The sequence below is a fragment of the Sapajus apella genome, unplaced genomic scaffold, assembly GCF_009761245.1.
Source record: "Sapajus apella isolate SASKATOON/1434 unplaced genomic scaffold, GSC_monkey_1.0 scaffold128, whole genome shotgun sequence".
NCBI lineage: Eukaryota > Metazoa > Chordata > Mammalia > Primates > Cebidae > Sapajus > Sapajus apella.
Window position 1 is genome coordinate 74,296 of NW_022437068.1, and position 143,853 is coordinate 218,148.

At 47.9% G+C, this 143,853-nt stretch overlaps 1 protein-coding gene across 1 annotated transcript; it reads left to right on the forward strand.

Moving 5' to 3' along the window:
- The first annotated feature begins 1,659 nt into the window (after positions 1–1,659).
- Positions 1,660–117,926, forward strand: SLC6A11 (solute carrier family 6 member 11). Its single transcript, XM_032262239.1, has 14 exons — positions 1,660–1,969; positions 4,908–5,042; positions 5,160–5,300; positions 8,702–8,792; positions 25,822–25,954; positions 54,914–55,048; positions 89,860–89,963; positions 95,672–95,796; positions 103,635–103,747; positions 106,589–106,726; positions 110,329–110,431; positions 111,216–111,316; positions 112,176–112,346; positions 115,442–117,926. Exons 1-14 carry the CDS (start codon positions 1,720–1,722, stop codon positions 115,592–115,594), a joined length of 1,893 nt encoding a protein of 630 aa, XP_032118130.1. The 5' UTR covers positions 1,660–1,719; the 3' UTR covers positions 115,595–117,926.
- Positions 117,927–143,853: the final 25,927 nt, after the last annotated feature.

Consider the following 143,853-nt stretch of genomic DNA (forward strand, 5'->3'; position numbering starts at 1 on the left):
AGGCACCCACATTTACTTCAGTGGCTCAAGATACGAGAAAGACTGAATTTAAGGAAAGAGAAAGGAGAACCAGAGAAGCAGGGAGAGAAACAGTGGCTGCATCAGGCAATGCCAAGAAAACCACACCAGTGGGAATTTTAAGAAGCAAAGGAGGGGACAATGGTGCAGAAAGTTACCTAGAGGCCAGGCAGGATGGGGATAGAAAAGGAACGGTAGAATCTGCCAAACTGAGAGGGCGTCCAGGACTTCACAGCATTTTCAGAGGAGTGGTGGGGGTGGGTGCCAGATTGCCGTGGGCTGAGGAACGTGTGGGAGGTGAAGACAGGGCTGGCAGCCTGTCAACTTACTCTTTCAAGAAATATGATAGTGAGGGGGGAGGGGAAGGGAAAGATGGTGGAAGGAAGGGCTTTCTGGGGAGATGGAAGTGGGGAGAGACTTGAGCAGTTGTGAGCCAGAATGAAAGGAGAAGCTGGAGGCAGGAGTTTGAAGGATACAAGGAAAGGAGCCTGTCCCTGAGAGAGCTCCAGAGGGAGCTCCGAGGGACAGATGGAGAGCAGAGCTGGTGGGGGCTCACATGGCTGGACTTCTCCAGTCCTGTGCAATGGAAGGGGTGGAACTGTTCATCTCTGTGGCCCTCAGCAGCTTTAATCGTCTTTCCTTCTTCCTCTCTTCCTCTTTCTTCCTTCCTTCCTATTTAGCCACAAATATTTATTGAGCACATACTATGCGCCAAGTCTTGTGCTAGATTCTGTGACTATTATAATGAACAGGACAGTGTATCTCATCCTTACGATTAAGTCAGGAGGCAAATATTATACAAGATGGACAAACGTGTGTATGTCTGCACATCATGTGATAATACTAACAATGGCTAATGTTCATTAGGCACTTCCAATGTACCAAAAACTTTATGAGCATTTTCTTAATAACCTTTCACCCAAAAATCCACCCCTACATTAAAACTTTGCAGAACAGGAAACTGAGGCACAGAGAGATCAGATGACTTGCCAAAGTCACACAACTTAGATTCACCTGTTTCCACACGGTCCTGACTCACTACGCTGAGAGCCGCAGACGCCAGTATGAACAAGACCTGCAGGGTTTCTAGGGCTGGGAAAAAGCCACGAGCCCATTCACTCCCCTTTCCTCAAGGTATGGTCCCCGGACCAGACATATCAGCATCGCTGGGGAGCTCGTCAGACTGGCAGGCTCTTCAGCCTACTCCGACCTACTAGACCGTGATGTGCAGTTTAAACAAGACCCGCAGCTGCCTGGTGTGTAAGTTCAGGTTAGAGATGTCTGGTCTGGAGCCCATTCCTCTCATTAGATATGGGAAACTGAGACCCAAGCTTCTGAAGGTTATGGACCCTGGTAGAACTTTGGGGTTTGGTGAGTGGAGCCAGCCTAGGCCTGACTGGGCGCTTCCACGCTTGTCCCAGCAGGCCAGTGGCGAGGGCTGCGGGAAGGACGGGCGCTGCAGGGGCTCGGCGCGCGCAAGGTGCTCGCGGGCTCCCGGGCCCAGCCGGGCTGGGGTGGCGTGGGCGTCCTGCGGGCCCGGCCGCCGCGCCGCGTCCCAGTCCCGGTCTCCGCGCGGCCCGGCCCGGTCCCTCAGCTCCACCCCCTGCGTCCCCCTCCCGCCCGCTCGCGCCTCCTGAAAAGCCAGCCCGCCCGGGGCGGCGGCGCAGAGCCGGGCGGGCGCACGAGGCAGCCAGCGCGGCCATGACGGCGGAGAAGGCGCTGCCCCTGGGCAATGGGAAGGCTGCCGAGGAGACGCCAGAGTCCGAGGCGCCGGGTGGCGGCGGCGGCGGCAGCGGGGGCGCGGCGCCCGCGCGCGACAGGCGCGACAAGGCGGTCCACGAGCGCGGCCACTGGAACAACAAGGTGGAGTTCGTGCTGAGCGTGGCCGGGGAGATCATTGGGCTGGGCAACGTGTGGCGCTTCCCCTACCTGTGCTACAAGAACGGAGGAGGTGAGGCGACAGGCGACGGGGAGGAGAAGGGGAGGGGGCGCCAACCGCCCGGTGGGGGCGGGGAGCCAGGGGCGAGCACGAGACCCCCTCCCGCGCCTGCGTGGAGCGGAACCGAAGCGCTGAACCTCGACTCCAGGCACCTGGCGCGCGAGCTCGCCCCGGAGCGCGGCCCGCCTGAGCCTATGCGCACGCGCGCGTGCCAATTCGCACCTGAGGGTTCCACCTGCCAGCGCAGGGACTTGCTCGCGTTCTGTCTCCAGCATGAGGTGCAGACCGAGGCCGGGGAGCCCTTGCTTTGGGTACCTACCTTGGTGTTTCAGGTAGGAGACAGTTGGCGCCTTTGAGCCTCAGCTTTCCTAACTGGGAAAACGGCCTGTGGGGAAGGGACTCCGGATGATCAAAATGGTCTCAGCTTTTGAGCGCTTACTGAAGTGCCGGGCACCTTTGACCTGTATCATCTCATCTCATCCTCACCGTCACTTTCGTAGGCAGGGGTATACCCATTTTGCAGATGAGGAAGCTGAGGGTCAGAGAAGTCTCAACCAAAAATAAAGATGGGATTCTGACGTCAAAGGCCTTGTTTTAAACGGGGACTGGACTCACAACAGGGAGAACTTTTAGGTGAGGCATTGTTCTGTGCTTTCCTGCTTAGTCTTTCATCTGCTTTTGAGCTCATTTCTAGGGCCAGTATTTGATGCCCCTCCGGCGGAAGAATTGAAATTATTTTACCGGTGTGAGAGTCACCCACGACAAACAGCAGCAACACTGATTTAATGTTGATGCTCTGCCGTAGAGAAGGGGAGAGGGAAAGGATGGTGATGAGAGTTTCTAGCAACAGCCTCTCAAAGTCAGTATGGCAAAAGATGCAGCAGTGAATCCATAACTCTCCCAGCTCAGGGAAGGGGCTCCAGCCTTCAAGACCCCCTCCTGTCATATCAGCAGGACAGCTGGGCAGGTCCACGGCAAGGGATCTTGTAAAACCTTCTTTGGTGGCACAGTTTCTCCAAGGAAGAGTCTGTATCTGTGTATTCCCTCCTCTCTGCTGTGCCCCTCCCCCTCCAGCAAATTCCCAAACACCAGTGAAGGTGGCTCAGAAGTTGGCTGGCAGGGACCACGCTGTGAGTCTGTGCAGAGCAGGACTTCCTGTGCAAGCAGCTGCCGGGAGAGCAAGAAGGGTACTGCTTGGCCCAGGCCCTTTCTTTGGGGACATTCATCCTGAAGGCACAGGCTGCTCCAAGCCTGCTCTGCACTGGCAATGAAGTGGCCACCGGTGTTGGTGGCTTGGCAAGGGAGAGAGAGGGAGTAGACTTGGAGACCCCCAGCGTGCCCTGTGCTCTCAGCTGTGAATCCCGCCTTTCTTTGCAGATTCATTGATTGTAAGCTGCCTCCACTTGGAAACCTGTGGAAACCTAGGGTAGTCCCCAGCCACAGATTGTTTTAACATCTTTAAAAAAAAAAATGCAGGAAATTGTGTCAAAACAAAGGGCATTTCTAAAAGCAGAAAACAGGGTAAATTGGGTTAATTACAAATTCTGTCACAGATTTTTTTTTTTTTTAAAGGTTGTGGTGAGTAAAGTTTTTAAAATGAGTCATTTTTTTTTTCCTACTCTGACTTGCCAAGAGTTTCCATGGGATACAGAGATCTCTTGGTTTGATTGAGTTCATTATCCTAAGGATTAGTAGCTTTGTGACTACACAGGTTAAAAGGCTTTCCACAAGTGTCATTTGTTAGATTCTAGAGGGTTCACAGGTAAATAACAGCATGTTAGCAGACCTGCTGCACCTGTTTTAATCACCTCGCTTTAGATTCAGTAAACAGATCCACTTATCTCTTTTTCCACACTTTTTTGCTTTCTAGTGCAGTTGGGATATCTGCTTCTCAACTGTTTACCTTTTTTAAAAAGCATCCACACTGCCTTACTTATAGATCACAACAATAGTTTAAAGTGTTTCTTTCCCAATATAAAACTTTAAATCGGCTGCTTGCCCAGAAAAGCTAAGACCCTTTCAAACCCTGATAGATATGGTCGTGCTATCAGGATTGATCAAAATTGTTGCTATTAATCCTTGCAGTCAAGGAGACTTCATTTAGCAAAAAGCACTTTCAGTTAAAGCCTTCATTTGTGAGATCAGATGGTGGCAAATAGCATGTGTTTTCATGCTTTGTTATTAGACAGGAGGGATAGAATGAGGGATTTGGAAAAATCCCCATTCTGGGTGTAATAGCTCATGTTCACCTCACTCACTTAATTTGTTTCACAGAAAGGCCCAGGCAATGGCTATTGTGTTTCAAGATAGGAACACTAATGCTTAGGGTGGTCTTTTCCTGGACTGATTCAAAGCCAGCCTTTGCTAGATAGATTCTTGTCGCAACTCCTTGCAAGTTGACACCACACCTGGGCCTCATGTGTAGGGGTACTTAATTATTTGAGGCTTGATATTGTTCATTGTATAATTTCCTGAGAATGCTTTTCTTTATGAGAAAGATTGTTTGCTGGTCACTTCCAAAGTAAATAAGAGGAAGGGATGCCCCTCACCTGGTCTGTTACGGTCACTTTAGAATGAAAAAGAAGGGTGCAACATTCAGGGAGGGAATGAATTTGACCCGTGCTAGAGGATGAAATGTAAATTTAAATAAGCAAATGAAACACTTTGTTTTACATTGTCATCATAGCTGCTTTATAATTCTATGAGAGAAGCAGTGCGATTATTAAAAACTGAAGCTCCATTTTGCAGATGGAGAAGTTGAGGCTTGGAGATGTGAGGTAGACTTATACAAACCTAGCCCTGTTTTTGACCCTGATCCTCATAATGGGAACTTGAACTCAAGTTCAAGGAACATCGTGTCTGGGCTGTAATCGGTGTTTATTAAGGAGTTCTTGCACCAAGTATGAAATGGCAGGGACAGTTTTCATCTCATTCCTTTGCATCCTTACAGGGGCGTTCCTGATTCCCTATGTGGTGTTTTTTATTTGCTGTGGAATTCCTGTTTTTTTCCTGGAGACAGCTCTGGGGCAGTTCACAAGTGAAGGTGGCATTACGTGTTGGAGGAAAGTTTGCCCTTTATTTGAAGGTATGTGTTGAGTTAATGAGAAAATGAAATTTTGCCCAGGGAATGTCAACTGCAAAGGCAGATTGATTTGGAAAGATAAGACTCAAATTGCTTCCTTTCTTTTGTCATGAATTTCAGGCATTGGCTATGCAACGCAAGTGATTGAGGCCCATCTGAATGTGTACTACATCATCATCCTGGCATGGGCCATTTTTTACCTGAGCAACTGCTTCACTACTGAGCTACCCTGGGCTACCTGTGGGCATGAGTGGAACACAGGTATGGCCCCACGGAGGTCTCTCTGCTGGTCCTGCTGGGTGACCTGGGATTAGGGTGTGTTTGTGCCCTCCAGGCCAGTCCTTGTCCCTGGCCTCTCATCGTGAGTCCAGCTTTCTAGGGTGGTCTTGCTGAAACCGGAGTCAGCTCTGCACCTGTTCTGGTACATTCTGTGAGTTGCAGCCCTAAAGTCTGAGCTGAGCGTTGGCCCAGGGACTGGCATGGTTAGGAGAATGGAGATGTTCTGTCCTCTCTTTGTCCAATGCAGAGACTGAACCCTTTGAGGGTAGGATGGGAGTGTGAGGAAGAAGCACTAGACTTAGACTCGGGGGAGAGACTAGGGCTCTAATACCAGTCTTGCCTCTAGTGTCAAGTTTTCCTCTGTAAAATGGGTTAGAGCAGATCAAGGGCTGGAGACAGAGGACTTACAGGCCAACCAGGCTTTAGATCAGTGAACGGCAAACTTAATGGATTTGGTTGCCAAAATTTTTTTAAAAAATTCAGATTTCCAGCCTCTTTTAAAAACTTTAAAAATCTCGTGATACCACACCCACCTTTCTGCTTGACAGCAGTGGCTCCAGCCAATAGGTGGCTATTGCCTTCAATGACACATCTTGTCCCTGAGTTACCACAAACCCCACCCAGCTCACTTTATTCATTTACTTTATTGATTCAACCCAGCTGACATTTAAATTCAGCCCCCATCCCCACACATGCTGGAATGGATAATCTTTTAGATTATTTTTAATTCTGATATACTGTTTGCTTTTCTGTATCTTCTCCTATTAGCATTGAGTTTTATAATCCAAGGAAGGCATATCCCTGCCAATCCCTTTCTAAGCTGGCCATCCTTGCAGCAGACATCACTAATCGATTGTAGCACTCTTTCTTTCTCAATTTAGTCTTAGCCTTAGAACCCTTCTCCAGTAGTGCTCCAGATAGCTGCTGCCTTTTATCTGGAATTGGCACACGCAATTTAATCTATTTACCATCCATATGATAACCTGTGGTTAGGTTGTGTCTGGAAGTGGCCAGCCATCCTGAGGGCTGAGATCCGGTAAGATTGGGTAGGATGTTGGTGACCAGCAGAAGGAACAGCAGGTGCTAGACCTAGCAGACCCTGCAATCTAGTTTCTAGTCCTGTGTGATATCTGACTCTGCCCTACTCCCCCAACCCATGGTGGTTGCATTTTGTGGAGCATTTGCTGTTTCTCTCTTTAGGGCCCTAGTTTTTCACCTTCCTTTGCCCAGGGAACTCACAGGGATGTTTATCAAACTAAAATTCAAGGACATTTTCTTAGAGGCTTGTGAGTCCTCTAGGATAATTTAATTTTGTATACTTATTTTGAGAATACTTAAAAAAATGTGCATATGTTATGGATGATATGAGCAAACACCTTGTAACTGAGGACAGTCAGGAGATTCCAGGGGCTGATTCTATGCATGTTTATAATTTAAGATGCATTCATGGCAAATAGAATGATGGTGGCCAAGGGAAAAAGAGCAGAGAGATTTCATTCATAAATAGAGCATTGGTACTTAGTGAAATCCAGTTGAGAATGCAACACACCATGGGAATGAAGGTTTTACAGAAGTGTAACCAGAGGAAAATGGTGGAATCAAATCTCAAATAGTGCATGGAGGAATAAACCACCTGATCTCAACAGATTCTGCTTCTTACATGTCAGTTTCATTTTTCTGTTGGGAAAGCAATATAATTTTACCAAATGGCATTATCCTACACATCCACTTTCTGTTATCACTTTAAATTATGTCGGTTCTGTAGTTTAGTTGACATTTTATTTATAAATTTAATTTGTCTTTTATCATTGTATGAATACTATAATCACAGACTTTATAATTCATTGTTTATTTGTACATGGCTAAATATTTTAATAAAAATGACTGGTCAACTTGGGTGTCTGAGAAATTTTTTAACTCTAGGAAGAAAAAAAAAATGAGAAATCCTATTTTAAGGAATCTGATAAAAGCCAAGGTCTCCTGTCTTCGGGAAAATACACAGGACACATTCAGAAATCTTACTTAACAACGTCAGGTTTCCAGGCTCATCTCAAGGCTGACTGAGGACCCCCACAACACCTCCTTTCAGATCATAGCGCTTGCCAAGAGGAGCAAAAAGCAGCCAGACGATTGGGATTTTCCCCAGTGGACTGCAAATTGGCTTGCGATCCCGTTTCTCTAAAGGCATATGAATACTTGCAATGTATGAAACATCACATATAGGAGGTGATGCCTGATCACAGAGATTACAGATGTGGTTTGGAGCATTCATACGTATATGAGATGGAAGACATGCAAAAGTGAAGCCAGCCAGGCACCTGCTTCGTGCTGGCCATGGTGCAGGGTGCAGGGGCCTCTGAGGTGAATGGATGATACAGGAGGCCTTGCCCTCAGGGGCTCACAGTCTGGTGCCCCAGGTATCTCTAAACAGAGGGACATGGGTCCCCTGGTGATGGACTTTTCTGAGTAATACCATGGCAAAGTAGAGGAGCCCTGGCTGGAGTTTATTCTCAGTTCTATCCCCAACTGGCCAGTGACTTTATAGAGGAGGAAGAGGGTACAGGTGAGGGTCCCTTGACTATTTCTGAACCTGAGATTCCTTCTCCCTAAAGGGAACTGGAGAAGGTGATTCATTGGAGAGCCTTTGAATTCTTACTTTCTTAGGTTTCAGGGGAGGGAGATTGGGGTTAGGCCTCCTGGAGGAGGGGTTAAGGCCCAGGGGCACTGGGCCTTGAAGGATGAACAAACACTAGGTTGCTTTTACTTGAGATTAAATCTCCCTGGGACATCAAATTTCGTGAAATGAGAAGAGGCATTCAGTAAGTCCTTTCTGATTGACTGAGTCGAGTGAGGGAATGATGAAGCAGCCAGGGATTCTTGACATATGTAGGCTCATACCATTTCCTCCAATCATCACATCTTGATGAGACACCTGTGGCATCAGCCCCTTTTTACATAAAGAAAAACTGAGTCTCAGCTGCATTACTGCCCCAAAGTCACCACATAGAACCCATTCCTTTAGTCCCTCTATTCCACTAGGGCCATTCAGCCAGACAGATAAATGCTGCTGGCGGGCCTTAGTCAGGGAGGTAGGAAAAAGAAAAGAACATTTGAGAACAAGAGTAGAGGAGAGAGTTTGATAGGGAGTGTTGGGTGGGAATGGGAGAGAGAAGACTCCCTGCTCCATAAACCTTTCCTCCCGTTCTAATCAGTCCAAGCCTCTTAACTGTAAAGTATTGATTTTCCCCAATGCCCTTTGAGGCATGTTTACTTGGAGCAGCTAGATGAAAACGCCTAGTTGCACATCAGCTCTGAATGTTTTTCAGGATTCGACTTTCATGGAGGTTAATTTTCTTGTATTTCTTGTCTTGTTTTCACTGTAGAGAATTGTGTGGAGTTCCAGAAACTGAATGTGAGCAACTACAGCCATGTGTCTCTGCAGAATGCCACCTCCCCCGTCATGGAGTTTTGGGAGTAAGTGGAGAAGAACTTGTCTCCCTTGGACTGTGGGGGCTCTGTCCTGGTTCTGCTCAGTTGGTCTTGCCCTGATTCCTGGGAAAAGCCTGACCCCTCTTCAAGCCTGGCACTTCCTGGCTTCTGTGGGCATTCGTTGGCTTCGGAAGCAAGAGTGCAGATCTTCAGAGGTTTCCCAAAGGGGCAGCTGAGAGAAGTGTTTTCTTGTTCTTTGATAACATATCAGCATTCATAGTTGCTTATTAGGGCAGGAAGTGCTTGGTAAAGGGATAGACAGTTTAAAAATTCATTTTGAGCAAAAGAGGAGATGTAGCCTGTTTGCAATAAGCTAAGTCAAGAGTGTATTTAGCCTGGAAAGCGTAAGTCTCTAGGGGAAACAGGTTAGCTTTCTTTCAGTTGCTAAAGGGTCATAAGGAAAGGAAGGAGATCAACTTTAATGGATAAAGATTATGAAGAGGCAGATTTCAAATGTGCTTAGGGAAGAAGTTGGTCTCACAGCATAGCATTGTCCGGAAGTACTTCAGAAGGTTGTGAGCACCCATCCCTGAAAGTGTTTGACCAGTATAGGGTTGCCAATCATTGCTGGGGGTGTGTCTGAATCCACTGAAATTGTAAGCAGTACTTGTGTGGATGGGCATTTTCCCAGAAATTGGCATAGTTTTATCAGAGTTCCAAAGGATCTGAGACCCTTATAGGGCTGCTGAGTGTGATTGTGTACATTGCACACTGAACAACCCAAGGGACGATCATTTCCTTATGAAATATACATTCCAGAATTGTGTGGTGCACGACCTGTATAACCATACCCAGTGGCCCTGACTTACAAGTTTGTTATAGAAGTAGAAGGATCCTTTGCCCTAGGTATTGGAGAGAAGTTTCCTGTATAGGTCGAAGGCTGGATGAAATGCTTTCTGAAGCTTTGCAATCTGACAAGGCCTGTCTTCACTGAAGAAGCCTCCCTTACCCTGATGATAATTAATAGTAGTATATGTGTGTGTGGTGGGGCAGTGATTTTTATTTTCCCAGATACCATCCGTCTTCTGCCCTCTCTAGAGATCATTATGCTGATCATTTAGACTGTTGTCCATTTCTCACTATTATTAAGCACATAGAGTGAATGTCTAGTCTGTGCTTCCTTGAGTGGAATTGCTGGATTGTAGGGTACACATTGTCAGTTTTATCATATAATGTAACATTGCTTTTTAAAGAAATTAATAAATTAATCTAGGCCAGGCATGGTGGCTCATGCCTGTAATCCCAGCACTTTGGGACGCTGAGGTAGGCAGATCACCTGAGGTCAGGAGTTTGAGACCAGCCTGGCCAATAGTCCGAAATCCCCTCTCTACTAAAAATACAAAAATTAGCCAGGTGTGGTGGTTTACACCTCTAATCCCAGCTACTCAGTAGGTTGAGGCAGGAGAATCACTTGAACCTGGAAGGCGGAGGTTGCAGTGAGCTGAGATTGTGTCACTGCACTCCAGCCTAGGTGACAGAGTGAGACTGTGTCTCAAAAAAAATAATAATAATCTAATTTACACTCCAAACAAGAGAATTTGAGAATTTCTATGGCTTCACAGTTTGGACAGCATTTGGTCTATTCAGTTTTTGTTTTGCCAGTGTACTGGGTATGAAATGGTATCTCACTACTTCAAATTCACATTTCTCTAATTACTTGTGAGGTTAAGCACCTTTTCATGTTTTCTTTTGTTTGTCTGTTTTTTCTATTTGATTTCTATACCTGTGAACTTCAGATTTATATTCTTTTCTATTTGGATTGTTTGTCTTTTCTTATAGATAGAAATTGTTGATACATTCTAGATATTATTATCTTTTCCCACTGTGTGGCTTTTCTTTCTTATTTATGGTGTACAGAAATTTCCATTTTATGAAGTTGAATTTGTCAGTTTTTCTTTTTGGTTTGCACAGCTGGTGTCTTATTTAAGATATAGTTCCCTAACCCAAAGTTGAACAAATGTCCATATTTTCTTCTAAGAGTTTTACAGTTTCTTTTTCACATTTAGGAATATAATCCATCTGGAATTTTATGTTTTTAATGTGGTATTAGGTAGAAATCCAGGTTTTAAAATATAAATAACCTATTTTCCCAGCAGGACTTACTGATCATTCATTCTTTTCTGATTTGTAATGCCATCTTCTATATATAATTTCCTTTAACCACAAGTCTGTTTTTAGACTCTGTTCTGTTCTGTTGATCTCTTTGTCTATATCTGTGCCCACACCACATCTATTGTTTTATTGTAAGTCTTGAGCTTATAAGGCAAGTGTCTCACTTTGTTCTTTTCCAAAATTGTTTCAGTCTTCTAAATGAATTTCAGAATCAGTTTGTTGAATTAAACAACAACAACAACAAAAACTGTGGGAATTTTGATTAAATTGAACTCATAGGTTAATTTGAGAAAATCTGACATCTTTATGATTGAGCCTTTCTGTCCATGAACATGGTATAGCTAGTTCTCCATGCCTTACATAATAGTGCTACTTAAATGTGGTCTGCAGAGTAGTATCATTTGAATCACTTAGTTACCTTCCCCAGACCTACTGAATCATAGTCTCAAATAGAGCATCCATTAGATATGTGCTTGAAAGGAGACTTCTGTGCTGGGTGGGCCTGTGTGGTCTTTCCCAATCCCATTGGGCTACAGTTTCCTGGAACAATGTCAGAGACTTGCATTGGACCTGCACATTTGGGGGTCTGCAAAACATAGTTTCTGTGCTTGTTTAGAAAGTCAATCCTGAAACTCCAGACAGGACAAGGTCTCTGTGTCAGTTACTGTTGTTTTTGTACCATTCATTTTCTTTGTAACATGTAGGGAAAAGCTTAATTAAATCATTAGTGGTATAATGTAATTGATCATTGTCTGTATTCCCCAGTAGGCAGACATGAAGCAGCACCTTGTCTGGTTTTACTCATCACTGCCAGGCTATGGAAGGCCCTCAGTGAATATTAATAGACTAGATGGGTAGATGAGGAAAGCAGACAGTCAGGCAGTATGTTCTAGAAAATACTATATGAGAAGAGTCAAAGTGGTCTCTGGCAAGAACACATGCTGTCATTAAGCCTCTCACCCAACAGCATTGATTAATTCCAGGACCCCTTTGCAATATCCATATTATCCACTCATTTGGACACTAAGTAGTAGGCAAGGGCAGTTTGTCGGCCTCCTTGTCAGACTGGACCATTCTGCCAGCTACTTGGTTACTCAAGATGAAAGTTCATGGGAAAATGAACCCATGGTTCTAGTTTTCTATTCAGGTTGCATCTCTGTTTGTGTCATCCATGCAGCATTGAATTCTGTATCCTAAGAATACTCAAATACTAGTGGGACACACATCCCTTCATACAATTATGCTTTTGTCAGACACTTCTAATTCCTCTCTCCCCCAGCTGAGATTGGAATATAGAGATCGTGTGAGATATAGATTGTTAGATGTTCATATCGTCTTATGAAAAGCTTTTGAGCCACATAAATTTGAGAAGGGATGAAAGCTGTGTCCTTCTCTGAGAAAGTGAGAATATCCATTTACCTTTGTTGAACCCAAATTCCCAAACTTATTTTTCTATGGAATAAATTAGAATCCCTTCTCTCCCTCCGCCCCTGCCCCAGTGTACTCCACCCACTGAATGCTAGCATTCCACTAAACACAGTGTGGGAAACACTTTGCTAGGAGTAAGTTCTTCCTTAAATTCAGCCAGGAGTTGACTTCTGGAGCTTTGATAGAGCATACCTAATTCCTTTTCTGTGTGACAGCACTCTTCAAGTATTGGATCAAGTTTCCTCAAACACATTTCTTCACCTCTTTGTTGTTTCCTTGTGTGGCTAGTTTTGTGAGCTCCTGTTATCCTTTTCACACTGCTTCTAACTCCAGGGACCTCAGTCAGGGCCACATTGCTTGGTCAAAGTAGACTGCCTAGGCTGTCTGCTATTATAGTTCATTCATTTGACAAATGTCTGAGCTGGTGCACATGAGAAAGACACAGTGTCTTATTTAGGGGAAGCAAAGGTGGAAGATAAGGTTCTAGTCTCTAGAAGCAGAGGTGAGACAAGCCCACAGATTACCTTAAAAATCGTTGACACGGCCGGGCGCGGTGGCTCAAGCCTGTAATCCCAGCACTTTGGGAGGCCGAGGCGGGTGGATCACGAGGTCAAGAGATCAAGACCATCCTGGTCAACATGGTGAAACCCGGTCTCTACTAAAACTACAAAAAATTAGCTGGGCATGGTGGTGCGTGCCTGTAATCCCAGCTACTCAGGAGGCTGAGGCAGGAGAATTGCCTGAACCCAGGAGGCGGAGGTTGCAGTGAGCCGAGATCGCGCCATTGCACTCCAGCCTGGGTAACAAGAGCGAAACCCCGTCTCAAAAAAAAAAAAAAAAAAAAAAAATTCGTTGACACAGCACTACTTCTCTGCTTGCGACTGGCCATGGCTTTGCCTTGGCCATGGGCACCTGGCCTGCCCACCACCCATCTTGAAGTTTCATTTCCCTTTTGAGATGTAATTAAAATTACTGGCTTAGCCCATGAGAGAAGCTCAGGCCCTAGATCCGTCCTGGATTCTGAGTCATGTGGGGGTCCTATAGGGCCAGGGTAGCTTGTCTTCCTAATGTCAGACTTCAAAATTAGGCCATCCTCGTTTCCCTTAGTAACCCATTATGCATCTGGCATCCGTGCATTTATCTAAATGTGTCTGCAGTTCTAAATTTTGAGCCTGTACCCTCTGGTGGGATTGAATGCTGTTAAGTGCCTAACCAATATTGTGGTATCAGATAGACATTGATTCGACCTCACTTCCCTTTCTCAAGCCCCAAGTCCCATTCGTCCAGGGTTTGGGGAGCAACTCCATTCTTGCTATGTATACAATCAAAACTGTTTTTTGCACAGCGTCCATTCAACAAGCACGTGTTGAGCACATATTGTGTGCTAGGCCCAAATTAAGCTCTAAGGGTATTCAGTTCTATTTATTCAGAAGGATAAGGCCCTGTTTTTCTGGTTTATCTTCAGTGGAGGAGTTTTGTTCTTAGTGTTTATTTTTGAGTCACATGGATGTTTTAATTGATTTTCTTTGGACATGAGATTTGGGATCAGAGGAACTGGAGTGAAGGCTGTTCTTTATGTGGGACTGGGGTGATTCCCTGCCTATTTCCCAGGCATATCTTCCCCTCTACCCATTACACTCCTCCACACGGTCCTTCTTTCTGTCCTTCAGATGTACAGGCCTTGTCCCAGGATCAGTCTCTTGGCTTTTGCTTTTCCTTTTGCCTAGAAGATTTCTCACCAGATCCTGTGTGTCTGGCTTCTTCTTATCATTGAATCTTAATTCAAATGTCATTGTCATCTGGGGAGCCCTCCTTGACCATGCCCACGGAACCCACACCCCAGTCCCTCTCAACCCCATCACTCTTTCTTCATGTCCACATAGTTCTTATCTGAAATCCTTGTATCTTCGTTTATTCTCTCTCTTTCTCCATCAGAATTTAAGCTCCGCAAGGACTCTGTTTTGTTCACTATGGTCTTGCCAGCACATTCTAGGTGCTCAATAAATATTTGCTGAAATGAATGAATGGAAGAGTGAATGAATGAATGAATATTTCTTATACCTTTGGAGTTCAGTGTCCTCATCTGTAAATTGGAAATGATGACAACACCCATCTGCAAGCTGAGATGAGGATGAAATGAGACCTCTTCTGTAGGAAGCCAAGCCCATCTTAAGCTCTTTGGAAGGGTTTGAATGTGTAAGTAGATTTTTTGCAATTGGTTCTCCCATCTGTGAAATGGGGATTAACCCTGCTCCCTGCCTTACCAACCTCTCCAGGCTGCTGTGAGGATTAAATGAGATAACGCATCCTAAGAACTTTGATGGGTCGTAAGTGGGGTGCCTGTGTTAATTCTGGCTACTGGAGGCACAGGGTCCCTTCCAGCCCCATCTCTGCAGGTGCAGAGTTAGGGTTGGGCCCAAGCTGCCAAGGCCTGTGCACGGTTGGCCTGTTTGCCTACAGTAGCCTTCATGCCTCCTGCTTCAGCATCAGAAGTGCCCTGTGGACCCTTTCCTTGGTCAGCACTGCACACTTTATACTGACATCTAGTTCTGCTAGTTTGGATTACCTGGCCCCACCTTATGCCCAACACATCACCCCATGGCTAAGATATAGATTTTAGCGGCAAGTTCTAGAGACCAGTTTAAGCAGCTGCCCCTTCCACCTGCCACGTGTGTGATCCTGGGCAACCTGTAGAGCCTCTGTCTGCTCCTCTGAAGATGGGATGATGGTTGGTGAATGTACCTACCTCTTATGCTTGTCGAGTGCATGGAATGAGGTGATGCCTACAAAGCTCCCAGCATGTGGTAAGTGCTAATAAATGGTAGCTGTTTTTGCAAAGGAAACTTTATCCAGATCTCTGAAAGTCTATGTGGATTCTTTTTAACATTCTTTAGAGAAGGCTCATCAAGCAAGGCCTTGTCTTGTTCTCACAGTAGGCGTGGTGAGCTTTATTAGTGCATTTTTTTCTTCACTTAATTGTTCTTTTGACATTTTTCTAAGTAAATACTGGGTGCTGGGCATCTTATAAGTAGCCAGAAAGATGAGGAGAACACTGGCTCTCCTTGAAGAAGCACACAGCCTGGCAGGGGAAGCTGGGAAGTAGGGGAAAAAAAGAGTTTTTGTATTACAAGGTAACAGATATATTTGTAGGATGCTTACATAGCAAGACTGAGGAACCCTGGATACCTGGACTTTGGGGAAGGCTACATGGAGTTGGCGATACTTTAGCTGGGTTTTGAAGGATGAATAGAAGTTCATGTGGTTGGCTATGGAGTGAGTAAATTACATACCAGGTGGAAAGAATTTAAAAAGCAAGAGCACAGAGACCTGAAGTTGTATGTTGAGGCTTATAGATTTTATCTGCAGTGCTACGGCATCTAGGACCTAGGGGCTAAGGAGAGACTTTACTGAAAAGCAGGCAGGGGCCAGAGCATCTGTGCACTTACAGGTCTTTATTGAGCACCTACTGTACAGCAGGTTTCATTGTAGGTTCTGAAATGCAACATGAACAAAACAAAGACTCATCGTTGTGGAGCTGAGAGCACCAACAACCAAATAAGCAGAAAATATTGCATTAAGTTGAGATCAGTTTCCTGAAGAAAAAGCAGGGCTAGGGGGCAGAAAGTATCCAAGGTTTGGGGAGGGCCTCTCTGAGGAGGTGGCACGTCAGCCCCGGAACTGAGAGAAGTGAGGGAACATGCCATGTGAAGGTATGGCCCTCCAACCGGTGGCACAAGGCACTAATGAGTGAATGATTTAACTCAGGGTCAGAAGCAGAAGAGCTTGACCAGGTTGTTTTTAATAAAACAATGAGGAAGTATATAAAACTCTCCAGGGCCGCACATGCACACGCATACACACACACACACACATCCCTTGCTTGTGCTTTGCGCTCTTCTCACTAAGGGGCAGATAGAAGACATGCAGGATGGGGGAGAAGCACCAGAGCTGGGGCAGCCTGACCCTCTCACTTAGGAGTTGGGACCCTGAGCAGGTAATGTCGAAGCTCAAGTTTCCTCCTCTATAGAATGGGTGAAAGTAGACAGCACTTGATGGTGCAGTTGGCATGATGTGAGCTGTGGACAGTGTGACATCGCTGGTCAGCAGTAGCGACTCACAATCCATTCCCCCTCCACAGACCCCCATCCTCACTTTCATCTTAGAGCTGAGGTGGATGAAGTGACATTCCAAAAACAGGTGATGCTGCAGTTTCCCAGTGGGATGCACCCAAGCTGGGACCAGACGCCCACTCCCTGCTCTGACCTTCTTGTGCAGGGCTGCTCCTGGTGCTCTGGTGCCTATCCTGGCCACCACCCATCCTCGGCACACAGTGGCTCCTTGCAAGCAGACCACCTTGGAGGGGCCGGGCGCAGGTGGGCCAGCTTTGCCTGAGTTTCCAGCTGCTCCTTAATGAAGAGTTGCTTCCCCTCGGGCACGTGTGGGGCAGCATTTTTGGGCTGCTTGAGTCCTGGAAGGAGGAAGAAGGGGCAGGAATCTGAGGGCCCCGGACCCAAGCCATGAGGCCCTTCCCACCTTGGGATCCGTGTTCTGTGAGTGAGAGTGAGAATGGCTGCATTATGAACCGGCAGTGGCTCCCCACAGTGCAGCAGCTATTCCATATCTCACCTTCCCCTAATGCGCTTTGCCTCCTGACCTGCAGGACCTCTGTTCACTTGTCCCTGTGAGGCCTGAGTTTTGAGGCCTTTCCCTGGGTTCCTGCTCCTCTGGGAAGTCCCCAGTTCCAGATTCACTCTCCTCCCCACACTCCCTTCTGCTGCCCTCAGTCTCACCCTACAGCCACGGAGGGGCAGTGCAGGCACTAAACTTGGGATGGAGAGACAGGTTCAAGGCCCGGCTCTGCTACCCTCTAGTTTTGTGACCTTGGACAAGGTAACTATTTCTGCGGAGACTGAGTTTCCTCTGAACAATGGGTGTGCAAGATAACATACACAAAAGCTCCCGAAACACCTTCCCAAATATGTGTTCTGCAGGATGTTAGGAAGTATTGCTTTGGAAAAGCAGAAATGGGGTGGGGAGGGGGAAGCGCTTCCTTCTTTACAACTTTTTAGAAAGTTTATTGTAGTTTACATGCCATGAAATGCACTCCTCTTAAGTGTACAGTTTTGAGTAAATTTACTAATTATGAAGGCATCACCACGATACAAGTTTAGAACGTTTCTATCCCCCCAATAAGATCTCTCTGCCCATTCAGCATTAATCTCTATTCCCGCCTCCACACAACACTCAGCTATTTTTTTTTGTCTCTGTGAATTTGCCACCTATAGACATTGCATATAAATGGAACCATACAACTCGTGTTCTTTTGTGATTGGCTTCTTTCATGCAGCATAACACTTTCAAGGTTCATCCATGGCGTAGCATGAATCGGTACCTCATTCCTTTTTGTAGCTATTTAAAATACTGTTGCTTGGATAGACCACATTTTGTGTATTCATTCATCAATTCATGGACTCTTGGGTTGTTTCTACCTTGGGCTATTAGGAATAATGCTGTTATGAATATTTTGTGTACGAATTTTTGTTTGAGCATATGTTTATTCTCTTGGTCTTATATCTAGGAGTGAAATCGCTGCGTTTTGTGTTTAACTTTTTAAGGAAGTGCCAAACTGCTTTCCAAAGTGGCTGAACTATTTTGCATTCTCACCAGTGATACGTGAGGGTTCCATTTCTCCACATCTTTGCCAACATTTGTCATTGTCTGACTTTTTTCTTGTAGCTATCCTGGTAGGTGTGAAGTGGTATTTCTTTTGGTTTTGATTCACATTTCAATGAATAACACTTCTCAATAAATTTGAGAAACAGTGAGTTAGATAAAGCTATACAAATGTCTTTGTTTCAGGACTTCTCAGAGCCTTTAATATTCTGCTAAGCATTGAGCATCTCTAAGGCAGTCTAGTGTGCAGTATTTTCTCAAATGAGAGCCCAGTGTGACCTGGGAACTCAGGACACTGGAGGATTAGTGTTCTTTGGGAAGCATTAGCCTAGGACAGGGGTCCGCAAATCCTCCCGGCCAAATCCCAGCTGCTGCCTGTTTTTGTAAATAAAGTTTTATTGGAAGAAAGCCACACCCATTCATTTACAAATGACCTGTGGTTGCTTTCACCCTGCAGGAATAGAGTTGAATAGTTGGGATAGACTGTATGCCTTGCAAGACTAAAGGAATTTACTCCCTTGCCCTTTACAGAAAAAGCTTGCTGAGCTCTGGCCTGGGAGTCCCAGGTGCACAGTGAGGTGCTCACTTGTTTAGCATGGATGGCAGCATGGGCTGGCCCTGGGGTTGGGGTGGGGACCAAGGAAGCACTTGTGAGGCTTAGTGTTATTTGAGCTGGTGCTTTAAGGATGGTTAGAGTATAGATAGCTGGGGAGAATTGGGAAGGACATTCCCAGCAGTGGAACTGCGGGAGTGAATGCTGCAATGTGAGGAAGTACAGGATGTCTGGGGACTGATGGAGACTGGTGTGTGGCCAAAGAGGAGGATTTTGCAGGGACAGAGGGAACTGGAGAGGTGGCTACAGACCTCTTAGACCTATGTTGGTCCCTGATTGCACTCCCTGGCTCCCTGGGGTTCTGGCTCCACTGACACTCATAATCACACAATTCTCCGTCTTTCCCAAGGCAGGGCAATGGTTAAGAGCTGTGTCTCTGACATTGAACAGATACCGTCCCCACTTTCTAGTCATGTCACTTGCCTGAGCCACAGTTTACTTATCTGTAGAGTGGGAATAACAGCTGTCCTCCCCTGAGAAGATGCAGAGAAGGTTAGATCAGATTTTACATGTGGCACGCTTGGCCCTGGTAAGTAGGTGGGACATGCAAACTGTAACTGTCCTTGTTGATATCTTTATAACCCGATACAGTATGCTCCTTGAGGGTGGAACAGCCTGCTTACTCATCACTGTACCATGGACTGAATGAGTGTGTGATGCAGAGTCCTGAAATTCCTGCAGAGGAGACCTGGCTGAGTCCCTGACTTGGTTTAGGGACCCCAGCTGTGGACTCTGTCAGAGTCCCCCGTAAATGTGGACGGTCCAGGGGACTGTACTTCTTTCTTCCTGGAGAAGTGACAGCAGACTCCCCAAGGCAGCCAGCTCCCCTAGCAGGGGCCAGGAAAGCACATTTGTTGTGGTGATGGGCCTTTTTTTTGGTTTGTGTGTTTGTTGCTTTGGGAGACCAGCAGGGCTATTTATAGCTCAGCCCCTCAGCGCCAGCTTTTAAGGCGGTGTCCAGGGCCCTGGCAGCACTTTCCTCGGTGGCAGGTTAAAGAAAGGTGATCTGTTTGCCGGCTCCGTGCATAACATGAAGATGAGGCCACCCCAGGCTGAGCTGGGAGCTGTTCCCACGTGGCCCTCTTGGGCTCCAAGCAGGAGGGAGTTCTGCTCCAGCTCTGCTCTCTGGGCAAACCAGCCCTTGTGCTGGGAGCTGGAAGCTTCAGGTGGGAGGCTGTTTCCTTCTCTCCAGACTCAGCTGCTGTGGGTATGTGAGCTGCCAAGAGGGAACAGACATGGGATTCCAGCCACTGCCCTTCCACCATCAGCCACAGGAGAATGGTGGACTCACTTTCTGGTGTAGCAGTGAGGAGTGTGGGCATCAGAAGAACTTTGTTTCAAATTTCAATTTGGGGCCAGACATGGCTGGCTCACACTCGTAATCCCAACACTTTGGGAAGCCAGGACAGGAGGATCACTTGAAGTCAGAAGTTCAAGACCAGTCTGGTCAATGTGGTGAAACCCTGTCTCTACTAAAAATACAAAAATCAGCGGGGCATGGTGGGAGGCGCCTGTAGTCCCAGCTACTCGGGAGGCTGAGGCAGGAGAATTGCTTGAACCTGGGAGGTGGAGGTTGTAGCAAGCCAAGATGGCACCACTGCATCCCAGCCTGGGCAATAGAGTGGCTCTGTCTCAAAAAAAAAAGAAGAAGAAGAAAAGAAATCTCAATTCGGGCAAGTTGCTTCATCTCCCTGAGCCTCGATTTCCTCATCCATGAAGTGGATATAATTGTGCCCTGGCAGTGGTGTTGCCATGAGGGCTGAATGAAGTGAGATAGGGGAGGGTGTCAGGTAGTGCCAAGCACAGTTCTTGCCACTGAAATCTCCTCCCAGTTCCACGCCTTCCTCCAAGTCTCTTAATAAGGAAGAATGTAGTTTGCTTTTGAGCTACCCTCTTGGTTTTCCCAACTCTTTCCCTCCTGTCTAGTAGAAGGGACATCTTCATGCCTGGATGGCCTAACACCTCCACTTGTGGTTTCTCTCCCTGCCACCGTCGTAAGGGCGTTACTTCTTTTCCTCCTCTCTTATCCTCTGTTCCCTCCTCTTTCTGAACTTTCTCCCTCCTTCTGGCTCCTTCTCGTGAACTAGCCCAGTTACATCAACCTGAAAACAAATGTGGATCAAACAACCCTTGTACCCTGTAGCCCCTTTAGCTGCCACCGCCTCTCCCTAACTCATCGAGCCAAACTTCCTGAAGGAGCCATGTGTCTCAGGTCTCACCTCTCATCTGCCCCCGACCCAGTCTACTCTAAGACCAAACAGTGGCTCTGCTGGCCTCCCCAGTCCTAGTCCCAAGTCCCACAGGGATTGCTATCTCTCACCAGGTCGGCCTACAGCATTTGCAGGTTGGCTACTTGCCTGCTGGAGATGCCCCTCCCTCTGTCTTAGAGATGCCCCTCCCTCTGCCTTGGTGATACCCCTCCTTGGGTTGCTCCTCTGACTTTCTCCCACTTCTTCCCTGCTTCTCCAAGGACTACTCCCTTCCTTTTCCTGCCTTGAGATGTTAGGGTTCTGGGGACTTGGTTGCAGGCCCCATCTATCCCCTTTCTCCAGGTCTCCCAGGATACCTCGACGGCTGAGGACTCAGCTATGAATCCCCTGTCTGCATGTATTTTCTGGGTTGTATCCAGAGACCTAGTAGCCTCTGGGTATTGCAGCAACCTGGGCATCTTGCCAATACCTTCATATCATCTTATCTAAAAGAATGATTGGCCATCATCTCTTTCTCTGTTCCAAGCACCACTTCAGTCCTGCCTTCCCCATCCAAAGAACCGTAGTGTGAATCTGGTGGCCATCTAACCCTGGCTCTTTCCTGCTGCTGGCTGCCTCAGGCAGTCACCTTGGGCCTCTATTGCTCTCCAGCCACCCATTCCTCTCCAGGACTATTCCCCTTCCTGTAGATTGCCCCAGTGGAGGCAAACTCCTCTGCCCCACCCTGACAGTTCATTCTTTCCATTTATTCTTCCCACTGCAGCCAGAGTGTTGTAAAACACACATCTGATGGGGTCTCACTGCTGTTGACCACTTCCCTAGGCTTCTGTCACCCACAGGAAGCAGCCCCAGTCCCTCAGCAAGGCTCATAGTCTAGCCCCTGCTCCCCATGTGGCCATCTCCCCACCCTACTTCTCACCCGGCCCTAGCTGCACTCACGCAGCACACCATGCCCTTCCTTGGCATTGTGGTGTTCTCCCCAGCCTCCTGGATTTTGCCCTTGGGGGCCTTTCTGCTCCAAATGCCCCCCTTCTTTGCTAACTTTCCTCCTACCCTTCAGGACCCCCAACCCAACACTCTGATACTGATCCCCAGCAAGGTCTCCTGCTGTGCCTGGGAGCTTCCCCCACCTTTCTCTGTGCCCACCCTCTCCACGTGCTGCTGTTTCCTTATCTCCCTTCTCCACTAGACCATGGGCTCTTTAAACACCCCAGTCTTAGCTCCACGTCTGGCACACTGATGATGCTTTCATAAGTACTGTTTAAATAAATTACTGTGTGGATGCCATGAGCCGTACATTCCTCTCTCCTAGTACACAAAGGCATATAAGACAGCTTTGGGGTGTGCATTTACTGTAGCTTTAATTTGTTAAGGAAAGTGGTAGGTGATGTTAGGGTTATGGAGGAATCAAAGCTGAAAGGGTGGGCTCAAGCCAGGATCCTTGGGCTCAAATCCAAGCTCTGTTTCTTGCTGAGGGTGTGAGTTTGGGCAAGTTACTTTGCCTCTCTGTACCTCAGGTTCACTATCTTTGAAATGGTGATGATAATTGTGCTCATCTCAAGGACTATGGGGAGGGTTAGACGCATTCATGCTTGAAAAGTCATTGAAGGTAGGTATCATTATTCCCATTTTACAGATGAGGAAGCTGAGACTCAGAGAGGTGATGCCACTTCCCCGAGGTGGAGCAGCTGGTAAGGAGCAGGACTGGGATTTGAGCCCAGCCCGTCTCTGTGTGTTCCAAGGGTTGGAGAAGCGTGGGCAGCCTCTGGGTAGAAAGCTCCAGAAATACTCTACTATGGCCTGAAAAAGGTGCCTCATAAAGTATCTGCTTTAGGGCTTGGCACATAGTAGGTGCACACTAAAAATTACTTGTGTAAAAGGATCCCGCTGCAGAGCCCCATCTAGTCTTCAGCATTTCCCGTTCCATGAACAGTGTCGGGGAGGTCTGTCTCTGGATCCTTTTTGGCCAGGGTGTTGGCAGCAAACTCTTCCTTATTCAGACCTTTCTTCTGTCCCAGCGTTTCATGGGGGAGGGTCATTTAGAAAGCTTTTTCCCAGGAGGAGCTGTGCCTTCTCCAAGTCTCTGGAGTTGAGTGCCCCAGCCCCCACCTTCTCAAAGGCTGTCCTTGTGGGTTTCAAAACAACCCCACTGCCCTGCAGGCTGAGAACTGGCCCCTGAGTCCCCTTTCCTTTAGAAACCAAAGGTCTATTCCTAGTTAAAGTCAGCACTGGTAAAACCTAAGGAAAATAGTTTGAGGATGTTTTCAAATAGTGTCTGGTGGAACAAAAGAGCAATTCATCCTCCGTAGCTTTTAGTAATCTGCTTCCCATTCTAGGAATTAGATAGTTCAATTAAGTAAGAGGGTGCTGGAGCAGGCTGCATGACTCAAAAGTTTGCAGCGGCATCCACGCTGTGGAAGAGAGGGGAGCTGAGCCAGCTTGTGCCTGGCGGGCCTGCCCCCCTTTCTCCCTCTGTCCCCACGCAGGTTCCAGTTTTCAGGTCCCAGATTCAGAAAACAACTACTCAACAAGAATGCGTGCGTGCGTGTGTGTGTGTGTGTGTGTGTGTGTGTGTGTGTGTGTGTCTGTGCGCGTGCGTGCATGCATGTGTGCACGTGCATGCACACCGACTCAGTAGGGACCTCATGTTCGTCCAGTGACAAGCTGAGCATCTGGAGTGGGCTAGTGCAGAGTACGCCTGAGCTGCTTCCATCTGCAGCAGCCCCGATTCCTTCTGGCCCTGGGTTGTCCCTTGTAGTTCACCAGCTAACGGGCATTGGGGTTGATTTCTGTGGCCATGTGTAAGGCAGGGTAAGCCCACAGGGCTTTTAATCTGGACAAAGGAGAGCCGGTAGGTACCATGAAATTCCTGCAGTATTTTGGGAGCTGGTGTGTTTCTCTGGGGTCCATCCCTTTGGTAACGTCTCAAGAGATCCATGACTTTCTCCCTCAAACCCCTCTCCTTCATCCCTCCATAAAAAAAGGTTTAAAAATGATTCAGGTGGCATTTGTAGATCACTCCTTCATAACCAAGAAAATCTACTTCTGTGGTGCTCAGAAGTGGAGTTATTTCTGAGCCTTACTGTGTATGAGGACTCCTTGGGGAAATCACAAAGTGCAGCTCCCTGGGAGCCACTTTGCAAAGTTGGGAGCCGGTGGGTCTCTGGGGGTGCAGAAATGTTTGTATTTCTAGCAAGTGCCCAAGGATTGTGCTCTGGGACATGCTACTGTGTTATACTCATATATTCTCTTAAAGGCCCCATTTAATAAGGCCTGTCATTTTAAAATGAATTAAAGCCAGAGATAGCTAAGACATAAGCAAATAAAATAACAGTTGTTATTATAAGTGGCTACCTCCTTTCTTTCTTAAATAACTTGGACGTTTTTTGGGGGCCACCTTATCCAGGTAGAGAGCAAGGGCCATATGATGCTTACCTTTTTTATCCTAGGGTCTAACATAGTGCCTGGTGCCTAGTAGGTGCTCAGTAAATGTGTATTGTATTTAAGTGGATGTTCCCACTTTTCCTGGCTATGGGTCTGAGAGCTGGTTTCCTTTTGAGTAAATCTATCCCTGCACACAGTCTGATTTTGTTTGGGGGCCTGCCTGATTTCTCTGGCAGGGCTGGGGCTGGAGGGAGCCTGTAGACCAGTGCTAATTGGTGTCATTGAGTAATTAATGCAGAATCAAGCCTCAAGCGGATTCCCAGGGAGACAGACACTGAGGGTGGCTTTCATACTTGGTGGGATGGGAGCTCCTTTCTCAAAGGACGTTCCCAGAGTGCCGAGGCGACTGGCATGGTCTGGTGGGGGTTGGTTTGGCAGCCGGAATGGGGTTCGTGGAGCAAGCTTGGAGAGGGGGTTTGTGTTGGTGCCACAGTTCTGCACAATATGGAGCGTGGCGCATTTGACTTTAAAGGAACACAAACCCCAGGCATGGGCTCTGGGAGCCAGGCCTGCGTCAACTCTGAAGAATTGATGGGTTCTGAGGGAAGCGAGGCTGATGGCATTAGCTTAGCACACCCGGAGTCCTCCCTGTCCTGTGGCCTGGGCCCTCTGGGATGCCTCTACACTTTGGCATGATAGCCAAGGCTCTCCGTGGTACCGCCTCTGCTTACATTTCCTGCTGTTTCCTTCTGATCCCTGCGCCCCAGCTTGCTGTTCTCAAAGCACACCATGCTCTACTTCTGGTCATGCTGTTCCTTCCACCTAAAACCATCTCCACTTCCTCCTCCTTCTGACCAAATTCCACTTATCTTTCACAATTTGGCTCACATATCACTTCTTCCAGGAAGCTCTCCCTGACCCCCTGTAGCAGTCAGGGTAGGTTGGGTTATGCCACAGTAACCAGTGTCCCCAAAGAGCTCAGCAGCTTCAAGCAACGAAGTACTTCCTGCTCAGACTGTGTCTCTGACACAGTGGCAGATGGTCACTCAGGAACTCAGGATGGCCAAGGCTCTGTCTTGACACATGCTTCCATAGTGACAGTAGAGGTAGGGAGAAGAGACGATGGAGAACCACACCACCAGTCTCTGGAAGCTTCTATCTGAAATGATGCTTGTGTTATTGTTGGTCACAGTGATCAAAGCAAGTCCTATGGCCCCCCTCAAGTTTGGCAGAGGAGGATGTATGAGCTCCCTTCAGGGAGGAATGTAGGATGTTCATGGCTGGTAATATGATCTCCTGGGAATGCCCACGTAGGCTGGGTGCATTCTGCATCGTAGCCCTTTCCACAATGCTCTTGTACTACATCTGCAAACTTACCTGTCTTTTCCCCTAGAGAGTGCATTCATAATCCAAGCTCCCCAGGGCTGGGTCTAGCTCCTCTTGGAGGCCCCACGTCCTCCTCAGAGGAGATATTTGGGCCATGGTGGACATGGGTGAATGAGCACATGGGCCCATCCCTGCTCCTCTGTAGCACTAGCTTTGCTGAAGATAAGCCAGCCCCAGCCCCAGTGACTCTCCACCCTCCCTTCTGCAGGCGCCGGGTCCTGGCCATCTCTGATGGGATCGAGCACATTGGGAACCTCCGCTGGGAGCTGGCCTTGTGTCTCCTGGCAGCCTGGACCATCTGTTACTTCTGTATCTGGAAGGGGACCAAGTCTACAGGAAAGGTAAGAGGTCGATCTTCAAGCAGCTAACCGTGGCAGAAGAAGGCATGAGCTCACGGATGACCCAGAGAATAACGGGGAGTTCATGTTGCAGAGGCCAGCAGTTAAGTTGGGAGCGGGGAGGAACACTGGACCAGAGTGAGCTCTACCCACCCTCACCACTTATTGACCGCTCACCTTAGGATGGTTCAGTTTTACCTTCTGAGCCTCAGTTTGCACGTCTCTGAAATAATAAAGCCTTGCCCTGTCTGTCCTATTGAGTTGGGAGTTATGCAAGGTAAAGGGGTAAAGTGCTTTGAAAACTGGGAAATGCTGAACTGCTTCAATGATTCTTTGGTAATGAAGACAGGGTTCCAGGTGTGTGAGAGGGCAGGTGATGTGCTGGCTGCCTCCACTGACAGACCCCAAGATCTCAGGGGTGTATTTCTCCCTCACCTGGAGTCTGGAGGGAAGAGCAGCCACTTCATCTTGCAGCCTTGTGTGCCACCTGCACCAAGCGGCCTCCAGGGTTGCTGCCTCATCAGGGAAGAGAAACAGGAGGAGGCTAGCTCTTAACTGCCATGGCCTGGGAGTTCCACGTGGCTCTTCCACTCACAGGCTGTTGGCCAGAGCCTGAGACACAGTGTTACCTACTGCACAGGGGCTGGGAAGCAGAGGGGAGTGTGGGAACATCTGGGGAGTTGACACGCTGTCCACTGTGAGGATCAGTACAGAGGTTAGAAATGTGTGGCACCTGGCCAAGTCCAACTCACTTCTGTGTTTACTTTAAAAAGGCGGGGAGGGGAAGAATTCGTTGACAACATTCTGAAATCAGGAGATTTCATGTGGAAAAAAGAAATCTGATTCTGGCATCCCTTGGAAAGTGAGATTTGGCAGCCCTGGACTTGCCTGCCCACACAGCGGCGTGTGTTTGAACTGAGCAGCCACCACCTCCTTCCAGGGGGCTCTGGTTGGCCACAGTCCCCACCATTCCCTGTCGCCCCCAATCCTGTGGCTGAGTGTCAGTGCCAACGTTTCCTCATTCTGCTATTCATTTTTTTTCTTGTGGAAAATAGGGAAATGAAGCATCTCTTAGACCTGGGTTCCGCTGACCACATCCCTGCCTGCCTCCCTGCTTCCTATAGGCAGTTGCCCATAAACTCTAAGTTCTTGGCTGGGGCAGCTGCTGGAGATAAAACCTCCAAGGAAACAGGAACTTAACAACCCTGGGCCCTTTTCCAAAAGATGTTCCCCTTAGCTCCCACAGTGGTGGGTAGGATGAAGAAGAAACTGCTAGAACGTTTGAGGTGGGCGGATCTGCAGGAGGGAAGCCAAGGTGCCCCGTGCTACGAGCTGTCCGGAAGCTGAGGGTGCACTTAAAACAGCCACACGGATGCAGGGGGACCGCAGAAAGTAGAGCAGACACTCTCATGTCCCTGCAGCCAAAGTGATTTTGCTTACCTTTGCTTTTTGTAGTTTGTATCATGAAGACAATAGGATTTTTCTTTTTCCAACTATAAAATTGTGGTCATTATTAATCTACTTCTTCAGACTCCACACACAGTCTCCCATCCTCCTCCTTGCTGCCTCTTCCGAGAAAAAAGCCAGAGGTAATCAGAGCAAGGATTCAAACCCCAGGTATTATACCTCTCTAGTCATGACCTTGGGCATGTCGCTCAACTTCTCTGAGCCTCAGTTTCCTCTTCTGTAAGACATGATTGATAAGTGAGCTTAGCACCACATGGGGCAGTTGTGAGGATGAAATGTGAGGATAGTTGAGTATGGTCAGTGCTCAGCAGAGTGAGTTACTAATAGTAAATGCTGAGTAAATGGCAATCTTTAAAAATCTCATCACAAAGATAATTCAAGTCGTTGTTTCTGAGTATTTACTATATGAAAGTGCTTCGTGAACTGTGAAGAGAAGGGAGGAGGTATCATGGTTGGTATTATTACTACCTCTTCTGTGGTTACCACCCCTTGGGAGTTGACACAGAGGCCTATGGGGCTTGGCTGGGTGGCAGCTTTGCATGGGTGCAGGGAAGGCTGCTGCACGAGGTTTGTGTGTGAACATGTGTGGGCTGTTCCAGGACCTCATATGGCCTTGAGCTCCAGGGCCCAGGCTGTGGGCTATAGCCCTGCGGTTTTGCTTGGCCGTAATGAAGAGGCTCAGTCCCACAGTGGGGCCCTTTACTGCTGGCTGGGCAATTGAGCCTGAGTGTTAGAGAATTCTAATGCAGAAATTGAGTTCGAGGAAGGGCAGGCAGCTATGGTCTTGGAGATTTCAGAAGAGGCTTATGGGGAAGGCAAGGGAGCAAACACTTACCCACTGCCTTCCACTCCCTGGCACCTTGCAAGTGCTTCAGATCCTCACAGTCTGGGGAGCTGCTGCCTCTCCCTTACCAGTGGAGAACCTGGGGCTGAGGGAGGGTGGGCTGCTGGCCATAGTTGCATGGTGACCCTGCCTCAATACTGACCCCAGGCTACTCCCTCCGTCCCTCTCTTTGGACTCTCGATTAAGGGGTAGAACATTGCATTGTTTTGAGTGTCCTTTCACACATCTTCCCTGAACCTCCTGTTTCTCATCTCTGGTAGAAGTGGTAGTGATGACAATATGATAATCATCGGCAGTAATGGTTAATATTTATGAGTTCTTCCTTTGGTAGAAGTGGTATTGATGACAGTGTGGTAATCATCAGCAGTAATGGTTAATATTTATGAGTGCTTCCTTTGTGCTTCACATGCCTGCTCCATTTATGCTTTGAACAGCCCCATGAGATGGGAGCTATCATTATCCCCATTTTACAGATGAGGAAACCGAGGCATGGAGGGATTCAGTAACTTGCTCAAGGACCCTCCGGTAAGGAGCAGAAGACTGGGATTAACTCCCAGCATTGGTGACCATGCAGCCCATGTCCTGGATAGGCTACTGTCATGCCTGTCACCTGCAGTGTAGAGACTATGGCTATTTTCTTATGGACTGGTTATGAAGAGGTATTTAATGAGACAGCACATAGTAGGTACTTAATGCTTATTGGTTGCAGCTCTTTCTAAATGGTGCTTTCAAGGGAAATGCTGAAACCACATGAGCCAATTAAGTATTTTCCTGAAGACTGGATTTCTCCCCCATGTGTCCTTTGCCCAAGGCCAGCATTAGTATCCTGGATGAGATGTGGTTTGCTGGAGCTGTGAGAATCCTTAGAAATGGTTTGGTCCACCTCTGCCCTTATTTTATGGATGGAGAAACTGAGGCTCGGAGAGTGGAAGGGCCTTGCCTGAGGTCACATAGTTAGTAAGTGTCAGGCCAGGAGTGAGAGACTGGTCCCCAATTTCTCAGCTCGTTATGAATGTTGAGGTTCTGTGGGGCACATCTGGCAGTTTAGAGAAACCCCAAGTCCATGGATTGGTAGGTAGACTTTTCAGGGGAGGATCTCGCACTTTTGTTCCTGTTTATGTCTTGCTTCACTTTGGAGAGGAGCCTAGCATCCAAAGGTTTTTTGGGTTCTGTACAAACAGAAACAGCTAAAAATAAAACATTGGGTCATTTGAAACTTCCCAAGTGGGCAAAGGTCACCCCTGTCCCCGGCCTCTGGGACCCTAGCCAGAGCCTTTTTCATGAGGCTGTTCAAGGAGGAAGAAACCCATCTCCCAGCTACTGTCCAGCTGCGACTGGGTTGGTATTCCCTCTTCATCTCTTCCCTGAAGTTCCAGCTTGCTGCCCATACTCAAGCCTCAGCACAAATTTCCATTTATAATAAATATTCATTAATTCAAGAAGAAGTCCCCAGACCCCGCCTTTCTCCAGGGGATATTTAAAAAACAATATTCCCAACTTTAAGTCAATTCAATGAGCATTTCGCCTACTCAGGGAGGCAGACACTGTAGACCTGGCCTTTCAGCAGGTGGTTCTCTAAGTGGGGATTTGGGATCAGGTCACGAATAAGTTGATCCCAAATGGGGCTATAGCAACACCAGGGGTGAAGTCCCAGCAGCACTGCCTGCCATGAGCGTCTCCCCACCGACAACATCCACACATGTTCTTCTCCCAGTATGCCTCACAATCTTTTGACATTAGGCATGTGGGATCTCCCCCAGTCCCTGGGGTCCGATGAGCAATCTGTACTCTCAGAAGCAGCTATTTGAGCTGCAGGGAGATCCCCTACATCCCAGCTTCAGTAGGTAGCAAGATGCCTGCCACTGACTGTTGCTTCATAGGCATTTGTTGAATCAGTGAATCCCTTCTGTTCCCTGGGCTCCCTGGAAGGCGCCGGGAATACACTGGAGAGACACTGGACAGCCTTGTCCCCACAGAGCATGCGGCCTGCTAAGGTGGGGTTCAGAGTAAGCAGTTTAACTCTGAGTATTAGTTCTAGCATTATACAATACAACTTGGGGATTCTCGTGGCTGAGAATTGGCTCCAGAATATTGGAATGTAGCATGTCAGAGTTGGGAGGGATCTTGGTCTTGAAGTCCAAATCTGTTTTATAAATAAGTGAATAAAGGCCCAGAGAGGTTGCAAAATTTGCCCAAGCCCACCCCACTTGGAAGGAGCCAAGCTGGAACTCAGATCCGGGCTGCCTTCCCTAAGCCTGGGCTTTGCCTGTTCTGTACCTCCAGATTGGAGTTAATGTGCAGATTCAACACAGATACATTGATCGTAGTTCTGAGCTCACGGTAGGTGCTCATTAAGCAGTTTATCTCCCTGCTCCAGTAAAATACCTGCAGTTTTAGTTCTTCATAGATATTTTCCATCACTGTAGACGCTATTGGAAATTTCAGAAATCTTCTATGGAAAAAAAGGCTTTCTTAATTGTATATTAAGTCCTGAGAAAGCATAGGATTCTAAAGTGCTTGCATTCTTCAGGAGGAACCTTCCAGACTGTTTGTATCTTCTGGATGATAAACAATTTCACTCTGGATCATTGGAATGGGGTTAACTGAAATTAAGTGACCACAAAATAGAGACATCTTCACTATTTTCCTATGTCTTTTTTTTTTTTCCGTCAACTGAATCCATCTTGCCCATCCCTGCCACCCGCTCCTTCTCGTAGTCTCCTGGGCCTGAAACCACTCAGCCATGTTGGACACCACTCATCCAATTATTGACCAAGTCTATTTTTGTTTAAAAAGAAAAACACCAAAAACATCCTATCCTCTCCATTTTTGTTTCCTACCCACACATTCAAGAAACGTTGAACCTTCAGTTGCTCCCTAGTACCTCCAGAATGAAAATTGCCCTTAGAATTTCCCATTTGTATAAACATTGCTGACATGCAGAATGATACAACTGAAATGCTTTATATTCTATGAAACAACAATTTTACATAAACTCAAAATTATAAATTCTATCTTATGCCACAGCATGTACAGCAATATTAGGTTTTGTGATATTTTTCTAGTATCTCCGTGAATATTTGTTGAAGCCAAAAAAAAAAAAAAAGAAACCTTTCATTACTCTGTGTCCTTCTCTTGTGGTTTTGGTAAGCCTTAATCTAATCCAGGGATTGGCCAACTATGGTTTTAGAGCCAAATCCAGCCTGCTGCCTGCTTTTGTAAATAAAGTTTTATTGGAACACAGCCACATCCATTCACCCACATATTATCCATGGCTGCTTTTGTGCTTCTACGGAGGCAGTGTGGAGTAATTGCAGCAGAGACTATGTGGCCCATAAAACCGAATATATCTGTGACTTGACCCTTTACAGAAAAAATTTGTGGACTGATGGTCTAATTTATTAAAATAATTTATGCAAATGAATTCCCACTAAGAGGCTAATATATAAATTGCTATCACTCAAAGTATGCCATTTCAAATATTAAAAAGCAACATGACGGTTTTCAGTAGAGAGATTTTCTGAAGAATCCTTAAGAATTTCACTCCGGCCTTCCAGCCCCAAATGGGATTTTCCTGTGTCCACATGTTCACTTGCTGGAGAGGTTGCTCATTCACTCACTCATGCATTCACTCACCCAGCAAGTGTTTACTGTGCACCTGCTATGCCAGGCACCAGGCTGGGGATTCTTTTCAGTGGTGAGTGCACCAGGCTGTGTGGCTTACCTTGGAATAGGGAGATGAAAAATAAGCAACATAAGTACAATGGGAGGGAGCATGGGCTGGGAGAGGGAAGCATGAGGGCAGGTGACCTCCTCAGAGAGGCCAAGGATGGCTTCTGTCGGCGATGGGAAAGATGGGACCGGGCCAGTGAGGAGTGGCACATGTGAAGTCTCCAGTGGGAAGGACCTGGTGAACTTGTGAGGCAAAGCGAAGTCAGTGACTGAGAAGGATGGTGGCATGAGATCAGAAGGGAAGTGGCACAGGTCAGGCCTCGTCGAATTTTTTCTAAGTGCGTTGGAGAACCACTGCAGGTTTTCCTGCAGGGGTAGCCTGGTCTGTTTTCATCCCTGCAAGCTGGTTCTGGCTGCTTGTTGTGAATGGACTGCTGGGGAGTGAAGGGGCTGTGGCAGGGAGCTCTGTTAGCATAGGACCAGGGAGGAGGTGGCAGGAGAACGGAGAGAGGTGATCAGGTCAGAGACCTCTCGGGGTTTCATCCTTGTTCTGCAGATCTGGTTCCATATAAGATTTTGAGACCTTGCTGTCCTTTGCCTTTTGAACAGGGGTGGCTGGTCTGGCATTTGGCCCGGACACTGCCCTCTGCAGACAGCCACCCGCACCCAGCAGACAGTCAGAGTGCCCCCCTATGCTGCCCCTACATCCTCCCCAGCTGGCTCCTGTTCTTTGCTCTCCCTACTGCCTGGTTCCTTCTTCTGTCCTTCTCTTGGTGGATGATTTATGGATTTTTCCCCCTCATTTCCTGGTCTCCAAGAGCAGTGGCTGGGAGGGGAGGGCACTGCAGAAACAATTCTGGTCCCTTCCCCACCTCCTCCTATTGCCACTTTAAAGGAAGCTGCAGGATTAGCTTGGATTTTAAGAAGAATCATGTCTTTTCACTGCTTTGGGGCTCTGTTTTTATTCTTTTCAAAGCTCCAGGACACCAAGGCAAGGAAAAAAAACCACACACACACACACACACACAGACAGACAGACACACTCACACAGAAACAGCTGCAAAAAGCCTTGAATTGATTTTTTTTTCTTTCCCTTCCTTCATTCACTCACAAGTAGAGGAATTGGAGGTGGCACAGGACTCTTAAGCAGATCGTGTCGTCTGGAGGATGGTCATTACAAGGCCAAGGCCTTAGTGGTGCCTTCTTCCCTCCAGGCCCTGCTCTAAACCTTTAACTCATTCAGTGCTCACAACAACCGTATGGGGAAGGTGCGAGGATTGTCTCCATTTCACAGATGAGAAAACAAAGCTGCATGGTGTGTAAGCCTTAAAATTGTGGGGGGATGGTGTCAGAGCCCATCAGGGTCAGGGAGAAGCTGGGAGGGGCCCTTGGCCACTGGGCAGGGGGGCAGCATTTGCAGGTGAGGGCACCTGCTGCAGCCAGCAGGTCTTGGATCTACAAATGGAGTCACTGCTCAGAGGGGCTGCAGGCAGCTCCTCCCCTCCCCCACTGCCACCAAGGTGGGCTGGAGCACCAGCGGGGAGAGCCATCAGGAACTGTACACAGAAAATTTATTCTTCAGCAACACCCTATAAAGTGTCTAATGGCTCAATGAGGCATAAAACAGGAGTAGAAGGGGCTTGGGAAATAAAAGGATGCGTGAAAGAGCAGAGGACAGGCCCAGGAAAGGAACTGGGCAGCGCTGTCTCTGGGCCCTCAAGTGGCCTTTGTTGCAGTCTCAAGCGAGAGGAGAGCTGTCTTGGTGGCAGGACTCTCTCAGCGGCCCAGGCCGATGTCTGTATTCAGAGAGGAAACTAGAGCGTTCATGAGATGCATGCAGAATGCCCAGGCAGCCGAAGAGGAGAGCCCCTGCCCCAGGGCCCCGAACCCAAGGACACCGAAGCCGCCATGGCGTTGAGAGCGCTTCTCACACCACGGTGGTTTGGGGAGAGCCGTAGATTGTGACATTAAGTCAAAAGAGTTCAGCATCTTGATTCAGCCCTTTCTCTGGCCTTGAATGACAGGGCTTCACCTTTAGCGGGAACCCTGGCAGCGAGGAAGCTTGGAAAGGAGGGAAGTTTTTCGACTTGGTAATACTGTCTTTATTAAAGCACAAAGGCCCCCCCCAAAGTCCCAGTGATTGCTGGGGTGGGGGGGGATTCTGTGGCTGGCAGCCTGGAGAAGGCTGGGAGTCCCAGTGGAGGGGGTGGCGGGCAGTGGTGCTGCAGTTAACCCTTACCAAGCCCCTCCCGGCACCTGGTGCCTGTGCAGTGCTGTCCCTGTGCGTGGGTCTCCCTGGGAAACGGGAAGCCACCCTCCTGTTTGGCAGGCACCGAATAATCAAAGTAGCTTTGCTCTCAGCACAGGATGAGGCACAGTGCTTTTGGAAAACTAAGCCAGAAACGAGCAGGGAATTTATTTTGTATCTACTGAATATTAGCTCTGTGCTAGGTGCTGTGGGGAATGGTAAAAGAATGATTAGCTCTCAAGAATTGGGGAAAGAAGATAAGATGAGGCAAGGATGGTGGCCAAGAGGAATGGAATGAGCAGGAGCTGGAAGTCTGGAGCCCTGCCCTGCCACGCCACTTGCCAACTGTGTGAGTTAGTGTGGGCCATCCAGGGCTGCTTCACCTCTCTGGGCCTTAGTTTCTCCTGCTGTCAGGGTGAAAGCATGACATATGCAGTGACAGTGGAGTGTTGTCACTTGTGAAGGAACGAGCCCAGGCTGGGATGACTGAGTCGAGTGAGCCTGGCAGCCACAGAGGGCTGTGGTGGAGGAAGACACCCCGGGGCTAGTATGTCTGGGCAGCTCCAGGCAGGGGGACCTGAGAGCTGCCTTGGACAGATGTAGCAAGAACAGTGATGAGCAAAGGCTCAAAGGGGCATTTGAGGTTGCAGGGAGAGATGACGTGAGCCTGGGACTGGATGGCTAAGCCGCAGCTGGCATCTTGCAGGGGCACCCCTACTTGCTGTCGCCTGTGGGCAATGGCCCGCTCACCCCAGCGCAGTCGGGATTGATGTGGAGCTGTGTCCCCCTGCCAAGGCCACCCCTCCCCTCCATCCCTGTTGCCACCCATGTCAGTCAGCATCCAACCAGAGAAGCAGAACCAGTAGGAGGTATAGAGGAAAAGCTCCAGTAGAGGAATCGGTGACTGTGGGAGCAGGCCATCTGGAGGGGCAGGCTGGGACTCTTCGCACAGCTGAAGCTGCTATCAGAATGTCTGCTGACAGGCAGAGTGTCTTCCTCGTTGGGGAAGTCTCAGCTGTGCTCTGTAGGCCTTTCATCTGAGTGACTGAGGCCCAGCCTGGTTATCCCACATAATCTCCTGGATGTAGTGTCACCTGACCATGCCATAGCCTTAGCCACCTTGCACATATTAGAGCCAGCACAGCACCTTCATGCAGGTGTGCCCTGCCTCACAACTGGATAGTGTGGCACCAGTGGGTCACCCTACTGTGCACCCTGCCGGGCCCTGGCTGTTTTGTGTGCCACGGCCAGACTCAGCTTCCTTCCATACAGCTTTCATTGTGTAGCTCTCCCCTCAGAACCAGGCAGTAACTCCCCATCACCTATGGCACTGAAACTGATTTTTAAAAATTATCCAAACAATACTTTTAATAAGCTACTTCCAAGCAAAAGAATAGTCTCCCCCAGTCCCACCACCATACATTCTCTCATTGTTTATGTGTTTCCCTCTGATCCTTAACATGTGTAATCAGAGCTAACGCTTTTGGAGCCTTGGCCACAGGCAGGTGTTGTGCTAAGTACCATGCAGCATCATCTCTGTTAATTTTCCCAACAGCCTCCCAGGGCCTCATGCTGTTATCCTCCTCTCACCTTCTCTAAGGCAGAAAGAGGCTAAGGGACCCATTTGAGGTCTCAGAGACAGCAAGTAATAGAGCCATCATGCAGATGCAGATCTGTGTTGTTCCAGAGTCCTTGCCCTCATATCACACCTGAGCCCAGCATTCAAGGTCCTTCTCCATTTTGGCCCACTTGTAGTGTAGACTTAGTATATTTATAACTTTACTGTATGTTTATACACATGTCTGTCCCATTATAAAATAAGCTCCTGAAGGACAGAGTGCATGGTGCTGAACCTGGTGCCTAAATAAAAAAATGATGAATAGGTGAGTAGATGGATGGGTACATGAGTAGATGGGTGGATGGGTGGGTAAGTAGATGGATGGGTGAGTGAGTAGATGGATGGGCGGATGAGTAGATGGATGGGTGAGTGAGTAGATGGATGGGTGAGTGAGTAGATGGATGGGTGAGTGAGTAGAGTAGATGGATGGGTGAGTGAGTAGGTGGATGGGTGAGTGGGTAGATGGATGGGCGGATGAGTAGATGGATCGTTGGGCGAGTAGATGGATGGGCAGATGAGTAGATGGATGGGTGAGTGAGTAGATGGATGGGTGAGTGAGTAGATGGATGGGTGGATGGGTGGGTGAGTATATGGGTGAATGAGTGAGTAGATGGATGGGTGGGTGAGTGGTTGAGTAGATGGATAGGTGGATGGCTGGGTGAGTAGGTGGATGGGTGGATGTGTGGGTGAGTAGGTGGACGGGTGGGTGAGTAGATGGATGGGTGGTTGAGTAGGTGGACGGGTGGGTAAGTAGATGGATGGGTGGGTGAGTAGATGGATGGGTGGATAAGTAGATGGATGGGTGGGTGAGTAGATGGGTGGATGGGTGTGTAGATGGATGGGTAGATGGGTGGGTAAGTAGATGGATGGGTGAGTGAGTAGATGGATTGGCGGGCGAGTAGACGGATGGGTGGATGGGTGGGTGAGTAGGTGGATGGATAGGTGAGTAGGCGGGTAGGCAGATAGGTGGAAAATGGGGAGATGGATGGGGGGCAGTGAATGGTTGTGTAGATGGATGGACAGAGGAATAATCAGCAAATTCAGTTCTCTAACTTTACTAATGAGACTGTGATATTCTTGAGAACACACAGGTGACAATTAGCTAAGTGAAATATCTCCTGTTGATACAGCACTCTGTGGAGTAAATACTAATCACTCCATTTTGCAGATGTGAAAAACTGAGGCTCTAAAGTTTCACGTAATGGAATGAGGCCAATTTTTAGTGGCAGAACTATGATAATGAATCTAGAGCAGCTTTCTGCCTCTAGAATACTGCACAGACCTAGATTCTCCATCCCTTACTTCATCCCTTTTGTTTCTTTTGTTTCTGCCACATCCTGCTGTCTTTTGCTCCTGCAGAAAGCCTTCCCTGACTTCCCCCACCCTCACCCTTCTTGGCCGTCTCCTCACTCCTGCCACAGCTCTTGTCAGCAGCAGCATCCAGCTGCACATCCCCGAGTTTGCCTCTTAGTCTGTGTCGAGCTTGTGGATCCAGGAAGATTTCTTACTCCAGAAGACGAATATTTATTAAGCCTGCCCTGTGTACCATGTCCTGTGCTAGGCACTGCAGATAACAACTCTAAACAAGATTACAGGCTGGAGTGCAAGTCAGACTAGTAAACAGACAGTTACAAAATCTTCCTTTGGTAAAGACAAACATGGCCCTGGGAAGGCAGTGGCATTAAGCTGGGGGGTGAAATGTGGACAGTTGTTAATTTCCCAGAAGCAGGAGAGATAAGGGATTCCAGGGAAAAGAAACCATATGTACAATGATCAGAAAGCTAAACTCCTTCCCTTTTCCCTCTCTCCTCTCTTCTATTTTCCTTCCTCTTTCCTTGTGTTGATTGAGAACCCATTGCATGCCAGGGACTCTAAGTGCATGTATTTTTATTCCTCGTGTGAGCCACATGGGAAGTGCTATGAGTGGTCACTTGTTGATTGATTCAATCAGCCAGCAAGTATGTGATGCCTGTCATGTGCCAGCACCTGTTTGATTGGGATGAAAATGCTAGCATTTCTTGACCATCACTCAACCAGCAGTGAAGTTGCTCTTCTCCTTCACCCCTGATGGTGGCTAAGGGAAGAACAGAGGGAAAACTTGTCTTGGGAAAGAGGAGTGACAGTCGAGGCAGGTTTGATAGAAATTGTGTGTGGTTCCGCGTGTGCAGCTCTGGGCGTGAGACCCTTGTCTGATGACCAGGAGCAAATGGAGGGAGACTGCAGGTTGAGAGGGAAGCAGGGAAATGATGGGTAGAGAGAGTCCCAGAAGCAGTGGATTCAGACAGACCCAGGTCCTTCCTGCTGAGCTGAGGCACATTGTTTACAGAGCACCTGCCACATGCTGGACTTTAGCCTGGGCCCTCCACTTTCATGATTTAACTTTCACGGCAGACTATTGGGTGAGTGTTGGCAAATCCACTTTACAAACGAAGGTATTGAGAGCCAGAGAGGTACGTGATGTGCACAGGGTCACACAGCTAGTGGAGGAGTCAGGATTTAAATCCAGGTCTACCAAGGTGGACCCCCAAACCAATGCTTTTCCCTCTGGTACCCACAGAGTCCTCAACAAGCATTGGCCCTCCCTCTTTGCCTTGGCAGACATTTCCCCACCTATCAGGCCAAGCGTTTATGATGTGCTGGGTACCCGTGGTGGGCTGGGTAATTTGAAAATGGACAGGCGGGAGAGAGCAGAGCCTATGGGCTCTGCCACCTCTGGAGGCAGGCAGGCCCTGGCTGAATGGTAGCTCTGCCTCCACGGTGACCTTGGGCCCAGGCCTTCTTTTCCTCTGAGCTGTTTCCTCAGCTTTACCTGGGGACACGGAGAGACCCCATCTCCCGTGTTGTTACAGGCTCAAGTGAGGCGATGTGTGGAAATGCACCCCCCATGCTTGCATGCAGGGAATGCCCCAATGTTAATTTCATTATTATTGCTTATAATTTTCACAAATCCATGCTCCAGCTTCAAAGTTCTCTAGATTTAGTGGTGATGTAAGATTGGATTCACTCACCTGAAGATAATCAACATGATTCTGTAGTAAATATTGTCAAATCCTGGCACAGTCTGTGTTGGTACAGAGTTTGGATAAGGAGGTGATAGCGGCCCCCAGTGGTCTGGAAAGGCCTCCTGGAAGAGGTGTGATTTCAGTATCACTTTGAGCAAGGGGAGGGGCTCAAACTGGACCTCACATTGGAGGAGGGGTGCGGAAAGGGAGAGCCAAGGATGGCTATAGGGGTTGCAAGCCATAGGCTGGGCCAGACTTCAGAGTAGGGGAAGCACAATTGCCAGAGGAAGGTCCCATGCGCAGAGGGGAGCCATTGATGATTCCTGAGCAGGGGGTGTATTTTGGGAAAGTGGAGGTGGCACCGATAGGCCTCACATTGTGCTCTATGCTGGGTAGCAGCTGTCTTCCTTCCTGTTCAACAACCCCAATGTGTAATGAACTAGAACCCCCAGTGAGAACATTGGAGCAGACGATAATTCACTCAGCTGAAGCCAGACAAGAGCCTTATCCTGAATCACAATTAACTTGTGTCACAATTGTGATTGGCTCAGTGTATTGGTAATAATAGTACCAACATCTAGGAAACAAATGCTTACTTAATGCCAGCCATGGTGCCAGGACTTTTACAAGCCACTCACAGACCCTGCACTCCTTGTTTGTGACAAGGATTTTGTAACATGGCTTTTGTCACCCTGAAATGCAAGTCATAAATAATCTGCCTGCATAGATAAGTTTAAGGAAATTGATATGATGCCCTAGCTATGTTATAAAGGAAAAGCAAAAAGAGAGCAACTTATAAATAAAACAGCATGTATTTCAATATGTAAATGCTTGAGCACACAAAAAAACATAATGAAGTAGTCAGGTGCTGGCACCAGCTTGTAAGAAATACATATGTATGTGAGACAAGAGAGCCGACGCACCACTGAATATTGCCTGTACTTTTTCACCATGTTTTACATCTTTAAAGAAGAACTAGCCACATGTGTTATTATAGAATCACCAGGAATGCAATAGCTATAATAGTGACTAATGCAAGGGTGTTGTGTGAATCGCTCACATTCCACAGGCAGTACAGATATTAGTGACATGATTTTTCTGAAATGATAAACAATGCTTGGTAAAGTACTGAATTAAAGAGACAGCCTTTCAATTTACATGGTAACTGCATTTCTGGAAAATTCAGTCTATATTAAAATGAGGATAAAAAAAACTTTGAGGATATATGTAAAACAGAGTTAGCTTCTCACTTGAATAATTATAAACAGCTCCTCCCTTCCCCACAGGAAGTGGAACTTGTAGAAATCGTGAGAAGCAGGACATTTGTTTGCTGTATGGGGATGGTCCCACACACCATAGGATTCCCACCATCTCTAGTTATTGGCCATCAAATGCATCACCTCCATCTTTGTGATGACTCTAAATGCCTCTGCATGTCTCCAGGTTGCCCCTTAGAGGATGCACTGTTCTTGTTGCAACCACTAACTTACATCATGTCATTTAATCTTCACAATAATCCTTTCAAATTGGTATTTTTGTTCCCATTTTATAGGTGGGCACACTGAGGCTTAGTGAGGTACAATAACCTGCTCAAGTTCACAGAGCTGGGACTGGAACCCACTCTGTTTTTCTGCCTCACCATGGCATTTAATACTGTGTTATTATTTTACAGAGCTATGTGCCTTCAAATTAATTCAATGTGTACTTGTTAAACACCTACTGGGTTTTAGGTATTCTGGTAAGGAGTTATAGAGGCAAATATCTAAGACTTGGCCATGTGCAGCATATAGAATTTTCCAGAGAGACAGAACATGGCTCTGGAAAGGAATAGAACAAGTTCTTTTTGCCCAGAGTAGCAGTCCTCAAGGGTGTGTGAAGAGAAACAGTCTGGATTAGTAGGTAGAGACCAGCTTAGGAAGGGCTTATAGACAAGTCTAGTAAGAAATTGAGAGCAATGGAGAGGCACTGAAAGGCTTAAAGCCAGGAGATGTTATGACTAGGCTTTATAAAAAGGCCACTGTGAAATGTGGCATGTGGAATGAATAGGAGGGGGCTGAGACCAGAACACATGCTATTAAGCAGTTTGGGTAGAAGAGAGTGACAACTTTGAGGTGGAGAAAAGAGGAAGGATTTGTGAAATATGCAAGAGTATGAGTCAGCCCTCGGTGACCCAATGTAGAGGGTGAAGAAGACACAGCAGCCCAAAATGAAGCCTGTCTTCCTGGCTTGAGTGCCCAGTGCTCAGTGGTGCTGGTAGGTGAAATGGAAAAACATGGTAAAGGGAGAGGTTTGGCTGGAGTTGAAGGAGACCATTCTTTGGGGACCAAAGATGGAACTTGGGGAGCACCAGCATGTAAGGGGCTGAGAGGAAGAGGAAGCTGAAGGGTTCCCTGAGAATAAGGGAAATCCAGCCTAATGAGGCCTCAAGACGGGAGAAGGAGAGCAAGGGTCGTAAGATGTGTGCTGGGCTGGGCATGTCCATTGGAACTAGCTATACTGGGTTAAGAGCAGCTTCCATGGAGTGCTGGAGCTTCCAGGAAGTGGAGTCAGACTATGCATTTCTCCCTTTCAAAAGGTTTATCCTTGAAGAGGGGGAAGCAGGGAGGCTGAAATCAAAGAAGACACATGGAGGTTGTAGCTTGGATGATGCTGTTATCTAAAAAGGGGACACAGAAGGAGGAACAAATTTGGAGAAGACAGTAATTTTGGTGTTGAGTATGTGGAACTGTAGGTCTTCATAGGAAATTCGGGTAGACATATATAAAAGGGAGTTGAAAATATGGCTCTTAAATTCAAGAGATACCACTGCATGAGGAGGATTGAAGAGCATCAGTACACTGGTGGCTCCTAAACCCATAGGAATAGGTAAGAAAACCCAGGAGAGTGTTTAGAGAATAGGAATGGGGTGAGGCCCCACTTTTGGGAAGCAGTTTAGAAACCTGTAGAGAGCAGCTTCCTTTGAGAGCTACCTCTGAGGCAGGGCTTGTTCCTGTGCTTAACACAGTAGTTGGCAGATAACAGATACTAATTGAAGTTGGTTGATTCATTGGCTGTTTGGTTAATTGGTTGAAAGAATGCATGAAGAGGCAGGGCACAGTGGCTCAAGCCTGTAATCTCAACATTTTGGGAGGCCAAGGTAGGAGGATTGCTTGGGCCCAGGAGTTCAAGACCAATTCAACATAGCGAGATCCCATGTCTACAAATAATTTTAAAAATTAGCTGGGCATGGTGGTGAACACCTGCAGTCCTAGCTACTTTGGAGGCTGAGGTGGGGAATAACTTGGGCCCAGGAAGTCAAGGTTGCAGCAAGCAACAATTGTACCATTGCACTCTTAGCCTGAGCAATGGAGTCAGACTCTGTCTCAAAAAAAAAAAAAAAAAAAAAAAAAAAAAACATGAAGTAACAAATCTGTGAAAGAGACTTTAAAAAATTATGGAGAAAGGAAGCAGAAAACCAGAAAAGTCTAACGAAGGAAAGTTTTAAAGCTGCAAAGATAGGAGACGAGCAAGCATGAAGAAGCCATTAGGTTGGACTATTTTAATAATCCCTGGGGGGCCCTGGTGTTTTGTGGGATGGCTGCCAAGTAGAAAAGTGAAAGAGGATAGATTGTCTTCAGGCGAGGTGAGAACAAGAACTGAGCATTGATTCTTCTTCCAAGAAATGAAGCAGTTTTGAAAGGAGTATGTTGCAACCAGCATGCGTGAGCTGGGAAGGATCCATGTTGCTCAGGACCCCTGAGGAAGGGCCCAGGAGAGCCCAGAGTCCTTAGCCAATTGGATAGGTGGGAAGGGAGAGTCTGCCTTTCAGAACAGGGGATGGTTGCAGGAACCAGGCAGCATCTTGCTCTTTCTGGCTGCAGATGTGGTCCCTGAATATCGGATCCCTCCTCTCCACACCTCCATCACAAGCATGTTTAAGAGTGAGAGGACATGGGGTGGTGCTTCTCATCTGGCAGCGTCCCCCAACTGGCACATACTTGCCTGGGGAACGTGTGCTTTAATGGTGCCCTTGGTCGCCATGGTGACACCAACCTTCTAGTCTAAGAGAGATGGATGGGGTTTAAAGCATTATTAGTCACTGTTCCGAATATGTTTTCCGGGCAGTAAATAATGGCTCCTAATACCTGTGTAAGCTTGGCTGGGCACTGCATGGAATATTTATGTTGCTTGGGCTTGTTTTCATTTTGGGTTTGTTTTCTTCTCATGGTCTTTATGGTGGAGCTATGTAAAAATCAATAGCATTGACTCCCTAGCTAACCTTAATTCACCATGAAATAGGCTTAAACACTAAACTCCCTCCTCCGGTGAATTTTAGATATCCTGTGGACAAGGATTTAAATTGGGCTCAACCTTCTTAATGAGCATGGTTGCTATTTAAGTATCTTGTCACCCTTGCATACAAGGCTTGTGTCTTTCCCTGGAGGTGATTTTTCCCAGCCTGAAGAACTGCCTGCTTTGTGTTCTGGGCTCTTATTGCTTTAAGTACTTTCTTCATGTAGCACATTCTAGATCAGGACTCTGGAGCAATGGGAACATGCTGTTCCCCCTTTAAAGTTCAGTTCCAGGAGGAGCTCTCTGGCACACCACTGTCACCTGAGCTGCTCACACCACTGCATGTATCTGAGGCCCTCTGCTGCCATCCTGTTAACGATCAGTCATATGCATCTGTTCTAGGGTTAGCTCACATACCCTTGAGGGTAGGGACCCTGTTCATCCATCAGCGTGCTCTCAGAATCCAGCACAGGGCCTAGCACACTGTGGGCTCAGTGGATGGAATTTTACTGCAGGTGTTTTACTCTCAGATGGAAAGGCTGAAATGCGAACATGGACTGTTCACACCAAAGCCTATTGCAGACATATGGGGTTATGTCCTGTTATGTTCTGTTTGTTCTTACTGCATTATTAAGGTCTGAATTTATTCATTCATCAACTGTTTACCATCTATGTAGGTCTTCCCAGGAAGTGTTTCAGAGCCTGTAGAGATGAATAAAGCCCTTACCTTTGAGTAGGTAGCAAGTAAAGAGAAAGCCAGGTCTATGAACAGCTGACCGTATGAAATAAGGGCTAAGAGAAGGACGAAGGGGAGCTACTGTCTCCCAAGGGCTGATGTATCAGGTCACTGTACCTGGTGCCGTGTAGACATGGGCTCATTTAATTCTCACACCTACCATGAGAGGTGGGAGCTATGCTCTGTTTCACAGATTAAGAGCCTGAGGCTTAGAGAGATTGAGTTAATCTGCTACATTGCTATCCCCACTTTACAGAAGAGAATATCAAGACCTAGAAAGATAATAGCTTGCCAAGTCAGCCACCATGCATAGAGAGTACCAGAGGCTAGATGTGAACTTTGATTTTCTGAAGCCAAGATGGGTCCCTGGATCTGTATGCCACATTGCTCAGTGTGTTGTGGGCTGTGACAGGAGTGTTTCATTCTGCCTGGGTGGCCTCTTGCTAATTCCTGGAAGACATGGTCATTGAACTGGTCTTGAAGCTCAGCAAGATTTTCGTAGGTAGAGAGGAGGAAAGGACCTTCCTTTGCTTACCTCCACTGTCCTACTCAGGTGAAGGGTGACACAAAAGCAAGGGTTTGCAGGCAGGGAAGTGCAGGGTTTGTTCAGGGGACACAGGAGGACATGGTGTGAGATTAATGTACTTGGCTCATAGAGGAACTTGAACCTCCCAAGGGGTCCATTTAGTAGTTGAGGGCTTCAGGGTTGAATAACTCTGAGCTTGAATCCTGCCTTTATTTAGCTTTGCAACCATAGGTCAAATGCCCAACTTCTGGGTGTTTCAGTGTTCACCTCTGTGAAATGGGAATGATAGACTCTGTCTTCTAGAATTGGATAATGTAAGAATAAGGCACATTGAGCAGACAATAATTGTAAGTCCTATTGTTATTAGGCATCTCCTGATCTTCCATTTCTCCCAAATGAAGCATTTTCCCTCTTGAGCCCCCTGTGTCCAACTAGGATGTCTCTTATTCCCAAAATAATAGAGTCTTGGAATCTCAGGGATGGAATGAGCCGTGGGTGTAGGTATCTTTATGGTCCCGGCCACCTGTGAGAAGAAAGAGTGACACTATTCCCTAAGCTCCTAAGATGTTTGGTTTCTTACCTCAGCTCCTGATGATGCCTGACAGGAAAATGCCCCTCCCTTGTGACCTCTCAGGGCTGGGAGGGTTGTTTTCCTGTAAGTATCTGAGAAGTCTCAGCAACTTTCCCCTCATAACTGTGTGTGAGTCTCCAGAGACCGTGTACCCCTCAATAGAGAGCCTCCAAGCTCCTTCTTCACCAGGTTCCTGGCGCATCCCAAAGGTTGGAGATGTTCGTTGACCTTAGCTACTCCTGAAAGCCTGGCATCCCTCTTTATAGGGCAGGCTTCCTCCCTGTTGTGTGTGTCTATGATGGTGCAGTTGGGTCCCCTGCTTCCCTTCAACTCAGCTTTGAGTGCCTTCTATCATTTTTAATTGGAGTATGGTCTCATTTCGTTTCATCCAGATATAATTTTTTCCCTTCCATCTAGGCACTGTCTGCACCCTGGCCCATCAGCCACTATAGTTGGGACTTCAGAAAGGATTCTCATCCATAGTGGGCACTCTGGCTGACTCCCTCTGTCCTTCATTCCAGTCTGGCTGCTGCAGCTCCTCCAAACAGCTGTGTATACTTCTCCTCTGTCCTGAGGTCTTTCTTACCTCCGGGCTCTATTCACTCAGATGTTCCCAGCCAATGGCTTATCACCTCTTAACACCAGCCTTCCACTGCCACCCCCATCTATCAGGGAGAAGATCCATAAGGATTGTCAAGAGCCATTTCCCAGTGCCCCTCACAGCTGAGACAGGGCTGATTCCAGCCTCTTTGTCTGTAGTCATGAACACCCAAATGTGGTGTTCTCTGCCAGCCAAGGCTACTCGCCTGGGTTGGAGAGGCATTGCTTATTGCAGTGATGGTGAACAAAGGCAGTCAAAATCCTTCTAATTATTGAGCAGTCTTCGTGTCAGATGCTTTGCAGAGTGATCTCTAACCAATCCTCACGACATCATTTGAAATAGGCATTATCCTCATTTCACACACAAGGAAGATTGAGGCTCAGGAAGGTCTCATGGATCTTCAAGCCCATGCATGCGCCTTATGCGTGGTGATGGGACCCATGCCAAATTTGGCCATCCCATCAGGCTCATTTTAAACTGTGGCAGAGAAGGTTAAAACTGGCTTCCCAAGACATGGTGACATCTTGGGCAAAGCTGTTCTACCTACTCTTTATACAGACAAAACTTTCTGAAGACTTCCTGATTCCATTTATTGCTGTTCCTGGTTGACTCCAGGTGTAGAAGGTTGGTCACTCTTAAGGGTCCACCTTCAGCTCCTGGGTTGTCCTCAGAATCTTCTCTTCATGTTTGAGTAGAAGGAAACAGTGTGGACCATTTGGGCTAGTGCCTCCATCTGGTGAAAAACAACAAACCCAGGGCAGGAACAGGACTCACCCAAGATCTCAGAGGCAATTGGTGGTTACATATTTAGCTTCCATATTTGACTACTTGTAGTGGACACCTCAGAGAACCATAGCATAAACAGGAAAGTTTATTTCTCTCTCCCATGACAGCATGGGTGTGAGCTGTCTGGTTTCAGGGACCCAGACTCCTCCTGTTCTGTTGCTTTGCTTTCCTTACGGTGTTGCCCTCATTTTCATGGCCTAAGATGGCACAGGACTTTGTTTTCATTTCAGCCCATGGGAAGGGCAAGAAAGGAAGGATGGAATACAGCCCTCCCATTAAGGACATGACCTGGAAGCTGTACATGGCACTTTCATTTGTATCTTTTTGGCCAGAACATAGTCAGATAGGCACGCCAACCTACAAAGGAAGCTGGGTAATGTCCTTATTCTGGGCAGCCATGGGTTCTTTCAAAAATGAGGGTGTTGTTACAGCAGAAGAGGGAGAATAGATTCACAGTCTGTGCTGTGGTGGGGTGGGGACCACCTGCTGGGCTGCTCCCAGCTCCAGTCCTACCCCTCAACACCTTTCTCCTCTTCCTCGTCAACCCAGCCCAGGGACAGTACCCTGAAATCTGGATCCCACATGGGTCAGTGTTTTGTTAGATTATTTTAGGCCCTGTGCATGGGCTAATTTTCACAGCTAATGATACACCACTTGCCTTCCACAAAAAAGTATAACTTTAGCTCTTCATGGAAATACCACTGCATTGTTAAAATACCATTACTCCCTTGAAGAAATGCCACTGTTTTCTTGTGAAAACATGACTCTACCAATTTAGAATTTGGTTGCTTAAAGCAGAAAGTTTTCCCCTACATTTACTATTTCTGTTAGAATGTTCTAGAACAACACCTCCAACGGTGATAAAAATTGTGAGGAGGCCAGATGTGTCCAGGGTGGCCTTCCTTCTTTAGATTTATATTCTCTTAGCGTTTTATTCCCAAAGATAAATAGTATCTTCATGGAGGTTATGCCAGACTGTTAGTTGACTGCTACAGTGTTCTCTCCTGGGAATGCAGGTAATGGTCTCTAAAAATCCAAAGGGGAGAAAAACCCATCGATGTTTAAAAGAGTGATTGTCTAGGGATTGGATGTTCAGTGCCATGCTTTCTGGCCATATAGGATGGGCAGATGCACCCAAGAGACAGAAGCGAGACTGGCTGGAAGGGGATTGAGGGGAGGGGTGGGACTGCACAGTGCCCCCGCGCTGGGAGAGTGGGCGATGGATGATGACATGTCAGGCAAGCTGAGTGCTTGAGGTTAAAGACAGCCAGAGGAGCCAACAAGACAGCAGTACCTGGCCACACATGTGGCAGAGTGCAGCATGCGTGCTGGAGAGAGAAGACTTTTGAGCACTTCCAGCTCTGTGACCTAGAGCAAGCCACTCCTTTACCTAGGCTCGGAGGGATTTTTGTTTGCAAAGTGGGGAAAGAGCCTACTCAAGTGGTGTGAAAATCAGTTAGAGATATTGTGTGAGATATTTCTGGCACCCAGCAGGTGCTCAGTTAATAGCAGCATCTTCCAAGCCTCTGGGTAGCAGATTCACAGAAGGTTCAACCCAAATCTGTGTCAGGACCCTGGATAGCTCCAAGGAGTCCTGGTCCCGCAGTCAGGTCCCTGCTCTCTCAGTCAGCCACAAAGGACCAGAATATCCCCCCATATCACTGAAATCACCACGAGAACTGGTGATCCCTGTGGTGATTTCAGCGATAATCCATGAGCCCAGACTGCACAGCATCCAATTACAAAGTGAGACAGCTCTTCCCTTTTCATGTCCCTTAAGGTGAAAGGTACGCTGAGGTGCTGGTTTATCTTTAGCGCCTCTCTAGAACTTGCTTGTCTTGCTTTTGAACAAAGACGGCACACAGCTCAGACTCAGAGCCTTTGGCTAGAATTTAATCATATTTTATTTTTATCACATTTATTTTTTGTAGTACTTTCCATTTGCAGTAAGAGATCATAGTTTTCTGTTTATAGTGGTAATTCACAGTTTTCTCATTACATATATTTGTTTAATATGAGTGTACTAATATATAGAAAATATTAAATAATACAAAGGAGATACGTGTATATGGCCAAATAAAATACTAGGAAAATGCTGTGAATGATTGAAGTTTGGATTAGTCTATCCTTGCCTCTTTGTAGATGGTAAATGCTAGCTCAGAGAGGGTATGGAACTGGCCCCAGCTGCCCAGCACATTGGATCTTCTGACTCTGTGGTTCTAGGTTCTTGCCTCCACACCGCCCTGCTTTTTTGAATGCCTTTTGAACAACACTTGGCTTTCCAACTGACTCCATTATCCTGGAAAATTTAGGGAGGGGTGACCCTTCTACAATGTTTGTGGCATTCCAAATGATCAGACAATCTCTTTGCTCTGAAATAAGTGGCTGTATCCTGGAAGTAGGGGGAAACCACCCCCACAATCCCAGTATTGGGATGCAAATGAGCAATTAGCGTCAATTAAAACAGGATACAGTATAATTACCACCAATTGTGCTAACCTTTATATTCAGAAAGCCTTGACCTGTGAAATGGGAATTAAACAATAGTAAAAACTATTTCTTAACCAAGGGGTGTGTTTTGGGCAGTGATGGCTTCTTTCATGGGCTGAGGGTTCTGAACAGATTAGACTTTCTTTCCTCCACGCCCACCTATCTGGGTCTGGGCCACCACTGGTAGTGGCCAGGAACAGCCAGGCTTGATGGTACCTTGTCAGAGACCTTATTAGGCCCATCACCAAATGCTGCATAATTCAGCATAATGCCTGAACCCTGCTGTGGCCTCGTGCCTCTTCCAGACTAATTCTGGGGCCTCAGACATCTTGAAAGAAACACTTTGCCAGGAAGCACCTTGCCACCTGAACTGCCCTGCCTGACCTGGTCTGTCTTTTAAAGCCAAATCCTTTGTGATGTCCTTGTTTATAAACATGCCTCTGAAAATGCAATTCAATCTTCTGAATCCCATTTTATGTGGACCCAGCATCACATATAGATGCAGCACAAAGCAGTGTTCCTAATGACCTGCATCGTAACCTCACTTCCAGATCTCAGCCTGCTTACTTGTTCCTCTGTCCAACAAATATGTACTGAGCACACCTTACATGCTATACACTGTTCTGAGTGCTTTGGATACAGCAAGGAAAGTAAAAGATCAAACCCTTATCTTGCAGAAATCTTAAACTTACAAGGCAAGAAAACTGCTGATGGAGAGCAGCTTTGGGTGTTGGGAGGATGCTGGAATGACAGGGGTGATGAATGTGGGATGGGGTTCAGGGAGGACAGGGCCATTCATCCTCTCAGCAACATCAGGGCAGACAGTATGGTCTATGGGGCTACAAGGGTAGCTTCTGTAGTGAAACAGACATTTTAAATGAACCAATCTGAGCCTCGGCTTCCAGACCTTTAAGATACACAGGACATTGAGTTCTCAACTGGAGGGCAGGGCCCTAACTTGGAGCCTGTGGGGACTCAGACACACAGGAGGAACGTCTTGGGTGGCCAAGGACTGGGGATGGACACTGGACAAAGAGGCTCAGAAAAGGCAAGGAGGCCTAAGAGGCCTGGCACGTTCCCCAACAGCAGGGAACCTGGTAGTCTGGGGAAGGGAGGAGACTGGCCAAGTCACACGGCAAGGCTGGGCAGAGTCAGTACTGAAGCAAGATTTGATCACTGATTGAATGTGGGGGAAGCTGAGAAGAGAGGTGGGGCACACCTGAGTGACAACCTGGAGGCTCCTGGATATACCAGGAGGATATACCAGGCAGAGGGTATTGCCCTCTGCCTATTTCTACATCCTTGGCTAGTTCCACATCTTCCCTGCCTGTCCCAGACTCTGTCATTCCTGCTTATCGTTGGAGACCCAGCTCCACCCATGTTCAGAGACAGGAGAAGGCTGGATCCCTTCCCAGAGACCCTGAAAGCACCTTCCTAACCTGTGTCCATAGCCTCCTATTCCTGTGTGACTCTCCATGTGTGCTGTCATGATCCCAGGAGTTTCATTCCTAGATGCTCACGTGCCTAAATTACTTCCTCAAGAACAAGACCTGGTCTTACTATTCTGTTGACCTGCAGGAGAGTCTGAGAAAGCATAGATGAAACATGGACTAGACCAAGGGTAGCAGACAGATGGGTTTCATCCCAACTGATTATGGCAGGCTGCCTGGAGTGCTGTATAGAGGGTTCTGAGGCTGCATCCAGGCTTAGCTGCAAAGAACGCTGTGATCTATTAGTGATGTCTGGCAAGGCACAGGAGGGAAGAGTGGCAGTATGCATGTCATCTGTGTGCAATCTCTTGATGACAAGAATCTGTGTGGTTTTGACAGTGCGCAGCTGTTCTCAGAAAAAGTGAAAGATGATGTTCAGGTGTCTGGCATGGCCAAGGGTAGAAACAGATTAGAAATAGCTTTTCAAGAGCCACTTTTAAAAGTGGCTTTAAAAGAACTGCAGATACAGGCTGTCCTCTGCATTGAATTTCAACCTTCATACCACTCTCCGCTTGTGTGCCTTACATAATGATGCCCCTAAACCACCTTTTGTACCCTGACTCAAGGCTCTCAAACCTCAGCTTACAAATGATTTTTTCTGGGCTAATGCCTGCCAGCCAGTAGTTTCATTTTGGCAGCCTAACTCTTTGTCTGCACTGTGGTCTTTGGGCAATTCATTTGAGTATTTTATTTCCCTTATGGTTTTATAAAAGAAGTATAAAAATGAAGGTGTGGATACCAGTGGAGGGAATGTAGTTCTCCTAAATGTAGCGTAGAAGCAGAGCATCGATTCAGAACTCCAAACAATGGAATTGCTTCAAAGTTGTCATCAGCCATTTAACCATGTCACTGTAGTAATTGAGGAACAGTCTTCTGTACATGGTGCCTGGGCACAGTGAGGGTACATTTGGCAGGTCATAAGTGACCCTCTTAATGACACCCCAGTGGCTCAGTCCACTCAATATAGACTGGACATAGCATAACCAGCAAGTGTAGTCACATCAAAGTGGTCCCACAGGCGAAGGGCAAATTTTTATGATTTTTGAGTTGTTCTTATGTTTTACATGGTAATGTTCTTTTCCTTAAATTTTGTGAGCATTGAGAATTAAGATAACTGAGTTCCAAATATTATGTATTTAGAACAGGTCAGCTCTGTTCTAAATACATAACTGGACATTCTGAATAATTAATCTTCAGCCACACAATAGAAACAAAGGTGGAAATTACTAAACGAAAGCAATTTGTTATTAGCGTCAATCTGATGATCTATAGACTTAAGCTCGTTGGCTTGGGGGGGTGGTTATTTTGAAGGAAACAATCAAGAATGTATGAAATGCTGAAGATCTCTCACAGATGCTGTGTACAAAGCTAAGTGAAACTGGAGATTTTGTAGCACCTTTAGCTCTCTGCAGAAACCATCTAGGCTTATTGATTACTGGCATCTTATTTTTATTAATATTGATTGATGCTTTTTTATATTTGACTTGTAACTTTTCTGGATTGCATTATATAGGATAGCAAGGATTTTGTTGATTACGTGACATGTCAATTGAACTGATGGTTGATTTGGAAACAGGGATGCAGAAATCGGTGGTGCAGGGGCCATGAGTGGGCTGGGGAGGTCGCCATCATTGCAGAAGTGAGACATTGTCTGAATAAAATAATCCAGCCTTTCAGGGTGTGTCCACAGGACCCACTGTCACCAACGTTTGCTGGTTCTAATGTCCTATTTTTGAGGATTGGGTTTAAAAATTTCTGCTTTGGCGTTTACAAACTGAATTACTTTTCTGAAAGTCTCATCTCTAAAATGGGAAAATAGTACAGGGTTTGCATGGCTGTTGTGAGGGTTCCGTACATAGGTAGCCTGGTGGTTGAATGTGTGAACTTGGAGTCAGGCAGGACTTGCTGTGACCCCCATGTCTGGTTGCCTTTCATTCACTGGGCAATCCTATGCAAGTTATGAGTGACCTCTCTGACCTTTGTTATATGTAAAAAGAAGAGCATGAACGCTTGGCGTATGGAACTGCTAAGTAAATGCAGCCATTGTTATTATTATGTATAAAGGGCTGGGCATGGAGTGGGATGTTTTGTTCCCTTCTTCCTTCCATCCTCATTTTCTAAGTCCCGAATTTCTCATCATCCTTCATGGGTCAACACCTCCCTGGAGAAGCCCTCCTGGACTGCTCGTGTAGTGAGGGACTCACTCTGTGTTCTACCATTCTTTGTGCTCCCCTGATGACATGAAGCATGACCTCCTGTCTACAATATCTGTCTTTCCTACCAAGTGGAAGTTGCTTGATGCAGAAATTCCCCTCCTATGATTCAGTCTTCTTTTTACATTCCAGGACCTAGCTCAGTGCTTGGTACATGAGAGTGTTTGGGTGAGTGAGTGAGTAGGTGGATGAGCTGAGTGAGCAAAGGAATACATGAATGAACAAATGGGTGGAGGGCTGAAGCACTGGTCAAAGAAACCCTGGGTTGAACAGGAGCGAGAAGCTAACTTAGAGCTGGAGGCCCCAGCACAGATTCTTTATCTGGGAAACGAGTCTCTGAACCAAAGCGTGCATGCATATCTGCATCTGAGAACATTTTGAGGGAAGGTCCTTAGATTCTCAGAAGTGTCCCTGGACCCCAAATGTTGACAGGTTGCTGACCTGAACAGATGGAATAGGCAGGCCCCACCAAGAGGACAGAACCAAGTAATTGGAGGGGTGAATGTCACAAGAGAGAAAAATCAGAGCTGGCAGGACACAGAGTCCTGCAGGGACCTCAAATAAGGGGAGTGTCTGGCGCCACATGCAGCCCCTGGGACGGGAACTCCTGCAGGCCCTGTGGGTCTTGATCCCTCCTTGTAGGCAGCTCTTATGTGAGGAAGGTCAGAGGAGGTTTGTGTCTTTCACTGTCTCTATTCTTATTTAGAATCCACTAGCTAAAAGGGTCTCTCGGGTTCATTGGGTCCAATCACCTGCCTCCAAATAGACCAAGCCCGCATGGTTCCAAGCAGGCACTGGGTTTTTTTCTGCCCCAAAAGTTTTCTTCCCTTTCCCTCCCCTCTTCTCACCTTCATTATTTTATCCTGTCCTATCCTATCATATGCCATGCCATGCCATGCTATGGTATGCTCTGCTATGCTGTCCTATCCTATGCTATGTTATCCTATGCTCTGCTGTGCTATCCTATGCTCTGCTGTGCTATCCTATGCTATGCTATGCTGTCCTATCCTATGCTGTGCTATCCTATGCTATGCTATGCTGTCCTATCCTATGCTGTGTTATCCTATGCTCTGCTGTGCTATCCTATGCTCTGCTGTGCTATCCTGTGCTATACTATGCTATCCTATACTATGCTATGTTATCCTGTGCTATGTTATGCTATCCTATGCTATGCTGTGCTATCCTATGCTATGCTATGCTGTCCTATCCTATGCTGTGTTATCCTGTGCTCTGCTGTGCTATCCTATGCTCTGCTGTGCTATCCTATGCTATGCTATGCTGTCCTATCCTATGCTGTGTTATCCTATGCTCTGCTGTGCTCTCCTATGCTATGCTGTGCTATCCTGTGCTATACTATGCTATCTTATCCTATGCTATGCTATTTGATGTTACGCTATGTTATCCTATGCTGTGGATCCTGTGCCAAGCTATGCTATGCTATGCTATCCTATGTTATGCTACACTATGCTATCCTGTGCTATGCCATCCTATCCTAGCCTAGCCTATGTTAGCCTAGCCTATACTATCCTGTGCTATCCTAGTCTCTCCTTAGCTATGAATATTTGACTTTCAATAAGAGCTGTGGCTTTAAAGAATGTGGGTATTGGCCCAATAGTGAATTCTGAAGTGGATTTAGAAGATCATGACCAGCTTATTAAAAAGAGTATGATAGAAAATATCAGCATGTATCACACGTGTTATTTTGTAAAACTTTCTTTCCAGCTCTCTGTGTGCTGGACTGTGATATGTATTTCTTTCTGTGTGTTGTGGTCAAAAAAGTTCAAGCACCCTCTCAAGCACATCACAGGCACTCAGTAGATATCACCAAAAGACTTAGCCTTTGGTGAGGTATGAGGCAGGAGGACAGGCCATGCTAGGGGTGACTTCTTATTCCTGCACTAGGAAGCCCTTCTTTCCTTTACTCCATCTGTGGCCCACTCCTATCACTTCTGCTTCCTTTTCCTTTTTAATTTTATTTATTGCAGTAAGAGCACTTAACTTCAGATCTGCCCTCTTAACGTATTTGTGCATTGTTATTGACTGTAGGTGCAATGCTGTCCAGCAGGTCTCTAGAGCTGATGCATCTCACTAGTGAAACTTTACAACTCTTGATTAGTGATGCCCCATTTTCCCCCTCCCAGTTCCCCACAACTGCCATCCCACTCTTTGGTTCTATGAATTTGACCCTTTTCGGTCCCTTACATAAGTGGAGTCACACAGTATTTGTCCTTCTGTGACTGGCTGTACAGATGAATGGATCAAGCACATGTGGTCCATACACACAGGAGAATGCTCGTCAGCCTTGGGAGACAGGGGCCTGATGCAGCAAGCCACAACACGGATGCACCCAGCGGATGCTGTGCTGAGCGAAGTAAGCCTCTTGCTCTCACCCCCTTCCTGATTCTCTCCTCTCCTTCTGTGCACAGGTTGTGTATGTGACTGCAACATTCCCCTACATCATGCTGCTGATCCTTCTGATACGAGGGGTCACGTTGCCCGGGGCCTCGGAGGGCATCAAGTTCTACTTGTACCCTGATCTCTCCCGGCTCTCTGACCCGCAGGTAAGAGTTGTTTGCTCAATGTGCAGCGTCACCCACCACCAATGGGCAGCCTTCTGCAGAGCCCCTGCCACCGGCCACTGAGGTTCAACAGCTGGTTGAACAGTGGAAAGCCTGTGGACCCTTTTCCAGAATCATTTCAAAGGCATACATTTAATACGTATGAAATCAAATATTTTGAAATACCGTTACTGAAACATTTTTAAAAGGCAAATTTGTGACATGGTAATGGATGCACATTTTAAAACGAGGACGTTATATAGCCAGATCCAGCAGCAAGTCTGATGACTACTGTGATTTTAAAGCAGAAATGAGCATAAGTGACATTTCAAGATAGCTATACCATGATATGAAAATATCTGGAATTTCTATTGCTAACAGGACTGCGGTTTGTTGCCTGCATCCAAAATTGAAATGAATACTAAATTTCAGTTAGAAGTTAATAAAAAAAAATTTTTTTAATTTTCTACCCCAAATCACAGATCTCTGCAGTAGTGCAGCTCAGTGAGAGAAACTGGACTTTGTTTGTGATTGATTTTCTTTGTGGGAGTAGCTCATAGTAAAAAACAGTTGGAGAAATTGGCTAAGCTATCAGTTGTCTTTGGTAAGGCATTGACTGTTCTGAGTGGTGAGTGGTAGTTGTGCCTAAGCTTCTCTAAATGGGTACATGGTGGTGTGCCCTGGAGTACATTAAACAATTGAAAACAGAACATCTCATGAGCCTGGTGGCTCTCAACCTCAACTACATGTCAGAAGCTCTTGGGGAGCTTTTGAAAACCCTAATTCCCAGAGCACAACTCAGACCAATTAAAATAACTCTCTGGGTGTGGGTCGCAGGTCTCGGTATCTTTTAAAGCCCTCCCAGTCATTCTAATGTGTGAAATAACTTACTCAAAGACATTTGAGTGGGTGAGCAGGCACTCATTTTTCTATTAAAACACAGAACACATGGAATCAGCACGGTTTCCAAATAGAAAATGAGGCTTGCAAGAAATTTCAAGTCTGCAGTCTGTGGCTTCCAGCCTCCTCCTGTTAGGGGAGCTTGGAGAAAAGTGTTTGCTGGGGGATGGTTAGTGCAGCTCAGAGGCCCCTCATCATGGTGGGCGGAGTGGGAAGTGAGCTCATTTTTGTCTCAGTTTGCCATGCCTTGCAGGGCCTTGAGGCTCAGGACACCATCAGGCACCTGCATTGCATCCTGAATTGCAGGCAGAATCCCTGGGAAGAAGGAAATTAGCTTCAACTGTTGGCTTTGCCAGTTCCTGATCTCTGATGGCAGAGGCTCCCTTGAAGGAGCAGTTTTGGAGAACATATTCTGCAAACCACTGGTCTGTGTGTTTTTATGAGGTCCATGCATCCTGCCCTGATCCAAGACTGATTTCTCCTTCTCTCTTCTGCTTATGGGCTTCTTTTTTTTTCCTGGTAATCGTTCAAGAGCCAGAGTGTCACTCAGAGTTTCCAAATCTCGCCGATCATCCCAGTACCTTGGAACTGGTTAAAAATGCAGATTCCAGGCCCTACTCCTGGAGGTCCAGTTGCAGTGGATCTGTGATGGGACCTGGGCATCCATATTATTAAGAAGCCTCCGAGGTGATTCTGATGATCAAAAAAGTTTGGGAAAATCTAGTTGGCACCTACAACTTCAAAGTCCTGCACACGTGTGCTGCGTGCACGTGCAGACACACACACACACACACACACACAGAGAACATGAACAGAGGTGAGGCAGGCCAGGCCATTTACCACTCAAATATTCTGCCCTGAACATCCCGGTTTTCTACCATCTTCCTTTAAGGCACTGGCCACCAGCCACTAAGTAGTGGAGAGCAACTAGTCTGAGAGTTGGGACTTGAGCTCTCCTGGTTCTACCATGAAACCTGAGTGACCATGGACAAGTTCCTTCTCCCTTCCCTCTTTCTGGGCCTCAGTGGATTTGGAAAGCCCCAGCTTTTCCTTGAGGATGGGTTGGCAAACTATGGCCTTCAGATCACATCCAGCCCTCTGCCCATTTTTATAAATAATGTTTTATTGGAACCCAGCCTGTTATTTGTTTACGTACTGATGTCTATGACTATTCTAGCACTCAAAGGCAGAGTTGAGTAGTTGAGACAGAAACCCTATGGACTCCTGTATCAAGGGGTATCCCAAGATTACTACACATTTGGTAATTTAGAAGGACTCACAGGACACAGAAGCAGTTACACTCGTGGATGTGGTTTGTTTCCATCATCAGCAAGACAAAGACACTCACCAGGCAGAGTGTGGAGAAATCCACACACAGGCTTCTCACATTTCCTCCCTCCCTCCTCCCTGGAGCAGGTATGCAGACTGTGTTCCTTCCTCCAGCAAGGAAATGCGGCAGCATGTGTGCAGGGTTTAGAAGCCTGCCTGCGACGCAGAGTCCAGGCTTTTAGTGAGCGTGTTTTATTGACTGCGCAGGTACTCCCTGCCTGCATGATCAGCCACAACCCTCTGAAATCCAGACTCTCAGAGGAGACACAGATGTTCACCAGAAATCACACTGCCGTACAAATGGTCTAGGCAGACATTTTTTTTTTGGGATTCGGTGTTCCAGGCATACAAAACAACTGTGTCACTTAGTACCACAGGGAGCATCCTAAAAGCCCAATTCCCAGACACCAGACAAAAGCCAACACTACAATGGGCCCGACTGTGGAGTGACATTGGGCCTGCTCTCTTGACTCTTTCCTACAGGTCTGTAAAATCTCAAGTGTTTGCCACTTGGCCCTTTCCAGAAAAAGTTTGCTGATCATGCACTGGAGCACCCTCAGGGGCATGTGAGCAGGAGCTGATGGTCCCCACCCCATCTGATCCCCCCACTCCGTCCTTATTGCTCTCCACCTTTGCTGCCACCAGCCTAGTCCAGGCCACCACCATCTCCCACTTGAAAACTATAGTAACCCCCTAACTGGTTGTCCAGAAATGGAAATGGCTCCTTGACCATCTAGGCCACTCCCCACCCAGCAGCAGAGGGATCTTTATGAAATGTAAATCTGATGGGCACCTCTTTTGCTTAAATCCCTCCTGGCATTCCCTGTGGTTTCTGGAATAAGATCCAAATGGTGAGGCCCCCACCGTCCTCTGTGAGCTGCCTCCTGGTGGCATCCCCTACCACGCTCCCCCTCTTTCAGTTCATTCCAGGTATTGGCTGCTTCTGTGGGCCTCCAGTAGACATGGCCTTTCTCTGCTGGAAATCCTCTTTTTTTTTTTTTTGAGATAGAGTCTTGTTCTGGCACCTAGGCTGGAGTGCAGTGGCACAATCTCAGCTCACTGCAATCTCCACCTCCCAGGTTCAAGCGATTTTCCTGCTTCAGCCTCCTGGGTAGCTGGGATTACAGGTGTGCACCACCACACCTGGCTAATTTTTGTATTTTTTTTTTTTTAGTGGAGATGGGGTTTCACCATTTTGACCAGGCTGGTCTCGAACTCCTGACCTCATGATCCACCCACCTCTGCCTCCCAAAGTGCTGAGATTATAGGCATAAGCCACCACGTCCAGTATACTTATCCTTTAAGACTTAATTTAAACATCACTTCCTCAGGGAAGTCTCTTCCGACTGCCTACCACACACCACCCCCCAGTACCCCATACTTATTTTCCAAAGCACCTACATAGCCTATGTATTTACTGTAGAATATTAATATGTATATGTAAATGTGTGTGATCTTTATTTGTTCAATGTCCATGTACTTGTTGAACAGATTTTTCTGAGTGTCTACTCTGCATCAGAGATTATTGTAGGTATTGACAGTTTTCCACAGGGGGGTCGCTGGCTGAGAAGGCAGCTTGGGAGCAAGGTCTATAGCTGCCTTGCCTACCATTATATCCTCAGTCCCTGACTAGCTCAATGCCTCATACACAGTAGGTATTCATTAAATGTTTGTTGAATGATAGGAGTAACAGTTATTTTTATTTTTCAAGAGAAGGTTCTCTTTAACAAAAGTCTAATAACCTCCAGGTTACCAAATCTGTGGGCTGTAATGTTTTTTGATTCTCTATCAGTGACGGCTAGGAAGCATGTATATGTGTTTGTCTGTGTCCCAGAAGCAACTGTGTCCCCAAAAAGCAGCTGCTGATTTTCTGTGGCGTAAGTAAGGATAGCAACCCCAAGAGGGAAAGGAAAACAAAACCCCATGTATGTTGGTGGGTTTTGGAAGCTAGGGTATGTTGTAGGAAGAAGCCCAGTGTGACCTGATTCCAACTGTCCCCATTTGTTAATACCCAGCCCGTGAAGAAGCAGGAAGCACTGTTTTCTATTCCTACTCTCCTGCCAGTGGTGATATGACCTTGAATGAGGCTCCTAGCCTCTCGGGGGCCAAGTTCCCTCCACCCTCAATCACAGGCTGCACCTGGCCTTGAAGGTCAAGTTTGATGACCCAATCACAGAGGAATACTTTTTCTTTTGAATTATGTATGTATGTTAATAGACATTAGGACTAAAACTGGGACATAAACCACATCAAAACCGTGGCTTTATTGCTATTATTGCTAGAATGAGACTCTGTGTGTGATATGTATCTCATACACACACATACACACATACATACATACATACATACATACAGGTTGAGTATCCCTAAATGTTCCAAAGTTTGAAACTTTCTGTGTGCCGAGATGGCTCTCAAAGGAAATGCTTCAATGAGCATTGGAGCTCATTGGAACATTTCAGATTTTCAGATTAGCCATACTCAGCCTGTACATACATACATATATATGTCATAAATATGATTAAAAGTGAGGCTAATTTAAAGGCAAACGTTAAATGAATACAAGAACAAACAGGGACATGTCAAAAGCAGTGCAGGTAGAAGGTGGCTGGCTAACATCTGAGGCCCGGTGCTGCGGGGCTGCGGAAACATCCTGGGATGGTGTTAGGACCTCCGTAGCCACATGGTCACCCTACGGACAACTGAGGCACAGCTCCCAAAGTTAGGGAGAGTAGATTAGGAAGCGGGGTCAACTGGAGGTATTTTATCAGGAAGTCAGTGAAAGGTTCAGTCTTGCACCTCTTTGTAGTGTTGTCCTCTTAGCAAGTCCAGATGGTTTGTTTTCTGAAAATGGTCCTTAGTTTTCCTGTACTTTTAGAAATGATCCTGTACTTCAGATTGCACTACGGAGTTCCCAGATAGCGTCCCTAGGTCTGGATGTTGGGCTAGTCTGGGAACGTGGACACCTTTGTTTCTTTGAGATAATCTGGCATTTGCAGTATTGGGGCCTCTTGCAGCTGTGAGAAATTAAAGGGGTGATTGTATAGCCACTAAAATCTCTCCCATAGGTGGAGAAATAGGAAATACGAAGGAGAGGTGATTATGGGAGGAAGAGAACCCTGTAGGGGGTCAGAGGGCTAGGCCTTGGGCTGAGCTCCAGGACACATTCAGGTCTCCAGCCTCTGAGTCCCACTGGTCCTAGGGCTGCTCCATCTAGTCCCTATCCTCCTTGACCTCCAAGGATGGGGTTGAGCTCAGGTGGACTGAGGGCCAGCAGGGGGTGAAATGAGCACTTGGTAGTGGGATAGTCCTTCCTAGTCTATGGGCTCCAGGAGGGCAGGGATGAAAACACTCATGTGTCCCTCTCATCTATCACCAGAGTCCAGCAACCCTTCCTTAATTTGTTCCACTGGTAGTTATTACAGCCCTGTCTGCGCCAGGTACTCAGCATGTAGAATAAGTAAGAGTCTCCTTGTCTCTAGGGAGCCCACAGTATGCTGGGAAAGGGTAGAGTCTCACCTCTTCTGGTGTTCCCTCCCTAGAAGAAGAGGGAAGTGGGGTTGGAGGAGACCAGAAGTTCTCCATTCTTACAGTCTGTTGAGTTGAGAAGGAGTGGCAAATTGTTGTTGGTTATCATCTGAGTGCCAGAGCCTGTGAAAAACTCATGCCTTTGTTATATTAGAGTGGGTTTAAAGCGATTACATTTAGGCTGGACACAGTGGCTCACTCCTGTAATCCCAGCACTTTGGGAGGCTGAGGCAGGCAGATCACTTGAAGTCAGGAGTTCAAGACCAGCCTGGCCAACATGGTGAAACCCCCATCTCTACTAAAAATACAAAAATTAGCCAGGTGTGGTGGTGCATGCCTGTAATCCCAGCTACTCTGGAGGCTGAGGCAGGAGGATTGCTTGAACCTGGGAGGTGGAGGATACAATGAGCCTAGATTGCACCACTGCACATCAGCCTGAGGGACAGAGTGAGACTCTGTCTCAAAAATAAATAAGTAAATAAAATAGAGTGGCTGCCTGTATACCATCACTTTCCTTTTCTTGCCTTTCTAGGAACTTCCTGGGGAGAGCCACTGGGAAAGTCAGGAGGGGTGTTAGCTGGCGCACCTTGAGTTAGACAGAACCCCAAAATTGCCTTGTCTCTTGCGGCTCCATGAAGGGCCAGCCTGCTATTGTGCTCCAGTAATAACTGTGGGGCTGGCATGTTACCAGCAGGGCTTACTTCTCTGCAAACACGTGTAAGGTTCATGAAGCCTGGGCCTGGGCCAGGATAGGTGGGCATGTGCAGGTCAGCAGTGGGAAGAGAGTCCCCCGGCGCCTTCCCCCAACCAGAGGATACTCTTCCACCCACATCCCCACCAGAGCAATGAGGATCCCCAGTTTAGCCCTGTGGCCCCTCCATGATCCAGGATCTCCATTAATTCCAGACTGATCCCCAGCTCCCCTTCCTTCAGGATTACAAGGGGCTCAGACATGCCTATTTGCTGTGTCATTTACATTTCTAAAGGAGACACAGGGCGTCTGACTGATGTAAAGCTCTGGACTCCAGCTCCTAGCCCTATTCAAGGACATTCCCTGGGAGGGTGCTTCTGCCCCTCTGCATGTGGGCAGTAGGGATTCTGCATGAAAGCTGATGAAATGTTGAACTGGGTGACTGTGGCTGCCTTCAGTGGTCCCTTCGTATTTCCTCCCAGCCAGTAAAGCCAGAAAGGGTGAAAAGAGCTCAGCCAGCAAGCCTGAGGGCTGAGACAGCAAAGCAAGTCATTTCTGCTCCCTCTTTGGAGCCGTGGGAGCCATTTTCCTTTCCTGCTCTTTATGTAAAGTGGGGAGAATACCTTCTCCACTGATCAAGAGAGAGAACTGTGAAAATTGTTGGAAAGACTAACAGGGTGTACACCCGACCAGTGCAGTCCCAGTGAAGGTCCCAACCACCTTATTTAAAATCTCACCACCACCCGCTATGCTTCCGGTGCATCTGGTCCGTGCTTCCGGCTTGCTTTTCTTTGTGGCACTCATCACCATCACAGACACCGTTCATTTTGCATCACCATTCTCCACCTGCTAGGATGTAAGCTCCATGCAGGTGGAGAATTTATCTGTTTCCTGCCCTGTTCCATCTCCAGCCCTGGAACAGCCCCTGCGACACAGGAAGTGCTCAGGAGATATTTTTTGAATGAGTTAAAGGAAGGATCAAATGAATGAACAAAGGAAGAAAGATCAGTTTCGAGCACAACCTGTGTTATTTTGTGTTAAGATTGCAGTTGTGGGTGTGTTCTTCAGTATGAGGTGTTCTTGGTGTAGTGGGGATCTGGTGTGGAACAGAGGAAATGGGAGTCACTCTGCTGCCGCTGGCCAGCCAGTGACTGGCAACCTGCCCCTTGACCTCTCTGAGCTCCAGGTTCTCACCTGTGCATTGACAGTAAGAATATCAGCCGCACAGGGAGGCAGTGGGGCAAGTGTGCCCATGAGGCCCAGAGCACCTCCACTTCTCCCTTCTGACACCCAGCCCAGGGCCTGGCACCAAGAAGGGCTCTGGAACACCAGCGGCAGTCCTGGTTTTTGCCTCCACCTCGCCAGCTCTGGGCAGGCCGAATCAGGGCCCCACAGCCCAAGAGGGGGCTTTGAACTTGGAACCGAGGGCCCTTATTGTGGATCCAGTAAATTAAGTTTCTCGTCAAGAACTTGAAGCGACACAGCAGCTTGCCACTTTTGTCCCCCAGCAATTTGCATTCCGTGGTCTGTTATAACTTCCTAAACATTTATTTGTCTTCACTGTCAGCCCGTGTTCTCTCTGACGTGTGAAGTGCTTCCACTCCATTTTTTCCCCTCAAATTTTAACATTCTGTCTTTTCAGTCTTTGGGGAGCTAAGGGGATCTTGCAAGAAATCACATTGTTCCTGCCCCAGATTCCCGCTCCTCTCACTCTTCATTGTGTTTCAAGTGTGTATTTTCAGAGCAAGAACAGAAAGGCCTGTCACAGATCCAGATGGCGGGGTCTGCTTTCCTAGGGTGCTGGTGCACCAGTTCCCCAGATCTACCTCCTCTGAGCAGGGAACTGGAGCCTGAGGCTAAGGCGTCCAAACTCGGGCTGGAATGAAAGATGCCCACACTGTGAGAGCACCCCAGAACACCAAATCTTCCCTGCCTCCCCGCTCCACAAAAGGACGAATCAGGAAAAACAAGACCCCAGTTCAAGATCCTACCGGCTGAACCTCACAGATGTTACCATGGAATTGCTGCCACCTGGTGGCAGTGTACTCTCATTCTAAGCAAGAACCCAGAGAAAAATTGTCGTTCTGGCTGTTAGGCTTTCACACCATAATGTCCGTATCGACATCAAGGTAGAGACATTATATACGGTTTTGAAAATATTGTAAGCCTCACTGAGGTAGGGGCCACTCCTTGAGACTGAAACTCCTCCAAGGCTTCCTTTCAGTGTATTTGTTTCTGGGTTAGGTTCACTGTTCCTAATACCAAGCACTGGGGATGTAAAATCAGATCATCACACATGGCTCTTCTCTGCAAGGAAATGACAGTCTCTTGGCACAGACACATAATTAAGCCAGTGACAACAGTGGTTCAGGGCGGTGCTGGGGTGAGTCTGACTTGGCTGTGTAAGAATCTACCTTCCAGTCAGAGGGTAAATTCCTCAGGAATTAGAGACGCATTACTGATCTAACAGCATGCACACTTACAGGTAGTGGATGTTTCTTCTTGTCTGGTTTCATTCTTGGCTGTTTCAGCAGTGTCTTATGATCTGTAGTCCTGGTGGCTGAAGAGCTGCTTGGGTACTCATAAAAATACTGATGCTAGGTATCATTGATTGAACGCTGACTCTGTGCCAGGTACTGTGCTTTAAAAACTTGTCTTTTAATTTATCCAATCAGCAAATAGTTGAAAATTACTATATTTTAAACATAGGACTTTAAAATTCTCATGACTTATAAGATGATGTATAAGGACCTCAGGTTCTATGTTATAGGTCATGAGAATTTTACTTATATATAGCAAATAGTTGAAAATTATTATATTCTAGATAGTAAAATTTACATAAGTAAAATTCTCATGACCTATAATAAAGGACTTGAGGTCCTTTTACTTCATCTTACAAGTCATGAGAATTTTGAAGCCTACGTCTTAAAGGTTTTACCACTGAGGGGACTGAAACTCTGAGGGGCTAAAGCTTGCACAGCCAGCACTTGAACCCCAGTGAGACTGACTTGGCTGTGTAAGACATGCAGTGCTGAAACCGTGTCATGTCTGATTTTCCTGACCGCTCTCCGTCCCTGCCCAGTCCTGGGCTGGCAGTCCGGCTCTGCAGTCTCTGAGCATCCCAAACCTATGTGACTACTTTGCAGGAATCCTAGAATCTTAGCCTTGGGCAGGTTTAATCTCTATTCAGCACAAGAATCTCTTCTGTGGTAACCTGGTCGGCCTCCAATTGGCCCCTCATGGCACAGGGAGACCTGTCACCTCCACTTTGGGACAACATTCTACTCACCTAGTTCCCAATGTTGAGACATTCATTCTTTCTATCATTTGATTATTCTTTCTTCACTTATCTGCTTTCATTTGTCAGTGCCCCACTTTGAGAGCATCTACCAAGGTTAAGCATACTAAGTTAAGTGCAGCCTGAACAACTGAGGCACAAGTCAGCCTCCTCCAGGTGAACAGAGTAGAATAGAATCGCCTCCAAGCTGGGCTCCTGTCTCCTCTTGCCCACACTGCTCCCTTTCTCACATGGCAGACCAAGTGAGCCTTTTAAAATGGATCCTGGGTTGTACAACCTTCTGGCGTTGTTCTTTGAATGTGTTTTTCTTTAATTATTTGAATATATTTCTATTAGATATTTATAGTGGCTACTTTAAAATATTTTATGCTTTGTAGTTTAATTACTGGGTGACCACCTTAACCTTGTGCAGACTCCATTTTGTTTTCTTAGTGCAGGTCTGTAGAACTCTGGACTGTTCCCAAGCCCCTCTAACTTGATAGGACTTAAGATTCTAAGCTCTGTCTCCCCTATAAATCTCGCCAGGGCTTGGCTTTAGACTTTACTAGGATGGATGTAAAGGAGCTCTGACTCTAGAGCATGGGCCTCGACTGAGGAAGCTTTACCTCCCAGGAGACATTTGGTAATGTCGAGAAACATTTTTTGATTGTTACAATTTGGGGGTGCTACCAGCATCTAAGTGGTAGAGCTGCTAAACATCTTATAATGCACAGGACAGCTCCCATGACAACCGAAAAAATTATCAGGCCCCAGATATCATGTAGGACATGGTCCTTGCCGCTGTGGTGATGTCTTTCTGTGTCTCAGCTGGTTGCCAAGCATGACAACTTGGGGTTGACCAGATCTCTCCACTGTGGCAGGGTGGGAGCCCCCATATCCTTGCTTCCCTCACCCTGCCATCAGCACCCAAACTCCAGGGCCTCTATTCCACTCCTCCCTGTAGCAATGCTCTCTGGTGAGCCGTGAGTGATCCCACCTAGCCAGCCCTCAGCCCAGCCTCACGAAGGGCCTCCACATGGATTTCTGGGTCCCCTCTGTGCACAGCTTTCTTTCCAGCACTGCCACTTTGGATTCTAGCTGTTCCCACTGTCCTCACCCTGGCACTGCCCAGGGAAACTACGTGCTGTGCGCAGACTCAGCTTTCTGCACAGTGGTCAGGAAGTTGTGACCAGGCAGCAGGCTGGGCAAACCCTCTTGGGTTCCCATATCTCAGGAATTGCAGTCTAGCCCTGCATGTTGTCTACTGCCTGAAAATGGTGGTTTCCTATAATTTGTCTGCTTGAATAGTCATTATTGGCAGGAAGGCTGGGCTGATCCCTGTTACTCTGGTGTGACCAAAAGCAGAGATCTGACTCCCCTTCTCACTACCCCATGGCTGCACCCTCTTGCCTCAGGATTCAAATCAAGACTGCTCCCCATGGACATGGCCAAGGAGCCCTCCGTGGCCTGGTTCATGTCCCACACAACCTTGGGCATTCCAGGCTCAATTCTATTGCAGGGCTCTGACTTCTGCCGGGTCAGTCTCCCCTCAGATATTCCTGTGACTGGCTTCCTGTCATCCTGCAGATCTCAGCTCCAAAGTCAGGTCATCTCTGACCAGATGAGCTCAAACATCCCTCACGTGGCCCGGCATGGCGGCTCACGCCTGTAATTCCAGCACTTTGGGAGGCCCAGGCAGGTGGATCACTGAGGTCAGAAGTTTGAGACCAATATGGTGAAACCCGATCTTTACTAAAAATACAAAAATTAGCCGGGTGTAGTATCTTGTGCCTGTAGCCCTAGTTACTGGCAGGGCTGAGACCAGAGAATTGCTTGAACCAGGGAGATGGAGGTTGCAGTGAGCTGAGATCATGCCACTGCACTCCAGCCTGGGTGACAGAGCAAGACTCCATCTCAAAAAAAAAAAAAAAAAAAAAAAAAAAATCCTTCACTAAACCCTATGACTTTAACAAAGCCCTTGTCTTTATTTTATTCACAGGCTGATGGCTGTCTGAAGTAATCTCATGCTTATTTGTTGATGTATTCATTGTTAGTATCCCCATTTAGAAAGTGACCTCCATGTGAGCAAAGAATTTGTCTGTCTTATCCACTGTGAATTTCTCAGGACCTGACACAGGGCCTGGGGTAAGAGGTTCCCAGTCAGCAATGGATAAGTGTATGGACAAATAGAAGGGAGGGAGGGAGATGGATGCATGGGTGGGTAGATGGATGATAGATGGGCAAATGGATAGATGAATGATAATGGATAATGAATGGGCAGATGGACAGATAGATGTATGGATGGATGATGAACAGATGGATAATTAATAGATGGATGATGGATAGGCAGGTGGATGGATGATGGATGATAAATGGATGATGGATGGATGGATGGATGGATGGATGATGAATGCCATATAGTGATTTAGATAAAGGGCCATAAACAATCAGAGGAGAACAGCATTATTTTCAGTCACGTGTCCTGGAAAAGACTTTATGAAACAGACAGTATTTTCTTTTTTAGGATGGAGTCTAACTCTGTCACCCAGGCTGGAGAGTGCAGTGGCGTGTTCTTGGCTCACTGCAACCTCCCTCTCCTGGGTTCAAGTGATTCTTCTGCCTTAGTCTCCTGAGCAGCTGGGATTACAGATGTGTGTCACCGCATCTGGCTAATTTTTGTATTTTTAGTAGAGACAGGTTTGACCATATTGGCTTGGCTGGTCTCAAACTCCTGACTGCAAGTGATCTGCCCATCTGTGCCTCCCAAAGTGCTGGGTTTACAGATGTGAGCCACCGTGCCCTGCTGCAGCAGTCTTTCATTTGATCTCTGCAGGATTAGGAAGAAAAATCTTTTCAGAAATATGCAAAGATCAGAGATGGAAAGTCTACATAAATGCAGGAAATGGTCCGTAGTTCATTGTAGCTACAGGATAGATTTTGTGATAGGGAATCATAAGACATAAGATGAAGTCAGTAGGCAGAGGCCCCTTCATTAAGAACCTTGACTGCCAAGCCAAAGAGTTGGTATTTCATTCATTGGTCTGGAGGGAGCTGTTGAGTGTTTGTGAGCAAGAGATGACTGGCATGAAGAGAGCTGTAATTTCAGATGATTACTCAGATAAGAGAGAGGCTCAGCAAAGCTCATCAATGAAGAGTATGAGTTTTCTAATAGAACAGCATGTGAATGCCTGCTCTTCATTCTCCACTGTGTGACATTACGCAGGAGGCTTACCCTCTCTGAGCCTCAGTTTCCTCTCTTGTAAGCTTCTAGAGGACAGAGCCTTATTCTTTACTCATTTTCCTCCATGCAGATTTGCTAAGGGTAGGTGAAAAAGCACATATTGTCTGTTTAGAAAGGGCAAGAGAATAGAATGAGTTTGGAGAATACAGTGAGTTTAGAGGAAAAGGAGGCTGCTGTCAAATGACCCTGAGTTTTGAGGAATATGGCAAGGAAGACTCTGTCTGAGGATGGAGAAGGCTTTGCATTGTCATCAGGGTCTAAGAAGAAGCCCAGCAGCTATGATGTTACAACCTATGGGCAGTTGTGGCTGGAGCTAGTGCCATCGTGTGAGTTTATCTGGCTACCTCCAGAAGTTCAAGAGGATAATGCCGGAAGGAGACCCTGGAGTCACTTCAAAAGAGATGTCAGCAAACATTCAAGGTGCACCTACTGTGCGCCAGGCCCGGCCAAGCAGTGAGAGTACAGGGATGAAATGGGAGTGTTTTCGCCCTTGAAAATTTTGCTGTCTCCTAGAGGAGAGATGTTGCCATGGTAGGGACTGGTGAGAACCTTGGAGCACCATGAGCTGAGCTGTGCCAGTGCCAGAGAGGAACAACTGAGTGCCTGTCTTCAGGTATTTTCAGGCTGTTTTGTTAGAATTCCCAACTCATATTTATTCATCCAGCAAATACTTGTTGAGTACCTACTCTGTGCCAGGCATGATGCCAGGCTTTGCTTTTTAAATGAATCAGGAGAAATTCACAAAGTATCCATTCTTGCTAGACATTCCCTGGGCACTGTGGGAGTGGGATGGAGGTTACGTGGGGAGGATGAGTAAGACACAATTCTTGTTTTCTCAGACAGGAGTTAAGTCGGGGAGGGTCCTTAACCCCTCCTCCCCAAAATTGTACATTAAATTTTGTGGAATAAGTATAGTTTTTTATTTAAAAAAATCAATTTTTATTAATTTTAGCTGTTTTAAGTTTACAGAAAAATGAATCCGAAAGTACAGAAAGCTCCCTTATACCCCCACAACACCTCCTCCCAACCCCCATTTTCCCTATTAGGAACATCTTGCATTTGGGTGGTACGTTTGCTACAATCAAGGGACCAGTATTGATACATTATTATTAATTAATGTCCATAGTTGACATTGGGGTTCTCTCTTGGTGTCATACCTCCTATGGGTTTGGAGGTACCTCCAAAAGTGTAATGTTGCACCTCCAATGAATGTGTAATGACACGCACACACCATTGCAGTATCACATAGAGTAGTTTTCCTGCCCTAGGAATCCCCTGTGCTCCACCTGTTCAGCCTTCCCTCCCCCTGAACTGATCTTTTCTTACATCTATAGTGTTGCCTTTTCCAGAATATTATATAGTGAGAATCATATAGTATGTAGCCTTTTCAGATGAGCTTCTGTATCTAAAACCTTGTTACTACTCAGAGTGTCTCCAGGCCAGCAGAACCAGCCTTATTTGGGAGCTTCTCAGACATGCTGACTTTCTCAGGCCCCATCCCAAGCCTGCTCAATCAGAATCTGCATTTTAGCAACACCGCTGGTGGTTTTTATACATATGAAAATTTGAGGAACACTAGTCTAAGACAGCAGTCAAGGCAGTCTGAGGCCTGCCAGACAAACCAGTGAGGGCTTGTGATCAGAGGAAGCAGAAGTTCTGGGGTCAAGTAGTCCAGGCAAGAAGTAGTTCCTGGGTGCTGGAGCCACTCACCTGCCCTCAATCCCACTCCAGGGGAGAGGGAGACAGAGGATCACCTCAGGTCTTCCTGCAAAGGGAATGGAATGGATCCCTTCAGCAATTTTTACTCTCTAGAACTACATTGTCCCATGCAGTAGCCACAAACCACATCTATTTAAATTGAAATTAAATAAAATTTACAGCTCAGTTTCTCTGCTTCAGTAGTCAGATTTCCTGTGCTCAATGGCCAACTGTGGCTAGTGGCCACCATATCAGAGAGCACATATATAGAACATGTCTATCACCACAGAAAACTCTATTGGAGAGTAGTGCCTTATAGGAAAAGAAGCCCAAGAAGCAGGAGGGTGTGCAGAAACTGGAGCTCCAGTTACATCAGCTGCTAGAAATAGAGCCGTAATTCTTGGTGTCCTGAAGGCATGCTGACAGCCCTTGTGGGTTTCCTTCCTTAAGAATGAAACAGCAGAGTTCTAAGAATAACCACTGAAGACTCAGGACCAGAACCATGGCTACAATTGTTTGGGGAAGAAAGGACTGCAACTAAAGTCCATCTGTGAAGTGCTGTGGGAGGTTATGACAGCTGTACATGCAGCAGCACTGGGCTGGGAGGAAAGAGTCTATCCCTGAGTGCAGTGGAGAGATAGGAGGTGTGATTCTGACTCAGCCAGTGTAGTTGTTAACTATCTTCATCCTTTTTCTGAATAAGAAAATACTCTAGGACACAAATTTCTCTCCAAATCCCACACTCTCCTCATCATCCTTGTGATATCTACTTTTTGATTCTGCCTTATTACTTCTTAAGAGTTGATACTTGTATTTCACAACATGCTCTACTGATTTCTTTGCTCCCCACTGTTTTCATTCCTTTCTACAGGATTACATTTCCTTCTTGTTGGAGTTAATCCTTGAGTAGTTCTTTGAGCAAGGGCCTGGAGTAACTAAGCTCTCTTAGTCTGTTTATTTCTGGAAAGACATTTATTTCACTTGAGTGGTAGTTTAGCTGGGTATGTAATTGTAAGATGGTAATTTTTAAGTTATATTTTTAACTTGAATGCCTGTATCGCAAGAGCAGTGTGTAATTATACCCATACCTGGAACTTTCATGGTAAGCTGAGAAGTAGTTTTCAAACTTCTGGTTCACTATGGGACAATCCTTTCTAGCTCCCAGCTCTTTTCAGTAAGCCTAATTAGCTCTTGGTCATACCCACAGTATGCAATCTTAATTCTACCATTGGGAAGGAATGAAACCACAGCCTCTTGGGCTTCTATTTGCTTAGATGACCTTATGGATCGCTAGGTCTATTCCTCCTCCTCCTCAACTTTCGGTTTTATGTTATCTCATTTCTAGCACCTGGGAGAATTTTCTGTCTTCCTTAAAATGGATTTAAAATGTTATGAGTTTAAAATACTGTGATTAAAAATATTTCATAATTATCTGTTTTCTGTAACTCTCATAAAAAAAATTAACCCTCAGCACTTACTTCTCTTTATCTGCTAGTCTTGAACATGATACGTTGAATGTTCAAGAAGCCTAAAGGAGATACCCTTAGTCATTCATGCTTGATTCAACAGCGCAATTTTATTCATAAAGTCATGTGTCAGTGGTGGTGATTTCATATTTCATATTCCATGGTTTTATATTCTGATACTAAATTTGATTCTTACACATAGAGTAAAATTATATTCATAAAGATATTTGGCGAACAACCCCATGAAGCTCATTTGTTTGCTATTTTAATAAGTTTGAGAACCAGTATGTAGGTCCACCTTCTTCTTTTGTGGATAAGTACCTGAGTGCCAGAGAGAGGATATGGCTTACCCAATGCCACAGCTAGTGGAGAACTGGACCAGGACCAGGAGCCCCCAGTTGAAACATTTACCACTTTTCCACCCCTTTGAGCCTGTTTGCTCATCTATGAAATGAAGAGGTTAGACCAGACATGGAATCAGGTCCTGCCTCACTAATTTTGTGGCCTCGAGCAGGTCACATAACCTCTCTGGGCTTCTGTATTAATAAGCCCTACCCTGTCCACCTCAAATGGCTGCAGAAAGCATCAAATAAGTGGATGTGTGTGAGAGAGCTCTGAGCAACACACGGGCTACAGAGAGGTGCACGTAGCTCTTGCTGTTAAGTTGCTATGACTGGTTCCTGCCAGCTCCTCCATGGTTGAGAAGAAGTGTGTTTTGCAAATGCAGTTTGTTCTGATGATTTCTGATCTAGCACCGTTTTGTAAGAGAGTGAGGATTTCTTCTGTCTGTGAGCAGCAAGATGACAGATCTTTGGTACCTCCGAGTTGGCTGGGATTGTGACACTTGATGTCCTCTGAAAACATGGTATGTGAATCTCATGTTCCATTTCTCTCACTTCTCATAGGCAAGCCAAGTGCTGGAAAGCCCTACAGGGCGAGTGCTGAGTCCTGCATAATGTTCACAAAGAGGCCAGACATAGATCTGGCTCCTTGCTTAGGGCCTCAGTGACGTGCCAAACTGTAGAGGCAATTGGGTGCTGCTCAGCCTCCTATGCTGTATCCATCTTGGTCCTTCATGGCCCACTGCCCACCCCAGCAGGCACTCTTGCATGGTGGGAAACTCCCAGGCTAAGAATCAGGAAACCCAGCTCCACCGCCAACCTTGAACTGTCACGGTACCTCCCTGTGCCAGAGTTCCATCAGCCGTAAAATGAGAGTGTCAAGTAAAATCACTGGCTTTCCATTTTTTTTTTTTTTTTTTTTTACTATCAATCCCTTTTCTTTTCCCCCTTATGACACACCAACATGGGCCATTTCGTGCTGACCAGAAGTTGCTAATAGCAGTTGTATGTGTCTGATTAATAAAAGCTGGCAAAGCCCAGGAATTACTCTTTAAAATGTCCTTTGGGGACGATGAGGCCCAGAGAGAAGAGATGATTTACCTGTGGCCATGAGAAGATTTTTATATGATAAGTCACCTGGAAGGGGGAAACTGCGTGTCTCCAAGATTATAGATGATAGTGCGTTAGGATTTCCCAAGGCTGTGGGAGTACATGGGGAAAGGGGTTGGGTGAATGTCATTCTAAGCAAGCGTTTGGTTAACATTCTTGGGGGTTAACACAAGCTACACTTGACCAACCCTTCCAGGAGGTAACCATTTTATTCAATTCTACCTCTCCTATGATGGCTCACAAACTGCCTAGCACATAGTAGGTGTTCATTAAATGCATTTTGTAGAATGTGGTATGTTCCTGCCTGGGATGGTGGGTACCATGATAATTATTCTTCTCTGACCCTGTCACCTATTTGGAGCTTTAAATAAAATATCCCCTAAGAAAGACAGATGAGGAAAATAAATAACAGATAGAGAGCTCTTTAGTGAATACCTCAGAGACCAAATAAAAAATTAATCCATAGGTTTGTGCAAGGTGAGGTTGGAGGAATGCAAACTTCTGTCTTCTTATACTTGCTCCCCTTTCTCTCTTGACCCACGGAAGACTTCTACCTCACTCAGAAGGGAAACAGCTGAAACTGAGGTTTAAGAACTGCTCAGATGAATCTGTGAATCACAGATGGATGGTATCAGGAGTTCAGAAGTGTTTTTAATCTTTGAGGGGAGTTGTCAAGGAGGAGACAATTAGATCCCAGAAAATTCAGTTTTTCTGATCAGGGGAATGAACATTGGTTTTGGCTTCTGATATCACCTGAGCAGGGGAGGAGTGTCCTCAGTTTCCCCCCACCGATGCAAGCATGAGTTACTGGGCACAAAGCATGTCTCACCAAGCATTTCTGAGGAGTGTCATGAAGGCATCTCTTCCAGTGAGGCCGCCAGTTCCCACTGTGGGACGAGGGCATGCCTTCTGTCCTGTGCGTTGGTTCTGCCTGCACAGGGAGCACCCACATGCCTATCCCCTGGACTCTACCATGGGTGTTTCACTATGTCAGCTTCACCACAAACCTTTCTAGCCCCCTATCTATGCATTCTATTTTACTTTCTGATACACTTCACAGTAAGTTATAGACATCAGTACACTTCAGCCTTCAGCCTGCTGGTGGTGATGTCTGTAACTTACTTTATTTTTACCTGATCATTCTTGGTTTTGCAGCTCTAGCCAAAGTCCTGAAGAATAGCTGAGGGAAGCATGAGGAACGAAGACAGCCCCTCCCTCACGGTGCCTTTGCCCCAGAGCCAAGGCTGCTGTGTCCCACACATTATCTGGGATGGTGTGTTGTGGTGGCCTGCCATCTCCCATTAGTCCCCCAAGGTTAGCCACCCCTCCTGGTTTCCTGCCTGATACAGCCCTGCATGTTCATCCACTCCCCCAGGCACCTGGGACCAGCTGCTTCCACTGGCCTGGGTGCACCAGAATGCTCCATTAGTCAGATTCCCAAGGAACTGGCACCATTTAAAGATGTTACTACTTCCATTCAGATGAGCATAGGAGAGGCCATGTGAGCAGGTGGCAGTGTGACCCTGAAGGCAGGACCGGAGAGGTAGAAGGAGAACAGTATGTAAGCAGGGCAGGCAGGTTAGCGAGTGTCAAGCAGTGAAATCCGTTTGGACATTGGGCCTGCAGAGAGCAGAGAGACAGGTAAAATAAGAGCGTTTGGCTCCAGGCTCGTTCACACTGGCCTCTTCTCTTGGTGAAGATGATGGCAGTCTACTGAGAAGACAAAAGGTAGCTGCAACTAGGCACAAAAAGATAAACACCACGTGATCTCACTTATTCTGTATGTAGAATCTAGAAAATTCAAACTCACAGAAACAGAGAGTAGAATGGTGGTTCCTAGGGGTTGGATGGCCAGCGTTGGAGAGATTGGGTCAAAGAATATAAAATGTCAATGCAGCAGGTGGAAGGAGTTCAGGAGATCTATCGTACAGCATGGTGACATAGGCAGTAACAGCAATATAATCATGTATACTGGAAAATCACTAAAACAATAATTTTAAGTGTTCTGACCACAAAAAAGGTAAGCAAGGTAATGCATATGTTAATTAGCTTGATTTAGCCCTTCCATAGTGTTTATGAATTTCAAAACATCATGTCTAAACCACAAATATATAGAATTTTTGTCAGTTAAAAATTTAAAAGTAAAATAATTTGGAGCATATTTTTTTTTTAAAAAAGTGAGGGCTTTGGGATCAGACAGATGTTGGATTGAGTCTTTGGGTATCATCTGAGTGGTCTACCAGGGCCTCATCATCTTCCTCTGTGAAATGGAGATGCTAATAGTACCTGCCTATGGTGGTGGTGTGAGAATTGAGGGAGTTAAACAGCCTGGCAGTGCCAAGTAAAGAAACCATGGCCCGTGAGGATTCCAAGTGTTGGTTTTCTATTGCTGAGATAATGCAAGAGAATCTACTCACCTTTTCTAAAACTTATTTTTTTTATTTGAGAGAGTGTCTATGTTTTATTGATTAAAAAAAGAGCCGGTAATGCTACTTTTTGTAGAAATATGAAGACAACATGAAGTTTGGACTAATGACTCTTGGGAACTTGGTATTTTTTTTTCTAATTTTATTTTATTTAAGTTCCAGGATACATGTGCAGGACATATACACCATGGAATACTATGCAGTCATAAAAAGGACTAAGATCATGTCCTTTGCAGGGACATGGTTGGAGCTGGAAGCCATCATCCTCAGCAAACTAATACAGGGACAGAAAACCAAATACCACATATTCTCACTTATAAGTGGGAGCTGAACAATGAGAACACATGGACACAGGGAGGGGAACAACGCACACTGGGGCCTGTTTGGGGGATGGGGGAGGGAGAGCATCAGGATAAATAGCTAATGTATGTGGGGCTTACTACCTAGGTGATGGATTGGTAGGTGCAGCAAACCACCATGGCACACATTTACTTATATAAACTTTTTTTAGGAGCAAGGGTCGTCTTTGTATGTGCAGGTGATGCTCATACGGGCAGCTTGTGTGGCTTCTCAAAGGCCCTTGCTGAGAGGATGTCTCTTCCTTTCTCACTCCTAATGCTGTCCGAGGTGAATGGCTACAGAGAGACCGAGAGGCCCTAAGGCCCAGTTCCTTGAAGTCTGTCCACTGGGCCTGGCAGAGGAGGTGCTGACCCTGCAGAGAAGACTGGACAGGTCCAGCTGTTGTAGCATTTCTGGGACAGAACGAGTGGGCCTGGACTCCTACTCTTTGTAGGACACCCACACCAGGGTGGGAAGGAGACAGTTAAGGGCTTTGCGGCCAGCTCCCTGCAGGGCTAGAAAAGCTGGCTTTTCTTCTGTTACCCCAAGTGGGACCTGCCTAGTCAGCCCCACACACCCTTCACATATGCTTTTTCAGGCCCAAAGGGATAACCCCTCTCTGGCCACTTAGCATTTACTGTGAGCCAGGTACTCTGTGCACACTCTACAGACCTAGTCTCATTTTGTCTTCAGAACAACTCTGGCAGCTTGGAATGATGATTTTCCCCATTGTACCCACAAAGAAACTGAGGCTCAAAGAAGTGACCTCCTCAAGGTGGCCCAGCAGAGCTGGAACTCAACCAGATCTGTCTGATTTTGTGAGACACAAACAAGGTACTTGCTCGACTTTCTTTTTTCCTCGTATGCTTTCTAGATTACAAGGCCCTGAGCATGGGATGGGAAGCTTCATTCTCTCTACAGTCTTCATGTCCTATTCATGGTGCGCAGGAAATGTTGAAGCGCATAGACCCACTAACCATTAGGCTTCCCAGCAGCAGAAAGCCCCAAACACCTTTTGCCCTAACTTCCAATGCAATACATGTATTAATCCATTTCACGTTGCTGATAAAGACATACCCGAGACTGGACAATTTACAAAGAAAGAGGTTTATTGGACTTATTCCCACGTGGCTGGGGAGGCCTTACAATCATGGCAGAAGGTGAAAGGCATATCTCATATGGTGGTGGCAAGAGAGAATGAGAGCCAAGTGAAATGGATTTCCCCTTATCAAACCATCAGATCTCATGAGATTTATTCACTACCATGAGAACAGTATGGGGGAGACTGCCCCCATGATTTAATTATCTCCCACCAGGTCCCTCCCATAACACATGGGAATTATGGGAATACAATTCAAGATGAGATCTGGGTGCAGACACAGCCAAACCATATCATTCTGCCCCGGCTCCTCCGAAGTCCCCAGGCTGCACACAGTACGGGCGGGAACTCTGGGCCCTGCCCACAACACTATTTTCTCCTAGGCCTCTCAGCCTGTGTTGGGAGGCGCTGCTGTGAAGACCTATGACATGCCCTGGAGACATGTTCCACATTGTCTAGAGGATTAACATTAGGCTCCTTGTTACTTATGTGAATTTCTGCAGTGGGCTTGAATTTCTCCTAAGAAAATGGGTTTTTCTTTTCTATCACATTGTTAGGCTGCAAATTTTCCAAACTTTTATATTCTGCCTCCTTTCACAGGAATGCCTGTGAATGTGGAACTGAATGCCTTTCACAGTACCCAAGTCATCTCTTGAAAGTTTTGCTGCTTGGAAATTTCTTCTGCCAGATACCCTAAATCATCTCTCTCAAGTTCAAAGTTCAACAAGTATCTAGGACAGTGGCAAAATGTCACCAGTCTCTTTGCTGAAACACAAGAGTCGCTTTTGCTTTAGCTCCCAACAAGTTTCTCATCTCCATCTGAGACCACTCAGCCTGGATTTCATTGTTCATGTCATTATCAGCATTTTGTCAAAGCCATTCAACAAGTCTCAAGGGAGTTCCACACTTTCCCCCATTTTTCTGTCTTCTTCTGAGCCCTCCAAATGTTCCAACCTCTGCCTGTTACCCAGTTCCAAAGTCACTTCCACATTTTTGGGTATCTTTTCAGCAGTGCCCCACTCCCAGTACCAATTTACTGTATGGTCCGTTTTCATGTTGCTGATAAAGGCATACCTGAGACTGGGCAATTTACAAAAGAGGTTTATTGGACTTACAGCTTCACGTGGCTAGGGAAGCCTCACAAAAGAAAGAGGTTTATTGGACTTACAGTTTCATGTGGCTAGGGAAGCCTCACAATCATGGCAGAAGGTGAAAGACATATCTCACATGGCAGCGGCAAGAGAGAATGAGAGCTGAGAAAAACAGGTTTCCCCTTCTCAAACCGTCAGATCTTATGAGACTTATTCACTACCATGAAAACAGTATGGGGGAAACCGCCCCTATGATTAAATTATCTCCCACTGGTCCCTCCCACAACACATGGGAATTACAGGAGTAAAATTCAAGATGAGATTTGGGAAGGGACACAGAGCCAAACCATAGCCATGCAGAAACTTCCTCTCTGCATCCCTGACTCTGCTTGGATCCTTCTAGTCACAGGAGCTCATCCAGGACTGGAGCTCTCAGCCAGGGAGGAGGCGCTTCCACTGTTGACGGTGCCTGTCTCCACTCAGTGTGAGCTTTGAGCACTCCCTTTCTCTGTGCTGAGACCCTAAGCAGCTGTGGGCACCCTACAGACATTTCTTGAGTGCTTATCATATGCCAGCAAGCACGAAGGGTTGGGGATTCAGCAGTGAGAAAACAGAGCATCCTGCTCTCAGGAAGCTTCCATTCTAGTTGGGGGAGACAGAAAATAAACAGCAAATGCCACGATTTAATCACAGTAGTTCTCTATCTGCAGCCAGACACAGAGGGGGCTAGCTTTACCACTGAGGCTGTTTCCTTTTCCATTCTCCTCCCAAGGACGTCTTTTCTATCACTTGAAGTTTAGCTCCCATTTGGCTCCTCCAGGGCATGGATCACCCTGACTAGCTGTTTTATTTCCTGACTTTGAGCAAGTTCCATGGTTATTAGCGAAGAAATATGGTTCTAGGGGGAGATGATGAGGCTTCATCCTAACTGCTTGCTCAGCTGACACAAAAGAACCTGCATGATCAGGCTGGGTTTGGGAACTGATGCCTGGCTTGCCCCGGAGCCCCTGGCCCAGTACCGCCCATGGGCTGTGGGTTCTACAGCCCCACCATCATTGCCGCTCCGACTCCCCCTGCCTAAGTGGTTCCTAGCCCAGACTAGGTAGGACCGCTGACCCAGGGTCATTTAGGAACAGGTGGGGAATCGTTTTGGCTGCCAGAATGACTGGGAGACCTCTAGCATTTAGAGAGTGGGAGCTGGTAGGCAGACGTCCCACAGGGAGTGGGCCAGTCCTGCATGATGAATTGTCTTGTCCAAAATTCCAAGAGCCTCCCCCTTGAGGAACACTCCTCAGGGAAGAGCTTGGCCTAAACTGTCTTCCCCTGAGTCTGCATGGAGATCCTGGGAAGAGTTTGGGGCTGGGAATTGCCATCTTCAGGCCTTGCTCGGGCTCATCCTTCTCTGAGTCTCCCACATTTAGCACTTTGGTAAAATGGGGCTCAAGCAACTGATGTGATGGATTAGGGAGAGGCCAACTGCCTGTCTGCCCTCTGCACTCTCCATGCCTGGCCATGGCTGTCCAGCCTCGTGGGCAAAAGCCCAGCCACAGTGGCCCTCATTCCCTGCTCCACACAAAGGGGCCACTGGGGTCAGCCTACACACCCAAACTCCCCCTGCACAGAACTGAACAGCTCCTCACCACCCGCAGTGCAACCCTTCAGCCCAGTGACACTTTACTGGCAGGGCCCTGGTTGGCCCCAGGGCCAGCTGCCCAGGGAAGGGCTTGGCACCAGAGCTAGAGGCTGCAGAACATATTTCCAGTTGGGCTTCCAGGCCAAGAGCCTCATCCCCTTCCCACCACTGTTCCCACTGGCCCTGCCCGCCTGCCCAGCACATTAGCATTTAAATATCTCCAAAGTCGTCTCCACCAAAGCCCTCTGCCCCCATGGAATCCACCAGGGAGGGAGCATTTGAATCCCTCTCCCAGACTCTCCTTTCCTCATAATGGCCATACTGTATTCATCAGCTTCTGTATGTGGCATTAGCGGAAAGAAGGAACGAGGGCGCCTAGCAACCCAGAGGAGGCTGGGAAAGAGGTGGGAAGGAAGTGATTTTCATGTAATCATTCACTTCTACAAAAGCTGTTGTCAGGTACACACTGGAAACACAGCTGTTTTATTATTCTCCTAACCTACTTTTAATCTTTTGAGAATCCTTACCAATATAAAAGGCAAAAAGAAAGAGCCTAATTCAGCCATTTTCTGCCAGGCCATATAAGTTATATTTTTACCTCAAACCAAGGCTCAGCTTACAAAAGTTGTGTGTGTCTGTGTGTGTGTATCTCTGTGTGTGTGTAGCTGTCTGTTTGAAAGAAAATGTTGAAAGAAAAGGCTGTGGGTTGGAAGCTCCAGGAAGGCCACCAGGCTCTGTTCTGGCTTCTTGGATCCCAAAGCCTAATATCCCATGTGCTGTTGGGTCTGGCAGTTTCCATGCATCTTCTTGGCCAGGCACTGGGGTGGCAAAGAGCCTAGGAGGGATGAAGATCTGTTCTTCCCACCCATCCCTGTTGGACCCAAGCTGGTAGCCCTAAGAGTCTGGTGTATCTGCTTTAGTGATGGGCAGTTCAGCATTTGGTGCTTCTCAGAAATCTGATTAGTTCACCTGAAGGGAAGGGACGCTGGGATGTTGGAAAGGACATGGGAGCTTGTTTGCATATTATAGTTGAGAATGGTCAGTCCCCAAAAGAAACCAGACTAAAAGGATGGTACCAGGTACTCCACTGCACACTTTACATTCATTATGTCTTTCTTTCACAGGCAAGAATGTTGAGGTTCAGAGAGGTGAAGTAATTTGCCCAGGGTTGCATAGCAGTAAGCAGAAGAGCAGGGCTCCAAGCTGGGTCTGCTGACCCCAGAGTTTTTGCGCTTTTTGTTAAACCCCTGCAAGGCTCAGAACGTGGAGCCTGGCTAGAGAGCTCTCTTGTTTAACTTCGTCCCCTTTTGCTTGGTGCTTTAGTGCCTTCTCCTAAGGCGGGCCAGGTTCCCAGGGCAATTAGAAGGTTCATTTATTTGTAAGCCCAAAGTGACTCCTCACACTGAGTGTGTACATTTCTCTAAAGCAAATGGACAAGTGACTACTTCTCCCTGGGTGTTAGTTTTTTCATCTTTAAAAAGGGAATAATAAATAATAATGGCACCCACCAGTATAGACAAGGTGAGTTTAATACCTGTAGAGTGGTTTGCATCTGGTATGTCATAGGCGCTAATAAAGGTTAGTTGGCGTCATTGTGATCATCAGCATGACTGTCATCATACACCTCCTCCTACTGGTGCTTTTGTGGCAGGATGGTTAATGCTGCATTTGTCAAAGACCTCAAGGCATTACTGCAGCAAACACCAGCCAATTTCAGGACACAAAGATGGATTTAGTTGCTCTGCCTGCCGATGCTGGCTTTGGTGACAAGCAGAAGCATGCCCTTCTGCTCTGACTGGTGGCTCTCTTTGCAGATCTGAAAGCACATTTCTAGGGGAGTTCTTTTCTGTAACCTGTGCTGCCATAGATGCTGTAGAAAATCCCAGAGCAGCATCTGCACCTTCATGGGTAGGTGGGACCCTCGCCCCTACTGCCACTGAGCTCACTACTACACTGAACTCATCTCCCAGTAGTCGCTCCTCTCCACCAGATGTTCTTTGAGAGCTCACCTGCCTTTGCTTGCTGTCTGTCTCTCCCACTAAAGTGTAAGCTCCTTCAGGGTAGGAGCTCTGTGACGTTCAGTGACAGCTTCAGCGTCTATTCCTGGGACTTGTACCGGGCATATGGTAGGCACTAAATGCATGTTTATGTTGGGGGTAAAGGGAAGAGGCTTTTTTGATTCTTTGAGTACTGGAATATCCTGGGAGGGAATGAATGTTGACTAAGCACGGCTGCTCATGAGGGCTCCTGGCTGGGTTTCCGAATACTCTCCAGAGTATTTCTCAGTGCTCTCCAAGAGCTAGGATGGTGCTAAAGGTTTGTTTCACAAATGTTATTTCATCTTCTGTGTGTGTGAGAGAGACACGCTGCCCACATATGCATGATGACCCCAGTCTCCCCAATTGGATACGTCACTTCTCTCCAAGAGATAGAAAAAAGATGTGAAGCTTTCTTAGATGTTTATCTAAGAAGTTAGACATTCTACTTGCATGATCAAGGTAGGAATGTGGGGAGAGGGTGAGTGTGTTTCTAGCAACCCACGTGTGTCTAACCTGGGGATGATGATGCTCACCTCAGGGCAGTGTGTGGGACACACAAGACATAAGACATACAGTCTTGTAAACTGTAAAGTGCTGTCCATGTGGACTGGAACAGCATATGCTGAGTATCCGTCATGATGACTGTAGCTGAAGTGTGGGTGGGGAACACTTGTCCTTGTCCGGCCATCCTTTCTTGCTTCTCTCTGCAAATGTCATTGAGGAGCTACTCTGTGCAGCCCTGTGGCCCTAGCTGGGAAGGTGGGCTACACCCTTATTCACTGCTCTCTGTACCTACTCTGCACCAGGGCTCATTGGAACCAGTTGCCTTGAAAGAGGTGAGGTTGCCCCAGAGCTGGAGGCGGGACCACCTCTCTTCTAAAGGGGCCCCACTCCCCTGTTCCCATGCAAATCTGTCCTCCAAACCTCGGAATGTGGACCGCCCACAGCTGTGCTGCCAGAACGCCCCCCATTCATTGCTACAGAACATGGGGAATGATCCCTTTCTCAGCTGCTGACCCAGCTTCCTTAGGGTTTGTTTTGTTGAGACTGTTTTCCCTTCAAATTGTGTTGAGAAATAGGAAGCCCTCTCTCTGCTGAGCTGCTCCCTTTGTAGTGTTCTGGGAGATGCTGGTCAGTAGGGCTCAGTTGCCTGGTCTTCCTTTCATTGAGGTGGGTTGCCTTTGTTCTGTTTGACTTGACAGCTGCAGAGCAATTCAAATCCCAGCTGAGACTCCAGGCCTACTCAGTAGACCAGGAGGTCCTAGCTTTTCTCTGTAAAGTGTAGAGCCAGAATGTCCTGGGTTCAAACCCGACTCTCTCCCTTACAAGCTGTTTGACTTTTCAGGCACCTGTTTCCACTTCTGAAAAAATGGAGACGATAACACTTACCTAGTAAGATCTTTATGCAAATTGGTATTGTGTACATGAGAGCCTGTAGTACGCAGTAGTTTTCAGCAAACGTTAACTCAAGTTTTTTACTTCTTAAGGCATTACCAAACAGTTGGAAGGGTTGGTTCATGAATGTTCTGTTAGCTTATTTTACTAGACTTTCTTTTCCCCTTTTGTCAAATCGTTCTAATGCCCTCCATGATTTTGTTTGTCTATGCTTGTAGAATTCTTAGTTGAAGAAAGTAGTTGTAGGTGAAATAGACTTGGGATAATGCCTTCGCGGAGATAATGCTGTGTTCACCCGTCATTTATTTTTTCTCTTCCTGAGTAAATGAGAAGACTACATTCCCCAGACTTCCTTGTCTTTAGACTGTGACCAAGTCACTTGGGTGTGGCCAGTGATATGTATTTGGGTGTGTCAGGCCTAACCCTTAAAACCTTCCCAAGCAAACCTACAGTTTCTCTGCCTCAGAGGCTGTGCTGGAAGCTTGTGTTGAGAGGCAGCAATGTCATAAAGGAAAAACACTTAATATCACAAATCATTGGGTGCAAGAGAGCCCCTTCACAGGGGCTATGCTTTAAGCTTTGTGTGGGTGAGAAATAAATTTTTATTGTGCTAAACTACTGAAATTTGGGGGTTTATTGTTTAATCCAGCATAATCTAGCAGTAATTATCTTAACAAATACAGCACTTCACTGATGAGTTAATTAGCTCCTTTCTAGATTGAGAGGAAGGGATGACAATTGGAGCCATGTTGCATTTTCAGAACCACAGGCATCTGTGTAAAAACACAAACATATATTAGTTATGCTTTCAGTAAAGGAGTCTAATGATGCAGACGCCATGTGAAGACATCCCATGGTTCTTCACGGGATGTTTTCAAGAAATCTAATCCTGTACATTCTCAGGCTCTGCTATGCCCAAATGAGCATGTGTCTCAGCAGAAAAGCTGATCTCAACATTGGTTTTTCAAATGTGAAAAATAGAAGAGGCCAGGGAAGAAAATTTTAGATCTGGAGTCAGGGAGATGTTAAGTTACTGCTAAAATCCTGATGACATTCAAATCTGTGTCTCTAGCCCAGACATCTGTATGTAGCCCTAGGCTTTCCATGTGTTTCTTGAACATCTCATTTGATGTCTCAAACTTCCCTTCTCCAAATAAATACCCATTTCCTACTTTATGCCTTCAACTACCCTTAAAAAAACCTGGATCATCCTCTAGTGTTGCACCCCTACCCACTATATTTCTCAGATCTGGGTATTCATCTCTCACGTCCAGCCAAGATCAATCTTGTCTAGCCTGCCCTCTGAAGATTTCTTGAGAATCAATGAGATAAGGTGGCAACAGCAAAAAACAAACAAAAAAAAAGTTTTAACTTCCTAGAATCTTCCTACCCAAACAGAGAAACAAGGATAGTAAAACAAAAACCCTATGTACAGCACCTTCAGCACAACTAGGTGACTCCGTGAACCACAAAATTTGAATAGATGGGGCCAGATGCCAACAGCAATAACATCTGCATGTTAACAGTTCTGTGGGATAAGTTGAAGATGAACATGAAGGCAAAGGGAATTCTGAAGATCCAGCACCAGGAAACCCAGAAAGCTCTAACATGTGCTGGAAGAGGACTCTCTTTGTGGGTAGAAGCTTGGTGGACCTGTCTGAGAACATCACCTCAAACGAGGAGGGGGTCTATGCAGTCTCTAAGCCCTAGGTAAGTGGGGGAGGACTGCAGCAAGCTTGAGCAGAGGTCTGGCCCTGTGAACACAGGAACTAACTAGCTTAGGCTTTGTTGTCATTAAGGAGAAATTATGGGAAGCAGAATCCAAATTGAGCAGGAGAGAGATACTAGAGAAAATGAAAGAAGAAATTTTGGATAGGAGTGGGAGAAAAGAATAGAGAACAATAATTTCAGAAAGTACTATCTGAATGGCCATACTTTTCAAGAGTTTTTGGCAATAATAGAAGAAGGAAAGTTTAGACTGTGAGTCTGGGAAAATCTATCCTGGACCACTCTCATTCCTCTACACAAGAAAATCCTCTCCTTAGAGTACAGCTAAATCTATCTCACATACACATGAGGAAGAGAAGAGGATTGTTATTAAAAATACAAATAAAAATCTCATGCAAAGCTATTGTAAGGAAAATAATTATGGAAAAATAGTGTCCCAAGGTATTGCACAAAGACAGACCCACAAAACAGTGGAACGCTGAAACTTAATATTTCAAAACAAGCTAAAGGAAATTAATAAACCAATGGATACTATGAGGCAAATGTCATACACGAAATTGTTAGACAAAAAGACTATTTAAAAAGAGAGCTGATGGGAAGGACAACTTACAAAATAAAAACTATTCCAGAAAAATAACTAAAATTAAGGAATAAAAGTGAACACAGGCCATGGATAATATGATAAGGTAAACAGAGGATAGAAAGGAGGAAAAATATAAAAATAAAGTCAGAAATGAACAAAAATTTTTTAAAGAATGCAAAAGTGATAGGTATTGAAGGTGAGCAAAGAGGGTCCAACATACATACAAGTCTCCAAAGAAGAGACCCAAGGCAATGGAAGAGAATAAATCCAACAATAATTTTAGGATCTTTTTTCTCCTAAAAGAGAAGACTTGAATTTTCATCTTGAAAAAATATGCAATGAGCCTGAGAAAATAACACAGATTAGTCACTATTGGACTTGGACATCCAGACCAAAAGAATAAGTGCTTTATAAGGGGATGCAAGTTATACTGGCACCAGACTTTTATACAGCAGCACTTTGTGCCAGAAACAACTAAGTAATATCTTCCAGCACTCAGGAAAGGAAAAAGAGAGCCAAGGATTTTATATACAGCCAAATTCTCTTTCAAGTATGAAAGTCACAGATCAACTATTCTAAACATGCAAGAATTCGGCAAATATTATTTCCTGTGAGCCTTTCCAGAGGAATTTACTGGAGAACAAGCTACAGATAACCAAATTGACTGGAAAGGTATTAACATAAGGGCTGGGGGTGATCATTAAATTCATAGTTATCTATTCAATTCACATTAAATAATGACCATCGGGAGCCTAGTGTGGTGGTACACACCTGTAGTCACAGCTACTTAGGAGGCTGAGGCAGAAGGATCACTTGAACCCAGGAGTCAAGGCTGCAGTGAGCCATGATCACACCATGCACTCCAGCCTTGGCAACATAGTGAGATCCCATCTCAGTCAGTCAATCCATCAGTCAGTAAAGGCTATTTGATGGCTATATGTTCTGATCATGCATACGGTGTATTAAAAATTTGAAGATAATGGAGAGCGTATACATGAAAAGTAGAATAAGTTTACAGGTTGACTTATAAGTGTTAACTGGAAGCAAATTGATATTTCTTCAAACTGGATTCTAGGGAAGACAAATTGAGGCTATAGCTAATTTCAGTATTCCTCACAGCAGAGAACAAACAGACTCTGTCAAAAAAGGGGAGGACTAAGGGTATTGTGTAAAGGCGCTGGTTTAATGGTGAATATCAGAATAAAAATGACAGACTTTTCCCTATAGTAGTAGGGAAGCAAGATGGAAAAATCATTTGAGAACATACATTTCACGTGAATCTTCACGCCTAACATGACTTCTTTCCTCTCTTCTCCAATCTTGAAAGGTGTGCCTCCTCCAGGAAGCCTTATGATTGCCTTAGCACAGGTTTCTCTTTCCTCCCATCTGTCTCTCCTAGCTGCTGGGCACCTTGTTTTGTGAATGTTTTATCTCACCTGTGATCAGAGATGGAGTGCCACACATGTACATTTGTGTGGTATTCTGTCAGAGTCTGACATGGGCGGAGCAGTATAGATGTGAATAAACTCAGTGAATGCTGGTCCATCAGTAATTCAGGATTGATTAGAGGATTTGGGCTTATATCCCCTGGGTTTTTCTAAGAGCCAAATGTTGCTATTAGCTCCCATTTGAAGTGAGAACAATTCAATTCAAACATGACTTAAATAAAAGAGGAATTTATAGAGCTCTGAAGTGGAATGTTCCAGGATAGGTCTGATTTCAGGTCTGATCCAGGGACTCAAATCATGTGCTAATATTGATCTGCCTTTGCTCTAGACTCTGCTTGCCTGTGTATTGGCCTTTAGTCTCGGTAGACTCTTCCCTCGTGGCCAGTGATGCCCCCAGCAGTTAACAAGCTTAACATCCCCCGCAAAAACGAAAACAGTGTCCCACTGACTTGACTTGGCTTGCATCATATGCTCATCCATGAACCAGTCACTGTAGCCAAGAGAAATACTTAGACTGGCCAGGGCTGGGTCATGTGACCAACCCTGAATCTACCTCTGGGCAGGGAAGAGGTAGCTTTCCAAAGTAAAATTGAGGTGGTATTACCCAAAAACGAAAGATGGATGCCTAGTAGGCAAAAATAGCAGATATCCCTTTCAGTGTTGATGTGCTCAAAGAACAAATTGAAACAAAAATAAATTACCTGCAAGTGAAAATCATTGATCTGGGGGACATATCTTTGGGGCTTGTGGGTTAAAAGCTTTCTTTGGTGTTTTCTAACTCATTGAGCGCTTATTTACCATGTTACGGGGAGAGGCTGCTTTCCACTGAGTGATAGGATTCAGTCAGGATTGGGGAGTCGGCTCACCCAAAAGTCTGAGGGCCTTGCTCACTCTGGCCCTCCTCCACTGTCCACACATTAACAAGTGTGATAGACTAGAGGCCCAGTGTCTGGTTAGGCGCTGTGTAGCTCTGGGAGTTGCCACTAGGATTTGGCCTCCCGTTTCCTGGGTCAGCAGCTGCACTGCTTTTTGCTTACGCATGTGGTTCACTGGCCTTACTAAGCAGAAGAGGCAATCTACTGAGGAAGCAATTGGGGAAACTGAGGCAAAGCCAGAGGAATTAAAAATACAACCACTTCTTCTCAAGCCTTTAACACTTTTTTCTCCACTGGACCCTTCCTACCAACATTTAAGCATCCTTAAGCTTCTACCATTTCCAAGAACCCTCCCCAGATTCTATTTATACTTTTATTACCAGCCTATCTCATACCTCCCATTCTCAGCAAAATGTCTTGAGTTTTTTCCTGTATTTCCAAATCTTTCCATTTTCTCCTACCCCGTCTCAGTGCACTCTGGTCTGCTGGCACTACCTGCCTCTCCCGGCCCCTGCACTTCATGAAAGAGTTCTCCCTAAGTTCCTCATAGAGCTCCAAGTCCCTAACCCCAGTGAACCTATTGCTAGAGGAGAAAAAATACACTTATTTCTCAGGTTCAGAGGCAGCATTATGAGCTTTCATTTTAATAGGCAATTTGTTGAATGACTTAACACAGTTGAGTAGATCCACAATAGAATGACTTGTACCATGTAATCAAATTCTGAAGCAGGAGAAAATACAAATACTTTGCCTGGAAAGGAAAGAATTCTGGGGTCCAGTGGACACGAGTGTTTTCTTTGAATCTTTAAAGTGCTACCACATGGAAGAGAGGGATGCGGTCTGGGTGAGCCCAGAATGAGGAACACAGGAAGAGAGAGTTGGTCTCATCTTAAAAAATGTTCTAGTAATCAGAGCTCTCTGGAGAAGAAAGTGTCTGTGTCAGGAGGTAGTGAACTCCCTGTCACGGGTAGTAAGCAAGCAGAGACTACTCTGTCAGAAGTACTCAGAAGAGAGTCCTGTGTTGAGTGAGAGGTTTCACCAGAGGCCTTCTGAGGCTGATTCCAAGTCAGAAATCCTGGGCCTGATGAAGCATACATCTTTAGAGGCAGACCTCCATGGACTTGAATCTGCCACTTCCCACTTTTGTGGTCTTGGGCACATTATTCAACCTCTCTGCTCCCCAGTCTCCTCAACTCTAAAAGGGGCATAATAACAGCACCTATCACATAGGGTTGCTGGGGAATTTTTTTTTTTTTTTTTTTGAGACAAGAGTCTTGCCTGTCACCCAAGCTGTTTTGCTGATTATTTTTTATTTTTTATTTTTTATTTTTTGAGAGAGAGTCTTGCCCTCTTGCCCAGGCTTGAGTGCAGTGGTGTGATCTCAGCTCACCCCAACCTCTGCCTCCCAGTTCAAGCAATTCTTGTGCCTCAGCCTTCCATGTAGCTGGGATTACAGGCGTGCTTCACCACACCAGGCTAATTTTTTTATTTTTAGTAGAGACAGCATTTCATCATGTTGCCCAGGCTGGTCTCGACCTCCTGACCTCAGGTGATCCACTCACCTTGGCCTCCCAAAGTGCTGGAATTACAGGCATGAGCCACCATGCCCAGCTGGGTTTATTACTGTGAATATTCAGTAATGCATGAAGGGCAGTAATGCATGGTGCCTTGATATTGAGAGGTCAGCAAGTGTTCCCTGTTTTTTATATTTAGTGCCAGCCCTGTTCTCTACATGGCATTTGATACCCAAGCATGAAACTCATCAGCTGCATTTGGATTTGAGCTCTGGATTTTCCTTGGTAACTTCTAGGGGCTGGGCTCAAAGTGAGCCTGGGGGAAAGTGTTAGAGAAGCCACTGTCATTTTTGTTGTGTGTGTCATGCTGTCCACAGCAGTTTTTGTCAAAAGGGAGCTCGGGGACTAAGAAAAGTAGTTATCTTGTGTACCACATAGGAAGCCTAGAGGGGGGAATCTGTTCTGAAAGGGAGAAGGACGTAGCGAACCTCCCTCACTCCTCCCCTCCCTGCCACCTTTTATGCTGAGGTCAGCTATGCAATTGTATCACTCTGGACAGAATCTTATGATACTTTTCTCCTGGTAGCCTTAATCACAAGGAGAAGGAAGCATTCGTTTTACCTTAAACATGACTTACCTTCCAAACAGGCACCAGATCCCGGGGGCTCACACTCATTGCATGAATCCTTGCAAGAGTCCTGATAGGGAAGTTCCTTCCCAACTTTGCTGATAAGGAAACTAAGGCTCAGAGAGGTTAAGAAACTTGTCCAGGGTCACACAGCTGAGGCTGGGCTCCTAAGCATCCAAGTTCTTGCTATTCCATGAGCTATAATTCATAACCTCTGGCAAATTCCATAACTAGTTGAGGACACTTAACACTTGATCAAGTGGTCCCCAAGAATAGAACTCCTCCAAAAGGGATCTTGGGTAGGTTAGGAAGTTTAATTATCCCTTGTGGAGTTTTTCTGAAGGGTAGAGTGTGGGTGGGAGATTTCAGAGGCCAGGGCCACCCTCTCACCACACATCTGACTTCTGTTTCTGCCAACATCTTTGTGCCTTCCTACAGGTCTGGGTAGATGCTGGAACGCAGATCTTTTTCTCCTATGCCATTTGCCTGGGCTGTCTGACCGCTCTGGGAAGTTATAACAATTATAACAACAACTGCTACAGGTGAGCATTTCCCTGGGCCCTGCCAGCACTCCACCAAGCCCTGAGAGCCCTCCGACCTGCCAGGTTAGTTTATGTTTGTCCGCCCCACCTTGCAGGGCCCCAGGAGGAGACAGATAGGCTGTTTGTTGGCCTCCCACTACCCAAGGGTCAAAGAGTGGGCCACCATGGAGCTAGGAGTATAACAAATGCAATCAGACTCCCTTCCAGGCCGCAGAGCCAATTCCCTGCTGCCACTGACATCTCATTCAGGCCCCAGTGCCGCCTCGTACGGTAAAGAAGTATCCCAGAGTGGATAAGAGGCTTGCCCGAGTCACAGAACTAATACATACACCAAGGACCTTGTTCTCCTGCCTGCTCTTTAGAAACCTGCTTCCTGCCCCTTTGTACTTGACTGTAGGGTCCTCTTCTGCCCTGCCTGGGGCCAGTGCCCCACCTTGCCCCTCAGCCTAACACGTCTCTCTTGCCTCATGTAGTGGCTGCACCAGGGCTGGGAGGGGGTTCAGGTGGGGAGGTGAGCCCCAGGCTGTCTGACCCTTGGCTGCCTGGCTTCTCACACCTGCAGCTTGAGTTCTACAGCAAGGCTGAGACCCGTGGAGGGCAGGGGACCTGCCCAAGGTCACCCAGCAGTGCGCAGGGGAAGTGCTGGTTTAGGATGACGGTCGGTCTGTTAGGGTTTCTGCCTACTGGGGTCTCTGCATCCCTGAACTCGGTACCTGGTACACAATAGGTTAATATTTCATGGTAGATGGGCAGTGCACCTCTTCCTTAGAGTCTAAGAGCTCCTTATGCAGGGATAAGACCATGGAATAATGATAGTGCAGCGGTCCTTTATCACAGTAGAGGAGAAAGGAAGGTGTTTTTTAACAAATGGTTCTGAAATAGGATAAGTACTTGGGGGAAATAATCAAATTAGATTCTCATATATTTCCACCATAATAAGTGTCAGATTGATTAAAGAGTTAAATATTTTTTGAAAGGAAACCATTATAAGTAGGAATGAAATACTGATTTCAGAATGGGAAAAGAGGTAGAAAACATCAAAAATAATTAAATCACAAAAGAACTCAGTGACAGATTGGCCCGCTAAGTGACAGAATGGAGACATTCTAAATTCCTGGAAAGAAACACAGAAAACTATTCCAAGTAGCCACCTCTATAACATGAGACTGGAAAGTCAGGTGGGGAGATGGGCTTTTCTCACTTCTACCTTCTGTACAGCTTAAATGGGTTTGTTTTGTTTAGTTTCTTTTGTTTAACTCTGAGTACATACTGCTTTTATAATTTAAAAAATTGTTAATGCAAATATCTACATTATTTTATTTCTAAATAAAATATGAAAATTTTCTGTAAGACTAACAAGCATTCCAACAACATACCATACTCAAGGGGTTTGTATCCACAATATATAAAGAATACAAACAGATCTATAGGAAAAACACTAAGATACCAGTGGAAAAACAAGCAACACACTCTTAAAATATTGAGAGTGTTTTTCCCAGGTCCTGTTCAGCATAGGTGAGGGTAGGTGAGCAGGTCATGTCATACCCCATGGGATGGGAACTTGGAGCTAGCCACCACATCACTGGGTCATCATGTGGCTCAAGTGGCACCGTGCATTTGAAAGAACTTTTATCAGTGATAACGTCCTCCACATCACCCCATCTTCAAGACAGGGAAAGTGAAGCAGTGCCTGGACTCTGACCGGGGTCTCTCAGTGGCCATCCTGGCCTCCCTGCTACATGCTTTCTGAGAGCTAGCTTAGCGGTCACGTTATGAACTCACTTGTTAAGTCACCATTGTTTACTGTGTGTCTACTAAGTGCAAGGCCCTGGAATCGGTGCCATGGGAGATACAGACAGCAGTGGCGCAGCCTGTAGAGTTTGTAACTTGGGGAAATCAAGGCAATGGGGAAGTTAATGTGGGCAGGCCCGACATGCTGAGAAGAGAAACTGTGGTAGAATCCAGTTGTAGAATCCAGAATCACGTGCCATCAGGCTGCCATGAGTTCTGCTCCTAGAGGTCTTTGGGTGACAGGTATTTGGGTGACTGGATGATGACGAGATGCTAGAGACGGACAGTCAGAGCAGGCTGTCCAGAAGAAGGCATCCAGGTTTCGTGGAGGATGTGGGTGTAGGGGATAAGAGGTGAAGCACTTTCTCAGCCATAATGCAAAACGTTAACCATGGACAGGGAGAGGCACCCAGGTAAGAACAGCACACGCAGGCTTCCGGGCTGGGCCAAGTCTGACCCTTTGGGATACTGGAGAGGGCTACTGTCTATGTACAGTATCACCTCATCGGTGGCTTACGGTCAGCATGGGGACATCTGTGCTGGGCCCTTGAGAGATCACTTGGTCACTGTCCCCTTCAGCTAGGCTGTCAGCACCATGAGGATGTGGGCTGGATGTTCTTGTTCTCTGCTGCATCCCTTGTACTTAGTTTAGTGCTAGCTTATATGCAGGGAAGTCAGAATGAAACCACCCCACCACACAAGCAAGGAGACAGCAGCCCGTGGAGCTCGAGTCCCTTGCACCTGTTCACACTGCCAGGGATGGAGCGTGGCTTTTCACCTGAGGCTTCCTGGCTCCTGCACCCCTATTCCTCACTACCAGGGATAGTCAGCTCTTTCTCAACTACTGGAGTTGAGGAGGGTTTGGCCAAAACTGCCTTGTCTCCAGCCTGTGTCTTGGGGCAGTGGCAGCTTCATTCCCCACTGGGTGCGTGGATGATGTGTGCTGTCAGCCATGGGTCCCTGCTGCTTCCCCCTCCAGCAGGCAGGGTTTTATTCCACTCTCCCATCAGCAGAAGAAAGCAAATCCCCTAGGTGGCAATGCAAAATCAAGAGGTTAATTTTATTTCCTTTTCCAGATTGTTCTGCAAGTGGGTCTTCTCGACTCCGATGGAGTAAATTAGTACCCTCTCTCCTGACAGCATAATAGCTTCTGGAGGTCTTAAAAGCCCAGCTCAGCTCCTGCCAACTTCAAAGCACTGTTACATAAGCTTTTTACCTAGACATGGGAGCTGGGGAAGGAATTAGAGGGATGGAAATGGAGCAAGCCAAGCAGGGAAAATCCTCACTTCCAAAGACACCACTAAGCTTTGTCTGCTTGAAGGGGTGGGTGTTCTGGGGGCTGGAGGGGAGGAGGGACGGGTCCCTAAAGAGCTTCTCCGTCTCTCCTTCTGTCTCTCCCTAGTGTGAGGAGGTCACTCAGGAGGCCTCTGCAGGAAGATGGGAATTTTTTAACAAGCGACATTTGTTTTTCAACACCTGTGGATGCCCAGAGACAATTCTTTAAAGTCAGGATTTGTTCATCTTAATTCTTAGGGTGCATCATTTTGTTTAGCTCCTAGCAAAAGCATGGGTTTTGATCTATGTGACTCACCTCCCTCAGCCTCAGAATTCAGTGAAACCTAGCCCAGGGCTGGCACATTGCAGGTCCTGAGAGCATCACATGGGAGAATTCTAGAATGCAGAGGATGTAGACAAAAGGCTTTCCTCCCCTGTGTCATCCAATGTCCATGGTTTGATAAGTCAGGGCCATTTTGCCTCAGACTTCAGGAAACAGACACCAGGAACAGATGTATCCCAACCTTAGGAATAACTCTGCCCTTACCTGGGCGTAGCTGAATTTCTTTTTAAGCAGAGGTAAATCAGACTTGCAGATAAAGTCCCCAGTTATACCAGCCCAGCCAGCATTCACAGTGCCAGATGAGTTATTTAAAGGGACCTGTATCAGTTATCCATGGCCACAATACTGCTGTGTAACAAACAACCCCAGCACACAGGGGCTGACCACAGCAAGTGATTGCTTATATTGCTCACAAGTCTGCTGGTCAGCTGGAGAGACTCCTGCAGGCTGTGGGTTGAAGGACCCTGGGTTTGGCTCCAGGGTCCAAGCCAGGCTCAAGTCAGCTCCACGTGTGTACATTCTCTGGTCCAGGCTGAAGGGACAGCAGCTCCCCTGGGGAAGTTCTCATGAAAAATCACAGAAATGATATAGGACACATTCAATCATGCAAGCACATCTCAAGCCTCTGTTTGTGTCACATCTGCTAACATCCTGTTGTCCAAAGCAAATCATGTGCCTAAGCTCAAAGTCAGTAGGGGTAGGGAAATATACTCCATCCCAAGGAGAAGGTTTTGAGAGTGATTTCTCACTGAAAAATGATTTGATCTAGCACAAGGCCAAGAGATTCTGTTAGTCAAGCACCTTGTTGTATAACCAGTGAGATCAGGTTTGAAGAAAAAATATTGCAGGAGGAATTGGAACCCAAGGCCCTTGACAACCAGTTCAATGCTCTCTACTATGCCCTTGATTCCTAGGGTAATTGCAAGGCAACAGGGTGTTACAGCTACGAACAACATTAATGTAACCTTTGGTTGCATTATAAAAAGTGTGATGTCAGGACAAGAGGAGGTGAGAGTCCTGCTGTGTTGTTGAGACAGTTCTGGATGTGACAATTGAGGAGGGACTGGATAAGCTGGAGTGTATTACAGATTTCAAGAACAATAAGGAATTGGTAAGGGAACTGGAATGTTTAACTGAAAACAAAAACTCAAGGGGCTATAGGGCCATTATCTTCAGATCTCCTAAGCCTGAAGGAACTCCAAGCTGTTTTGGAGGGTAAAGCTAACCTTATCTGAGAGAACAAGTTAGGGTGAATACAATATGAGAAGGTTCTCAGCACTCTAAGCAGTAAGTGCTGTCCAACAAGGGAAAAGCACCACTGGGAAAAGTGGCCAGCTCCTCGTGCCTGGGTGTGCAAGCAGAGGTCAGTTGGCCACCCGCAGGGGTGCCGTGAAGGCTAGTCATGCCTCTGGCAGGAGGTTGGGCAAGGCCACCGGGTGGCTTCTCCCCTATGAAATGGGGCATTGACACAGATAGTTAATTCTAAGAGGCTGACTTCCTGACTTGGTGATCTTAGGATGCCAGGCCTGAGGCAGAATGGGCCAGGACTTGAGGTTACCATCTTCTTCGGCTTGACAAAGCTCCGTTGTTTCTAGTCTGATTTCTCCTGGGTCATGACTTAATGTTGGTGCTTCCTAGCTGGTGAGTCCCTCCCAAGAGCAGGGGACAGTCACTGCTCTGATAAACCTCTCCATGCAAGGATTCAACCTGGAAGGGGCTACTCCGTCACAGCAGCAGAGCAGAGACAGACTGAGGTCTGGCAGACGCTGCTCCAGTAAACAGCTTGGCCAGGATGAATGTCACCAAAAAGCCTCTCCCCATGCCCCGCAAGGCTGCCAGAGTTTCAGGTGCAAGGCCCATGGCTGCTCCCGTGGCTGAGAAGCTCCCATTTCTCCTACGGAGGCTTCTCCTGCCCACCTTGCTTTGAGCTCCCAGGAATCCTTTCCCAGGCTTTCTCTCCTACCAGGGACTTGGAGGAGTATCAGTATGTCTTGGAGTACCTGTATTTTCACACTAGTTCTGTATTTTCCCCTGAGCCAGCCTCCCATCCCACACGGGCTCCATGCTCCTGGTTCGCAACCTACCTTATCTTCTAGAAATTCAGGAGAAGCCATGTGACCATGGGCCAGCCACCAAACCTCTCTGAACCACGAGTGCTCCATCAGGAAAATGGAGCTGGCTGTGCCTGCACTTCCCTGCCTACGCCACAGGAGAGCCGTGGTGCTCAGGTGCAGAACGCTGGAGCCATGCACGGGCTCTGCCCGCTCTGACCCGTGTGCCTCTCACTGCTTCCCCACAGGGACTGCATCATGCTCTGTTGCCTGAACAGCGGTACCAGCTTCGTGGCTGGGTTTGCCATCTTCTCAGTCCTGGGTTTTATGGCGTATGAGCAGGGGGTACCCATTGCTGAGGTGGCAGAGTCAGGTAAGTTTGCCAAAGGTGGGGATGGAAAAGGTGGCGAGGGAGGCCAGGAGTGATGGTCATCATGGAAATGCGAACTTCCTCCTTGGCTGACGCATCTCCTGGATTCAGGCCTCAGAAAGGGGCCCCACCGTTCATCCACAATCCAGGATCCTGCAGTTACCTAGGAGGAAAGCCTCGACACCTCCTCCCTTCCAAATCCAAGGCATCCCCAAGTTGTATAGATGCTGTCGCCCACTTCATCCATTTCTCCCAAGCTCCACTGTCTCCCCACAGCCCTGGGCCACCATCACCGCCCACTTGGATGGCTCAGGAACCCTTTCACTGGACTGTCTGCCTCTGTTATTATCCCTTCCATTCCATGCTCTACCCTGCAGTGGGTTGTGTTTTTTTTGTTTTTTGTTTTTTGTTTTCAAAATGCAAATCTGAACATGTCTTCTCTGACGAAAAGCCTTTCTGAGCCTCTCATAGCGCTGGACTCAGCATGACTACAGGGCCCTGCACTGCCCAGGTCCTGTGGTCTCAGCAGCCTCACCCCCACCTCATTCCCCCACGCTTGCTCCACCCCACCACAACGGTCTGTTTCACTTCTGCAATTTAACTCCCCTGTCTTCCTGCAGGGCCTTTGCACATGCTTCCCCTTTGCTTGGAGAGCACCTCTCCCTCCCTCCCTTTCCCTGTTCTAGACATAGAATCACCGTGAGTGTGGCAGCCTTAAGTATAGATTGACATGTATTCGTAGCAAACCCACCAGGAGCAGGGTTATTATTGTTGGAGTGATTGTGCAAAATGGTGAAAAACTCTTTCCTTGATTTACATGGAGTTTGAATTTCCAGAAAATTAAGTGCATATGAAAAAGTACATAGTTTATGTTTACACGACAAATGGAGTCTAACCTCAGATAAGTGTAAATAGGTTTTCTGCCTACAAGCATGTCCTTTTTAAGAGCATCACAGGGCATCTGGCTTCCCTGGCCTCCATCTACTCAAGGCCAGTCCTGCCCCCACTCATTGTGACAACTGACTCACCTCCCTCTCCAGCCCTGGTCCAGGGTGTGGCTATTTAGGCTTGGCATATACAGTCAGGGGAGCACCCCTCTGACCCGACCCACCAAGATGGGCCAGGCCAGGGTGTGCAGATGTCAAAGGAGGCAGCTGATCAGTGAGCTCTGCTCTGTGACTGCTCAGAGTACACCTTGCTCTTGGTCATGTGTATCAGAGGTGCAGGGGTCTCTGCTGAAATCGGGGTTCCAGGCTAGACCAGAGGATATGAGTCATCAAAGCTCTCAATAGCTGGGCACCTACTCACTGGACAGGAACCGTAGCATACATCACCTCTTACGATGCTCAGCTCAACCCTCTGAAGTGGCATTTTTGCTACCGCCATTTTACAGATGAGGAAACTGAGGCTCAGGGACGTGAGATCACTCAACTAAGGACACACAGGCTGGAAGCAAAAGAGCTGGAACTTAATCCCGGCCATCTGGCTATCAAACTCATTTACTTGCCACTCCGTCCCACTGTGGCCAGAGCACCTAGCCCCTTACAGAACACCCCTGCATCTTCCTCACTTTCAACCACAGGCAGTCCTGTGAGGAGGGATCATTACCTTCTCAATGGTAGCGTTGCTCTCTGTAAGAATCCATGTCCTCCTCTGTAATGCACACGCCCCAGAACTCCCTCACAGTGTTGTGTGGGACAGGGTATCTACTGCACTGTTGTTTCTTGCTTTATCATTGCTTCCATTTTGGAGCGGAGTCCCAGAGAGGAGGAACAGGAAGAAAAGAAGCCAACTAAAATTACATTTTGGACTTTTTCTTATTTCAAATGGAAAGAATACTCATTTTGGAAAAATAGAGAAATACAGAAGAAAAAAAATCAAATCCAATGCAACACCTTGGTGTTATCCTGCTAGGCTTTTTCATACATATGTAGCTAAAAGCATGGTGATCAAAACTGGATCAGATATCCTTAGTGTTATGTAGGCTGAGTTCTTTCATTTATAATAAAGCATGAGCAGCTTACCCCTCAGTAAAAATAGATCACTATCATGAGTTTTAAAGGTTGTGTGGCATTCCATTGAATTGATGCACTGGAATTGACTTTCTCTGTACCACTTGCCAGGCCCTAGGATAGTTGTGTTTCATATACTACCTCATGAAATGCTCCTGGCACCTCTGCAATGTAGGTTTTACCAGGGCCTCCACTCATGGCCGTGCAGACTGTGCCCTGCACAACTCCAGCGGGTGCTGTTCACACAGCGGTCCTAGCTTCCACAGTGCCTATTACAGACAAGGATCTTGTAGCTCAGAAAGATGAGTGGTTCACCCGAGAGCATGTAGTCAATAATCAGTGCATCCTGGATCCAGTCTCTTCTACCTCACTTTCTTGTGTTGCTGTTGGTGTCAAGCAGGAAAGCCTGCTCTGTGCCCCTCGTTGGGGGTATGGATCATACCACAACCCTCTTTAGGAGTCTGCCAACTGGAGAAAATACAAGTTACAGCTAAATATGTGGTCACCTCACCTTTCTCAGAAGAACCTGGGCTCACTTCCCGAGGCATGCTTTTTGGAAAATACTTAATTAGATGCCAGAACACTCAGTGGGAGTCCCAGAACACCTTGGAGACTAAGCCAGAGAGACAGAATGTACTTCTTGCAGGGCTCAGATTTTGTTCTGTTCTAAGCCTAGTGCCTGAGATTTGCTGACCTTCCCTGCATGTCCTGCAGTCTGTCTCTCTGATGCTCTTACACTCAGGATGCTCTCTTCTAAGGGAGGGATTTTACACAGCTTATAGTTGGGTCTTACTTCTTTAATCAGTCTGTTAATCTCTTAACTGAAATATGTGGCCCATTTGTATTTTGTAATTATTGATATGGTTAGGTCCTGAGGTCTGTTTTAGGGCAGAAAATGTCAGAATAATAATCAGAAGTGGGAAGTGTCAGATGTGTGGTGGAAGGGCAAACTGATATGTTATTAACTTTAATAAGTTATGACATATAGTCTTGGCCCAGTTGCTTAGAGAAAAATAATAAAAAGAGATAGAGCTAAAAAGCTAATAGATGAAACAAAATTGAAAATCAAAAATATTGATTAACCCAAAAGAATACAGGAAAAGTGGCACAGAGTAAAACTAAGCAAAATAAGCAAACAAAAACAAAAAACAAATACAAAATAGTAGATTTAAACCCAACCATACAAATGTTTATATTAAATTTGAATGAAACCAGATACATCAGTTAAAGGACGGAGATTATCAGACCAGATTTTTTTTAATAAGACCCAACCATAAAATCTCTAAAAGAGACACACTTTAAAGACACAAAGTATAAAAGAATAGGAAAAGATATACCATTCAAGCAATAAACATAAGAAAACTGGCTTGAATACATTAGTACTGGACAAAGTAAACTTCAAGTCAAAGAGTATCAGCAGAGATAAAGAGGAACACCTCATAGTGATAAAAGGGGCAATTCGTTGAGAAGACATAACAAACCTACTGCGTTTCTACCCGATAGCAGAGATTTGTTATGTAGGGAGCTAAAACTAATAGAACTAGAGGGGAAAATAGCCAAATCCACAAGCGTAGTTGGAGATTTTTATACCCCTCTCTGACTAATGATAGAGCAACTATGTGAAATGTCAACAAAGACATAGAGATCTGAACAATACTATTGACCACATTGACTTCATTGACATTTATCAAACAGTGTACTCAGTAACTGCAGAGCACAATTCTTTTCTAGTGAACATGGAACATTCAACAAGATAGACCATATCCTATTCCATAAAACAAGCATCGAAGTATTTCAAGAAATTGAAATCCATTAATATAATGCATCTTGTGAATAGATCTAACTTAAAAAAAAAAGTAAGGTTAGCTCCCTTGATGCTGAAAAAGACTTTAACAGAATTTACCACCCATTTACAATATAAAATAAGAAAATAAAAATTGAGGAGTACTTTTTGAAATGATGTATGTATATAAATTTTTTTAAAAGCAGATATCTATAGTATCCTACCCATTATTTGAAAAAAGAAGGGGATATGAGAAAATATGTCTATTCGTCTGCGCAAAGAAATACAAAAAAAGGATTAACTAGAAACAAAGAATGGTTACCTTCAGGGGTGGTTGGAAAAGGGGTGGAAAGAAGGGAGGAATGAGAATGAAGGAGGGATGAGAAGGAACCAGTGCTTCTCTGCGTATATCTTTTTTTTTAATTAGCTCTGATTTTTGGTAATGTTTCACATACTGCGCAGAATAAACAATCTTTTTGTGGTGGAATCCCAAATGGAATACAAACAGTAACAAATGAACCTAACTATACTACAAATGAAAAACGTCACCAGGCTGAAGGGAATGGGGAAGGAAAAACTAGCCTATGGAACTTTGAGAAACAGTATCTTGACTGGATATTGTAAGGCTAAACATAAAAATAGCTGTCCTGTGTTCCTGTTAGTACAGGGCTAGGGGCTAGCAGTTCTGCAACTTGTAAGTGTATCTATTAGGATTGAACAAATAGGCAAATATTTTTTAGATAGTCATATTTTTCACTGAGAAAGAAGTTATAAATAAGAAAAGAGAAGATGCAAGAATGTCTTTTATTGGAATTGGAAGTATCAGTATATGAAAACTCATGATTTTCATCTATGTACAGTTAGATGTAGAAATACACATGTGTGTATGCATGGATAAATACACATATATTTTTTATCTTTGTGTGCTGAGATGGCCTACAAGCAATAATCCTCCATAGTTATGAGCACACCTAGGGCCTAGATCTTGGTTTCTGAACACCATTCCTAAACACCATTCTTCAATTTGAAAAAAAAAAAAAAAAAACAGGGCTCCTTGGCAAAGCAGTTGATTTCAGGGCTGAGGCAAGACAAGATGAAGCTAGAATATTTTTTGTGGTGTGAAAAAATAAAGAAGTGTTCAGAAAAAAAGGATAGAGACATGTACAAATGCCATGGAAATCAACCTGAGGGAACTCCCAATGATTTAAACTGAAATAACTTGAACAGCAAAATAAATAATGACAGAATTGGATTGTAACCCATAGAATAAATTACCCAGGAGTCCATACTGACATATATAAATAATTGAATAAATAAACAAATGGTGTGAAAGGACAACCATTCCTTGGAGAAGAATTCTAATTAATAAATAAAGAAGAAATGAGGGAAATACCAAATCACCATTAGGCAAACACCATTGTAATCATGGTTGTAGGCAGGATGCACCAACGGATGCTAAAATCAGTAGGTAAAAGTTGGAGTAGAAACAGGATATTTTCATAATCTCAAAATATTTCTTCCTCTAAGAGAGTTAACAATTACAAAGAGAAAGAGTTATGTTAAAGTGGAGAAACCTAGCAGACAACAGTTTAACGTTAACTTTTAGTAACCAAGGTAAACATCAGCAGTAATATTGATTGACATGTACCCCCTGATATAATACACTGGGAAGAACATAACATCACTGCTGTGGTTTTCTAGCCAAAAGATCCATAACTTCAGCATAATCATGAGGAAACATCAGATGAACCCCCATCAAGAGACATTCTGCAAAACAATGACCACAACTCATCAAAAATGTTGAGTTTAGAAAAGACCAAAACAAGACCAAGGGACTGCCAGTGACTAGAGAAGACTAAAGAGATACAGCCACCAAACGCAGTATGGAGTTCTGAATTAAATGCTGGACAGAAAAAAAGGACAAAAGGAGAAATACTGGCAGAATATGTATAAGACCTGTGGCGTAATTAATGGTGTCATGTCAATATTAATTTATCAGTTATTAAGTATTGAATGTGTTCCCCTAAAATCAGAAACAAAGCAAGATGTGTGCTGTCTCTGCCTCTATACCTAGAGAGTGCAATAAGGCAATTAAAAAATAATAATTAAAAGGAAAAATCAAAATTTTCTTGATAAATATATTGACCAAGTTAAAACTCCTAAGGAACCTACAAAATATTAAGTGAACTAAGTGAGGTCAAAGGACAAAATGCAACCAGTAAAATCTATTGTATTTCTTTACATGCTAGCAGCAAACAATTGGAAAGGTTTTTTTCACATGAGACATGCCATATTTTTTTCCTTGAAGAATATTTTTTTTAATTATTATACTTTAAGTTCTGGGGTTTATGTGCAGATCATGCAGGATTGTTACATAGGTATACACGTGCCATGGTGGTTTATTGCATCCATCCCCCTATCATCTACATTAGGTATTTCTCCTAATGGTATCCCCCCCAATTCCCCCACCCCTGCTATCCCTCCCCTAGCTCTCCCACCCCACAAAAGGCCCTGATGTGTGATGTTCCCCTCCCTGTGTCCATGTGTTCTCATTGTTCAACAACCACTTATGAGTGAGAACATGTGGTGTTTGGTTTTCTGTTCTTCTCTTCACAAGACATCGTTAAGAAAATGAAAAGGCAAGCCACAGACTGGGAGAAAGTATTTGTAATACTCCTCTGATCAAGGATTTACATCCTAAACATATCAAGAACTCACAATCCAATAAAAAGGAAACAACCTAATGAAAAAAATGGACAAAAGACTCAAGCCGTCACTTCACAAAAGAAGACATATGAAGAGACAATAAACGTGAAGATACTTAACATCATTAGCTATCAGGGACATGCAAATGAAAACTGATATAACACCTCACTCCCACTGTAATGACACATCTTAAGAGACTGACAATATCAAGTGTTGGCAAGGAAGTGGAGCCACTGCAAATTTTAAGCATTGCTGATAGGACTGTAAAATGGCATAGCTACTTTGGAAATCAGTTTGGAATTTCTTACAACGTTAAACGTAGGATTGCCAGATGACCCACTTTTAGGTAGAATAGGCAAAACTCATCCAAGGAAGGAAAAAAATGGCATTGATGATTGCCCAAAGTGAAGGTGAGGAACAGAGGCGAAGAGACAACAGAGGAACCCAAGGAGACAATGGCAGTGTTCTGTAGCCTGATTGCCTTGGCTTTATTGTCATGGGGGTTATCTGGGTGTATACACTTTTTAAAACTTCATTGAACTATTGTATATAAATTATACCTTAATGAAGCTGATCTTTAAAGTTAAAAATAGAGTTAATGTCTATTTAACATTTAGCTGCTTCAGTGCTTTTCACATATTGTGTCATCTCACTGAATTCTCAAAACCAGTTTTTTTAGGTAGGACTTTATTTCTTAGCTAAGAAAACAGATTTGAGCCCAGGCCACCTGGCTACTGAGCCTGTGCTCTTGACCACTGTGCTGCAGGGCTTGACTCTCAAGTATCTGTGCTGACATTTCTAAAGCTCATCCCGAGGACATGCTAGCCCAGCCCTCTATGTGGAGCAGCTGAAACAAGGGAGTGTGGACCTGGAAATGAGAGTGGAAAGCAAAGGAAGAGGCTGCCAGGATGGAAGAGCATTTCTCCAGGCTGGACCCAACCTACCTACACCACAACCACTGGGTGCCTGGTCCTTGCCTCCCCTGGGCAGACTGAGGCAGAATCGCTGGGCGGCCCTGAGAATCTGCATTTTAACAAGAAACTGCACCGTGCCCCTTGAGAACAGTAGAGACCTGTCTGGAGGAAGGTCCATGGGTCAGCTCAACCTAGGCTTGAATCCTGGCCCTTCCAAGGCCCTTGTTTACCTCTTTCTCCCTCAACTTGCTCATCTCCAAAATGGGCACCAGCTGCATGGGGTGGCTGGGAAACTGAAGTGATTTGAGTGAGAGGCAGACACAGTGCCTGGCACAGAGGAGGCACTCAGTAAATGCTGGATTCAAATATCAATGGTATGAGGGACAGGGCTCCACCCAGTGGCTTTCTCTCTCTCCCTCGCTCCAGGCCCCGGCCTGGCCTTTATTGCCTACCCCAAGGCGGTCACCATGATGCCTCTGTCCCCGCTGTGGGCCACCTTGTTCTTCATGATGCTCATCTTCCTGGGCCTGGACAGCCAGGTAAGGAGCCACAGGGAGGGGGAGCCCAGGAGGGAGGGGGACCCTGGGCCAGGAGACCAGACGCCACCCTTAGGAGTGGCTCCCCAGGCCCAGCCACTGCCACCTGACCCTGGCATCAGGGCCCTGCCCACCATCTTCCTTTCACCCTCCACTTCCCTCCCAACAAACCCTCCTATCTCCCATCCACCAGGTAGGCTCCACGCTTACCCACAAATGTCTGTTCCGGCTCCTCTAAGCCTTCCCCAACACTGTTTTCCTTACCAGAATCCCCAACTCTCAATTCACATTTAGAAAAATTTACTAAGTACTTCCCTTCTGCTCAGCCACTCCTGCCAACAGCACTGCCTGGCACTGCAGAAGAGAGTCTCAGAGAGTGGGTCCCATAGCATGCATGTCCCCATCCCACCCCAATCACTGAGGACACGGACACATAGAAAAACACCTCCTCCTCCCTCCATCTCTGTCCTGGAAGCCACCACCAGCTCTGCCCCTCCACTGCCCGCCTGCCTCCATGCTCAGCCCTCCCTAGAGGCCCCTTGCTGACCTCCCTCTGCTTGGCAGCCTGCTTCTCTAGCAAAAGGGTAGACCTGGAGCTAATCATTCACCCACACAACAAAGGGAAACCGAGTGCGCTGGGCTGCGCCAGGGGCTCTGCAGGCAAAGCGGTCAGACCCCCTGGGCTCCCAGGTGAAGTGGGGAGACACACCCAGCCCAGCCTCTGAGGGTACTGCCCTCATCCATGACCTTGTGCCAGTCAAGTCACTTGGCACCCAAACCCTATGGCCAGTGTGTCTGTCAAGCCAGCAGAGTCCGATTTCTTCCCATGAACGGTTTCCCAGAAGCTGCTAAGCCGAATCACCGGGTGTTTTTGCTGATGATCTTCCCTTATTGTTGCTGTTGCAGACAGAGGCCTCAGAAGGATTGGTGGAATTGGCAGCTTATATGTGACAGGCTAGGCCTGCCTGGCAGAGGAAGGTGGGGCTGGGGCCTAGGCTCTGTGAGCCCTGGGGGCCCGAGGAGTGGTACAGAGGGTGGCGGCCACTCTGCCTACCCCCACGCCTGCTGCCCTTGCTGTGTGCCTGGGATACATTCTCAGTTCATTGTCACAATGACCACATGGGCTGGGGGCTCCTTTCATTGCCTCCATTTTATAGAAGAAACCGAGGTTCAGAGATACTGAGTAACTTGTTCAGACATGCGCCCGGGCCTGCCTGCCTCTTGGCCTACACACTACAGGTGTCTCATCAGTTTCCGTCCTGGATAAACAGCCTCCCTTGCATCCCATCCCCTTCCCTGGGACCTGGAGAAAGTATGGGTAGAGCCAGCCCTTGCTGCTGAGGAGGAGCAGCTGCGAGGCCACAGTCTGGGTGTTGTCGCCAGGAAAGGGTGGGTTTGAGTCCCAGCCCCACGACTTGCCACCCATGTGCCTCGAGCTAGTCACCTCGCCTCTCTGTGCCTCACTCCCTTTGTCTGCACAAGGAATATTGAAACACCTTTCCTGAGAAGGTAGAGGTGAATCGGAAAGGATATGGAGCTGAGAGATGGCTCCAGGGAAGGGGAGCTTCCCAACAAGGTGACTGGCAAAAGAACCCTTGACTCCTTCTCCTCCCTCCCTCAAGGCAGGGCAGCATGGCGGGTAAAGCCCAGCTCTGGAGCAGGGTCGCCTCATTCAATCCAGGCTTTGCCTCTTCCTGCCTGTGTGACCTTGGGTAAATTGCATTCTCTCTCCTCTGTGCTTTTGTGTCCTCATTTACAAAATGGGGATATAATAGTACAGACTATGCAGAGACTACATGAATTAATGTGTGCTAACTGCCTAGAACAGAGCCTGGCACATAGCAGGTATGATGTGCTTGCTGTTATCACTACTGTTAGTAAGAGCTTAGCAAACATTTCATGAGCCTCTCCCTCCTCTGTGCCAAGGGCCCTGAGCTAGACACAGGAAATAGACAGATGACAATGATGTGGCCCCTGCCCTCAAGGATTCCACCTGCTTGTAAGGAGACAGATTTAAGTAGGCAAGGGCCCCCAGGGTGAGGGGTGTGCTCAGGGCACAGAGGAGAGGGACAGGCTGTCCTGAATAGGGGACGAGTGATCAGGAAAAGGCTCATGCATATCTGCCCCCAGTGCCATGAGAACCAAGGAAGGGGGCAGTTGGTGTCAGGATATTCAAGCTGTGTGTTAAGGGGTGTGTAGGAACTGGGCAGATACCCTGTACCTGGCCCTGTGCTCAGCACACAGGATACAGATGCTTAGTGGCTCAAACTCGGCCATTGATGCCTGCACTGTTTGGCTGGGGCCCAAAGACACTCAGCGGAGATAAAGAGCTGGAAGTTGGCTCACCTCTGATTGCCCTCCACCCTGCAGAGGGGCCTCGCCTGTCAGAAAGAAAGGGCAGGGAAGCATCCCAAACCCAGAGACCACAGAGACTGAGCAGAGCCTGCCACCAGCAGAGCACCTAACTCCCGCTACAGCCACAGAAACGCCAGCCTTACCTCAAGACCAGGGGCTGCTCTCAACTAAGTTGCTGACCGCAGCACTGTAGGCATGTGACAGGCAGCAAGCGGGAGAAGGAGGAGAACTAGATTTGGAGTCTGGAGACCCCAGCTCGAGTCCTGACTGCCACATCCTTGCTGAATGATCCTGGGCAGGTCACTCCCTACCTCTGAGCCTCAGCTTCCTCTTCTGTTAAATGGGCATGGCTGGAGCTCTGCTAGCGCTGGGATTACCGTTATCCTCAGGCCCCTCGTCAGCATGAGTGGGTGTGGGAATGAAAGATTACCTGGGCCACCAGGAGCGGCCTTTTCCTTGAGTTTCACATCATCATGTCTCCCCATCCAGTTTGTGTGCGTGGAAAGCCTGGTGACTGCTGTAGTGGACATGTACCCCAAGGTCTTCCGAAGGGGTTACCGGCGGGAGCTGCTCATCCTAGCCTTGTCTGTTATCTCCTATTTTCTGGGCCTTGTGATGTTAACAGAGGTGAGTGGCATGTCCGTGCTGCACGGGGTGAAGTGGGTGTGTGATGTCAACTCCCAGCTCTGAAAGTGACGTGCTGTGTGACCCGGGTCAGGTCTAGTGCCCTCTGCCACTCGGTTTATGCTTCCTCCTAGTGGGTCATGGTGAGGATCTAATGGAAGTTCTCATCCAGCCCTCAGCACAGTGTCTTCATGTGCAAGTGCTCAGCTAAAGGCCGTTGCTGCTGTTCACAGAGGGGAGTCAGACTCACCAGGGGAATGCTGGGTTGATCTGTCATGGTGAGCACACGGACGCCTGGGCCGTCCCTAAGAATAACTTCTGGGTGAAGCGACAATGTCAGCTACTGGCCCCTACACCAGTTACCTATGAGTGGTCTCAGGTTCAAAGCAGGCTTTTCTGGGCATCTCTGAGAAGGGGCTCCCATGACCATATTGACACCTTCGGGCGCTGTGTGCTCCAGCCTGGGCCTTCTGTGTGTACCCTCTTCTCATTGCCCCTGCTGTGCCTGCAGGTTAGGAGTAGTTCTCCATGACCCCCAAATTCAGACCATCTGATAAAACCATATTTCCCTCCCGTGCCTCCCATAGCCATCCTGTCAAATAAGTACCTTCTTATATATCTTGGGAAGGTAAGATTAGGTATCTTTCTCCCCACATGCACAAAATTAATTAATTTTAAAAGCAAAAAAAACAAAATTTAAAAAACTTGTTGCCTAGAAACAAGAAGATGTTTTGTAAGAAACATGGAAAGAAATGAGGGAACTCAGAATCAGCAAAAGCAGCTGATGTGATCTTGAGGTCAGGCTAGAAAGCCTTTGGGCTCATGCCACCTTGTTGAGTCTATTCATCCCCCCCACTTCCCAACTTAAATGCTGCCTCTTCCTGGAAGCCCACCTGGCTTGCCTTCCCTCATGCCCCTAGCCCCTAGCACTTTGTTTGTGGCTCAGTTCAGTCTCTTCCTCCCCATTACCATGATCTGTGGTCCACCTGTTCACCTGTCTCCCCTACCAGACTTTGGGGGCCGTGAGAACAGGAGCCAGCCCTTGTCTGGCTTCATGCCCTCAGAGCCAGCTCGGCACCTGGCACAGGGTGGGTGCTCAGTGTGCAGTGGCTGGCATCATTACCTCACCCAGTTATTGTCACATGAATGAGAGTGATAATCAGCACTGGAGCAAATAAATGGTGCAGCGCTTCCCAGTTTCCGCCTCACCTCTCCCCACTCCGGGACACTGGGCGCTGCGGTAACAGGGCCTCATTAAGCACTGATTAATTGAAGTCTCTTGTCACAGTCTTGTCACATACAAATTGGGGGGTTAACCTAATGTGTTAAAGAGGCTAACGGACAGAGTTCCAAGAGGAGCAGACGTTGGCATGGACATCAGCAGCTGGGAGAAAGCAGGTGGTGGAGGGTACTTCTTGGACCACCTGCCCCATGTGCCCCCAGCTCACCGAGTCGCTGATGCCCAACCTCTGGCTGAGGCCTCACATCTGCCCAAGGGGTGCTTCATGGCCCCCGGAGGCCATCAGGGAGCCAGCACTGCCGTCACCCAAGATTGTTAATCAGCAGGCACTTAGGCTTCACATGCCAACCTTCCACCTTCACGGAGGAATATCTGTGATCAATTGTATTGGAGAAGTTCAAATTGCCAAATAGGCCAGGTCGCCTTGGACTTCATGGTAATTGCTGGAAGGAATTTTCCCTCACATAAGCACATTTAAAGCTCAGCTCTAAGGAAAATAGGCCACAAACTTATTTTCTTCCACCGAGGCAGTGGTTGAGAGTAAGAGTTCTGAAGCCAGATGACTTGAGTTCAATCCTCAGCCCTTGACTAGCAGGCTGGATGACCTGCAACAGGTGTGGTTGCTGCTCTGTGCCTCAGTTTCCCCATGTGAACAGTGGCGATAACACTAGTGCCTGCCTTGTGGAGGACCGACCGCATTAAGACATGGGAAGTGGTTAAACACAGCCTGCTACTTGCTGAATGCTGCAGTAAGGTTCCTTTGTTCCTTTGTACAGTATGATGTTCATGAGAGGAGAGCAACTGGCGGTGGGGCAGGTCTACGGTATTAACTCAGAAAGCCAGGCAAGCCCCATACTCCACAGAGAGGGACTTCAGACCTGATCCCCACAGACCTGAAAATTCACGATAGTTGTCAAAGATGGGAAACCTCAGGCCAGCTATGGCCTGGCTCAAAGATCCATTTTGTTTTGACCTCGTTGTGTTTTTTAAAAGCACAAGGTTGCCAACAATTATAACAGAAACAGAAATTTTTTCCCATAAAAATCTGCATTTCTGGTGTCTTCCAGAAACTCTGCAGGTCTGGCTTCACAACTGAATTCCCAGCACCTGCCCTCCAGAGGTGTGTGGCCAGATGGGGCTGTGCTCTCCAGTTAGCCACGGTCCCCACCACTCCCTGTTGCCACACCCAGCACCCTTTTCTCATTCGTATCATCTGTCTGGCCTTGTGGGCATTGAGAAGTTTCTCTCCATCTAGCTGAAGATGTGAACAAGTCTCAGGGTGTGTGGTTTGTGAGTGACAGAAGGAGACCCAGGGCACTCTGGGAGCACAGAGGGGAAGCAGAACTCCAAGGAAGTCTGCATGGCAAACACACAGGCTGGCTGGCCTTCGAGGTTTCATTCCAGCCCCTAATGCACTGTCCCACCATTGAGACACCCTACCCCACCTGATCCTTCCTTGCTCTTTGACATTTTTATTTCCCCTGTGTTTGACTGCATCCCTAAGTGTCCTCATTGTATTGTAAAGATTTTCTTTGGAGACCCCTGCTCTCCCCACATCTGCAGCTGGTGTCCTCCCTCCTCCCCTCCCTCCTAGAAAACCTTCCCAGATTACCTTGGTCAGCTGAGCTCACATGTTCTAGGACATCACTAAACTCAGTCATTGTGGATTTGCATGCTACAGAGCTGGCCCTTGTACATTTCTTCATCCCATAGAGATGGGCCATGTACCTCCTGCATGCCAGAAACTGGGACCTAGCCCGGGACAAAGCCAGTTAGAGTCCCTCCCCCATGGAGCCCACACTCCACAGGATTTAACTTACATTTATCAACCCTACTGTGTGGCAGCCTCACTCCCTTCTTTTTTAAACTGTGAGTCCACAAAACATGCTATGAAGGCCCACAGGAAGAATGAGGCCATCAGAAAGGGCTTCCTGGAGGAGGTGGCATTTGGTCTGAGCTTTGAAGGAACTTACCAGGTGAAAGGGAATAGCGTGTGCAGAGGCACAGAGGTGAGGCTATCCCTTGGTCTGTCCAGGAGGGGCTGTGGGAAGGGCGATGAGGCCAAGAAGGAGGGCAGCAACCCTGACTGGCAGGTTGAAGGGAGCCAGAGGGTCACTTTAAACTACGACGTGTTTGGTTGGATTTGCACATTCAGATAAAGGTTCCTCTGAAAGCTGGCATGCAGACAGTTGGAGAGGTTGAGGCTGGAGGCAGGGAGGCCAGTCAGGAGGCTATTACACAGACTCTTGGCAATGGTAGCCACAGAGCAGAGAGAGGGGCCTTCCTGAGGCCAGCTGGCTGATCTTGCTTTCCCATATGTCTGTTCACCTCCCATCTATCCATCTGTCTGTCTCCCGACCTGCAGGGCGGCATGTACATCTTCCAGCTCTTTGACTCCTACGCTGCCAGTGGGATGTGCCTTCTCTTCGTGGCCATCTTTGAGTGCATCTGCATCGGCTGGGTGTATGGTGAGTATCAGCCAAGCCTGTCCACCCCCAGCTGCTCACCGGGTGCCTAGGATCTTGGCGCTTGGACTCTGGAGGGCCCTGGTTCTCTGTGGCTTGTCTTGATCTATACTGGCCTCTTCCTTGTCTTTGAGGATTCCTTGGCCTTTTCCCACTGTTGGGAGACCTTCTGCTTTCACATCCCATAGCACGGGAAGGGGTTCAGGGCTTAGGCACTGTGATCTTGGGCCATTTCTTCTGCCTCTGAGTCTCAGTTTTTCCTTTTGTAAAGTAAAAACAGTCATCAGCATGTCTCCAAGTAGGAGAAAGCGTAGCCAAGCAGCCTGCACGGTGCCTGGCCTTCCGTAGACAACTGCCTCAGGTCCTCCTGCTCCCCAAGCCCAACAAGTGGGTGAAGTTTACCGGGCTCCGTGATGCTCACTCTGCCATGAGTGTGGCTTGGGAATGGATGCCTCTGCAGGCCCCTGCCTTAAACATTTTCATTCCTACCCCTAATTGCCTTGCCTCTCCAAGGGGATCACTTCCGCCTTTCTCCCAGAAACTCATTATTTCCTGTGCCTGAGGCCGGGAGAGTTCTCTTCAGTAGTGGGTCAGCATCCCTCATGCTGCACTTTATTCTGAAACCTCACGCATGTAACATCTTGGTCATTATTTAAGGGGTTCAAAGGTTCCTGTGGCTGTTTTCTTGTCTTGGGCTGGAGAAAGCAAACACTCCCAGCCATTCCTCTGAGTCACGTACATAACTTCTCTGGGGTGTGTATGTGCCCATCTGATTTATTCTGGACAGGAAGCAACCGGTTCTATGATAACATTGAAGACATGATTGGCTACCGGCCACTGTCACTCATTAAGTGGTGCTGGAAGATCGTGACGCCTGGGATCTGTGCGGTAAGGGCCCCGCCAGGAGCCACCTCCAGCCCTCTACCCACCCACCTACCCCCAACCCCTGCTTCCACTCCGCAACCCCCAGCCTGACCGAGGCTGGACCTGAGGAGGCTGATGTCCCCTGGTTCAGGCTGCCTTGCAAAGCTGCACCGTGGGCATAGGCTCCAGGCTTTGCCAGGGAGCGGCCTCATTGGGATCCCAGTGTCGCTGTGTGGCCTTCTCAGGACCTCAGATTCTGCACACACAAGCGGGGCACTGGATCCACCTCAGAGGGCCGAGGACTACATAGGGAACAAAGACCTGTCCCCCTCTTTGCTGTTAACCGTGAAGGCAGCAGAGCCAAGGGTGACACTGAGGCTCATGCCGTGCCCAAGACCACACCACAGAGGGGCCTTTGTGAGCAGACATTTAATTAAAAAACAGCCAGTCACTCCTTATCCATTTCTTGGCACTGGAAGTAACTCAGCATCTTCACAGACCCTGGTAGTTCTGAGAAGCAACTTTGAAACCAGCCCCGAGGAGTAACTAGAAAAAATAAAAATTCCTAACTGGGCAGAGGCTGGGGAAGAGGCTCCTGGGGGCAGGGGAAGGGTCTTATATCCCAGCGAGGTCCCAGGACCCGTGGGGGTGTGGGACCCAGCGCCAGGTTCCCTGAGCGTCTGCCACCTCTGGGATGGGGCTGCAGCCTGCTGTGCCTCAAGCTCACTGTGGTCCCGGCAGGGCCTCACCTTCCACAGCGGTGAAACGGGCTCAGCCTCCTCCCCTGCCAGCCTCCTGTTGGTCTGTGCCTGGGACCCAGACCCCTCATGGCCTAGCAGGGCTAAGGGCCGTCCCCCAGGCACCTGTCCCAATCTCTCTGCAGGGGATCTTCATCTTCTTCTTGGTCAAGTACAAGCCGCTCAAGTACAACAACGTCTACACCTACCCGGCCTGGGGCTACGGCATCGGCTGGCTCATGGCCCTGTCCTCCATGCTCTGCATCCCGCTCTGGGTCTGCATCAAGGTGTGGAAGACGGAGGGGACGCTGCCCGAGGTGAGACCACCCCGGGAGGGCTGGTACGTGCAGGCAGGGCTCGTGCCTTGGGTCCCAGCTTCCTCATCTGCATGGTGCGTGATGACAGCGTGCTCCCACCCACCTCTTGGGGTCGCCATGGCAAGCTCCTCTCTGGCTGGTGCCCATCATCACGGTGTGCCCGAGGTGTCTCTGTGAGGCCTCTTGGCTGAGCCAGTTTCTAGGAGCCCAGCCTCTGTCTCCCTGTCTGTAAAATGGGATAACCACAGTACCTAACGTAAAGAGTTAGGTATTGTACTCAGTGCATTCATACATGAAAAGCCCTGGGACTGGGACCTGGACCAGAGGGTCACAAGTGTTAACGCTGACTGTTCTGTGAATCCCAGTCATTCTGACATGTCACCATGCCAGACTCTCTACCTGCAGTATCCCCTGCCATTTTCAGAGCAAACGGAGGCAATAGGCATCATTTTCTGCAGTTAGCAGGAAGAGGAAACAGGCGCAGAGAAATCAGGTCACTTGCCTGAGGTTGCACAGCCAAAAACAGTGAGCAGATCACACTCTTAAAGACAATTGCATCAAAGTAGATTTTAGATATCCTAAAACTAAGCCATTTCAGCTATACAATTACACGATTTTTAGTGACGTTCCACATTGTGCAGTCATTGTCATGAATCCGTTTTAGAATACTTTCTTCACCCTAATAAGAGTCTTCATGCCCATTCACCATTAACCCCAGTTCCACCCCAGACAACCACAGATCTGCTCTGTCTCTGTGGATGTGCCTACCCTGGACATTTCCTGTCACTGGAGTCCTACAGTGTGTGGTCCTTTGTCAGTAACGGAATCGTTACCCGAGCCCATCTTACTCCAGAGCACACTCCCTATTTACCCTCCTTCCCTACTGGCTGGCAGCCGGACGGTTTGAGTGGGTTTCTCCTTATTTAGTAAACAGCACAGGGTGTTTGTTGTGTACCAGACGCTGTTCTAAGCAGTTTACACATACTTAGTTTACAAATCCGCATAGCAATCCTTGGGAGGGTGGAGATTCTTTTTGTCTCCATGGATGAGGAAACTGAAGTACAGAGGAGTGAAGCAACTTGCCCAAGGGCAGACAGCTTCTGAAGGATACCGCAGAGACTCTGGCATCTGTGGTCCCCTCCCCTGAGCTTTGCTGTCTCTCTGCTCCAGGGCCACACCCTGGGGACTGCAGGAGTTGAACTTGGCCACCCAGGTGGAGATGGGGAGTGGGGGTATGCAGAGTCAGAATGCAAGCTTCAGCTCAGAGTCAGCTGCACCCAGCACACCTGCGTGCCCACCAAGGGGCCCAGGCTCCAGAAATAGCCATGCACCCAGCCAGAAGGAGCCAACCACCAAGGAAGGTCTCTTTCTCAAGCCTGCTCATGCCCCAGAGTAAGTCAGGCTCCTTAGTGCCTGCAGAGAATATAGGTCAAGGGCAGGTGGTTGATTCTGATCACAAGCCAAACACGTCCAGAAGGGAGCTGACCTGGGACCCTAAAACCTTGACCACTGGAAGACCCCTGCCTGAACTTCCAGATGACCTTTTGGTGTTCAGAAATGCCTGGTGTCTCCTGCTGAATCCTCCAGAAATCATCTCAGACCTGGTATGGGAGGGAAAGCAGGGGAGGGAGCCTTCTTTTCTAAGCCCTCCTCCATCTCCCTGACCTCACACACCTGCCGACGCAGACAGCAGGGTTTATTAAAGAGGGAATTCTTCAGAGGTGTCAGACTCAGTTTCCAGGCCTCCTTAGTGAGAGTTTTTGTGCCAGGTAGTCTACTGCCCCAAGCCCCAGTTCCCACAAAGCTGCTGCTGGGGGACAGGAAGGATCTAGAGGGAAAAATGAGGACAGAGGTGCCTCAGAGACATGCTCTGAGGATGCATCCTACTGATAGAAGGTAACATGGTGATGGTGATTGCTCAGCTGATCTGATACTATACTAACCCCAGAAGGCAGGTATCATTATCCCCCTTTACAGATGAGGAAACTGAGGCACAGGGGGTTAAGCTTCTTGCCCTTGTTAAATGGTAGAGCCAGAACACAAACCCAGGCACCTGGCTTTAGAACGCGTGCTCTAGCCCCCAATCTGTACCAGAGCCTGGCACGGTGCCTGGCACATAGGAGGCACCTATTAATCAGCACAGTGAGTCTGGCTGTTAATGCTACCTGGACAATGTGCCACAGCATGCACAGCAGGATCTGAAAGAGAAGACAGAACCTCGATCCTGAGAAACCAGCCACCCAAAAGACTTTGCAGCCTTCCTTGGAAAGGGCTTATGCCCCGAAAGTGCCTCCCAAATCCTAGCCCGGAGTCTTCTCCCAGGAAACCTGGGGAGTGCAGATGAAACTGAGGGATAGGGGCTTGAGACAGGGCTGCATTTGGCCTGAGGAGCAGGGCCTTGGGGCAGGATTCTACATCCATCTGAGCCAGCTAGACAGTGCTGGCTGCTTTGCAGGGAGGCCTGAGGCTATGAGCCTTGGACTTTGTGATAACGCTTCTACCTTCAAGCACAGCTAGAGAAACACCCAACACACACTACACCTTCCCCTGCATGCTGGCACCCCTTCCATGGGAAACACACCCAGGTGTCCAGCCATCAACCTGTACACAGCCCTGGAGATGCCTTACCACTCACCACACATCAGCCCTTCCAGGCAGGTGCTATTGTCCCATTCATAGGTGAGGATGGTGCAGCTCACAGAGTGTAGGTGACTTGCCAGGGAGTGCCTCAACAGCGATTCACACACCAGCTTCTCCGTGTCCCCTGAGGGCAGGCGTCAGGCAGTGGGCCCTGATGACAGCTCTGAGTCCCAGCCACCTTCCCTAGCCAGATACGAGGCTAAGCACTTGCCATAGCCTCTCCTTATTCTTGACCTAATGCCAGGAGGGACCTCCAGAGTCCCCATTTTCCAGAGGAGGAAACGGAGACCCAGGGAGGTTGTTCATCGTCCAGGACAGATCTGTAAGAGGCCAAGCTGGAGCCCCGACAATTCTCCAGCACCCAGGTGTCCCCCGTGTGCTTGGGAGAGGCCAAGGCAGACCCCGGACCCTGGCAGCTAATTACTCAGGTCTTCCCCTCCTCTCCAACCATCCAGAAACTCCAGACGTTGACGACCCCCAGCACAGATCTGAAAATGCGGGGCAAGCTTGGGGTGAGCCCACGGATGGTGACAGTTAATGACTGTGACGCCAAACTCAAGAGTGACGGGACCATCGCAGCCATCACAGAGAAGGAGACGCACTTCTGAGCGGCCGCCAGCCACCTGGGGCTCTTCTTCCTGTCCTCCCCGTGTGTGTAAATGAATTCCCGAACCCCGTACTTCGCCTAATGGTAGGGGCTTGCTTGTTTTGCACAGGATTTATTAACAAGTTAATTTTAAGGTGGCCGCTGTACACTGCTCTAAAGTCACATCCCCTCCCTGCCCCAGTCATCCTGGAAGGAACCGCGACAAAGAGATAACACTATACAGTGACTGCCAGACCTTCTGTCCTAGGGCAGTTTTAATCGATGTTTTCTAGGGATTAGGAAGAAGTGTATAATATTGTAAAACTTTTTTTACTGGGGTCGTGGGGCAGGTGGGGTGGGGAGCGATGCCTGTCCTCCTCTGTCAGCCTTTTAATGATCGTTCTGTGTCCCATGTTTGTCTCTGACCGTCCACAGCCGCCCCTCCTCCGTACCCCAGGGAGAATTTTCCCTTCAAACCTTCCCTTTCCAAGGGACACTGGGTTTGCAGACAGCAAGGCTGTGTGTGCAGCCGAGAAAAAGTCCTGCAGACTCGGGACTCCTGGGCTGCAGACCCCCTCTGCCCTGATCCCACGAAGTGACCTTGGGCACCCCCTTTCCCTCCCTGCACCTCAGTTTTCTCATCTCCCAATGGGAGGAGGAGCCGGATTGGGTGATCTCTTAGGGATTCTCTTTGTGTGCCTTGCTGGCTTCCAGACCTGCTGTGGACCTTGGCTTCCTCTGAAGACTTGCAGGCAATAATCTCTGCCCTCCCCCACCTGCTTATTTAAAATCAAGTTCATCATGGAAATGGTGTGGTGGTGATATGTGTTTTCTCTAAAACTCTAATTTCATCTCATCTGTGGGTAGCCCTGCTCTCTGGACACCAGCGGGGGCCCCTCTGACTGGCCTGCCTTTTTTCCTGGTCAGCTGCTCTTACCCCCCGTGCTCTGCCTCTCCACCCTTGGCAGGGCTGGCTGGAGTTGCTGTGGGGACTGATTTTCTGGGTTGGGAAACAGCTGCCTATTCTTGCAGCCACCCCAGCCGGGATCTATGTCTTAGGACCTTCCTCTAGCCTTCCATGAGAAGGAGCCACAGTGGGGCCTGGTTTCCTCCTAAGGCCCTTCTCTGTCCCAGGCCACCTCTTCTCCCTCCTCCTGTCCCCTAACCTCCTGCTACCACCATCCTTCCTCTCAATTCCCTTCCATCCTTGCCCCTGGCTCAGGAGCCATTCTACCTGCCTCTGTGGCCAGGCACAAGGCTACAGGTGCAGTCACCTGTTCCCTGCCACTTTCCCTCCCTTCTCTGGCAGGAAGTCATCTCAGCTCTCACTGGAGGGAAGACCTGGGCATCCCACTGGCTCCTCCCTCCGTGGGGCCTGGAGTCTGGCGCTGCTCCCCACCAGACTGGCTACAGACCTCTCTGGCTGATACCTCTCTTCTTTTTTAATTGGACTTCACATCAAGCCTCTGCCTTGGTTTCTGAGCTGTATGAGGGTGGGGAAGTTACACTATTCATTTTTCCTTAGGTTCCCAGTAGTAGTTGGTGGAAACGTGGGCTTTCTCTAAACCAAGGCTTTAGTTTTCTGTAAGGCTCCTCCGTGTTTGATTCACCCAAAAGTTTGCAATCCCCCAGCATCTCTGCTGTAGCCTGGCCCAAAGCCTGTGTCTGCTAAGAGGGATGCCCAGTGCCCCACTGGGCAGGATGGGCAGCCTAGCCGTCTGTACAGGCAGCCCAGGCCTACCCAGCTTCTGGGTAGGGCAAGCCACCATCCCACGCTTGTCCCCCTGAGCTGTCTGGCTCTGCGGACCCAGGAAGGGCCAGGCTGGGCCCCTGCTTGTGATTGTCCTCAGCTGCTGTCCTTCCAGCAGGCCCCAGGGAAGGAGGCTTCTTACTGCTGCTGCTACCGGTTCTCCACGCCAACTCTCATGGACACACAGATCCCTGTGGTCCACTGTCGCCAACATACACACACACACACACACACACACACACACACACACGCACACACACACATATCATACATGTGGCACTTAACACGACTCACTTAACACTACTCATGGGGCAGGGTGGAGGGTGGATCATTGTTTTTTGTTTTTTTGTAATTTCCTACTAGTATTTGAGTAACTTTGGGGGCAGGGAGGGCCATGTGGGGGCAGGGGAACATGTCATCGTGATGACTTTTTTGATATTCATTAGAAACAATACATCCTTTCTGAGATATTTACAGTATTATTAAAAAATGAAAAAGGTTGTACTGTTTTTGCATAATGAACATTTTTATTGGGCATTGAAAGGGTACAAGATTGTCGGCTTACTGATTTTTAAAAATTAAAGAAATGAACGATCAATGTGGCCATCCCTAGCCAGGTGATATTCGTGGGGTTTTCGTCCTGTGTTTTATTCCCTTGGTGATATGCCTGCGAAGCCGTCCTGGGTTCCTGTGTGGAAGCTGCAGTCTCAACTCAGCACTGCGAATTAGATACAACAGTGGTGGTATTTCAGTAGCTCGCACTTCTTTTTGTTCATGTCGTTACCGTTTGCCTAGCATGTGCTAGATGCTTCACGGAAGTTGTCTTCGTAATCCTTACAACTCTGTAAAGTGGGTGCTTCTCCACTTTATGTGTTGCTTTATTTCTTTATTGCTTCCCCTACTTTACAGATAGTTGTCTGTTCTTGCAGCCACCCCAGCCAGGATCTATGTCTTAAGACATTCTTCCAGTCTTCCATGAGAAGGAGCCACAGTGGGTCCTGGTTTTCTCCTAAGGCCCTTCTCTGTCCCCAGCCACCTCTTCTCCCTTCTCCTTACAGATAGGGGATTTTGAGGCACAGAGAAGTCAAGCAATTTGCTCACAGTCACACAGCTGGTAAACATCAGGACCAGAAAGATGTGTCTGACCCAAAAGCGCTGTCTCCTGACCACAATGCCTTATTGTTTCTCATGCTGCAAGGCCTGAAGAAAGCAACAGCCCCCTCACAGTGGCAAAAAAAAAAAAAATAGCTGCCACAAAACTGATGCTTGTGTCCTAGTAGGCAGACACTCATGTTTGAGGCAGGCAAGGCAGAGCAGAGAGAGATGAGGATTTGGAGTATGCAGCCTGGGTTAGGCTCCAGGATCTGCCCTTGCCAGCTTCACTTTTCTCATCTCTAAAATGGGGATAAGAGCTCCTGTTTCAAATGCAGTGTGATCATGAAGATCCTGTGAGCTCTGGGTGTGAATGGAAAGGCTCTGAATTCACATCAGTTATTATTCTGAATACATAATGCTTAAGTTCAGAAAGTGTTTGTAGTATTGCCTAGAACATTAAAGTCTCTAAATTTGTGTCTGAGATTTCTGAATGACCACTCAAGACTGCAGGCATGTCTTGTCCTGCCAGCTCATGACAGTAAGATCATCTTATGGAGTGTCTGCTCATTCCTGTCTGGTCAGCCTTTTTGCTTGAAATCCCTGATCTCAAGTCTACCTCACCCTGTCTTGGCCTCTGACCCTCTCTGAGGTGGTAATATCTGCTCATAGGAAAGCATTCCACAGAGTTCTGGAATTCAGAAAGTCTCTGGGATCCATAGCCGGGGTCCCTGAGTAATTACTGCCCTCACTGAGCCACAGGGATTGCTGGTCACCTGTTCCCTACTACCTTCCCTCCTCATGTCTGAAAGTGTCTTGCATTAAGCAGCTGTCATACGCAAGAGGAAGCTGGGCCACAGAAATATGAGTCTCACTCATTCCCAGGAAACTTTATGTGCAGACTCTTGAGCCTATAGAATTAATAGCATTAGGAATTAATTGACACACTAGACCCCTCCAGGCTGCAATGTGTGCTAGTGACCCCTGCCGGCCAAGTGTGACTCTGCAGGCTGGCTCTACTAGACACTGCAAATAACCAGAGAAGAAGAAGGGAGCTTTGTATGTGAAGTCAAGGCTAGCTTGGGCCTAACAGCATTTCTCATGGGGAAGGCGATCAGGCACCAAAGAGAAGGCATGTTCTGCTGAAAGTCGCCAACTTTGGAAAATTGAGTCCTTTCATGCATTCAGCAGCCCTTTACTGAGCAGCCACCATATTCTTTGTGTGGACCTAGGACTAGTGTTATTAAGACAAGTGAAATAGTCCCTTCCCTTGAGTGTTCCTACTCTTAGGAGGAGAAGAGTCCATGCCCGTCTGGAGAGGGGTAAGTTCACATGGAGATGCTGTTCTGATTCTGACCTCCTGTTCCTAGCCTTCCTCCAGCCAGTTAGAGTTATTTGGTGTGGCACTGAGCAAGTCTGCCCACTCCTTGGGCCTTGGTTAGCCACGGGCAGAATGGCAAAGAAATGAGACCCAGAGAGGAAATGCAATTTGCCCAAGATTCCCCTAGAACTCTGTATTCCCATCTCATAATCAGTCCCCTGCACCATCTCAAGCTGTTAAAAAACAAATGAGCTTGTGGCCCTCACTACCCATGAGGGAGAAAAGTCAGTCTTTGTTGAACTCTGGCCACTTCTCTCTCATTTTTAAATAATGTCTACTTTGTGGGGGATACTGGAAAGAGTAACACATGCAGCACTCTCTGAAGAGCCAGTTCACAGGAACCCACATGGCAGCCTGTGCCATGGACCAAGTGCTGGGGAGTACTGCAGGCAGGAATAAGAACCGTTTAGGGAGCACCTGCTGTGTTCCAGGGTCATGCCTGCATTACCTCATCAGAGCCTCACAACAAATCTAAGAGGTAAGTGTCATTAATCCCATTTTTCATATGAGGAAACTAAAGTTCAAAACTGTAAAATTATTTGCCCAAAGAGATACAAATTACACCTCCAGGCAGGTGGAGGAACTGGGCTTGGATCCAGGTTTGCTGGATCTATATAGGCTCCATGTATCCAGCCACTTAACCAAGGATGTGGGACTGGAGTTGCACTCTGAGAGAGGGGAAGATTTAGGCCGAGAAGGACATTTGAGATGAGGGAACAAACCGAGCGATGACAGAGGCTTTGGGAGAGCAGGGAAACCAGGGTACTCCCCATTAACTGCAGCCTCCACTTTCTGGGCTCAGGTGATCCTCCCACCTCAGCCTCCTGAGCACCTGGGACCACAGGAGTGTGCCACCATGCCCGGTTAATTTTTTTTTTTTTTTGTAGAGGCAGGGTTTCGCCCCAGTCTAATTTATGTAACCCCTCATGTATCTTCACCAATCTCTGGCAGAGCAAGGAAATCAGGTAACACCATGCTTATCAGGCATGGCACCTGATGCAGGTCCCTCCACAGGACGGGGGCGTGGATGGACAAGTGCCCATCTTGCCCCAGAGTGGGGAGCCATGGTAAAAGGAATACGTAGGCACTGAAGACCTACTCAGTGCTGGAGACCATACCAGCTACTTTCCTATGCATTGCCTTGCCCTCAAACCACCTTGTAAGTTGGCATGGTGTTCACATTCTACCAGGAATGAGGAAGCAGGCTCAGAGAGGTAGATACAGCTACCCAGGGTCACAGAGCTGGAAAGTGGTAGAGCTGGGGTAACAGCACGGGTGTGTCTGATGCCAAGGCCCGTGCACTTTCCACCGACCACCTGTAGTAGTCAGGCTTCTCTAGAGAAACTTCTCTGAAAATCGGATATAAATAGAGAGAGAGAGACTTATTATAAAGGATTGGCTCACACGATTATGGAGGTTGAGAAGTCCCGTGATCTGCTATCAGCAACGTGGAGACCTAGGAAAGTCAACAGTGTAGTTCCAGTCCAAACCCGAAGGTTTGAGAGCCGGGAGCACTGGTGTGCAACGGCAGGAGAAGATGGATGTCCCGGTTCAAGCACAGAAAAATTTGCCCTTCACCTTTTTGTTGTACTTGGGTCCTCAAAGGGTTGGATGACACCTGTCTGCCTTGGTGAGGGCAGATCTTGTGTGCTAGCTCTGCTGATTCAACTGCTACTCTCTTCTGGAAACTCCCTCACAGACACGCCAGGAACAATGTGTAGCAGCTCTCTGGACATCCCTTAGCTCAGTCAAGGTGACACATGAAATTGACCATCACAGCACCATTGGGAGCCATTGAGTGCCATCACAGCCATCAGCATTGAGAGATTAATCAAGGCATGGAGAAGCTACGGATGGTGGCGGAGGCCATGTGGGGAAGGTCTGAGGGTCTTCAGGGGCCTTGAATGACTTTGGTGACCCTAGGGACATCTGGAAGTCTTCATCATTTCCCAGAAGTGATAGAAGGCCATGGGAGTTCACTGATAGAGACAAGCGGATGTTGGAGCTAGTGAGATGCTTGAAAGTGCCTGGGACCCTCAGAGACCTGAAAGATGTTGCAAGGGGAGAGGGCCTGGAGACCAAGTAGAATTACATGGAGCCATTTGGGAGTTCCGAAAGACCAAGAGTGACAGGAGTGAATGGGAGTCACAACAGCTGCTGAAAAAGAAACAAATGATCACTGGGAGCATTAAGAGGTGCCGAGAGCCCTCAAGAGTTATAAAACATATCAGGGCCCTTGGTCATGACTGGGGGGTATTTCAGCCATCCAGAGTCCTAGGGAGTACTTGGGGTCACCTTGGGGGAGCCCTGCCTGGAGGAGCATATGCAGGATGCAGCCTTGAGGGAAGGGGAGGAGGGGAACTCAGAAATGCTCTTACGGCAGGCACGGAGACGGGGGAGCTGGAGCCAACATGAATAGAGGGGGCAGATACCTGACTGGCAGAGATGGAAAGACCAGGACAGAACTCTGCAGATCACGAGAGATGGCTGGCAGGTACGTGGTGGGACAAGGACTTTTTGACCTTGACCTTCCTAGGCTGGTACAGGCCTGAGTTTTCTGGAGATTCCCAACCTGGGGGTATCAGATCCTTCATCTGGTTCTAGCCAATATTCAGCTTTTCTTATTCTCCTGGGAATTTTCTCTGCCTTTCTTTTCAAAGCCAACCATTCTTGGAGTAAGAAGGCTCTTGTAGCCCAGGCTGAGCAGGAGCTCAGCCCCCACCAGAGGTGGGGGATTTAGGAGAAACCTAACAGATGAATCTGGGCCTGAGCTCTGGGAGCCCCTGATCAGATGATGGAGAGAAGGGACAGAGGGCAGTGTAGAGTGAAGACAAGTGTCATTTATTGAGCACCTACTATGCACCTACAATGAGGTAGGTTTTTTTTCATAAGCCTCAAAACAACCACTGGAACTGTGATTTATTCTCATTTTACGGATGTGCACACAGCCCCAGAGAGGTAAATGGAGGAACTTGCCCAACATCGTACAGGCTGCACTAGAATTCAAAGCCAGGTGTAGCAAACCCAGAATTCTTGGCTTTTTTTCTTTATACCAGGCAACTATTGGTTTAGCCCAGGTCTCTAGCAGGGAAGAATGAGCCCTGAACCTTCCTGCCCTTATCTACTCTCCCCCACCCCCACCCCTCCATCCCAGTCCTGGGCTCAGAGGGGCCGGTGGCTGGCAGATCCAGGCTCTGTTAGCAGCAAGTCAGCCACCAGGTGGCACTGCTGCTAAACCCAAGCCCCCTCCCTATGGTCCAGGCTCAGGCCAGTGAGGTCAGAACTGGAGCTGGGACCCCACCGTTGCAACTAGAGGGTCTACAGGTCTCAGTCTGGGTGCCCAAATGAGGAACAGAAAGCCTGCCTTTGTCAAACGGGCACAATTCATCCTTCTTACCCTGGTGCACGTTTGCAGCACTACCCCAACATCCAGAAGCGAGAGTTCTTAACTCTCTCACTCCTTTGCTGTGTGACCTTTGGTGAGTGACTTTGCCTCTCTGACTTCAACATCCTCCTCTGTACAAATGGACACAATAAGCCACTCTGGTGCCGAGAGGATGAGATGAGATGATGGTGTGTGCCAAGCATCCAGCACACAGGGAGAATGTGGCTCTCCCAGTGAGACTCCTTCCTTGGGGCCACAGTCAGAAGGGCCCAGCCTGGTGTCAGAAGACCTGAGCCCTAGCTCCGAATTTGCTGTGTGCCTCAGAAAAAGACATGCAGCTTTTCCAAGTCTCGGTTTCCTCATCTGTAAAGTGGCACTAATCACAGGAACTCTCTCTTTGGTTACTCTGAGGATGAAATGAGAACATGGTTAGATGGCATTTGTTTTATAAAGCCCCACATAATCGGGAAAGGTGATTATTCAAAATATGTCTACAATAGCTTTGGCGCGTGGTGGGGAGGGGTTCGGTGAATGTGTAAATGGTGGTGAGGTGGGAGGTGTGACTGGGCACATGGGACAGGCTACGGGTTTTGCTGTGACGGTGTACCTAGCAATGACACAGGCCCCTTGTGCCACACCCTGCTTGGCATCTGCCTGGCAGATACCAAGCCCCCATCTTGCTCCATCAATCCTGGAGTCTTGCCCCAACCCATTTAAACACAAAAACGTATGAGTGCCTGCACAGAACAAAGATGAGAGGCAGAACACGGAAATGCCGAATGTGATTATCTCCGAATGACAAGGTTTGGGCTTTTTATTTTCTCGTTTTTCTTTTATTTTTTCTGTACCATCTAATTTTTTTTAACAAAGAACATCTATTGCTTTTATATTCCAAAAACCAGAATCAATAAAGCTATTTTTAAAAATCCTCTCCTTGCCATCAAGAGGTTGGTTACAAATGAAGGCTCCAGAGAAAGAAACAATGATTCTCCCGTGGCTGGAAGATGTGGCCAGCGGAAGATGGGAGGGGAGAGGAGGTGTCACCACGTAAGCTGCCTCCAGCCCTGGCTCCAGCTTCCCCTGGGAAGCCAAGGAAGGGGCGGATACAGCAGGACCCCTCCTCTGGGCCACAGAGCTCCCCGTAACATTTATGGGCCAGCACTCCAGGGGCCTTGAGCTTGCCGCTTGTCCCTGGGAGCTCATCATGGTTGTTGAAAGAAGAAGGGAGAAAACAAGGAGGGAAGCTATGCTTGGTTCAGGGCTATGTTCTAAGTGCTGCTGCCTCCATTAACTCGTAAGACCTCCCTCCCTACACTCACCCATTGAGGGAGCTGGGATTCTCAGCCTGGTTTACAGATGAGGAAACTGAGGTATAAACTTATGTCTCTGACTGCCTTCTGGATCTCTCCTCTTGAACATGCATTCAACATCTCAAACCCAATTTTCCCAACTAAATTCACCTCTTCCAGCCTCGACCCCTGCCTAGCCTATTCCTTCCTATCTCAGTAAGTGTCCTGCCACTTCCTTTATTTGGCAAATATTGATGGAGCACCCACTATGGCCCTGCCCTCAGGGAGCTTGCACTCTCGCCAGAGGAAACGAGACCACAGATATTTTGGAAAGTAAAATTACGCAGTGTGGCCGAAGATGATAAATTATCTGGCTAAAAATAAAGCAGGGAAGAGGTATAGGAAGGGTCATATTGCGGAGGTTGGAATTATAACAGGCTGGTCAGGGAAGGCCTCATGGGGAAGGTAAAGGAGGGAGGCAGTGGCTGTCCCGGGGGAGCATCCAGGCAGAGGAAGCAGCATGTGCAAAGGTCCTGGGATGGGCGCTCACCTGCAGTGTTTCTGGAGCAGCTAGGAGGGCAGGGTTGCTAATGCAAAGTAAGCAGTGGGGACCTGGTGGGAGGGGAGGCCAGAAGGTGGTGGGCAGATCACAGAGGGGCCCAAGGCCAGTGCAGATGTGCGATGAGGATGAGTGAGCATTCTCAGCAGGAAAGGGACCTGCCCTGACTCCTGTTTTAATAAGGCCCCTTGGGCTGCTGGCAGGGGCTTTGGTGGAAGCATGGAGATCAAGGGGGAGGCGGTTGTCCTCCAGGAAAGAGATGATGGTGGTTGAACCAGAGAGAATGGGAGACGGGATCTGATTCTGGGTATATTTTGAAGGTAAACCAACAGGGTTTCCTGGTGGATTGAGAGAGAGGAGTCGAGGATGACTGAGGCTTGGGGCCAGCTTGTCAAGCAGGAAAACCTCCTCATTCCCTGCATCCAATCCGCTGGTGAGTCTCATTGGCTCTTCCTCCTTTGAACCTCTCAAGCCCACTCATTGCCTCCACCCCAGCCACTGCTTTGACCTCCCACCATCCCCTGGGCTGCCCTGGCCCACCTGCCCTGCATCCTCCTCCAAGGTGCCTTCCCCTCAACCCCGGCAATGGGGCAGTTCATGCCTGTTAGCACTTATGGCAGACCTGAGCCAGAGCCCATCATTGTCAGGGAACTTGCCTTCTGCCTGAGAGTTACCACCCCAAAAGGAATTTGGGGCTGCCAACAGATGGGGGATGGTGCTGGATCACAAAAACCCATCATGTCCACCGCCAGGGCCAGCTGCCTGACAACCAGGCATCGCTCAGCGGGGAGGGGAAGGAGGCCCCAGGTTGGCAAAGGCTGGGCCTTTGAAGCTCAGCATGGGCTCTGGCATCTCAAAGGTGTGGGTCTGAATCATGGCTCTATCTCATACCATCTGGGTGACCTTGAGGAAGTCCCTTCACCTCTCTGAGCCTCCCTTTGCTCATCTGCAAATTGGAACCAATCATCCCCAAGCCTCAGGATTTTTGTAAGACCTGGGCATTCCATTAGGATCCATTATGTTAACCTAAAACAATGCCTCCCAGGGCCTGACAGGCCCCTTAAAAGAAATGGACACAGCTTTGGAGCCAGAAGGACTGGATTCCCATCCCAGCTCAGCTGAGTGACCTTGAGCAAACCTCTTCCTCTCTAAGCCTCCATCTCCTCCCCTGCAAAACGGAGACCAACCTCACAAAAGAAGCAGGTGTCCATGCACCAAGCACACAGTAGGTACTCAGCTACCACGCTAGAGGGTTTGGACTTTGCCCCAGAGGCAGCTGGACCCACTGCTTCCATGCCCCCCTCTTCCTGGGCCAGGGCAGCTGCAGGCCTGATGGGGTGTTTTTATCTCCAGCCCACAGTGGGCTCCGCAGAGCTCGGCAGAGTCCCTGGGCGCATGGACAAAGAGCTGTTGTTCCCTCGGATCTAAAATTGCCTCCCTCTGATTGCCGCTATACAAACCCAGGCGGCTGCTCGCTTCCCCCATCCAGTTGGGTCTATTTCAAGAACACGCTGATTAGCGCTGATTGCGCCTTGATTGTGGCGGGCGCCTTGCCCAGCCCCCTCCCCAGGCTCCGTGTGCGGAGTATATGCTCCTGCTCCCCCACCACGGCTCCCACTGTCACCCAGGGGCCACCAGACCAGGAGACCAGGTGAGTGGTGCAGCACACACGGGCTAGAGTCCTCATGCTTCCTTTGCGCAGATGACCTTCCCTCTCCCAGGCCTCTGCTTCCTCCTCTGCAAAATCCATCTGGCCTCAGAAAGAAATGGAACAAAATAGTATGTGGTGGAATGTGGCGTTCATGGTGGGCTTTTAGACACTGTGGCGGGTCGGTGGCTAGGGGAAGTGGCTCTTCAAAACACCCCATCACACACACACACTTGAACACACATACGAACACACATACACAACTCACGGAGCCCATTCATGCCTCTGGCTGCACTTGAGGCTGCCTTGGTAGAGGTGGGATTGGGATTTAATAATTAGACTTCCCGGCTCTGGCCATCTGACCCTTGCTTTGAGCACATCACCACATGCAAATCACAACCATCTTTTCACCACATATTTTGTGCCCATTTTGCAGATGAGGACCCTGAGGTTAATGGAGGTGATGTGGCTTGCCTTGTATCTCGCAAGGAGGGAATGGCGATGTCAGATTTAACCCAAGCTGTGTGTGAAGCAGAAGCCAGTGTTCCCACCACCCCGCAGCCCGCTCGGGGTTTGCGCCCATTTGAATGGAAACTATGAGTGGGAACAGCTTGTAATACTTCTTATGCTGGTTATGTTTACTATACTCGTCCTGTGTGATCCTGGAAAAGTCTTCTCCTCATGGGGCCTGTTTCTTCCTCTGTAAAATAGGATGCCCCTGGCCATGGACTGATTCTTGAATTCTCCTGGAAGCACATTTTAAAAATGCAGATTCTCAACTCTGTCCTTAGAGATCTGGAATCAGGAGGCCTGGTATGGACCCAGGAATCCGTATTTTAAGATATTCTTCAGGTAACAGTGGACACCAGAGGGACAGTGGTTTGGGGAAAGCCCCCTCCCTTTAACTCACCATCTTGTCGCCCAAGCCTGAAACCCAAACATCAATCAATCCTGTCCCACACGCCCTCGCCCCTGTAACTGCAATCATTGCAAGACCTACCTGTTTACTCTCAAAGGGGCCTCTCTGCACCCCTGCGACCCCAACCCCATCACCCCACACCTGGACCCTACAGGACTCCTTCCAGGACTCCCTGTGGCCACAGTGCCCACCTCCATCCTCCACTTTGGTCCGTTTTCTACACAGCAGATAGAATGGTCTTCTTGAAATGCAAATCTGAACACCAGCCCTCACCATTCCCAATTTAAACCGTCAATGGCTCCCTATTGCTGTAAATATTAAGATTAAACCCTACATGGTAGCCTACAAGGCTCTGCAGAGACTGGCCCCCGTCCCCTCTTCTGCCTCATTTTATACCACTAACTCCCTAGTCTTCTCTCAGACTTCAGATTGTGATCCCCTCTGCACCTGTCCACCATAGGGCCTCTGCCTTGCCATGTTTTGTTCCTGTATGAGGCATCTTGTCTCCCTTCTTCTAGTTATCTCTGGCTCACTCGCTAGGCAGAGCTCAGCCCTCACTTGCTGGAACTATCCTGGGAGGAACTGTGCTGTTCCAGGGGTATTGAGCTCCCAGCCTAGGGAGGAACACAATCAGATTCTGCATATCCACCTGGTAGGAGGTCATGGAAAGGCTGTCTGCTTTGGGTCCTTCTCCCTGGACCCCTCTCCCTCCTTAGGAGAGCCTGTGGTTCTCCAGGACCAGGCAGCCTCGCCCTCCTGGGATGTGGGGAGCCAGGGGCACTGGAGACCTGGCCTGGGTCCTTGGAATCCCAGGCAGCCTAAGCCAAGGCCTATTGGCAACAGCGGGGGCTTCAGAGCTCTGGCTCAGGGACTGGAGTTCTCATTGGATTTTCCACTTGGCTCCCAGGCTCTGGGCAGCGCTAGGAAGTGACGTAATCTGAAAGGCTCTGACCCTGGTTGGTAGGGCCATGCAGCCCCAGGGCCTTCTGAGGGCACGCATCAGCTCTCTCCCCTCTGCTGTCTACTCAGAGAGCCGCCTCTCAGGCATCTCCCACCCCTTTCCCACTCCCTTCCTCTGTCTACTGCATCCTTTCCTCCTCAGCACCTCTGCTCCTCTCCCACCCCTCCCCCTCCCTCTCCTTCCTCCCCATCCCTGCTCCCCCAGCCTCCTTCCTTTCCTCCCCTCACTCCTGCTGCCTCAACTTCCTCCTCCCCTCTTTAGGCACCCCTCCCTGTCTGCTACCTCCACACTGCTTATCTCCCCACCTCAAACTCTCCCCCTCTCTCTGACGCCCCACTCTGTGCACCACACTGAGGAGGCCTGCAAGCGCCCTGCAGCCCCGGGAATGTGACCCCAATATTCCATCCTGAGGAAGAAGAGGAGGAGGGAGACATGGCCTTCACAAGTCCTTCTCTGCAGTCCTGGAGCGAGCAGAGCGCCTGGGGGGTGGGGAGGAGGCCCGAGCTGTGGTGAGAGGAGGCTCAGAACAAAATGGGGACCTAGGGGAGGCCTCATCAGGTACAGGTTCAAGAGCACAGGCTCTGGAGTCACACAGGCCTGGGTTCAAATCCTGACTCTGCCACCTTCTGGCTGTGTGACTTGGGGCAAGTCATCTGATCTCTCTGGACCTCAATTTCCCCATCTGTAAAATGAAGATAAAGCTAGTTTCTGCCTCCTGGGGTTGTTGTGAAAATCCAGGGAGCTCATGTATCAAAGTGCTTGGCACCAAGCTGGACACACAGGGGGCCATCAGCATTATGAATAGGGAGTCAGGGACTGGGCTTGACCCCAGACTTCACATCTGGGGGGTGGGCTGGGCATGTGAGCCATGAATTTCTAAATGAACCCTCAAAGGAAGTAGGGGGCTTCAAGGTTAAGACTCCCAAGGCACCTCCACGCCTGCCATCCCAGTGAGGACTGGGACGACTTGCCGCCATATTCTTCCAATGCCCAGGAAGGTGAGGCCACTGCCCCAAATCTCACAGCATGCTCAGCAAGGCCAGCACTTGAACTCAGCAGCGCAGCTCCTCCACCTGTCTCCCTCCATCACCTAGCATTGGGTCCCAACTCTGGGGATCCTCCTGAGGTTGGCACAGATGGGCTCTTCAGGGCCCATGTGTGGGATGTGGGAGACAGGCAGGATGTTTGCCCAGACTCCAGGATTCTGTAGACCCCCGCCCCCTACCCCCTGTTGCTAGGCAACAGCTGCTCATTGCTGAGGGTACCCACAGAGGTGAAGCAAAGGGAGGTGGAAGCAGCTGGTTCTGTCCTTTACAGAGAGACCTGTGGACGCTACTCCCAAGTCAGGTGCAGTGAGGGTCAGAACCTCCAAGATGAGCAGGGACTTGCCCAAGATCACTGGATGTGGTCTAACACATCTCAGCGCCAAATGTCAGAGCTGGCAGGACCTATAGAAAGCCAGCTAACATGGGGCGTACGTACTACCCTTGAGTCCCGAGCCCAGGGCAGACGTCACCAAGCACCGACCATTCTCCTTCCCACCTGCCCAGCCCTAGCCTCAGAATTCTCAGCACAGCAGTCAAGCAGCTGCTGCAGCAATGGGTCAGCGCTGGCATGCAAGATAGACCTAGTTATCATTTCCTGTCTACCCCAACCCTGTCATTTTACAGATGGAGAAACTGAAGCCCAGAGAGAAGATGCCATAGAATGAAGTGTGATGGGGCCTGGGAATCAGATGACTTTTGGGTCTTAGCTCCATGCTGTCTTGCTGTGTGACTGTGGGCAAGCCCCTCTACCTCTCTGGACCTCAGATTTTATGTGTATAGAATAGATCTGAGGAGAGCAAGCCCTCCCTGTTAAAATTAAATGGGGGAGTGGGTGCAAGAACTCCCTGGGTGCCAGGCACAGAGCGGCAGTCGGGCGTCTTTCCACCATTCACTCCTTTCTTGTCCCTCATCCAGGGCCTGGCAGCAGGCAGGCTGACACGCAGGCCTTCTCCGCCCCCAACACACCTCCCTCAGTTCCAGTTTCGCCAGCTGCTCCATTCCTGGGCAGATGTTTGCCCCACAAATGGTTTTAACTGTGGGGAGGCGGGGGATTGAGGGAACGGGCCAGAATTAGAGCTCACTGGCCCTGGGTGTAGAGGAAGGAGGATGGAAAAGGTGGTCACCCACGGGGCTGAGACAGGTATCTGCTGGAGGGGGTGGTTGCCTGGAAACCACCAGGATGTGTGCGCAAGTGTCTCGCTGGCTGCGGGGAGGTGTGGAGTCAGCAGTCTTCTCTCTCCCTCTCTTCTCTTTCCCTCCCATTCCCCTAGCTCAGCCCCCACCGCTGGCTCTGCTTCCATCGTGGCTCCTAGGGGACAACTCGCAAAGTCTCCCGCAAAACACACTCTTAAGTAAGCTCATTCACCCCCACAACATGGGGAGAGTCACTGGCCCCCAAGCCAGGCACTTACCATGGGATCTGATGGGATCTCCTGGTCCCAGCTTCTCTAACCCTGTGCAAGACCTGCCAGGCACTGGCCCACGATGAACCCCACTCACCCCAGGCCCTGGGAACTCCCCTTCCCAAGCTGCCCTCAGCACAGCACAGAAGGTGTGAGTTCCTCCCTCAGGGCTCACCCAGTCTCCCCATCCAGGCAGGGTCTCAGCTTAGGTAGCTCTGTCACCCTGACACATAGTAGATGCTTTTAGCAAGTGTGTGTAACTGGCACTCAGGGAGCATTGCTGTGTGAATGCATCAGTGAATGAATGAATGAATGAATGAATGAACACTGCTCTGGGCTGTGGGTTGTAACCTGTGTTGTTCCCCTGCAGAGCAATGTGGTAGTTCAAGCTTTAAACTGAGTCAGGAGACAGGATTCTGCCCCTAGGTTGGCCCCTAATTGTCCTTGCTTGGGCAGTCCCTCCCCTCCCCAGGCCTCGGTTTCCTCATCTGTCAAGTAAGAAGGTTAGCATCAGTGCTCGAGTTCTGTCATCAGGAGTGTCTGAGGATTTGGTTTTTATTCCCCACGGTCTGTCCACCCCATCATGGATGCAGCTGGTTTAGGAGCAGCTGATGTGGGTAAGAGGAGCAGGGAAGTCTCCCCTCCCCAGTGAGTCTACACTTGGGACATCCTTTGGTAGGGACAGGTCCTTGGCCTGGATTAGGAAGGAGACTGTGGTGTTTGCTGTTCAATGGACTGGGAGATAAGTGTTGAGGGGCTGTGCAGAGAATGGTGTGGGGAGAGCTTCCTGTAAAGATGCTCTAAACGAGGGGGTGAGATTTGAAATGAGAAGCTCCGGGGAAATGTACACACATGTGCAGACACACTATGTGCACACATGACATGCATGCACACAAACATAGACACTACACAGATGCATGTGTGTGCATACTCATACATGCTACATGTGTGCACATATAACACATGCACACACTACACACATGCATCACATGCACAAACACATGTTATGTACATTTACATGTATAGACACAGCACACACATGCAACACGCTGTGTACACACACATGCACCCACACATATGCAACACACTACACACATATACACACATGCAACACACTATATACACACACATGCACATACACACACATACACATACACACACATGCACCCACACACATGCAACATACTACATGTCCACACACATACACATACACACATGCTGATTTTCCCTGTTGAGCTGTTTAGTTTTTTTCTCCCCCTGAAATGTTTCCATCATCTTCTTGATCTTCTCATCTCAAATATGATCATTCCAGACCCAGCCAAGGAGCATAGGCAGTTTCAGTGTTGAGCAGTGACCACCATGGCTTCAGGACGGACAGGGGACAGTGGGGTGGCCCTGGCAGCTGACGGCAGGGGAGCAGGCACCAGTTGCCCACCAGTGGTCAGCTCCACATGGCCTAGGTCTTGGCACACTTGTCCAAACCTCAAGGAGGGGCCCAGAGCCCTTACTAGGGGAGCACGTGTCCCCTGACTCCAGGCCTTTCCTCTGCCCAGCCACTCTGGCTGCGCTGGTTTTCATTGTTCTCTTTGGATGAAGGACTTCATCACAGCCTTTGTGTGTCTGTTTTGATGGGTTTGAGGACTCTCACCAGAACCACTGTTTCCCAGATCTCTCTGTATTTTGTCAAAGTCATCTTTTCACTCTGATATGTCTGTTCCTTCTTGTCTTCCATTTTCAAAGGATCCAGAAACAGCAGTGAGCCAGGGGCAGGAGCAAAGATCCCCAGTTAGCAGCACAGGTTTGAGACAATTCACTAATCATTCATTAATTCACTAAACAAAATCTTACTGAACAGTGCTCTGAGCCAGCCACCATGCTGGACACTTGTTTCTTGCCTTGTGGGGCAACAGAGGAAATACACCCATCAGTAAATAAATGACGGCAATGATGTGTGCTCAGAAGGGTCCCTGGGCCTGGGAATCCTAAGGCTGGGTGCAGCTGCTCCTGATGGGTTGGTAGGCAGAGGCCACCCTGAGAGAGACCCTGTGGGGAGAGGGAGACAGCCAGGTGGCATGCAGAGAGCAGCATCTGGGAGAGAGGAGGCTGTGAGTAGAAATCCCTCCGCAGGACACAGATAGAGGACTAGAGTGCAGAAAGGAGGCCAGGGTGACAGGAGGGTCTCGAGCCGGGGAGAGGCACGACAGAGCTCTCAGACAGTGGAGCAGGGCCAGTGATGGGTCAAGGTGCAGGGGCATGGAGGCAGGACAGAACCATATGTGAGTCAGTTTCTGCCTTGGGCACTGCAGGCCATTCCTGCACTTTGCTGAGGGCCTACGACATGCCAGAGCCAGATACTTGGCCATGCGTCTCCTGTTCCCTGGGAGGCCGTTTCAGGGAACCCATGACCATAGCCCAGCCCAGGTCTGAGTCCTCTGGCCAGATGGGGCCTCAGCCAGCGTCCAAAGCAGCAGCTGCAAAAACATTTCCTTGCTGCCTTCCCAGCATGCAGCCCCTGCGCGGACTCTCAACAGAGGTTCAAACCTGCTGGGATTGAACCTGAAGAGCTTAAAGGCAGTCTGATGTTCACAGAACAAATTCCCTCACGTTCCAGGCATTTCTGCCATTGTGTTCCCTAATCCTGGGAATTTGACCCAGGCAAGGACAGAAGGACATTTGGTCCTGGTTACTAGGACCCCACACCCTGAATTCACCCTCTACATTCACATGGGTTCCTCCTTAAAATGGGGCTGCTGCCAGGACTCCTGCCCAGGCCTGGCCACCCACAAGCCTAGCTTTGTGACCTCTGTTACATACACTAGAATAGGAATCACAGCTTATCCCACCAGAAACTTCCAAAAAATCTAGACTCCCACACCTATCCCTGACTTGCCAGTTCCAAATCTCCCAGGGAATTCTGTATTTTTAACAAGCTTCCTTGTGACCAGGAACCACAAGCAAGCCTTAGCAGAGGACGGAAGAAAAACACAGGTCTCTGGAAGTAGAAACCCCCAGGCTTAAATCCTAGCAGACTCACTGTGTGATCCTGGGCAAGTTGCTTAACCTCTCTGAGCCTCCCTCCCCTCATCTTTCATGGGGAGGTTGAATGTAACACTGATCCCTCCATCCATTGCAAGGAATCTTTACAAGGTATGTCAATTTCCCAGCACATTGCGAATGCTTAATCAATGGCAGGCCTTGAGGAGTTGTCTCTGAGGCACACCTGTCTTGAGGATGTGGAGACAGAAAACACAGGCTTATGATGGCTCCCCGGATAATTCCGAGGGCCGGTGAGCCGCTCCTTGTCTCTGCTCAAATGAGCATGCTGGAATCTCTCAGGCAGGTCTCTTTGGCTGTGACTGCGGGTGTCAGGCACATGTTCCACCCAGCAGAGGCAGAGGCAGGAGACAAAGATCTTCCCAGTGTCCCTGGCTCCCGTGTGGGTGGGGGACAAGCCCGCACCCCCAGTCTGACAGGAATGGGAGGAGGGACCTGAAAAAGGCTTACAGACAGAAAACAAGCCCCAAAGTGGGTCAGCACTGCCCTGGACACTAACCCACTTCCAGCCCCTCCTGCCCAAAGGCCTGCTGGCCATGGGACTGTCATCTCACATTCTCTCCCATCCTGCTTGGGCCTTTGACCCCATTTTCTACCTCTTGCCAGTCTAGGGAGAAGGAGGCTTGAACACCCGAGCAGAGACCATGGGGAATGTAGGGAGGGCCTTCTGGTTTGCGCTGGATGTTCTAGGAGAATTTGCCACCCACCATCCTGACTTTATTTGCAGTGGGGCTTATGTGTGGATGGAGGAGCAATGTGGTGGTCAGAACAGTACAGGCTTTGGGGCCGCCACATGCAGTTCCAAACCCAGCTTCCCCGGTTCCAGGCTTCATGGTCTTGTGCAACTGGCTCCATTTATTTCAAGCTTCTGTTTCCCGACCCATAAAGTGGTTCAACGAGATGGTGCCTACACAAATCGTAGCTTGGGGCTTGCAGGGAGGAACGCTCTATAAACAATAGCAGCGAGGCTTATTATTCTCATGTAACAGAGGCCACAACCAGGCTTGGGAGGGGGCCAGACCTGGGCAGGAATCCTGGCTCTGCCCTCCTGGCTGTGTGACTTGGGACAGGACTCCGCCTCATCTCCACCACTTTCTTCATGTGTGAAATGGAGACGCTCACCACCTAGGCTTACGTGAGGTTATGTGCATCAATGTTTGAGAAAGATCCTTGGCAGAGCAAGCTCTCGCCAGTGCAAAATGTTCATAGTGATAATCTGGAGCGGTATGTGAACTTACCCACCACGTGTTTATTGAGCATCTCTCTGCATGCAGGTCCCTCGTGTGAACGATGTGCGAACTTACCCACCATGTGTTTATTGAGCTTCTCTCTGTGTGTCGGGCCCTCAATCCAGCAGGGAAGCAGACGCACGAGCTCCAGGCTCACCGACAAGGGGATGGATGATCCCAGTACAGGTTCTGACCCCACTCCACGATCCAGGACCCTGCGTGGAGGACACCTGGCTTAGTCTAAGCCCTTTGTTCACCAGAAGGGTCTCAGGGAGGGTGCTGGACCCCAAGTCAGCCAGCCGGGGAGGGAGGCCAGGGGCCCCAGCATATCACACTGCCTTGCCCACAGCATCTGCCCACTTGATAAGCCTCGGCCACTGCCCAAGTGGGCTGAGGGGAGCTGGCCTTGAGCTCTAGGGAGTGGGGCATTCAGAAGCAATCAGTGGCACTTGCGGCTTGGCAAGCTTCCTGGCTATTTGTGACTTAGCAGCTCTCCTGCCACAGCTGCTGGAAATTGAGCCATGGAGGCCACTTGATCTGGGTAGCTACCGCTCAAGAGTTCCTGAGTCCACATTGCCAGGATGTGAGCATCTTTTCCCACCAGCCATGGATGGGTAGCTAAAGGCAGAGGGAGAGAGCCAGGAAGGGCCTGCGGAGAGCTGCAGGCCTGAGGGATTAGAAGGGACACCAGCAGGTCCTGAGGGCCAGGGAGCCCATTCTCCCGTAAGTACCACGGACACGCTCTTCCCAATAACCCTCCCAGGAAGTGTCCAGAGCCAGCAGCTGGCCACAGGCTACTGAGGTAGAAGTGCCCCAGGACACCTCCTGGGGTGGACAACTTAGAATTTGGGGTCTCATAGGAGAGGAAGTAGAGCCTCAGGCTCTGGAGCCAGGTTCATATCCAACCATTGCCACTTACTCGCGGGGTCTCAGTTTTCTCATCTGTAAAACTGAAACAATAACAATAGCACTGACCTCGCAGGGCCGTAGGAAGGTTTAAATGCGTTCATACAAACAAAGTGACTAGAGCAGGGCTTGGCACACAGCAGAGAACCCCCCCTTACCTGCACTTTCACGTTTTGCAGTTTCCCTTACCCTCAGTCACCCACCTGCAGTGTGAAAATATTAGATACATAAGATATTTTGAGAGAGAGAGAGAAAGACATTCCATCACTTTGGCGACAGCATATTGTTACAATTGTTCTATTTTGTTGTTACTGTTGTTAATCTCTTACTGCACCTAATTGATAAATCATAAGTATGTATTGGAAAACTCATAGCATGTATAGAGTTTGGTTTTATCCTTGGCTTCAGGCATCCACTGGGGGCCTTGGAAAGTATCCCCCACAAAAAGGGGGGAATGCTGGGTTACTACTCAGAGTGAACAGTCCTGCCAGGGGCAGGTAGCTCAGGTGAGCTGAATTATCAAGCAGTTTACCTAACGAAAGCAGATGGAAATGCAGGTGTGTGTTGCTGCTGGAACGCTTTTGGCACCTCTGTTCTTGACCCCTCTGATCTCACCACAGCTGTCTGTGCAGGCTCTTCCTTTGCACTCACAGGTTATGCTCAAGGACATGCCAGAGTCTTTGCCTACATGCCGTGGGGTAGCGGGGAGTGCCCGCAGAGTCCCATGCACGTGCAGCTTGGAAGTCCTGGGAAATTAGCACCCCTTGGCAACAGGGAACTGGAGCTGATGGGAAATTGTGGGAGGCCTTCTGTATGCCCCTCAAAGGTCCTGGCAGATTCTACGAGGCAGCCTGGACTGCATGGCCTTGTATTGGCTTCTCTCTCCCTGCCTCACTCCTCCTGCTCCATCACTCCTATTACCAGGTGTCACTTCTCACACGAAGCACCTCAAACCAGTCCTTGCCTGAGGTTCTGATGTCAGGGAACCCGTGCCTGCTGTAGGAGCCTGGTTCCAGCACTGGCTCTGTCGTGCGCACACAGTGTGGCCCTGCACAGGCCAGCGCCATCCTTTAGGTCTTGGTTCTTTTGTCTGCTCCATGAGTGGGTTGGATCTTTGTGAACTGTGACCTGTGGCATGGATGACTCAGGTATTAGGGGAAGTCTGGATGCTCCCTAGGTGGCCTCACCCTCCCTGCCAGCCTCAGGGCCTCTTCTTCCACCAACTTCAGTCCAAATCCCTTCCTCATCCTCCAGCTTCCTCCCACCACTTGCCTTCTGTCTGCCCAGAGCAGTGTGTGATGATGCAAGGGCCGGGGGCCAGGGGCCGTCCACACAGTTTCCCACATGTGTGCTCATGCCCTGTGCACATACAAGAGCCGGTGTCTGAATGTGTGGGGCTCGCGTGTGCAGGTGCACACGTTATGCTCAACCTCCAGACTGTGGCCTGGCATGGCCTAGGGGCCCTCAGACAATCCAGCCACAACTACGAATAGGCAGAGGGGATCCAAGGTGCCCTCTGCCTGAGCGAGGGGCCTGCAGGTCATCTTTCTGCACTGCAGGCCTGGCCAGTCAGGTCCACAGAGAGCAGGTGGGGACGTGAGGAGACAGAGATGCTCTCAAGGGGATGGACCAAGTAGGAGACAGGGAAGAAATAGGGAAGTTACTTCTACCATATATGTTCACAGATGTCATCTCCCCTTATCCTCACAACCAGGAGGTAGGGATTAACAGCCCACTCGATAGATGGGGTAGTGGAGTGTGGAGGGAAGGGGAGTTTATGCTGAGTCTGAAGTTCAAATCCTGGATCCATTACTCACAGGCTTTGGAAAAGGCCTTAGTATCTCCAAGTCTCAGTATCCTCATCTGTAAAATGGGTCAATGATTTCTCCTCCTCAGGATTCTACTGGGTGTTGGGGGGAAAAAATGAGCACAAAATGCTTTTATAAAGCCCAGCATTTGCACAGGGAAAGTGGCTCTAGAGGAGGACTGTGATTATAGCTAAGATCACATGAAATGGGAGCCAGAGACTATGGGCCCAGACTCCCACCTCCCCCCGTTACTGTCCCTTTGGTGGCACCGGTCAGTCCTTTGTCCTTAGCACAAGGTGGAAAGTGAGTTCTTGGGGGCCTCCTTTTCACCCTGCCATGAGTGCACCCACCACTCATAAGCAGAACATTGTGGAAGGCAGCTCTGGGTGTGTGCCTGAGCCCCTCCCACCCTCAGAGACAAAAATAAAGTGTGTAACTGTCAGAAGTATTATGGAACTGTCAAAAGTGTATGAAATCATTCCCGTGAATTATTAATAAGTCACGAGCCTACCTATTCAGTGACAGTATAAAAAAGAAAAAAAATGTTTATCAAAAAAATCTTAAAAAATTAGAGTGGACACAGAGGCTCACACTGTAATCCCAACAACTTGGGAGGCTAAGGTGAGAGGGTTATCTGAACCCAGGAGTTTGAGACCGATCTGGGCAATATAATCAGGCCCTGTCTCTACAAAAAATAATTTTTAAAAAATTAGCCAGGCATGGTGGTGTGCACCTGTATTCCCAGCCACTCAGGAGGCTGGGGTGGGAGGATCACTTGAGCCCAGGAATTTGAGGTTTCAGTGCAGTGGCTGTGATCAGGCCACTACCCTCCAGCCTGGGTAACAGAGCAAGATCTTCTCTCTTAAATAAAAAAGAGAGATTTTTAAACAATTTTTAAACCAAAAGGGAAAAAGAAATGCTACAGGCTGTGGGAATAGTGTGCCATGAGTTTCCAGAATCCAGAAGCCAAGTGTTGTTAGGAGAAACCATGTACCCTGGACACAGAGTGTTTCGGAGCTGTGGAAAGCGTTGCCCATGCGGAAGAGGGTCCATCAGCTTCATCTAGGTCCCTGGTTCACGTGGAGCGCTAGATAAGCAGTGGGAATTGCCCCGACACCCGTCGCTTCCTGTCCCCATGGCTCCTTGAATCCAAGAGCAGCAGCCTCAACTGTCTGGATTTTCACCCATCCTGTTCCAACCTAACTGCCTTTGCCTAGACCGCAGTCAGAGCTGGTGACTTTGCCAGCTGTGGCCTTGCCTCCCTAGACTCCAGCTCATTGTGGAAACCACAGAGCCCAGTTCCCCATCATCTCCACTGAAAGAAAGGCTGGGGATGCAGTCTGACAATAATTGTCTTTCTCCGAGCAATTCAAGGTAACTAATCAGCACCATGATACTGGCAGCTGTGACTGCTAATGGAGTTAGAAACTGTCAAACTGAAGGTAGTAATTGTCTCCTTAAAAAAAAAAAAAACTAGCTAATTAGCATAATCAGGGAATAAATGTGCCAATATTCCTAACCCAATGTGGGAGATGAATATGAACTCTGGGGCCTTCAGGGTTTCCAGTGGAGAGAGCAACGCCAGCCAGGAAGTTGGGGGCCACCAGCACAGAAGTGCAGAAGAGGGCAGGAAATACCTGTGTATTTGGTAGTGTTACTGTGTAAGTGCTTCTGGAGATGGTATTTTATGTAAAATGCACCCGTCTTCAAGGCAGTGATGTTCATCTTGGCATTTCTTCAATTCATCCCTTTGATGTGTACTTACTGAGCACCTGCTGGGAAGGCAGCCAGGATTTGTTCTTGGCAAAAAGAAAAAAAAAGTGAAGTTCACAAAGCGTACTCCCATCCTCTAAGCTGCTTATCCACCTTCCCACTCCCAAAAAAGTCTGCTCTCTGGGGTTATCAAGGTAAGACGAGAGCTCACTCAAAGTCATATGTGTCTGGTAAAGATACCTAGGGGGCCCTGGGGATTGAGAAACAATCATGTCTCAAATTCATCTCTCAAATCATGGCAGGCATCGACTGCCTGATATTTGTACCCATCTGGTGGATGTGTTCGGGGAGACTAGGGAGAGGCATGAACTAAATCAGAGTAAAGCAAGCCTTCTCTAGACTCGCTCTGTGCTGGGAGTTTACCACGGGTATGCATACATCTGTGTAGTCCTCCTCAGGAGACTGTTAGGTAGGTAGCATTATTACCCCCATTTTGTAGAGGAAGAAATGGAGGCAGAAAAATGGTTAAATAACTTATTCAACATCAAGCCAATAGTGAGTCTCAGAGCTAGGATCTGAATGCAGGAAACCTAAATCCAGAGGTCATGCTCTTAAGCCTCAGTCTAATACAGGAGAGTTAAGCTTGACAAAGCCAAGCCTCTATAAGAGAGGGCAGGAAATAGAAGGGAAGCATCACATGCTGAGCGCCTAGCACATGGGAGGCACTGAGCTGAGGACCTTGAAGAGCTGGTCCCTAACACCAAGGCACGTGGTTGGAAGCCAGGAATGGCCGACACTTCTACAGTGCAAGGCTCTTGGGCAGTCACTTCATGTGCTCTGGGTTTGAATTCTGGTTCTCCACCTACCAGACTAAATTTGGGTTCCCCTGGAAGCTGTCTCTGAAACAAGGATTCAAGCCTAAATAGTTCATTTGGGAGGTAACCCAGGACATATTGATAATGAAGTGAGAAAATGTATTAATATCTATTATATAACAAATTATCCCCAAACTTAGCAGCTTAAAACAACCAAGACTTATTATCTAATCGTTTCTGAGGGTCAGGAATCTGTATGTGACTTAGTTGGGTGGTTCTGGCTCAGGAACCCTCATGGGGTTTCAGTCAAGGAGTCAGCCAGGGCTCCAGTCATCTGAAGGCTTAACCGAGGCTGGAGGATCCACTCCCAAGCTCTCTCAGGTCATGATTGGCAGGCCTGAATGCATCACTAGCTGGGGGCCAGAGGCTTCAGCTCCTCACATGGGCTTCTCCATATGGCTTCCCAGGACATGGAAGCAGGATTTTGCCCAGAGTGAGTGACCTGAGAGACAGAGAAATCACAGAAAGAAGGAGAGAGAGAGAGAGAGAGAGAAATTAAGACAGGAGCTGTAATGTCTTTTATAGCCTAATCTCAGAAGTGACATACCACCACTTTTGTCATATTCTGCTGGCTACACAGACCAACACGAATACAGTGTGGGAGGGGCTGCAAGGATGTGGTTATCAGACAGTGTTCACAGATAGTGAGACGAGGGAAGCTGCAGAGGCCAACAGCAGACGTGATGTCCAGCCAGGTCCCACTGTGGGCACCGAGAGGCTAATCCCACAGGGGAACGCTGGGATAAAGTGTAGAACACGCCTCCGAGTTATCTCCAACCAACAGGTGAGGATGCTGGGGGCGTTTTTCCATCTAATCCTCATTCATCATTGGTTGAAGGTTGTTTCTATGGGTTGAAAGTTGTTTCTAATGCCAGCATTTTCAGCTGTGATTTCCTCTCTCTCACCCTGAGTTTCCTGGTCTGTAAGTGAGGATGGCAACACTTTCATGATAGAGTAATTGTGCAGTTGTTGTGCCTGGCACACAGTAAGTGTTCAGTAAAGCTGCTGGTGGTGCGCTGCTGTGGCTACAATGGTCATTCTAATGGCTGGTTGGGATGAAATGAGGTGATGTTAACACCGCTCTTGGTGAATCTCCACTTCCTGATTCTCAGTGCTGTGTTCTTTCCAGCTCAGCACCTCACTCCTCCAACTCCAGACAATAACACTGCAAGACTCATGGCTCTGATGGTCATATGAGGCCAGAAACAGACTGGGAATGGGAGCAGATTATGTCAAAAGTTCCTGCCAACTTCCGCATCCATGGTTTCTGTGGGTCCTGGGAGCCCAATGTATCAGCACCCTGGACAACTTCCAAAGGTGTGGTCCTGGCCTGCCTCCCCTGGTTGTTCCTTCTTAGCAACGACTCCACAGTACTTAGATGTCTTGAGGCCCTCCTGCATATTAGTAAAGTGATTTGTCTGAGGCTCCACAGCTAGAAAGAGGCAGAGCCAGGGCTCATAACTGTCTTTGAGAAGTGCCTTATCTCTCTGTTCCTCAGTTTCCTCATCTGTAACATGTAAACAAGGCAGGCTCCAGAAGTATGTGACTTAGTTTATGCACACTATGCTCTTCAATCACTGTCTTGAAATTCTTAGTAATTTTTAAACAAGGGGGCCAGCATTTTCATTTAGCACTGGGCCCCTCAAATCATGAGAAGAATAACACACCTCCCTGTCCCAGAGATGCTGTTTCCCTTCTCAGCCTGCTCTCCACTCTTCTCCACCCATGGTATGGTGCACACAGTAGGCTTATGAGGGCTACACCGACAGGCTCCTTTGTCTTCTGATGTGTATGGTTAGGTTTAGCTGATGGGAGGCCCTGGCAGGGGACAGGAGAGCAGGAGAAATGGGTGCTTGGGTCCAAGGTCATGCTACCTACTCCTCAGGGGAATGTCTTCCCCCCTGCTCCTTCCCTGCTGGGTCACAGAAACTTGGCCACATCTCTGTCCCTGCATGGAAGCAACAGCTCTGCCCCTGCATGGAAGCCTGTGTGGAAGCCACAGCTGTCAGGTAGCCCTCTCCTAGAGCAAGAGCGTGACCACTCTTGCAATGTTCCAAACATCTCCTTCCCTTGGTCCACTTAGATCCAGGGTTGCTGACCTCAGACACCTCATCATCCTCTCATTAAATGCTCCTCAATTCCCCCCTGGGTGTGCATCTTCTATTTCCCACCAGGATCCTGCCTAATACACTCTCTTGTGGAGTTGATGGGAAGATTAAATAAAATTCCCCATGTAGCAACTGAGCACAGTCCCTAGCACGTGGTCAGTACTAGGCAGAGGTTCACTGTTACTACTGGTTACCTAGCTCCAAAGGCCCAAAGCTCTGAGCCATTATCCTACACTGCCACACCCCTCCCGACATACACATGTGCATGCACATATGCACACACATGCGCCCCGCTCTACGACAGACAGGTGGTTTGGTGGAGTGCAAGCAACCAAAGAGCTGTATCTAGGAAGTTAAGCTTGGAACCTAAATTGTCCCCAAAGACCTCTTGTTTCCATCCCATGGGCTCTGGGCCGCTCTCTGACTCTCACTGGAAGTTTCTCTCTCAGGCTTGGCTCTCTACACCCTTGATTTTCTTCTGGGAACACAGGCTCTATATAACAAGGCAGAAGCCAGGACTTGGTTTTTCTCTCTACTTGGATTAGCAAATCACATCACAGCTCTATTCCCTTTAAGTGAATAATTATGGAAACTTGCAAGACCAGGAGGTATAAAAAGACCTCCATGTTGTGGCCAGGATGGTACCAACACCACCAGCCAAAGGTGCAAACAGTGATTACTGCTGCCACGGCCCAGAGCAGTGCTAGGGACCCTGGGAAGGCAGGCTCAGTTCCCTTCCCCAAGGCCCCACTCTAATAGACTCCTAGACTCCTGAGGCCTGGAGCTACCACAGCCCTTGGGGTGGCCATGTTGTCTTAGGGCTATGTCTGTCCTGCTCCCTGATGCAACGTTGGACCTTTGCAGGTGGGGTGGAGGCTCATAATATTATGATGAATAAATGAATGAATGAACACTTGAGTCCATAGCCATAAGTTCAGGAGCCAGTGGAGCTCTTCCTGTATTTCAGGCCCAGCATATTTCAAATCCCTCTCCATACCACATATGGCCTGCAGATTCAATGGAAGGATCTCCCTGCTATCCCCACACACAAGACACTCTCCTTAGTAGTCTTTTGATTCGGCCAAATAAACACTCACCGGGCCTATGACAGTTCTAGTTGGAGGGAAGAAAATGCTCCACTATTTTCATTAATTC

Excerpts from the sequence above, each read along its gene's own strand:
- SLC6A11 (XM_032262239.1), top strand. The coding sequence starts at position 1,720 with ATGACGGCGGAGAAGGCGCTGCCCCTGGGCAATGGGAAGGCTGCCGAG. Across the intron at positions 5,043-5,159 it reads AGTTTGCCCTTTATTTGAAG|GCATTGGCTATGCAACGCAA; the intron begins GTATGTGTTGAG and ends CATGAATTTCAG. Across the intron at positions 25,955-54,913 it reads GGACCAAGTCTACAGGAAAG|GTTGTGTATGTGACTGCAAC; the intron begins GTAAGAGGTCGA and ends TTCTGTGCACAG.